At 36.4% G+C, this 121,896-nt stretch overlaps 3 protein-coding genes across 5 annotated transcripts; 1 reads left to right on the forward strand and 2 right to left on the reverse strand.

The window, feature by feature from the left end:
* Nucleotides 1-18,632: 18,632 nt before the first annotated feature.
* On the reverse strand, nucleotides 18,633-19,266 carry RB195_015891 (uncharacterized protein; the record flags this gene model as incomplete). 2 transcript variants are annotated; one of them, XM_064206816.1, is made up of 3 exons in its annotated part: nucleotides 18,633-18,784; nucleotides 18,855-18,955; nucleotides 19,145-19,266. In XM_064206816.1, 3 exons carry the CDS (start codon nucleotides 19,264-19,266, stop codon nucleotides 18,633-18,635), a joined length of 375 nt encoding a protein of 124 aa, XP_064062698.1. The 2 variants fall into 2 exon arrangements, with proteins under 2 accessions (XP_064062698.1, XP_064062697.1); XM_064206817.1 differs by lacking the exon at nucleotides 18,855-18,955 and having other exon boundaries at nucleotides 19,206-19,266.
* Nucleotides 19,267-22,737: 3,471 nt separating this feature from the next.
* Nucleotides 22,738-23,349, reverse strand: RB195_015892 (uncharacterized protein; the record flags this gene model as incomplete). 2 transcript variants are annotated; one of them, XM_064206818.1, is made up of 1 exon in its annotated part: nucleotides 22,738-23,349. In XM_064206818.1, the coding sequence occupies one exon, from the start codon at nucleotides 23,347-23,349 to the stop codon at nucleotides 22,738-22,740; it is 612 nt and encodes a 203-aa protein (XP_064062699.1). The 2 variants fall into 2 exon arrangements, with proteins under 2 accessions (XP_064062699.1, XP_064062700.1); XM_064206819.1 differs by having other exon boundaries at nucleotides 22,738-23,343.
* A 30,051-nt stretch (nucleotides 23,350-53,400) lies between these two features.
* Nucleotides 53,401-113,705, forward strand: RB195_015893 (uncharacterized protein; the record flags this gene model as incomplete). Its single annotated transcript, XM_064206820.1, has 11 exons — nucleotides 53,401-53,474; nucleotides 54,712-54,778; nucleotides 56,535-56,696; nucleotides 57,091-57,196; nucleotides 57,282-57,371; nucleotides 57,955-58,037; nucleotides 107,043-107,168; nucleotides 107,246-107,339; nucleotides 108,059-108,174; nucleotides 109,670-109,822; nucleotides 113,655-113,705. 11 exons carry the CDS (start codon nucleotides 53,401-53,403, stop codon nucleotides 113,703-113,705), a joined length of 1,122 nt encoding a protein of 373 aa, XP_064062701.1.
* Nucleotides 113,706-121,896: the final 8,191 nt, after the last annotated feature.

Here is a 121,896-nt window from a genome sequence, read left to right on the forward strand (position 1 = left end):
TTCTTTTTTCCGTCGTAACAATGTATTTTTTTGCAAACCTCAATAAAAATAGTTTTCTTTTCTTGGCAACAAACTCGTCCAAGTGATCCACTATGTTCCCCGTTGCAGACACACATACACACACATCACATCCGCCTCATTTCATTCGAAATTCATGGGCAGCTGGCTGCATGCTGGCACAGAAATAGATGATATAAAAAGTTCCGCTGTAACATAACGTTATTTCCGGATCAATTTCCGGCAAAAGTGCCATCATCAGAAGCTTTGCTGTTCAGTTTTGAAATCATTTTTGAAATCTTTCCCTTCGGAAAATTAAGTTGAACTCTCATTTTCTTTTTGTAGAATGTATGCACAGAAAACCTGTGTAAGTTTTGCTTGCGTTTTAATGATTTCTTGCCACTTCTTATTTTTTTGAATTGCTATTTTAACGAGATATATTGTAACGACCTTTAGAAATTTTCAGAGTTCTTTTGAGCATTTTTCAATTTGTACTAACAATTTAATAGGATTGTAGCCAACACCAAAGTACCGACAATATTCTCCTGTTTCGTACGCTTCAGCTAATGGCAAAAATATTCTCATTATCATGAGTTTTTGCAACTTTGAGAATGCTTCTTAGGAACACAGAAACATGTAGCAGTTGATTTTTCTTTGTTTTGAGGGCTGAGTACCATGATGATCCGTTCTTTTTCATCATGTATGTGGGTGGGAAAAGAAGAAACATAGAGTAAGATAGGAAAGGGATTTTAGCGGCTTCCAGTAGGATTTTCTCATTCTGTGAGAATAGGATTTGGTTAAGTTACGACGTAAAGCTGTAACACTTATTAAATTCATGCTGTTTCAATGATACTTCATTCTTCTGTGAAAGAAAGAGTGACCAGATAATACCTAGATATTATTACTATTATTATTATTATTATTATTATTATTATTATTATTACTATTATTACTATTATTATTACTACTATTATTATTGCTATACTGAACTCTATGTTTATTCCTCCTTTTCTTTGTCCTGAACGTCCGGCTAAAGGCAGACGGCTTCAGACTTCTGCTGGTGCTTGCTTCGCTTGCCTTCGCTGGTCAATAAAAACTAATATTGGGAGTTTATGTAAATTTTTGCAATATACTTATTCTTTTCCCAGCCAATGCTTTTTTTGCAATCTTTTTACGAAATTTAATTAATTGATGAAAGATTTTACAGTTTTCCCCCTAAATGGGTCATTACTACATTTGGAGAGTATTCAACCTTGATTTTACACCTATGTTTTTACGATACCGGTACCATTTAAAGGGATCACCTCACAAATGTGAGGTGGTACGGATTTCAGGTGGAGTATTCGTATACGGGATAGTAGATTATGGAGAGGAGGGTGATTCCGTCCATTTCTTCCTAATTGCCGTAAAAAAACGGCCGGAAGCTGCAGCGCGTGCACAAGGCTGGCGCGCTCAAATCGAACTCATTGTAGAAAACAGCGCACCGGAACGCTCGAAGCCGTATCTTCCGGGCCGTTTTTTACAGCAGTTAGGAAGAAATGAACGGACCTCTCCATAATCTACGATCCCGTATACGAATACTCCACCTGAAATCCGTTCCACCTCAGATTCGTGGAGTGATGCCTTTAAGAAAATTATTCGAAGTATGTGATTTTCAGTTCTTTTTCACCAACAGTTAGCACAGAGTGATGTTCTAGCATGAAATGAGGTGGACGTTTTCGTCATTTTGATGAAAATAAGGTTCTACGTCAGATCACGTGAACTGTTAGCTACTATTTAAGCAAACATTTGCATGCGTTTTTCAAATTCCTCGGTTGAGAATGTTACCAACCTAATAAGGAAAAAAAGGATTAGTGGACAAATAACTGCGCCAGTGCCAATTTTTGTGCCACGCAGCAAGTCGATGAGTCGATGGGACCCAACTAACCCTGTTTTATGCTGGACCTTTCCTACTCTACTCGCTGGGATTTTCTGGAATCGTTACCTACACCCTCGTTCAGACAAATTGGCACAGGACAGAATACGCACGCTATTGTACAACATAATATTTTGTATGTACTGAGAAATTAATACCTACAAAAAAAAACTATTGGAAAGAAATCCCACGTTCGAGAGAAATGTCCCAAAACGGACCGCTTCGATGATTCGTTCTTCACAAAATTTTTGCTTTTGAGAGGAGGATTTTTGTGAGGAAAATTTTACAAAAATCCACTTATTTGTCAGTTTAATGATCAGTGCTTTAGTAAATTGTCTTTCTCAGAGCTTTAGATTGGAGGGGGTTCAACACTGACTGTTGACTGTTTACAAACGTTAATTAATGAGTTAATCGAGATCAACATATTATTTATTATTTATTGTTTATTATGCTGAGATTTATCAAAAGTCAGACATTCTATCACTCATTTTTTTCTCATGAATTTATTCCTAGGAATACCGGATGCATTGATGAGGATAAGAACGGAGCTAGGATGAAATAAGTTAGCTAGCTGGTTGAACTTATCGTTTCCCCATTAACCTAGATTTTCTTTTCTCTGATATCATTGTTCTCTTGTGCAGCATGGTGTTCTAGTTCCAGAATATTCCAGAATAATTGCTAGTACTACTACTACTAGGTAAGCTACTACTCAGATGTCCTCGATTATAAATAGTAAATAGAAAAACCACAATTAACCAGCAGAGTTTTGCCACGGTATTCGCGGTTACCTATGGATACGGTAAGACACGTGAATTAACATTTTGCACGAAGAATGCTTTATATTTAGTCGCTAACTTCGTTACCGTACCCTGATGGCACTCGAGATGACATTTCGGAAGTAAACGAGTCCTATCAGAAACTGCCCTTTGATTTCTCAGTAGAACTTCAAATATTTAATTAAATTTTCTTTTCTGAACAAATTAATGACGACTAACATAAGTGTAATTAGGTTACTTAAAAAGGTTAGTCGATTTTGTGATTTCCGATGATGTCACTAGTGCTTTTCCGGCAAATATACCGTATTAGTTGGCGTTGCAGGACATTTCAGTTGAATTGGCGCATGGGCTTGGTGTGTAAGTCATTCGATGCATATTTTTAATATTGACAACGCTCTAGCAGTAATCTGCAAAACCGCATCGCTCCGCTTCGCATTGTATTTCACGCAATATTGCACCATAAATCAATTTTTTTGACTGCATAAATATGAGTCACAGAAGAAGTGTAGTTTTAATTAACTCGCAGTTGGCGGAGCTATTTATGCAATAGCGGTAGGTTGTTTAAAGTGCAGTCTATTCGGATTACTCAGAGAATACACTGAAGGGATTTTTTCCTATATTTTACTCCTAACGATTCGTGTACATCTTTATCTGAGGAGGTTAGGTAAGACTGAAGATTGCATCAGATCAGAGCACCTCGCCTGCGATGCCATTTATAGTAGACTCAAAACGATATGAAACGCGCTGGGAGCAACGCGGTAGAGCGTAGCGATTGGAATCGACGCGGGACCATCGCAAGATGCAACGTTGAGCGGTTCCAGCATGCGTCCCTCCTCAATCCTAACCGCTACGCTCCACGGCACCGTTTCGAGCGCAGCCGCTTACGCAACTGCACCGAGCTTCATGTCGTTTTGATCCTACTTTATGTTGAAGAAGCTGGAATGATGCTGAGTTCGTGTATCAGAAAACTTTTGGCTAATAGCTGAAAATTCGATGACACCATTAGGGCGGCACAAGAATGGGAACGAATTTGAAACAAATTTTATGATATTATACCGTGAGAAAGAAATGCTACGTTAGAAAGGTATTGAAAGCATCCCGACTTTCCGTCAGGAATCCATCAATGTACGATAAAAATGAGTGCTTATCTGTTATTGATGACTATATGACGTTTGTAACGCTCTCGGAGCTACGCGATTGTCTCACACTCAGTTCCTTAACACTATCGAGACATCAATATTCAAGGATACTCCGAGGTCTGGGCGGGTGTAGTGTAGCGGTTAGAGGTTCCGCTTACTGCACAATAGATCGGAGGTTCGAATCCGCCCTAATGCTCACCAAGCCTTTCATCCCTCGATAAATTGGTACCAGACTTGTCTGGGAGGATAAAAACACTGACTTGACACATCGGCTAGCCACCGCAAGTCACTGTATAGGCCAGATACACGTTCGTAAACCTCAAACGATTCTGAATTGAAGTGAACGTGGGGGCGCATCCCAAGCGGATTGATTAACGCCACGAACTTTACTTTAACTGCGAGGTCTGTAGATCTCATTCGCTCTGGATGACAACCTAAAAGAATGTGGTGGCTGACCGGCCCCGTTTGTCGGTGCAACTGGTCCGCTTTTTCTTCTGTTTGAGGTTTGGGGTGATATGCTTGAAACAAAAAAGAGTCTTGGCAAGGAGGGAGGGGGAGTTTGATGGGATAAGCATAGCCGCAAAAACCTCAAAACATTCTCAGGGCTTTGATAAAGACGAAGTTATCGAAACGTCAGGTCATAAATAAAGTTACCAAAACTTCGTTGGAAAAACAAGAAAACAAGGATTATTGAACCGTTTTCTGTGCATGCAGCGAACGTTGTGATGGTAAATAACCGATTGGATCCCATTATTTTGATTTTTTTTTCACGAATATTTTGTTCACTGAGTTTACTTTTCGAATCATTTTCCATTCTGGAACATTTCTGGATTAAAATACTTTCCTGTATTCTGAGGACTTCGTTGTAACCATATACATGGTTCCCATATACATAGAAGGAACTAATCTAGCAGTAATCTTATTGATTTGGATTTTGTTGGTGTTTTTTTCTTGAGAACTTGCCGTAACTTCGTTTTAAGATTACTTGGTCCACCTCACCGCTATTTTCTTCACCAACATCTTTAGCGAAAATCTCGATGTTTCTGCTCACTTAGCACGTTTTCCACATCAGTGCAATCCTTTTTTTTCAAGGATAATTATTTGTACTGCTGTCTCCTTTGCCAACATTTTTCGCGGAAACCTCGAAGTTTCTGTGCTTATCTGGTTCTTTTTCCAATTCGGCGCATACCTTCAAGGACAATGGCTTGCAAGCAAATCCATAAACGTGGATATTTCTCTCACCGTTTTTTTTTGCTGGCAATTTCGCACGTGTTGCAAACGAAGAAAATTGAAGAGAAGCAAAAAAAAAGGAGACGTGAGAGGTGAAATGTGAGAGAATCTATTTTAGAATAGTTGTGGATTAGCACTGGATAAGACGTAATCGCTATAGAATATCGGGCAAAACAATGGAGGAGAGGTCAAAGCGGGGGTTTATTTTTATTAACCCTTTTTTTGTGTGTTCACAGAAAGAACATTTCTTCCAGCTTACAGTAAGTAAGGAACTTGTTCAGGAAGAGAATGATAGAGGAACATTAAGAATGAATAAAAATAGGAATGAGAACACTAACACACACAAAAAAAGGTATACGGTAACCCTTTTTTTATGTGTTAGTGTTCTCATTCCTATTTTTATTCATTCTTAATGTTCCTCTATCATTCTCTTCCTGAATAAATTACTTACTGTAAGCTTGAAGAAATGTTTTGTGCTACATACATACATACATACATATGTATCTCATTTTCATCACCCATCCATTACTCTCTCGGATTTTTCGGCCGACTTATGTGCCTCCATTCGAATACAAACGAATACGTGCCTGTGTGAAGAGGGATTTTTTTATAGTCTCCTTTTCTTTTCTCTTTTTTCTTTCCTTTCTACTTTTTTTTGTTTTATGGAGCAATCTTACATATTTGCTATATTCTCGTTACAAAAAACAATTCAAAACTATTCATATCTTGGAATAATGTGTCCCATCATTACAAAAGGACGTGAGAATGTTCCCAGAATTAAATCATTCAACTTTTTTCTCTTCTCCATTTATAATTAGTTTTTTTAAGGATAGTTTTCGCGGAAACTGTTCGACTTTACATGCATGTAGGCTAAGTAACACTTTATTGTTCTCGTTATTCATTAAAGACGCAGAAGTAATATATCCATTGTGTTCTAATCGTTTTTATATTTTTATTTTGTATCACGCCTTTCCGCTTCTGCTGTTCTGAAATGAATTAAAGAGATTAATTAAGAAATGGGGAGTTATGGGAATGTTGATTTCTATGAAAGCAAAAGTCATGAAAAAAATATCTTCGGACTAATTAAAGTTCTATCTTAGCGTTAAGCGGTCCCATGCAGATTTTCCATTGTTTTCAACTTATTTGAGTTGATGATCTTCAGCTTCTAATTAGCACTTACGAAAGTGAAATATTTGAAAAATATTTGATGAATCGTCCTAACTACATAAAGCAAAAGAATTTTGTCAACCATTCTTCCTGAATTTTATTTTTTTCTGAAGTTGTTCCATGTATTATACTGCTAGTGGTGCCTATTCTTTTTCGAGCTAAAGCAACGCCTCTACTTCATACTTCATACTTCATATTTTATACTTCATGCTTCCTCTCTATCTCTGAAAAATAAATCTATTTCATATTTGTTATTTTTATTACGTTACATTATATTATATATTTATTCTATTATTATTTTTATTTTTTTTAAAATAAATTTATGTCATTCTCCGTATGACTCCTCTCGAACTGACCTTGATACGATCTAATAATAGAAAAATTATTTCTTCGTTGTTTGCTGCTTTGCGAATTTCTTGAAATATTTTCCTTCAGTCTAAACGAAGGTGTGGATTAATTTGATAATTTTAACAGATTTTTAAGGCATTTCAAATCTTTTTAATTGGGAAACAGTGACTAAGCTAAAATGGTCCTCCTCATTCTTGTCCTCTCAGAAATTAAGCATGAGGAAATTTTTCGCTAATTCTTTTCCATATTTCCATACTTCCGTGGATATCATAAGTTTTATGTAGCGGTTATGGAGCACTAAAAATTACTCGATAAGGAGCAATTACGAATGAATTCCAGTTGGTTGACAGTGGAAGCGAATTCACCATAAAGTTTCAATTTTTTTCTTTCAATTGTTTTATGGAGCTCGTTCATACTGTACGGTAGAGAAGGTTTTTCTTTGTAAAAATGCAATGGAATGGCTCTCAAAATGCTTATCAAAAAAATTCAGCATCCGAATAATCAAAGCCAATAGTAATCATGGGGACTCTTTGAAGAATAAGTGGATAAAATTTAAAAAAAGCAATAAAAGTGATTAACAAAGACTAATCTCTTGCACTTCTCTTTGATTTTTCTTTGTAAACGTTGAAATGTTCAAAATAACATGATTTTACTCAGATTCATACATCAATGGCGGTGGTTTAATAAAAAAAAAATGGCGGTACGATCTATATAGATGTGAAATTGTTTTTTTTTTTCATGCCCTTTGAGCTCGTTATAACTTTTTAGCATTTAACTATAACTACTTAATTAACGACCTTTTGCACAAGAACCAAATCGATCGATTACTTCAAGCACTGATCATTTTATTCCACTTTTACAACCTAAATAAACTAGCACCGCATGGTTTTGAAGGATGAGCAAAATAAACTTTGAAAATTTCCGGATTTGTAAAAATTTTGAGATGTGACATAAGAAGCTTCATTGACAAGCCTCAGTACACTTAACAATTGGTCCCTCCTAATTAAAGAAGGAATTTGTATTTACACGAATAAGGAGAAAAAATTTGGAATTCCATGATTAAATAGCAGTAATCAGGCACATTATGCACATTGGGAAGGCTGTGTATTCTCGGATTTAATGAGGGATACTGATCAAAGGCCGAGGTAACACTGCTTTAAAATTCTTCTGCTACTGTTTGAAAGCGTACAATTAAATCTAATCAACTCTAAGAAATTTTTAGGAGAAAATGGATTATATAGGTCCTATTGTAATACTATGCTACTGTACTGTATAGTAGGTATTACTGTAACACGAATGCTACTAACATGCTAAAATGTTTTGAACGTTGCAGAATGTGCACAGAATAATAGAATAGAAAGAAAACAGAGAATAAATTTAACGCTTAGCGATTTGCTTGGCATTTTATTCAAAAAGAATTAATTACTTAGCAGAGCTAATCCGGCGAATATAAATGCGAAGTTTTTTGAATTTGTTGAATAGTAGTCGACATTTTATTTTTCGGATAAATACGACTACATAAGTTTGTGATTTTTCAGTGCCCTTTCCCGTAAATTTCGTCATTTTTCGCCAAGTAGTGTGCTTCTTTGTGTTTTACGGATTTAGCGTGTTGGAGAAATATTAAATATTTCTATTTGAAGCTTACATGAAAGTCCTCTGCAGTCCCCCCTACGAATCGTTATAGACTAAGATTGCTTATCCATATCTTATTAAACTATGTATTGCACTTTTCTGGTTAATCGTAGGATTACGGTAGCTACCAACTACTTACTAATGAAAACTTACCTTGAAAACTTGAAAACTCACCTTCATCTATGGTTGCCGTATTATCGATTAGTTCAGTCATTTTTATGACGACTTGAAATCAATGGATTAGACGCTATGCATTTGTTAGTGCGAACGTCAGACCAAACCTGCTGGCACGCTACTTGCCGTAGCCACTTTTTTCATACTGAGATTATTTTTCCTATCATAGTTATATTTTCTACATTATTAGATTATTATATCATTTATTTATCATTTATTATTGTCTATAATTATTGTTTTGGTCAAATTTAGTGCACACCATATAATTCTTCACAGGCACGTACTTTTATAATGGAATTTGACAGACGAGTCAACGAAAAGTGATTCAATTGGATTTATATCGGAGACTAATGAGTAAATTACTAACTTTTTCTCTAATCTCTTTTGTGACTGTGATTTTAACTGAACAATTTTAATATCGTAGTATAGTTCCAAGGAGTCAGGACTTCTAGCCTGTTCGTTAAGCTTGACGATGATGCTTATTCATCTTGTCCATATTTCATTCTTTTCTTCTTCCTTTTCCTTTTCTTCTTTGAGGATTTTCTATTCGAAATTCGATGCGATGTGTGCGGATAGTCGGGGCTAGAGTTGCACTGCATGAGGTCATGGTAGCCACTGGGCTTGCGTTTGGCTTCGATGGTTTACCCCCTGTCGCGCGGGTCACTACTTGTGGGGGGGGGAGCTAAGGCAGTACACATATATACACTTAACATATATATATATATATATATATATATATATATATATATATATATATATATATATATATATATATATATATATATATATATTGTTGCCTAGCCACTCCCCTGTGGCTCCTGTGCACTCTGCTGCATCCAATACACTGTTTGCTCACTCAGTCTTCATCTCACTCTACACATATATACACTTACTGCAATACCAAAGGGGCGGAGCTTAACCAGCCACTCACTACGGGCCCGGCTACAAATCTCCGGATGTATGAACGAAGTCCGGATGCGGGAGCCCTTGTTTAACTCTGCCAGACAGCCTCAGAGACGACGGTTACCTTCTGCTCGTGCCAGTTCATCCTCTTCCCTTTTGGCGTTTGGCGGATGGTATTGCTCGAAAGTGGCGCTGATGTTCGTGATCGATCGCATCCACTCCTCAAGTCCGTTCCAGTTGCCGCTTGCCAGGTGACATGTTGATGGAATGAATTTCGAAACACGGAACGACTCCTTTTATAGAGGCGAAAGTAGACGGAGCGAAAAGCGCGCGAAACAGAGAGAGAGAACGGAGAGATGTGGGACCCTTGTCGCGTCCACGGCACGCTCCTTTTAGATGTTATGAAAAGAGTCGCGTGGAGTCCGCGACAGTTGAGAAGAAACTCCCATGAATGATCGCTAAAACTAGGCGATGCTATTCAGTCAATAGTAGGCTTTTACGTAGAAGCACACGTGGCATTCATGGCATAAAATTAAGAAGTTCTCGGCTCTTTCCTCCTTTCATTAAAAGTGATTGACCCGATGATTGGAATTCAAATCAAATGGACTTAATCACGGACGAAAAACACAACAGCGCAGAGTTTCCTCGAGTTGTTTTTCCGCTCATAATTGAATCACTCGTCAATAAACAAGTGCATCTATTATTTATGAATGTTGTATAGTGGGCTCTACATGTTTACGTGAAAACAGGTTACGCTCTTTATGTATTTTGTAAAAATTTTGCGAGCTTCTTCGAGGACAGTTTAACGAGCAAAAAAATGTTCTCAGGACAGTCTGACAGTACTCTGATGATTTTGATTTTGAAAATTTTTTTTCCTTGCAAAGTCGTTCACGAATGTTTTTATTTACTTGTTTGGGTTTTACCACACCGCTTCTAAGATGTGTCTCAAAATCCGTTCCTGATGAACAAATCCGTTTAAAGCAGTCAAAATCTCTGCAAGAAGAAAAGAGTTCCTGAAGATATAATAACGAACAAGAACAAAGATGTCGCTAATTTTTAATCAACTTTTTCCTTTAAATTTAGAATTTAGTTTTGACAGCGTGTGCGAAAACAAGCGAAGTTTGCCAACCCTCGCTAACTAAACACTTCTACACCTCCGCGATCCTGCCATTTGCATACAATGGGTACATCTACGTAGGATGAAAGGGCGTTCCATTTTATTTTCGTTTGTCTTTTGAAACTTGACAAAACATCTAACCTCCTACTCTCGATTAGAAGCGCATTTAAAACAATTTGGAGCAACACATCGTATGTGACTTCAAGATTTCCATTGTCTCCGAAAATCGACGAAAGTCGCACAGACGAAAGTTTGTAGAAAAGAACGTACATTTTCGGCTGTAGGAGACCTATGAAGAATCTCAGGCAAATATTCCTTCTTTTGCTTCTTGACAACAATTTCAACATCAAACAGTGGTTGCGAACTACATATGTATCACATTCTCAAGTTCAACCGCCTTTTCCTTCTGCAATTCCAACTCTTTAGATCTTTTTTAATTCTTAATTCTTAATCTCTTAGTTATTTAAATTCACCAATACATTTTCATTGAGCTATTCACGTTTTGTTTAATTAGCAAGAATTAGACAACTATGCTGTTATCCTAGAGATTTATGCTTGAAAGTTGCTTCAGCATTAGTGATTTGCCTTTTCTTGCTATTTCTTCTTTTAGAATGCTAAAATATTAGTGCTTGCATCTTTACACAACCTCTTGATTAAAGTGAACCATACCCCGTTTGTGAAACTGCCGGCCTATTGCAGCTGTAGCTTTGATCGCAGTGGGGATCTTTCTGGTCGACGTGAATAAATCCCATTAATATTTGAAGCCTACTTATACTTTGATAACTCTACAGCTCTTAAATAGCCAACTTTCATCAATAATTCTGAGTGGGTTTTAAGTATCAAATTCTCCACGTAGGAATCGTACACGAATCGTACACGAATTTGATCCTTCTTTTCTGTCTTCTCCCTTTTGGAGTCATTAAATTTGTTTTTTATTTGTACCTGGACACATCTTTTTTGGTACGTCATTGAGCGTAATCATACCATATAATAAGGCGTTTAGTCCGTGTGTGTGTGTTTGTCTGTGTGTCACGAAAATACTTGATAATGATGCCAAACTCTGCACCGGTGAGGTGACAAACCATCGTCATGCACCTGATAGGCGAGCACTCTATCTTTTCACTATTGTCAAAAGCTATACATTCATATATTTTGTCCTTGATAAGACAAATTTGCTTCTGTCATATGTTATCGAGGGTAAATAAACTTTTATTTGAATGTATACGTCCATATTTGCAAACTGTCATGCTATATCATAACGGGCTTATTCAGTCACGTGCGTGCGTCTGTGTATGTGTGTGTCTCAGTCAAAAATTTCCAAAAAGAGAGGGAGACGGATACCATGGCGTCGGTTTGGTGCGCTGGAACCTGAACGGTGTAAAACTGGGTGAGACGGGCCGCGTCGAATTCGTGCCCCGGAGCCAGATAGCTGTAAAATGGGGAGGGATGGGTCCCACGGGGTCGGAAAGGTGCGCCGGTGCCAGAAAGCCATAGAGTGGGGAGAGACGGGTTCCACTGCGTCGGATTGGTGCGCGGGGGACCCCAAGGCGGTAGAATGGGTTTCTATGGTCCCTTCACATATCTATTTCCAAGCATGTCTAATGGTGCTGCTAACATTCTTTCTTCAAAAAGAGGAAACACACGTGCGAACTGCTGATCACGTGCGAATAAATACATAATAGACAACAGTATTACGCGATCTGACGTAGAACGTTATTTTTATCACTACGCTATTACGATGTCGCTACTATTATTTCTTATTGATCGGTGAAGGCGAGCGAAAGGAACACCAAAAAAGCCTGACGTCTGGCTTGATCCGGACGTTCAGGCTGGTAAATAAATAAATAAGTAAATAAAAATAGACAATTAAAGGCATCACCCCACGAATCTGAGGTGGTGCAGATTTCAGGTGGGGTATTCGTATACGGGATTAGAGGCTATGGAGAGGGCGGTGATTCCGTCCATTTGTTCCTAATTGCCGTAAAAAATGGCCCGGAAGATGCGGCGCCGCACAAGGCTGGCGCGCTCCAGTCGAACTCCCTGTGGAAAATAGTGCGCCAGTACGCCTGAAGCCTTACTTTCCGGGCCGTTTTTCACGGCAATTAAGAAGAAATGAACGGGATCACCCCTCCCTCCATAGTCTCCCATCCCGTATACGAATACTCCACCTGAAATCTGCACCATCTCAGATTCGTGGGGTGATGCCTTTAAGTTAGTAGGTGAATAAAAAAATAAATTGCAAGTTCCCTTCTGGGAAAGTGTTTTTCCAAACAGACACGATCTTTTCAATTTCAAACTTTGAAGTTTCCTCTTCATTTGTCCAGCTATCGGCAATCTACCATAAATGTTTAAATCTCGCGACCAGGTATCTCCTTGGTAGAGAAAGATCCGAAATTAAATTCGATCTACAAAGTTTTTTTTCGAATCTCTTCCCTCATTTCGCCCAATAATGTAGCAGGGATAGATAGTATGGTTATGAGAACGTGGTTCGCTTGGCATCTCACATTCCCCTCTAGGCGATTCCACATCACATCGACACCATTATATTTGAATATAAATGAACACTAATATTCCTTTGTTAACAGCTAACACTTCGGCGTTATGGCCTCTGTCAGAGCGTGAAAAAAATCAAACCCATCAACGATTTTTTCCTCTCCGCCGCCTTCTTAACCTATCGAAAACACTAAAAAACGATTCGCAGACATAGTTTTAGTAATGGATTAACAACTAATTATTGATTAATTTGTAATTATTTGTTATGAGATTTGTGTTTAGGCTACTTCGCTTTTACATTGTCTGTTACTGCTGTGAGAAAATTCTAGAATCCTTTCCCTTTTCCTCTTACAAATTCCAGAAAAAAAACATTAAAAAAGAGAAAAAGAAAGAAGTCGTGGGTAGATTCGTCGAAACATTTGCTTGGAATGTTTGTTCAGGACAATTTTATCGCATTTGTAAACATATCCATATGGGAACGTTTTTAGGAGAAACGAAAATGTAGAACAGCTGTTAGCGTCATTTGTTGAGTGCATTTCTAAATGTTCAATGAATACTAAAATTTGTTTTTAAAGTTTTTTTTCGATATTGAAAGAATATCTAGTCTAAAAAGGTCTAAAAATAGTCCCAGTCAAAAAATAACCACCGACACAAAATATGTAGATAATAAATGCATATGCAAGGCTAATTTGGTTGGACTTTATTTTAATTTTTCTTTTTTTTTGAATGAATAGGCCTCACTCAGCGTTTATGAGTTTTCACACTTTCCAAGGCAACCTCTTATTTTATTAACATACCCGACCACAATGTGCATACGATTTCAGCCAAAATTTCTTACGCGTTTATCAACACAGCCCAAGTGGATGTTGCACAGTATTCTCCAGATTATTGCCTATGTTCGACTGTCCTTGTATGAACGCTCTGCTCAGCTCGGAGCACACCGTAGAATAAGTAATCAGAACTCCGAAATAGAGGTAGAAGTTACTATTCTATCGTTTGAGTCCGAGATCATAGCTCGTGGAACACTAGAGGCGTTTTGGATCACCGCCAAAAGTCCAAAAATGGACAAGAAGGATGAGTGCATTGCGATCACAAACGAACTAGTCTCATATCAAAATCTGTTCGGGTTTTGACCTATGGGGCGGGCCGTGAGGTCCCTATAAAAAACCTTTGTGGCTCGTTGTTGTGGTACGTGTTGGTGTGTTACGTTACCAAATTTCAGCAAATGAGGTAAGGATTAGTCAATGTTTTGCGTTTGAATGCTTTCCGTAGGGTGATAAGGCGCTTGAGAAAATAAATCACTGAAGGCTTTGATTTTTTTGAGGCGATAACGCCGAAGCTTTAGCTGCTAATAAAAATAAGTACCGATCTTGGCTACAGCTCAAGCAAATCAATAGAAAATCTACGTATTCTGTAAATTGTATTCGATTCTGATAATTGTTGCCACTCAACGAAATCACTTCTATAGTTCGTTTCGACGCTGCGAGTACTCTTTTGCCGCCAACCACGAACTCGCCCAATTCCTGTCGCGCTGTGTGCTCGCGCGCGGCAAACGTGTTCGAGCACGCTGCCTCATCATTTGTCGCGGTGAGCTCCCGTTCCTATTAGTTCGCTCAGCTTTTTCATTTTTATTCTCACAATATCCAGTGAAGAGCCACAAAACAGTGAAATCAGCTATGTCGTTTTGTTTTTATTTCATTTTTCAGTTATACAAGAAATATACGAGTATTTCTACCTTTTTTTTAAACCACTGAAAATGCCTTAGTGGAAAAATTGTTTCTGTTTTCCGATGAGTTAATTCATGCGTTCTAGCTCAAAATAAGTTGATATATTCCTTATAGATGACTCGAGAATATTTGTAAGTAGATGTTTTCCTAGCCTCTAAGCTAAATATTTGAATATGTGCTTATTTTTTTGTTAGAGTCGGATATTTTCTATCAGGTAGAAGTGGAAATTAATTGTTTTTTTTTTGAAATAAGGACTCTATTCAATCGTAATTTAATTCTATGATGAGTTAGTTCACTATTTCCTAGTTCCCACTTCTAAGCTTACCGTTTCCCTTTCACTTCAAAAATTGCAGCGATGTAATAGTCCATTATTTTTCTTTCCAGAATTCACCATCTCAGTGCGTCAGCAATTTTCGCAGCTAGACTGCATGATAATCGATGCTGTTTTTTTTCTATTTTGCCATACAATTAACGTTCCACGAGTTATCTTCCACGAATGTGTGAACGCTTCAGTAAATGCAACGCTATGCGCGCTGCTATTCCCTGCAATCTACGTTAGTAGAATGTCTAATCTGTGGCTAGGACATCCAGTGAAATGGATGAGACCTTGAAGGGATTTTTCCACTTTTTCTTCCATTCTCCACGAAAAAAGCAGGGAAGAGTGAAGCCTAGGTTTTCCAAGAAGAATTTGTGGAGTTCTCTCCGTTGATTTTATGCGGTTGTGAAAAATTGTAGATGGTGGGATATTTTCAAACGGTTGGAATGTCAGAGCTGTAGTCATAATTTAATTTTTTTTATCCAGCGGGTACTAACATCGATATGTTTTTTTTCAACGAGACGACAACTTTAAAGTTTTTCTTGAAATTATTTGAAAAACAGAGTTTCAAATGTTTAAGCGCTTCAAAGGCGTGTTTGACTTCATCTTCGTTCCTTTGCAAAAAAAGGTGAGTTCAACTTTCTCAACGAAAGAACAACACTAAGATTTTTCTTGTTTTCTTAAAAGAGAGTTTCTAATGTTTAACGGTTCAAAGGCGTGTTCGGCTTCACCTTTGTTCCGTTGCAAAAAAAGATGATTTGAACGTGCTATCAATTTTTTAGAAGCTTTTTCCCCGTAAAATGTGAATAATATTTATAATATGCTCATTGAATCTCTATCAATGCGACCTACACACCTTTCGAAGCGACTGAAACTGACTGAAACCTATTTTTACTAAAGATATTCCTTCGACTAGTTTTCTAATTGATTTTTCGTTCAAATAATTGTAAATAATAATAGAATTTTTTGTTTTAGAGAACATAAAGCTCCAAAACAGTCCTAAAAAACCTCAAAAGAATCTTCTAATATTCCCTCCTATTACCTTCTTTTCTTTGATTTTTACACTTTGATATAAATAAGTGTACTTTTAAAAGAATTCGTAGCTGTAATGATGAGATTTTGTGGATGATTAGTCAAGAACGAATTTTGGAGGATAGAAAGAGGAGAAGAAATGCTACAAAACTTTTTCCGTCCCCGTTTTGGCCTGAAGGAAGTGAGAGTATTAGTGAGAACTTTTGAGAAAACTTCACTTCCTCATTTATTTTCTAGTGAGGACAATTTCATTAACTCAGAACTTAATTGAATTCAATTCAATGTGGTTTTTTTAATGTTTAAAAGTTTCTCTAGGTCCCTAAAGTTTTTGAATAATTTATTATATAACAATCTGTCGAAATTTGCTCTTAGATGAAATTCTAATTTGTTTCAGGTGATACAGCTGCCCCATAGTTATTACGTCAATCCATTACCAATCTATTCCTATGCTAGTTTACATAGAATTCTACATACATAACTTCCCGGTCTCAGGAATGTGTTTCCTTTTTCCTTGGCACAAATTGGTTTAAATTCCAAGTTTTCTCCTCAATGACGTGTGCAGATTGCACTTTCATGGATGGTTTTTACGGGGGTTCATATCCTATTTTTAGTTTTCCGGTGTTTTTCATGACGTCAACCACATTGAGTTTTAAACAGAACTATGTGAAACTAACTAAATGAAAGTTTAAGAAAAGAAAAACTATTATTTTGTGAGAAATATGCTATAATATAGATTTTTTTTCCCAAAGTTTGTCATTTTAGTTTCTCCTTACAATTATTTATATATCACAATAAATTTTCAATTTACCTGTATAAAATATGAATCCATGTGAAAAACTGGATTTTGGAAATTCTGGAACTTCTTTAAAAGAGTGCACTAAATAATGTGAGATTTGTTTTCTTCCTTGCACCTTTTTTTTGGTTTCTCGTTCAATTTGGTGGAAAGGAGGGACTGAGAAGAGACCCGTTCTCAAAATTCCAGTGAATTACTTCGGTGAAATGTAATTGGATGGTTTCAGAGGGTTTTTTTTTTCGGGGTCGTCAACTACTTTTTTCCTGTGAGTGTGGAATTCACAGGAATCTGAGTTTCTCGGTGAAACAGTGTCAAAAACCTGTCCGATTGATTGATGAGGACTATTGCTTCTTTTTTTGTTGTTTTTTTTTGTTTTCAATTCAAGTATTTTGCAGTTTAGTGAAAAAAATGAAATTTCGAAGAAAAACTGGAAAGGTACTAAAGGGGTTAAACAACTGACTAGGTCGTCTTTGTACTCCTTACACTGTATGTAGTTTTTTTTTGCTGCATTCCTTGGATAAAAGACATTGTACAGTTATATAAAATAAAAAGTGTGGATGAAAAACCTTATCAAACCTTGAGAAAATAATTTCCATCAATTTCTTCTCCTTGAAATAACTATTTATGTGGTGCCTAGAATATAATCTTGCTTATTTCTTCTATGTTTTCTACGCTAAAAAACCGATAGTTTCCTTTTTATTTTTTTCGTATAAATAATTATCCAATCCATAAAAGTGTGTTCCTTATAATTTTTCAAGTTTTTTTTCTTTAAATTTTGAATAGTAAAAAATGGGAACCCTTTCTTAATCGATATGTACGAATCGATATGGGTATGAGAGAACAAGGTGAAGGATGTTCCTTTTCATTCTGAAGGAACTTCTGAAGAAAAATATCAGCTAAACAGCATATTATATGGTAACAAGGACATGTCTTGTCCTTTCCGGATCATGACATCCATTGCTTTGACCTTTTGAGCACTAGAGTCCTAATTGACCCACGCATGTACACCTATGGGGTAGACGTATTAAAAAATGAGCATTTGAAATCGGCGCACATCATAAATAACCGATCCGCTAAAATTGAACTCGAAAAAACGTCATAAATGTGTCCGAGAAAGAAAAATGAGATGTTACACATTTCTTAAGCAGCAAATTTCTTAAAATAACGCTCTTGATGCCGTAATTTCTCGTTTCTAAGGAGATTAAACAAAAGTACATAGAATAGAGAAGACGACTAGTTCAGGAAAAAATCCAGAAAGGCTTCGTGCTTGGGGATAGGTACGAATGTTGGAAGAAAAAAAACAGTTGACATCTTATTGACTGAAAAATTATTATTTCTCTGGTGCTCGGCTACGTTGGTGGGAAAAAATGTTGAGTTAATTATGTGTGGACTGAAATCTCACGAATGTATAAGAATTAGTTCGGAATTGCGCACAACGTTTTTTTTCCATCCCTCTATTTTCTCCACATTTCTTCGATTTTTCTCTCTCGAGGAGAGGTGGAGAAATTTTGAAATCAACGTCGGCTTTTTTTGGTTTTTGGTGACTGAAACCTAATTTTTCTGGCACTTTCTACAATTTTTAATTCTTCTCAATTTTTCTCATTTTTTTTTACAACAGCAGAGAATAAGTAACGTAAAATTATTACCTTGCTGGGAAAAAACTCGATTGTGTGCGGTGGTGATTTATAAAATTGAAGACAAAATGTGTAGAAATCCTCATTTTGCACTTCACCGCGGATTCGCGATAAACTAAATGTTTTAGTGCTTACGGAGGCGCTTAGCTTCTTCTTCTTTTTCTTCTTCTTCTTTTTATCATTCTCTTGTTCTTGTTCTTTTTCTTTTCCTCCTTCTTCTTTTTCTTTTTCTTCTTCTTCTATTCCTCTCCCTTCTCGTTCTTCTTCTTCTTTTTCTTCTTCTTCTTCTTCTCCTTCTTCTCGTTCTCCTTCTCTTTTTTGTTCTTGTTCTTGTTCTTGTTCTTCTTCTCCTCGTTCTTCTTCTTGTTCTTAGTTTCCTCTCTTCCCTCTTCTTAATTCTCCTCTCTTTTCTATCCCTCTTCTTTCTTTCTCCTCTTCTTCTTTCTCTCTTTCTTTCTTACCTCTAGTTCTTCTAAGAATTGTATAAACAAATTTTTCACACGAAAAATGCATTATTTGCTTGTTCTTTGATTTTTGCTGTTGTTGCTGTTTCCATTTCGTTCTGAATCGAACTCCGTAAAAGAAACACCAAACAATTTTCGGTTGATTAAGTTAGAATTATACCACTTTACATAGAAAAAACGTCATTTAAGTGCTTAATTTTCGTGCAATATATTATATGAAAGGCGAAAAATGAGTGTATAAGAACTATTAATAAGTATTATTTCTGGAATTCGCTTTGGATAATTACATAGGTGGATAGGAAGAGGATAGGAAAAGGTACGCCTCAGCATTGCGCCTCTTCTCTTCACCTTTCTGCTCTTCGTGACCTAACTTCTTCTGTACTTGTCGATATCGTTCACAAAGCTTCATCTAAAGTTTTTTTTAAGTGGAATATTTGTATGTTAAGCATTAATTATTCTCAGTAGTTCAAATGTTCTCTTGTTTTGAAACCTCGGCATATTATGTTTGTTTTCTGATAGTGAAGTGTGTTTGAAGCCGAAATGTCAAGCAAATAAAGGGTCCCATCTAAAAATCTCACAGACACACTATCACAAAACATTATTATTTTCAGTGTTTCGGATTCATTAGTAATTAATATTATTTATTTATTTGTTTATTATCAACTATAATTATTTATTTTGGGTTGTTACCAAACTCAGCTTATCACTATTTTTCGGAAAATTTTAAAAGTAATCATTATAAAATTTGCAAATCAAATATATCGCGGGTATTTTATGTTCGAAGGCACTTATGTATGTTTACCTGAACAGCTGCGACACATTCATAGCTACTTGATTATTTCCTCCATCTGACATATGTTCTGATTGTCCTTTCTTTTGAAGTATTATGGGAGTAATTTTTGTGGAAAATTTAAATTTTTCTCTCTGAATGGGTTTGAAAATTTGAAAATGTTCCGCCGAAAAAATCATCGGATCTGAAATTTTCCTCCAGAAGATCTGTTGGTTTCGAAAATATGAAATAATAAGAATCTTTCTTAACATCCTCAACAGAGGATCAGATCCTTTTCTTTCAGCGATTCATTGCAAAACACTTTTCTCATAATCGAGAACACCATATCAGTTAAGAATTTTGAAAAAAAATTAAAGATTGTTCAAAATTATCCAAAATAAATTGTAATTGAAACTTTTCGAAGAAATTTGTTTGAAATTCTTTAGTTCAATTCTCCTTACTTTTGCAGAGTTTGACATGGGAACGAAAAATATGATGTGATTAATTTATCTGAATATTTATAAGTGGGATCTCATTCGGGTGAAATAATTGTTTATAGTATCTGAAAAAAAATAGGCAAACTTGCCCTGAGAAGCCCCCTTTACCACTTTTATCACCGATCGTTTTTTCTTTGAACATCCAACATTTAAAGGCATCACTCCACGAATCTGAGATGGTACGGATTTCGTGTATGGGATCGTAGATTATGGAGAGAAGGGTGTTTCCATCCATTTCTTCCTAATTGCCGTAAAAAGCGGTCCGGAAGATACGGCTTCGAGCGTCCCGACGCGCTATTTTCTACAACGAGTTCGACGGGAGCGCGCCAGTCTTGTGCACGCGCCGCATCTTCCGGACCGTTTTACGGCAATTAGGAAGAAATGGACGGAATCATCCTCTTCCCCATAATCTACTATGCCGTATAAGAATGCTCCACCTGAAATCCAATTCAGATTCGTGGAGTGATGCCTTTAATTTAATGTAAGAGGTGCACAGAGGCATCTGTTCGACTTTAATTAGATGCTTCTCCTCGTTGACAGGTGTCATTTTCTCCTTTCAAGTCGCAGAGCCGATCTGCAGTAAAATGTTCATAAAATTCTTGCAGAATTAACGAAAGAGAAATGCCTTGTTGTTTAACGAAAGTGTATAAAAAGTAATTATTTTTAAATTTATAAGAAACAAATAAATAAGATTTATAATTTGATTTTAGACAAATTTTAAAAAATAATCCTTATGAAATACCATAGTAATACCACTATTGTTATACTACTACTTGACTGGAATTGATAAGGTTATTTCTCCAATGAAAAGAATTAAGCAACAATTTTTTCACTATTTGTTTTCTTCGAATTCAGTTTCATAACGAGAATTAAGGTTAGAAATTTCAATAATTTATATTTTTCAGTAATACAACAGTTTTTCATGCATAAACATATCTTTTATGTCACTTTTGTGTCAGAAATTAGTAGAGCTGCAGAAATTTTCAAAATTTCTTCGTTTCACGCAGATAAATATGTACAGAACGGAAGAAAGGAGTAATGAAACAAAAAAAAAAGAGAAATATCTCTACAAAAAACTTTCGTTAAGTATTTTTTCCCGCCTTTCCATCCTAATTTTGTTTTCATAGTCTTCGTTTTCATCGTCCATCCGCTTCACTTCCCTCGATTTCCGTTATTCAATCCCCTTTAGTGCTCTCAGATAGCTATTTGTGACTCGTCGTCACCCTCCGTCAGACGTCTCTTGACCATACTAATGATTTTTATGTGATTTTTTATTTCAATTTTGTTTTCTCTTCACACCTCTTTCGTTTTAGTGAATTTTATTGTAAATATTTAACAGCTGCTTGAACTCTAATCTTCTTAGTTTCCTTTCTTCTTTCTTCTTAATTCTCCTCCCTTTTCTATCCCTCTTCTTCCTTTTCTCCTCTTCTTCTTTCTTTCTTCCTTACTTCAAGTTCTTCTAAGATTTGCACAAATAATCCAAATTTTTTTTCCAGTAATCTAATCTCTATTCCAATTTTTCAAAATTTTTCTCCTTGGCTCTTCGTTACTGGTCATATCATTTGCATACACATTCTAATGCTGCACCTAACGAATTTTGTATGAATTTTTTTTTGGGGTGAACTATTGTCATTTATTTGTCCAGATTTCTTTGCCAATTTTTATGGATGAAAAATTGTAAAAAAAGATTTAAATGTGAAATTAAAATTCAAAAATATTTTTTATAAATAAAATAAATAAATAATTTAAAAATAAATACTAAAACTAAGAGTTAAAGTTAATTGAACTAAATAGATACTGAGACTAAGAGACGAAGAGAGAAGAGAATGCTAAGACTAAGAATAAATATAAAATTATTCCTTTTATCTCACGGGATATTCGATCGATTAGTGATCAATATGTGATCTAAAACTCAATATTACCGCTCTCAAAAAATCTTTTGGTGATAATCCTTGGAAACTTTTTAAAATAAGCGTGGAAATTTTCCTAATTGTGCTTTAGTAGACGTATGTACTGACTATACAGTAAGAAGTATTATAGTTAGTATGTAAAAGTACACGACACTGATAAAATATCAAACAAAATACTGTAAATAAGTGGTTCCCACATTTTTTCTTCAAAAGGTTTTCTGCTACGTCGTTGTTCTATTGTAGTTTTTTTTGCCAATATAGAATGATATTATTCTTTTCCGGAGGACCTATTTTTTCCTTGAAATTTGATTCGCGAGACTTTTTTGCTTGTTCTTAAAATGTGCATTAAGTCATGAGATGATCATATTTCTTTGAAAGAGAAGAAAGTTAGCCATTTATTGTTTTTTTCTCACAACGATTCCTATCCCAGTTACCGTACTCCCACCTTCTAAAAAATGTTGGATACACAGAAAAGAAAGAAAACAGGAGACGCATACCTGAGTAGAACAAAGGAAAAAAAGTCAAGTGAACCATCTTCAAGTTTTTATGGGAATTAAAATTTTAGATTTTATAATAACTTTTGACTTTTTTCTATGGCAGTTAATGTTGTAAGCTTGTAATTACGTCGTATGGGACATAAGAATGATTTAGGAAATAACATCAGAATACTTACTTACTTACTTAGATACTTAGATGGCCCGTCTTCACTGGACGTGCGGGCCCCAGCATCTCTTCCACTCGTTTCGTTCCCTCGCCATTGTCATCCAAGATGTTCTCAAGTTTCGTGAGTGACGTTCACGAGGTCCTTGAGCCGTATCCAGCTGAGCTCTCAGCTGGTCCATCTGTGTAGCGAACACATCACCCCATCTCGTTGGCGGTCTCTCTCGGGGGCGTTTTGCGTCCCTTTGGATCCACTCTAGCGTTCTTTTAGTCCATCTATCGTCGATTCTTCTCATGATGTGACCAGCCCATCTATGTTTTGCTTTCGATGCATATTCCGCTGGGTCGCGAAGACGGGACATTCCTCTTAAGTCGGAGCTACGAAGACCGGCAAGGTGTTGTGTGCGCCGGTTAAACTTCAGGAGACATCTCTCAAGGGCTCTGTGGGTAGTAAGTAGCTTCCTAGACGTGGCCACGGTGTCTGCCCACGTCTCCGCTGCGTAACAGAGCGCTGGAAGGACTGTCGAGTCGAACAGATGGGCACGAAGATCATGGTCCGTCAGTTGGTCCGTAGCTTCCCTGGCGGCTGCGAATGCTGCCCACGCTGCTCTCAATCTTCTATTCAGTTCTTTCCTCAAGTCGTTTTCCATGTTCATAGAACATCCGAGGTATACTATGACGGAGTCTCCACGATTTGGAAGCCTTCAAGTTGTACTCCTCCGTCCTCGCAGTGGGCGTTCTTCATGGACTGTGTCTTCTTTCTGTTTATTCGTAGTCCTATTCTCTTCCCTGCTTCGTTCAATTCGTTGAGCATCGTTTCTGCTTCATTGGTACTGCCCGAAAAGAGAACGATGTCGTCCGCGAAACGAAGGTTCGAGAGAAATCTTCCATCAACACGTATGCCCCTTTCCTCCTAGGAAAGTGATTTCATTATCCATTGCAATGCAGCCGTAAACAGCTTTGGCGATATAGTATCGCCTTGTCGTACCCCCTTTCCAATGGGTATGGTGAGAGGGCGGTGGAAAAGCTGTATCCTAGTCGTGCATCGTTCGTAGCAATTGGCTAATGTCCTCACATACGACGCGTCCACACCTTGATCGACCAGCGCTGACAGTATTGCATTCGTTTCTACGCTGTCAAAGGCTTTTCCATAGTCTACGAAGGTTAGAACAAGAGGCAGGCGGTATCCCCGGCAAACCTCTATGACCCTCGACACGGTCTGGATGTGGTCCAAGCAGCTGAACCCCTGGCGGAATCCAGCTTGTTCTTGAGGCTGGACTTCATCCAGCGTCCTAGATATGCACGTGAGGATGATTGGTGAATACTTTGTATAACACGCTCAGCAAGCATATCGGACGGTAGTTCCGAAGGTCCTCTCGGTCACCTTTCTTATGGATAAGAACGGTTCGCGAGGTCTTCCACTGGTCTGGGATCCTTTCTTTCTGAAGGTAGGATGTCATGTGCGCTGCTAAGATTACATGAAGCGGATGGCCACCAGCGCGAAGAAACATCAGAATAAAAAAAGAAAAAAAGGAAAAAGAAAAATTTAAGAAATCAATAAAACATTCCATTTTATTGCATTTTACCCGTTTTATTAGCTATTTTTCATCATTTTTAGCGTTGTTTTATATGGATTTGATCTACGGAATTGTGAATAGGGTCACATTTTGATCTACGATGCGTCTCTCGCACGTTTGTTGTAGTGGTATTGATGCTAATAGATCTTACTGGATATTAATCCTAGCAACTGTGGCCGAGACACTCGTTCTTCATCTTCGCTAGTGCGCTGCCTTCGTCATTCTAGAAGCCGCGCCTATTTAATTGCACCTGTCCTCCCTATTTCACTCATTTTCCTCACCATTTCACTGCGAATTCGCAGAAGGCAATTTAAATTTAGCATTTTCATCTGCTTTGAGGTGTGCAGTAGAGTTTATCTAGAGTTTTCCACTGGACTTGTCATTTTAAGCGCAAAATTCAGGGGAAATTTTTTTAAAATTTTGATGGAATTATTTCTTTTTTATCTGGAATCTTTTCGGAGGCAGGATTTGATCTAATTTAATTTTCTTCTGATGCAATTTTTGCAAATTTCAATTGAATGATTTATTTCTTTATTGTAGGCATTACTATAATCTGCAAGTAAACAAAAATTAACTAACTAAGTTAAAAAGTGACAACAAAAACAAAGAAAAAAAAACAAAAATTGAGTCAAAAATTTGAAAAAAAAATATAAATTTCTTCTCTATTAATATTTCGCATGGGACTCGTGCTGCCACGATATTTCTTTCTCAATATTACCTCAATAATTCAAGTGAGAATCACAGATTAGTGGTGTTAGAAGTGGGACGTTTGTGTATTTTGAGGATTCTTTTTTCTCAAAAATAAACTCATTATTCATTCCAAATTCGCTTATATTCATAGGAAATCACTATATAGTCGAAAAGTGAGGAAAAACAAAAACGAGGGAAATCATTATTTTCGTGTATTTTTCGCTTCAAAAATTTCTTTTCTTCCATTTCAATCTTTCTTTTGCTTCAAAAATCTATCAAATTTCTTTCAGAAAAAAGTCTTTCAAATTTTCACTCATCTTTTTTGTTGATATATTTAGCAGAATATTAAATATTATTTGTTGTTATATACATATTTCTTCACAGCTCCCTGATAACACCGATAAATCCTCTAAATCCAGAAAATGTTTATGGCGTTTATAGATGTTTTATGGCAGTAAAAGAAATTATTGTGGTAAATATTCTATTATAAGCAATTTTTCTTCTCATATGTAATTCTGAGTGGCATATATCCGAGCTATGTACCTTTGGCTACTTCCTGTTGTATTCTCGCTCCTAAAAATATTGATTACGGCCTAGATGAGATCATTTTCCTTTATTTCGCGTAATCTTTCAAATTGCGCCAGTAATTATATAAATTATGTTTGAAATGGGAAAATTTCGAAGAATTGAGGAGTGGCATTTATTATTTTTTTTTCGGTTTGAACATTTCTCTTTTAAATTTCCATTCATCTTTTTTTTTCGTTGATATATTGAGAAGTATATTTTGGGTTATTTGCTAGCACGTATTTCTTCATAAAACCTTGATGACGTCGATAAATCCTCCAGATCCACAAACAATCCTGTATATTTCGAAGATGTGATGTTTTTATGGTTTTTAATTAGTGTTTAGATCTTTCATTCTTCAATATATTTTAGCTTTGAAGGACCTACACATCCTTTAATTCGCGTAATCTTTCAGAAAAAAAATTTTTGGCAATTATGCCGGCTATAATTAAAATTTTTATTTCAATTTTTAAATTTATTATACATATATCTTTTATACGTATGCGATTATGTTTCACATGCAACCATTCATTTATTTTTATTTTATTATTTTTGTTATTTATATTATTATTTTCTGTTTTTATTATTTTTAATATTTATTATTTAATATTTGTATTTATTATTACTTATTTGTTTTTATTTACATTATTTTTTTTAATTGTTTTATTATTATTTTGTTATTTCATTTTTTTCATTTGGGCTGTCCAATAAGTTTCTTTCCACAGTTGCCGTAAACACCTTAATTCACAGTAACCTTAGTCCTAAGCCTGAAAAATCAATACCTTATCAATATTGATAGACAAAGACTATTGGGTGACTCTACTGACTACATTGTTGATTGGAGTGTCTTTGTTGTTTTATGAAAAACTTTTTTTTCAAATATCAGAAAATTAGGAAGGAAAGTTTCGGGGCACCGTAACACTTTAGTATCACGTCAAGCACTAGGGCATGTAGCGCATGTTGATTTCAAAATTTCTGGATTAAAACTCGCGAATCGTTTAATATACATGATAATAACTTAATGATTTAATAATCTAAAACTAATAAGGAAAGAATGACGTGAATTGATGACGAATTATTTGATTTAGTTTTTCTATCGTCAAACTATCCCAGTGGATTTCTACTGGACTCCCAGTCTAATGAGTTGAACAACAAAGACTCGGGTTTCTCATTTTCTTCTAAGGAAACAAGAAATAGGATAGCTGATTGGCAGTATATCTTAAAAAGGCTTTGTTGCAGCTTTTAGCGCTGCAATAATCCAACAGAACTTGCAGAAGCTGTGCTTTTTTTTGTGATTGGAACAGTCCTTTTTCCTTTTTTTTTCTGCAAAAAAATTTATCTCATCCTCTATTTCATCACTCATCAGTATCACTCATTTTATCTCTTCAAATCCTATCTACTTGAGCTAATTTGTCAAAATATTTCAATTGAGAGGCGAAAAAATGGCTTGAGAGAAAAAAGAGAAAAAATGCTGTATGATTCATCTTTAAATAGTAGAATATGTAAACGATTGGTGTCGCTAAGATTTTTTTCCTTCAAATTCCCGAAACTTTCTATGAACCTCAAAATATTTGCAAAATATTATTTAAAATTATTCATTTATTATTAATTATTCATCCATTATTTCATTTATTATTTAAAATTATTCATTTATTTGAAAAAAAATTTAATGGAAGAAAAAAATCCCAATCAAAGCTTTAGTGAAGAAGTTGCCATATACCTCATATTTCTTCTTCTTGAGGAGTTATTTTTGGGAGAAAAAGGATAGATAAATAACCTAAGATCCAGAACAATAAAGTAATAAATTGGATTATTTTATCCATAAGCGGCTTCGGTATTCCTTAGTGGATCTAGGACCTCTCCTTTTCGGTGTCCTTGTTTATGAAAAAAAAGCGTTGAACGAGTTATGTGGTCGATAATTTACAGTTCTCCTTAAAAATTAACGCTGTACACAATGAAAATAATTACATACGTAATTTATTTGTAGACTAGGTGGGTAAATATGAGAATATGTATCTGTTGAGACCTTCCTTGTCAGCGAATTCTATTTTTAGAATAAATCTCTACGTGTTGCCGTCTTTTGCCCTGCTCCCGACCAAGACTAATTCTCGTAACCTACACCTAAAATATGACAGATCCGTATTATTGCCTCAGGCAATACTAGAATACCCCGAGTTTTAGTCGCGCCTAAAAGCACGACGGAATATGATCATAATGCGGAGCGACCAATGGCTTAGAAATAGAAATAGAGCCTCAACAGATCATCGTAAGATCATCAGATCACCGAACATTTATTTTATCGATAAATTCAGAGAAATATGTATATTCTGATTGAGATCAAAGTTCTCTAAGAAAGAAAATTATTTGGAAAGTATTTGCGGAAACCAAATAAAGCAAAAAAGCTGAAATCGTTCGGTCGAAATCGTAATCGTATCGAAACTGAGAAAAAAAAACTAAGAAAAAAAACTCGAAACTAAAGAAACTAAGGAACTCCCTGCTCTTTTTTTCGTTCTTTTTTTTCAAATGATTAGTTCATTATCCAGATTTTATTCTTGTTTACGTTTGTCCTTATTCTACTGTATTTCTCGTACACTTTTAGTCTTTCACAAAGAAAAGAGTTTAGAAGCTCACATCAAAAAGGTGGATCGTTTAGCCTCGGTAGTAGGTTATCGGTGCTCTTTTGGCACGCTTTGAGTTTGAGCCCAGTAAATAAATAAGTAAACAGAAACCAAACAAATGAAAGAGAGAAGAACAAGAGAAAATTTCAAAAAGTATCCCCAATGAGTACAAAAGGAAATATAAATTTTAGTTTCAGAAATGTTAGAAAGAAGTAACAAAATATTCGCCGCTGCTTAAAAAGTTTCTGTATTATTATTTTTTCGACAAAGTAATTGCTAGCCTTATTTGTTTATTTCTGTTTACGAGAAGTCGAGAGGAACCCCTTCTATTTATTTTTCTGTATTTTTCCCTTTCACTCTCTTTTTTCCTCCTTCTCAACTCCTCTTGTCTATGAGCAACGGGTTTTTTTCTCCTGGATAAGTTTTTTTCATGGAATACACCGTCTTCTCTTCATATTCGACCCGTGCATCCACGATGATCATTGAAATCCGCTGTAGCTAATCTTTATTCTTGTTTGAACGATGCGAACGTTGCAAGCAAAATCCGTCCGGAAATCCGTCATTGCAGACTTCTCATTCAGGATCAAAGAGCATTCAGGAAGATTAATACCCGGAAGTTTTAGGGCTGATTTTTCCGCGAGGACAGCTTTAGCTTAGAGATTTCAGAAGCGTAGAGGGTTGATCCGATCCCCCGTTGCTTGCGGTTGCATGATGATCTCTGGAATGTCAGTGTTGACTGCATTTCTGGAGAATATCATAGTTTTATAGTAGCCAGGCGGCTCAAAATAGCCCCAGCCGCCTCATCGCAGCACGTCATTTCCCTCCTCCCTACATGTCTCGAGTATTAATTACCATAGAATTGCATTCGTGAAGATGAGTAGCTTTCCAGAAGTTTCGCCGCGAAAAGTTATTTCTTTCCAGATAGCGCAGAAGTTTTTTTCCCAGATATTTTAAGTCAGCGACGTTTCGGGCACGAAGGAGGAGGTGTGTGTGATATCGTCCAGAAACTCAAAATCCAAGGTGGTGCACACCCTCGATTGTCACCGCCCTGTTGTTTACTCAAACGCTAGCAGGCCGCTTTTAACTGTCAAGACATTTTCGTGGATGCCTGGGTGGACGTGCGTCCCCATCGTTGACGTATTTCGGATGTTCCTCAGTGGAGTTTTCTGCTCCTCTCTGTGTGTGTGTGTGTGTGAATTATTTATAATTATGTTCATGCACATAATTTTAATTTTTCTCTCCATCCGCTCACTTAGAACCTATTTATTGCTCACAGTTCCACTTCGACTCGTATATAATTTTCATTTTCCTCAAATGTGAATTTCTCTAATTCTTTCTCTTTCTCTTTCTCTAATTTTTCTGTCGCTATAGCGGATCGCTTTACCGTTTCGTGCACTTCTTGTGCGTAGAAAAAAGTTGAGGGAGAAATCCGAAGTGCCCCAAGTTTTTGCCGCCGACGCAGTTTCGGCACCGCAAAGGCAGCATTTCGCTTGCCGAATACGTTTTTTTACTCGTCTGACACACATTTCTCTCAAACTCATTCTTGAACCTTTTTCTTTCTGGTTTTCCTCTTTGACTTGTCACTTTTAGTGACATCGCGAATGAGGTTTGAGAGGAAGTCAGAAACATTCCCCCAAAAAAATATCCATTGTTTCGTATTTCTCAGTTAAATACCTACATATAGCGAATTTTAAATAAAGTTTTTAAGACCCTTTTTTTTAAAAAAAAAACTTTCCTTTAAATTTTCTTAAGATTTATTTGAAATTCAAAAAAGAGGAACAGTAGCGAAATCTTCTCTTGTTTCTTTACTTACCCGGAGAGAAATTAAATTAAACTTACCCGAAGAGATAAAAGGAATGAAAAGAAAAAGAAAGGAGAATTTTGAATTTTTTTGAAGTAACCTGAAACAATACCAGGTTTCTTACATTATCTTCATCTGAAAATTGTCCCAATAAGAACGCCGAATTCAAATTACGCGCCATTCTTGCTCCATTAGATTGAGTGTGTTGCAGTGTGTCGAATGAGTAAACACAAAGGAACAAAGCATTGTTATTGAGAATATTATTATCTCGTCCATATGAGGAAAAAAAGCACCAGAAACAATACTCCTTAGCTCATTTTTTGTGAATTATTTATTTATTGTTATTTTTATTATCTTTTTAATTTGAGTTGTTATTTAAAAAAAAATTGAGGAGGATTTTCTGGAGAAAATGGGTGCGAAAATCCTCTCAAGCATTAAAAATAGAGCCAGCAGACTAATATATGACATTTCTTGTATTTTTTTGTGTAACGGATCATAGCATATTTACAGTAGTGGAAAAAATATCGTGTATTTTTGTGACAAAATCTAATTTGGCGTCTCCACAGGGATCTCTTTATTTTTTTCGGACCTTGTTCTTTGAGTTTATTTGTTTATTTATTTATTTATTTATTTATTTATTCAAACTTACGATCTATGGTCAAAGATCGCAAGGGCGTATTTTTTAGTTTCGCCATCTTATCACGGACTTTGTTTTTTTAAAAGATTGTTTTACTATCTTTTATCGTTTTTTTTCTGCTTGAAACCCCTAAAATACAGTAGTCTGCGTCGGCAAGTAACGTGCTCGTGCGCGTGCTACTCTACCCTTCCTACTTTGTCATCTTTCCTAACCGTGATGGAGAGATATGAGAAGTATGAACTAATCATAGTTCATGGTCATATTTTGAGTACTTTACCATATACTCAGCTAGTTGCGTTTGGAATAAAATAATGTAAATTAATGTTACTTTATTATCATTACTACTATTTTTATTATATTATTTTACTATATTTGCTTAATTACCAATGCAAATGTGAATTACTTTCTTGTTCCGCTATGCCGGAAGTGAATTTAACAATTTAAAGGCAGTGTGCCACGAAATAGAGGATTTTGGGGTCACTTCACTTGTAAATAGAGGTGGGAGTGTAGCATAAAAATATGAGTGATTAAGATCAATTTCTCATAGTAATCTAGGTAAAAGAGTGACCTGTGTGATCTCGTCCACCGAACGAGACAACTTACTACGCGATGAAATACGGGCAGTTCTGTGGTCATCTAGCGTTCGTAAATGAACTAATATACATAACTGAAATAAGCAAAAGCAAAAGTTGCCCACAACCGCGCATGCGTTGCATACTGTCTTCGTTCTGTTCTCCCCGTAATAAGTTGCATCGTTGGAGAAACGGGATCACACAGAATTGTCTCACATAAATTTTTTGATTACCGGGGGAATTGAGCAAGATTGTGTCTATCAAACAAATCATCGTAGTAATTTACTCATTTTTTCATATTATTTTTGTTCTTTTCTCCTGCTGAGGAATTTCCTGTGTAAGATTCTTAGAATTGCCATGTAATCCACTAGAAGCAGCGAATTCTTTAGCCTTAAAATTAGACAAAAGTTTAAAAAAAATCACAGTGAATCTATTTTATGATTCCGCAAGGTTTTAACATCAATGGGACCTTAGCGTGTGTGTACTCGTTGTAATAACACCATTGTGTAGGCACGTAGCAAAATACGTATTCATAGAACAGGTTTGTGGACAATGCTACTCTTCAGCTTTGTATGAATCTTAAAAAGTCGTCTACCGACACAAATCCACATTTCTGTTGTTTTGCGCCCAGCATTTCTAGGATACAGTATTTCCTGGATGTGCGTTGATGTGTTGTTGTCTAGAATATTTCAACATTTGTTGTGTTTACTAATTTTTGAAGAAATTCCTCCAATTCACAGTAATTTTTGTTGAAAAAAACGAGTTCTGAGTACTTTTTCTTTAAAAAAACGTAGGATTGTTGGGAAATATCTGTAACTACAATCCTATACGTGATGCGCTGGACGCGGTGTCGCTTATTAAAATTCTTCCCCAGCACATCCATAATTTGTATTCAGAAAGAAACGTGTGTGTGGCTTCTCCATCCTGTCAATTCTTGCACTATTATTTTCCCGAGACTTCTCCTCCTATTCAAAGTTGCTTGATAGCTGCTATCACATTTTTTTTTCCGGAAAAAAAATTTGTTTCCTTTTGATTCTAGTCACTTTCCAGTTATTTTTTTTTCGTAGAAGTTAATTCATTATATATTTTTAAAAACTTGATCCCTAACCTCATACATAGCTGAGTATTTTTTAACATTCTTTCTCAACCTTGGAGAGTCTTTCGAAAAAATTCTTGTAAATAAAAGGAAATGTAAAAAAATGGAAATGTAAATAAAAATTCATGTAACTACATACATACTGTCTTTTCCAACCATTTCCAATATAAATGGATTTTATAATCGATTCTGCCTTGAACATACAGAATTTATTCCGACTTAATTCAGGAACACGCTTGCTGATTTAGTGTTTTCGGGGTGTTGAACTAATATATTTTCCCATTTATGGATTTTTAAGAAATTGTTATGCTTTCTTCACTTCACTAAAATATTCCTGGTCCAAGTTACCGAGCAAATATAAGCGAAACAAAAAACAAATTTTTTAAGGTTCCTAAGCAAATGTATAAAAATATGCAAAATTCGGGACGAAAACCTTAAAAATTTATCAGCTCGTGGAATTGGAGAAGTAGATTCTATCGACTAAAATGCAAATTCATCAAACGAAATTCAAGTTTCTTTTAAACTCGAAATTTTCAATTTTTCTTACAGGAAAATTTGAGATTACATCCAAAACACGCATTCTACTTCATCGTGGACTTTTTTCCTATTTTAGTTGATAACGAATAAATTTTTTCTGATGACCTAAAACTTGAAAATGCTCCTAATGAGTTTCACCTTAAACTGCTCATGCCTAGAACTAGAACTTTCGCAAACTACCTCAGAGAGTTCAATGGGAAATAAATAAGAAAAATTCAGTAAATTGGTGAATTGAAAAAGTATATAAGTTAAATGAATTAAAAATTATGTTAAAAACTGAATTAAACATTGATAGACAAAAGATAATTAGATAATAACATTGATAACATTGATACAACATGAAATGATATGTATGTAGATCTGCTTGAAATTTTTGTTACGTTTTTTTTTTCGCGTACAATTTAGTGATTGCTATCCATTAAGTATAGGTGGAAATCGATTTGCAAACGGTTCCTGTAAGGCTGAAATCAAAGCTGGCTACAAATTTTTCGACTTCTTGGCCCTGAAAAAAAAGGATGCTGGGAAAATCTCAAATTAAATTCAAAAATTTTTAATTAGGTCTAGGATAAAACTTCGTTTCGCTATCATTTCTCCACGAAATTGGGGTGTTACGTAAAAAAATGAAAATTAATGAGACGCTGTAATCGACGCCATTCCACTCTCATCACGGCCCTACGGTGAAAAATGAGTATTTTTAGTGCAAACCAAGGACAAATAACGCAAGCGAAAGAGATTCGGTGGTGGAATCACATTCAAAAGTATTAAATTTAGACAAAATACATTTTTTCGCATACATTCAGTCCTAAAAGAATATATTAAAGTTTTTTTCCAGGCGTTTTGCAAAGATTTTTACGTGTGTGTAGAGATTTTTCCCTCACAAAACAGTTAGTTTTGCTAGTTTTCTCCAGATTTCTTCCCCTTCAATAATATTTTCCGCAATTGTTTGGTGTAGTTTTTGTTTGTTGCTTTTTATTTATTGGTTTATGAGAGATAGTTTTGCTATTTTTATTGTTTCCTATTCAACTCAATGTAAAAAGAATCCGGCCTCCGAGTCGCCTATCAACAGGATCAGCTTGTTTGATTTCAGGGAAAAAAATCACCTTGAAGTTTGCGATACCGCTTGAATCATGGCGCTCACAAACAAATAAAATCTAGCGTCTTATGGAGAGAAAAAAACTTACGCAAAGACTGGTTGTCATCCGTTGTCCGTCAGGAAAATTGTTTTTTTGGTCAGGAATTAAGCACTAGAACTAAACCAGATCATGGGCAACAATGCACTGTATGTCTTTTTTTTTCTCTGCTATTTGCTAACTTATGGATAGAATCCTCCTGGCTGTTTTCTGTGTGTGTGTGGGTGTGTGTGTCCTAAGGTTTAAACTGGATCCTCTATGAGGTGCAGAAGCAATAGAGGCTATGAAGGAGAGGAAAATTGTTCGAAGCGTCCCTGCACCTGGTTTTTATTATCAAACCACATGTTAAAGGATGAATGATAAAGTTTCTGGCGTTGATCAATCCTTCTCGGATTCGCCTACACGTGGACTTTAATTCAGAATCGTTGAAATTACTATTAATAACCACATATTCAGTTATAAAGGATGTTATGTGCTTTTCTATCAGTCCAATAACACCTACTTTAGCAATTTTTTTGAAATTTTAATTATTATCAATCAATATTTTTTATAAACACATACTAGGTTCCGGAGAATATCATGTGCCTTTCTCTCAGTCCAATGGTATCAATTCCGGAATTTTTTTCTGTCATTACAAGGTAAAATCATTTCAAAAACTATTGATTTAACGGAGTCCACAGGGTGTTGAAGGGGATTATCTCTAGGACTATCCTTGAATTATCCCTTGGTGGCGTCGATGGTACGTCACATAACATGTAGCATGGATTTTCTCTTTTCTTTGATCTACGGCATACTTATTACATTATATTTGTCTTATTTTTCTTATTCCATTTTTTCATAGCATTTTAGTGATCTAACTAAGAGTTATGATGAGATCTCTATTGAATATTACACGTTACTTTCTTAAGTTCTTAAGAAGTTCGTCCTTAACTCCTACAAGTTTTTTTTTCAATTTATAAAGTACTTATAGAGGGCAGGTAGTGTGTAGTCGGTTAGAGGCCCGTTATCGCCCTGCGGTCAGTGGTTGGAAACCGCTCTAGTGCCAACCAAGGCTTTCATCTCTCCGGGGTCGATAAATTGGTACCAGATCCATCTGGGAGGATAAAAACCCTGACTTGATCATTGGCTGGCCCACGTAAGTCATTGTATAGGCCTTCCCCCCTCCCCCCCGCGTTCCAAAACCTCAACGATTTCGAATTCCAGTAAAACGCGTTGGAGCATCCCAAGTTGACTGATGCTCCACTGACTTTATCCTTTTTTAAATCCATTTTATTCAAGTTATCCCTCTTGTTTCCGTATGTTTTTGCTACTCATATGACTTTTTTTTGCTATTTATATATATTTATATTTATTTATATCTAGTTATTAAATCCCCATACATAGGCAATTCAGTTTTACTATTTGGGGTACCCATAGGTAATCAATTATTTCACTGGCAACCAAGAAAAACAAATTTACTTACATTCAATTTTATCTTTAGCAAATTATGTAATCTCTGTCGTGATCCAGGACCCTTTGCCATCTTTCTGCTGGAGTATCGATCCTCTGTTCGTAAAATTTCATTTCCTTTAGAGAAAAATATGATTCTAGGTGAGCTCGCACTTCGTCGATATTTTTGAAATATTCACACCTTAGGAAATGCATTATCGATCGGAGTGAACCAGAATCAGATGGTGTTATGTCTGGGGAATACGAGGGATGTGATAAAACCTCCCATTTTGGTTTTCTTATTTTTTTATCACGGTCAATCTTACTGAGTTTGACCTGGCATTACCGTATTGCAATATTACCCCTTTTCTTTTGGCCAGACTTGGTCGTTTTACTAACCATCCCAATTTCTCGAATTTATGTTCGGACTGTTGACCAAATAGCCGGAAGAGAGTTCGCTATTTTCTGACTAATCAGTTTGGGATCAGTTTAAAGGCATCATTCTACGAATCTGAGGTGGTACGGATTTCAGGTGGAGTATTCGTGTACGGTAAAGTAGATTATGGAAAGGGGTGATTCTGTCCATTTCTTCCTAATTGCTGTAAAAAACTTCCCGGAAGATACTGCTTCGTGCGATCCGGTGCGCCATTTTCTGCGACGAGTTCGACTGGAGCGCGCCAGCTTTGTGCACGCACCGCATCTTCCGGGCCGTTTTTTACGGCAATCAGGAAGAAATGGACGGAATCACCCCCCTCTCCATAATCTACTATGCTGTATACGAATACTCCACCTGAAATCCGTACCACCTCAGATTCGTGGGGTGATGCCTTTAAAGCGTCATTATCAAACTCAACAGGACGTCCACTTCGATCCTCATCACACGAGTCAAAATCCAAAATCACCGCTGGAAAATTTTCTAAACCAGTGTTGGCACCTGCAGACTTCCAATACGTCTCCATACACCCCAATTTCCATTGTTGCAACCGTTGTATTAACATCCGATCGAAAATAAAACACCATGCAATAGCGTAAATGTTCTTCGGCCGGTTGATTGTCCACCATTTTACAACGGTGCAATAAAAACGTTTGAATTTAATTGTCAGTTCAAGTAAAGGACACAAGTTGTTGATGTCGCCATATAAAACACATCTTTATGCCTTTACGCTCTGAACAGAACTGAGACTGAAGCAAATATCCCACACTGATAGCAATTGATTACTTACGGATACAAATCAAATCCGCCCAAGTGCAAACGAAGCCTTTCATCTCTCCGGGGTCGATAAATTGGTACCAGACTTGTCTGGGAGGATAAAAGCACTGGATTGACGCATCGGCTGGCGCCCGTAAGTCATTGTATGGCTGTATGCGCGTTCATAAACCTCAAACGAAGTCTGAGTTGGGGTCGAACGCGTAGGCGCATCCTCGTAGAGATTGATCAACGTCCAGCACCTTATCCTTTATACGAATCTGAGGTGGTACGGATTTCAGGTGCAGTATTCGTATACAGGATAGTAGATTATGGAGAGGGGTGTGATTCCGTCCATTTCTTCCTAATTGCCGTAAAAGAAGGCCCGGAAGATGCGGCGCCGCATAAGGCTAGCCCGCTCCAATCGAACTGCTTGTAGAAAATAGTGCGCCGGATCGCTCGAAGCCGTATCTTCCTAATTGCCGTTTTCTACGGCAATTAGGAAGAAATGAAGGGAATCATCCTCCTCCCCATAATCTACGACCCCGTTTACGAATACTCCACCGGAAATCCGTACCATTCCAGATTGGTGGGGTGATGCCTCTAAAGGATAAAGGATAAAGTGCACGGCGTTGATCTATCTTTATGGGGATAGGCCTACGCGTCCGACTTCAATCGAGAATCGTTAGAGATTTATGAACGCCGGCATACAATGATTTGCGGGGGCGACTCGATCTGTTAAGTCATTTTTTTCATCCTCCCAGACAGGTTTGCTGCCAATTTATCGATTCGGAGAGATGTGAGGCCTGGTTGGCTCTGCGACGGTTTCGAACCAACGATCGATCATCTCGCAGCCACACAGTGGAACCTCTTACCGACTGCGCTACACTGGCCCTCATCATAATTATTACAAGTATTATTGGGTAGCGCCTATGAAATAAGCTTAGTTACCGGAATTCCCTTTTACGCCTCATATATTCGCACATTTTTCCCTTAAGTTCTTCCTTTACTTTTATTTCGTTTTCTCTGCATTTTCATCCTTTTCTTTTTGTTTCTTTTTCAGGATGTCTCCTCGCGTTACACTTTTTCTTTAAGAATCTGTTATGGTTGTTTATGTTGGGCACGTTAAATAAATAGATAAGTAAATACGAACGTAGAGGGTAGACTAATATTGGTGAGTTATTGTCATCGCAGATATTGGATGCAATTAAATAATTTCTAAGCCTCATTGGTGTTCATTCCAGTTGTATAGCGATACAATTTCGGTAAACAACAACAAATAGGAGGGTAGGGCGGTGGGGATGGGCGAGCGGGGGTTCCGTTGTTAGGAGAACCAGATCTGTATTATTTGTTTGTGATGAAAAGAATGGTTTGAATGTGTGAAGGAAAAATGCACTGCGTGGATGAGCTGACTTTTAATTGCGGGTCTTAGCGAAGACATGACGGCAGAATGTCAAGTCGGTCGATTAAAATCGCCAGGACAAGAGGAACGTCCAGAAATTTCTCAGGCTAAATGTATGTACAATCTTTGCAGTCTTGTTGACAAAAAACGCTAGTTTTCTTTTTTCTTCTTTTTCGTGTCTGTTTCAATTCTTTTTAAAATGAAAACCTAAAGATTCTAGTTTTAGAATCTTATTTATTGTATTTCACTAAATTATTTTTAGAAGTGGAGTGAATTTTTAATGTGTTTGCTTCTTTTTGTTTTAACGAGTGAAAAGTACTAAAAAAATAATGCTACTTATGCTAAAAGAAATTTCTTTAAAAAATGCTAAAAAATAATCGATTAACGGATGGTAGAGAAATAAATATTGAGTATTAAATGTGGGAAGCAATAAATTTAATAAGTAATCAATATAATATAATAGTAAGTAAACAACATCTTTTTGGTATTTTGCATGCAAAAATAGCAGTAATTGAAAGAATAAGAAAAGTTTAGGGGAGAAAAAAAACATAAATTTGTTAAGGAGTGGATGAAACGTAGAGGATAACTACGTTACTCCCTTCATTTCGTTCCCTACGTTATTTATTGGAAAACATCCACAGTGTGTCATAAAGAAAAACAAAGAGAGACATGAGTTACTGTAATTTTGCTCGAGCTTTTCACAGTAAATTTGATTTCTTTTTTTTGAGACAATTGCGTGTCGTGGGTTGTTAGGTGGTTCTTTCGTTGAGAACACCAAATGAGAAGTGCTTATTTTAGGATTTAATCTTATTTAGCTAGTCATTTATTGTTTTTTCTCCTTATTTATTATTATTTTTTTATTATTTACTCGGATACAAAATATCACCTCATCAATTTTCGGTCTATTTTCTTCGTATAAATTCTCCAATTCCTCTCTTGGCATTAGTTGCGAATTGTAAATGAATTTAGTTTAAAGCTTCCTTCTTTTTAAAAAAATTAAAATCGATCCATTTGATGCCAATAAATAAATATGCCAGTTAATAAACGTGAATGGCTCATAAGGACAACAAGTCCTATATGTAACTAATAAAAAGTTCCCCACATATTTCTTTTTTAATTTAAACTAAACTGGAGTCAGTTCATTTATTTATTAATGCTCTAATAATAGGTGAGTATTGTTATTACTGTTATTATTAAGATTTCACATTATTAGAGGATAAGAGCAGGGCGTTGATCAATCGATATGAGGATCCACCTACGCGTTCGAGTCAAACTCAAAGTTGTTTGAGATTTATGAACACAGCCGCAGCCATGAATGTATACAGCCTTAAAATGACGAGGTAGAGGGGTCGAGCCGATGCGCCAATTCAGTGTTCGTCGTATCCTCACAGACAAGTCTCGTATGTCAAATTATCGAAGCCAAAAGTATGAACGGCTTGGTTGGCACTAGAGCGAAGTCGAACTCGAATCATCTCTGTCATAGTCGAACTACTTACCGATTGCGCATTGTACACCCGCTCACAAGTTCTAACTATTGTAAATTTTTTTCTTCACTAACTTCATTTTTTTCTACCTAGGGTTTGGTGAAAATACTGTATGATACGATCCTAGTTTTCGCTAGCCCACATATCTTCTTCTTTACCATTTTTCTTTCTCTTTCCTTTTCTTTTCCTCTTTTTTCTTCTTCCCAATTTTCCTTTTTGAAATGAATAACCGGATTTTTACAACTTTTCAATGTCGTAAAATCGCGTCCATCACTAAATTCTCGTGTAGGGGTAGAAGTGACGTCTTTTTTCAACGCAATTAACCCCCTATTCATCCACATCTGATGATTTCATTGTTTATTTTTTATTTATTTTTTGATTTATTATTACTAATTTGTTCGGTACAATTATAGTTCTTATGTATTCAAATAAATAATAAAGAATATTTATTAGAATATCGCCTAACAAAACTTCGCACCTCTTTAACTAACCATTTCGATTATTCATTACAAATTTGTCCGTGCTTAATAATTGGATCAGGTGAAGCGTTATAACAATGTTTGGTTTAAGGTTTGCTTAGAAAACTAGACTATACGTTATGTATGACTAATTTTATTCAACATTATGTTTTTATTTTTTGATTTTAACACGAAAAATCGGAACTTCGCTACCCCATTCGTTAAAAGAATCTGAATTCCGTAAAGTATGTTTTTTTCCCTCCTCCCTATTTCGTATTCTTCCTTCAAATCCAACAACGCTTTCCATTTTCTTGTGGTGGTCGAATGTTTGCGGAAAATTCTGGAGCGTCCTGGAAGTAATTTGATTGATTTAAGTGACTGCCGATCACTTGAATCTTCCGCTACGGACCTAATGTACGTAGAGTCGATTTTCTTTGATTTCCTTATTTTAGGATTTATCCAGGAGAAACGAAGGTGTTTTTCTGTAAAAATAACTCACTCTTTCTCCAGATTCTTTTTCTAGTTTTTTTTTTTGCTTCTATACCATTCAAACTACCTTTTTTTTAGGATGTAGTAGAGGTTCTTTCCTAGTTTTCTTTCTTCCATACTATACAAATTAATTTTCAGTTTTTATGTGCTAGGGGGTTGCAAGGGAATTTCGTAACATACAATTGAACAAATGAACAGATGCCTATGAAAAAAAAAACTCCAGCTATTGACTGAAACGAGTTCTCGTTCGGTATGAGTCAGCTACTCTCGTTTCACATTCGCCTCCTGATGTCTGGACAACTTTTTTTTTCAAAAAAAGGCATTACATCAAAGTGATTTGTACGAGAACTCAGCAGCAGCAATAGAGTTGGGGTGTGTCCATCCGTCCGTCCGTGCGTCTGTCTGTCTGTCTGTCTGTCATTTTGCTCATTTCTCAATCGTCTATTGTCATTTGCGCTACTGCATCCTGAAAACAGAGCTATCATCTGCTATTTTCAAGTCTTGTTTGCTGTCATCCTGAACATAAGGGAAATTTTCATGAATTTTTCCAAAATCACCTCTACATCACCTATACGGCTGGACAACTCCTACTTTCCAGAAGTAGCAGTTCTTTCATAACATCGTTTTGGTGAATATTCCTTGGATGGTGATGGTAATCGTCGAATTCTTAGTCATCACAAGTGTTCATTGTGTAATGCATCGCATAGAAGAGAATTGAAGGCATCGCCCCACGAATCTGAGGTGGTACGGATTTCAGGTGGAGTGTTCGTGTACGGGATCGTAGATTATGGAGAGAAGGGTGATCCTGTCCGTTTCTTCCTAATTGCCATAAAAAAACGGCCCGGAAGATACGGTTTCAGGCGTTCTGGCGCACTATTTTCTACAAGGAGTTCGACTGGAGCGCGCCAGCCTTGGTGCACGCGCCGCACCTTCCGAGCCGTTTTTTTCCGGGAATTAGGAAGAAATGAACGGAATCACCCTTCTCTCCATAGTCTCCCATTCCGTATACGAATACTCCACCTGAAATCCGTACCACCTCAGATTCGTGGAGTGATGCCTTTAAAAGTAATTGTTAAGAGTATATTCTTTCTTCTTTCATTATTTCCTATCTTATTTTTTTTATTAGTTTTCGATAATGTACTTGAGGTTCTTTACAGTACTGAATGAAACAAATCAAAGAGTTAACTGCACTAAAAACTTTTCCTTTTAGATCTGAAAAAGCGTGAGATGCAGAGAACTGTCTCATTTTTCCGAATTCATTCTACCGAACCTAGTTTTTTTTTTGACCTAGTAAGGAACATGTGGGAAAATTTAGAGTTCAGAGTGAGGACTACGAGTGCAATTATCGGCTGCTCAACCCTCCTTAATCGTCTTGAAAAATGGAGTGAGAGAGTTCGTTTGTTCCTACGAGACACCTGAAAACGCTTGTTCACGTGCCGCATTCACTAGCGAGCGGTCGGATCGATCAATGTGGTGTACTCACCAGCCTGCTTGAGGAAAACCAATGAATAGCTGGAGAGGAGACCAGAACCCAAGGGAAAGCGTTCTCACGTTTCTCGTAGGAATAAATGCGGTTCCCACGCTGTTTTTTAGGTCAATTAGGGAAAATTAGACGGGCCAATGCTTATACTCGTAATTTACAACCCAAGAATCTACATTCTCCCACAGATTTCCTAACCGCGTCAATTTTGTGATACGCTGCCTTTAAAATTACTTTACGGAACAATGCTACGTTCAATAGAATGTGAATGTAGAATGGTTAATGTACATTTTCTTCGTGTTTGTGGGAAGCGTTGCGTGCCGCGTTCGTATAAATTCGCCTAGAGGATGCATGTTCAATGATCACTGCCATAATACTTCGTGTTACATGGAAGTGACCATAAAATTCGTGTAAACAACAAGATTATAAGAGGATAGAAGAATTTTTTTGGACGTACTGAAATGATGTGGGGAATATTTTTCCCAGCACGTCATTTTCAATTTTTTTCTGTGAGGGGGGAGATGGTTAAAGGGTGTGTGGTGCTTCTATTTCTATGCTTTCCCTTTCTCCTCCTTGCCTTCGCCTGACACTGTCGTTATGGGACCAACTGCTGGAACAAAGTGCTCAATAGTACACTTAGAGCATTTGAAACTTTCCAATTTTTGTACACAAACAAAATTAGTATTTTTTTTGTAATCTGTATATATTATAAGCGATACGGCGATGATGCGGGAAACCGCGTCATGGCGATAATAACAGTTTGCCGATTAAATTAAGTAAGCTAAGGTAAGGTACAAAAAAGTACAGTAACGTATACAGTAATGATCTTATTCTGAATAAAAAATAAAATAAAATAAAATAAAATAAATCTTGATTCGGAGGTGAACTCTCGAGAGTTTCTATCGTCCTAAACTTTTTCCTCAACTTTTTTTCCTTTTCTTTCTCTTTTTCTTTCTTCCTCCTTTTTCCTCTTTCTCCTAAACTTAATTTTGATGTGTAAAAATAGAATAAATTAGGAAATAAGGAATAAACCCCGAAAGTAGGATTTTTGACCTCCCCCTTGATCTGATCTGTATAGAATAGTAGCACAATAAAACTACAGTGATAATATACAGTAATGATCAATCGATGCGATCTTGATTAGCGTGTATAACAACAGCTGATTTCTCAGAACAATTTTCCCTCATAAATTTAACTTTCTTGTGAAAAGAATGAAATAAACTAAAAAAATAAGAAGAGATTATGAAGAGATAGGAGAAATAAAATGAAATGTAAGATTATTTGGCGTCTTCCATGATTTTATCACTATCTTCATCACATATATAAATAAATAAATATACATGTGAACTTAGCCATTAAAACAACAAAATGAGGAAGTTTGGGATTCAGATGCCTCTCGAAGGAGCGATTTTAGAGCGAACATTAAGTTGATTGTTGTGTTGCCGAATTGTGAAGCATCCGGGTGATTCCGGGAAAAAGAAACATCTGATTCGTCAATATGCTCCACTCATTTTCCGCTCATATTAAGCGTTTCTCTTCTGTCTGTGCTTGTAATTCATAATCGTGTACTTGTGTTTCTCGTCTCGAATGAATGAGTCGAGCATCGAACGTTGAGCGAACGAATTGATTGTGTGAGCGTTCTACATATTTCGTGGAATGAGCCCTCTCCAGCAGCACAGCCTGGCTGTCATATCGTTTCGTTTGATTGTATAGCGCCGCCTGTTCTGCCGGATGTTGGCCGATGACTGACTGACTGACTCTGGACGAATCCGTTCATTTAATGTCCTTTTCATATGAACGACTGCCACACAGCTTTTCTTTAAATGTAATGGTACAAAATTTCCTGAATTTCTCTGTTTTCCTTTCTCTCATGCGGTCACTTTTTTCAATTGTTTTTTAAAGTAAAAGTTGACTGTAATTGTTAAGAGAATCTTCAAACAGATCAATACTATTGATTTAACGCCACTCAGAGTCATTTATTCCTTAATTCATGATCCTTTGTTTAGGAAAAAAAACCTCTGAAATTGTTCCACTAAGCGTTAGAGTGCTAGAAAATCACGATCTACGACCAAGATTTGATCCAGTCATGTGACAATCCCATAATTTTTCCTCGCGACTAAGATTCTGGAAGTTTCTACCACTTCCCCGCAGTTCCTGCGTCCGTTTCGTTTCCTGGATTTTTCACCTTTGAATTAAGGAAGTCTGAAGTTGTTCTTTCAAGTGTTATTTACTAGAAAAATCATGATCTATGACCAAGATTTGATCGAGCCGTGTGACAATTACGGAATTTTTCCTCGCGACTAAGATTATGGAAGTTTCTACCACTTCCCAGCAGTTCCTGCGCCCGTTTCGTTTCCTGGATTTCTTATCTTTGATTTTAGGAAAAAAAAGCATCTGAAGTTTTCCTTCCAGGTTTTAATTGCTAGAAAAATCATGATCTATGACCAAGATCGAACCATGTTGCAAATCTGGAATTTTCCCTCGACTAAAATTCTAGAATTTTCTACTGTTCCCTCCAATTCCTGCGTTCAATTTTCTTAATTTTCTCTTTGATTTTCAGTCCTAGATTTAAAAAAAAACTTCGAAGTTTAACTTGTTAGAAAAATTGTGATCTATAACAGGAAGTTATCGTGATGTTGATCGAATCGTGTCACAATCCCCGAAGTTTGCTCCAAGCTAGATTTCCAGAAGTTTCTGTCATTTCCTCCAATTCTCCCTTCTAATTTGGTTTTTTTTTCTTAATTCCTAATTCATTGCTTTAAACATCTGGAAATGGTCTACCGAAGGTCAGTTACTTTTAAAATCATTTTCTGTGATCAAGATTTTTTGGAAAGCGTGTAATAATCGTGGAATTTTTCCTCTCGATTTTTTCCTACAATTCTAGGACTTTCTGCTATTGTCTCTCCAATCTTTCCGTCAAATTTTCTTCGTTACCCATCATAGAAATTTCTCTTCATCAATGGCAGAACGATTCGAATAAAATATAGCCAAATTCTTGTTCAGCGTTCGTTCAGAGAACTGGTTTGAAAGTTGAAATTAATTTGTTTACTACAGATTTACGCAGTTACTTTTTTTAGAGCGGTGATCAATCTCCTAGTTCAGAAAAATACTATATATAGACCTTGTGGGACCCTTTTCAGTATTTTATTAGCTCCCTGTGTTCTTAGATTTTCGTTTATCGTTGCATAGTTGTAGAGAATCGACGTTTATTTCTCGCTAATAGCGCAAGATTTATTTTTTTAAGCAGATATCTTTTCTTGTTGCTGGATTTTCTATTGTTTATTTGTATTCATCCTTGCCTCTTACTCTTGGCATGCCTTTGAGCGTAATAAATAAATAAATAAATAAATAAATAAATATCTGTTTGATTTCAGTGGTATGATCAACACTTAAAGCAAAAGAATAAACTTACAAAAGAAAATTCCTAAAATTGAAAAAGGTATTAAAATGAAAATATTAAATAAATAATATAATAGTAGATATTAGATATTATTATATTAGATATTAAAATAAAATAAGGGTAATAATAACAACAAAAATAATCATTGAAAAGATTTTCTCGATTTTAATTTTAGAATGGGTACATTCAATTGCTTTTTTGTGGAAATTCCAGAAAAAAAAAACAAGTGCACGCACATTTTAGAAATTGTTTACGTGAGGCCACGCCCACGACCACGTGCCTATCTCACGACGCTTCAGCGCCAGTCAATTCCCGGTCCCATAGAATAATCCATACGTTTTCAATAAAAAAAAGGGAGCCGTTACTGGTTTGGAAACATCCGTATACACCACGTTGGATCCGATATTATATTCGTATCCAGCTGCCGTATTCATTCCAGTGATGAATATTTTTGAACAGCGGTTTTTTTCTCGGAAGAAAATTTAGCTTTCAAATCAATCGCTGCTCATTTTCCGGAATTTTCCCTGGATGCAACTAAATGCTAGACTTTTGTGACAATTTTTTTCCGATATTTGCTAGAAATTTATGAGATATTTAGTTTCTATGTGTTTGTGTAACCAGTTTATTTTTAATTTTGATTAATTTTATTAAGATCTTGCGTATTAATTTCTACATTCTTTCCTTCACGGCTTAGATTCTTTTAAATTCTTCTTTTAAATTCTCTCTTAAGTTGCTTTACTTTCTTCTTTTTTTCTCTTTCTTTTTTATGCGTTTATAAAGTTCTTGTAAGAGATATTAGTGTTTGAATTTTCTCTCTTTTGTTCCCTTTTTCTCCTCGTCCTCCTCTTTTTCTTCTTGGATTCCCATAGAATAATCTCAAACTCGATTATAATCACATTTTTAGATTAGAGATAAGAGTCTTCGCTGACGAGTTCTACAGTAATCCGCGGTGAACGCTCGTAGAAATAAAAATCTTTCTTTTAAGTAATGTTTTGAATTGTTTTGGTGGAATAGTTTTGGATATTTTAGTAATATCCGCAAAAGTACATTCTTTTTCTTGCCGTCATTTCTACTTTGTAGAAAATAGAATATTTATTGGTTTGATTCAGGTTTAGTGGATAATGCAATAAAACATAAAACCATACCAGCATTAGGCTCAGGAATCAGGTTAATCATTCGCTCGTTTAGTTATCTCTGGTTTTTTTACATTTATTTATTTATTTATTTATTTATTGAAAACACCTGCAGGTGTGCCATGAAACAAAAAAAAAAACAAAACAAAAAAAAACATTGCGGTTATAGTTGCATAATTGTTGTGGTTCTTAGTCAATTATCAGATGCCTTTTGATGGTTGCTCCAGAAGAAAACAGTCTTAATAATCAGGAATTTTTTCTTCAGGAAATTCTTTGAATTGAAGTTTTTCTTCATGAATTCTTCTGGATCTTCTATAGTTTGTTTGTCGTGGGGCTGATTTCCATGAAATAGCTTTTGTTTCTGGATTCGGGTATTTGTTATGATGAATATGAATAGAATATTCTTCTGAACGGAAAAAATGCCAGCTCCACAATAGAAATCCATGGGTTGTGAGGCTTTTTCGAGAATTTTCCCAAGTCAAACAATCGCAAATGCTGAGTGAGTGAAGAACCTTGGCTCTTTCTCTGGACTGTATTTAGTGAGGATAAACAGGAAAAAAATGTACAGATTTAGGCAACAACAGTAAATTTTTTCTTTAGGAAAAGAAAATCTGAAAGAAAAGAAAACTCGCTGAGAAAAGAACAAAACTCCTAGCTCAATGTGCTATCGCTGTTCATTTGAATTACTATTTTAACACATTGATAAAAGTGCACTTGTGGATTTTTAATTCAAGTTTATTCCTATAAATTTTCAATTTGTCACTCTTCTTTTTAGAATTTCCCGAAAATTTTATTATTTGATCCCTTAAATATTTTCTTTTATGGTTATAAATATTTTTTCGTTTTTAGTTTATGGATTATGAAGTGAAAATAGTTCAGTCTACAGCTTTTCTTCGGAGAACTTTTCGGGAAAACTATCGATTTTCGTAACGTTTCTGGTGGAACCTAACAACAGCGTCGTTGTGCTGGGATTTTTTCCCACAATAATGTTCAGTTCTATGTAATTTCCTCCAGTCACGCCAGTTCTTCAATTATTAGAACGTGTTCACACTCTTCGCGAACAGTTTCTTAGCACGAGTGACCCGCATATGCATTTATGTATTATTGTATACTTAAAACATTATTTAACAACCAGTAATAATTTGACGTTGATAAAATCGATCAATATTAAATCGGTATTTAATAATGCAAAATTTTTATTTATTTATTTATTTATTCATATTCACCAATGGTGCATCAGTAAAGAAAGATAAAAAAAATGGAACACACTCCGTCTGATTCAGAGAATCTTACGGACAAAAAAAATTACAAACCTTACTAAAACCGGAACCAAATTTATTGTAAGAGAAGACCGGCGCCGTCTTTTTTTTGCGGCGGATTACAAGTACGTAAGTAGTTATTGCATACGTAACTGTTTCTAATAAAACATGCATTTAATAATCATATCTAATTCTATTTCTATTTCTATTCTAAAATTTATATTTCTATAATTCTATTTCTATTTGGAAAATTCAATATCTAATTAATTATTTTTTTAAAATCGAATTTTGTTGCTCGAAACGAACAACTTCTCTTTCGTTTTTTTGTAGGATTTTGTTGTCGGGCTTTTCTAGTTTATATTTTTCTTAAAACATAGCTTTGTTAGCACATATTTGACCATCACCATTAATTTTGTTGTTTACATCAGTAATATCAAAAAATCGTCAAGAATTCCTAAGGGTAGGTGAGGTTTGGAGCGATATAAAGCTGGAAATTTCGTTTATTTCAGTTTGGAATTTTTTTAACTACTTTACTAACCACTTTACTACTTTACTTTACTTTTTTACTTCTTTACTACATACTTTTTCCTCAAAAGGTTCGAACATTTCCCTTTTCTCTATTTCCAAACCTATTTCAATTCTATTTTGACTAATCAATCCTGGACAAGCGGCTTTTGGAATTTGTTCAAATGAAATTGTCGTAATCTACAATTTTCCGATGCTTTCCCTGAAAACGTGAAATCCATTCGGTATCGCCGTCGGCTCATCCCTCTTTTTTTCATCGAATTCCACGAATTTTTACATTTTTGCAAAAAATTGCAGCATTTTCCCGTCAACTACGGAGTGCATATGCACTCTTCATTTCACCATCATTGTTTACGCCATTCGGGTGGTGGCTATGATGGGAAGGAACGACTTTTTCCCCATGCATGATCTCTTCAATAAGAATTTCTCATTTATGATGTCTGGTGGTCGCGTTTCCTGTTTGTCGTCGCTATGAACGAGAAATGATGGTGGCATGATGGCAGTCCTAATGGCCTCGGTCGCTTTGTTCCACTGGAATATGCTGGATTCTTCTCTCATATCCATCAGTTTTTTTTTCGCTGCTTAACTGGCTTAAAATGGATCACATGGAAAAATTCCATTTTCTTTAGTGGGCTTTATTTGATTCTTTATTCACGTTTTTATTCAATCTTTAAGGGCTGCACCCATAGAAAATGAGTTTGTTTTATTTTATTTTATTTTTTGTTCGAGTTCTTGTCAGGTTTGGAATGGCTCCCGTCGAAAAACTGCGTTTTCTTTGATTTGCTTTGCTTTATTTTTTTATTCGGTGCTTTATCGACTTTCTTTCCTCTGGATTGATCCTTTGCTGGTGTTTAAACGTCGTTTCGAAATGTAAATATATGCAATATATTCGCTCGCATATTTCTCGCATATTTCCGTGTTCCTTGTAAATTTTTTGTGAGCATCAAGGATAACCTTCGGTACACTAATCCTGAAACTAAAAATTGGTTAAATCCAACAAGAGTCAGAGGAGGAAGAGCAGAAACATATGTTACATATGACGTTCGGATTCTTTGCGACTTCCTTCTGTCCGTCAGAGATTTTCTTTTTATTATTTCTATTATTTTCTACTATTAAATATTTATAATTAATATTTATGTCAGAATATAGTCCTGTTAGTAGGAATTCAATAAGTACTGTAGTGATATTCGCTTTTTCAAATAAGTATCTTCGAAAAAATCGTCGGAAGCCTCCAACATGGGCGAGGTATGGAATGATACCAAAACTTAAAGGCAGCTTATCACGAAATTGACGAATTGTACGGAAATTCCGAACAAGGTTCGGATTGTAGATTACGGGACGAGCGCGGCCTTAATTTCACTTATTTTTCTCTGATCGCCGTAATAAATGGCGTGGAAGACGGAGTTCTTTCCTACGATAGTCAAACCTTTGTGTACGCGCCGCGTCCACATGCGAGCGGTCAAAGATCATGGAGGTTCGCTCAGCAGTCTATTCAAGTAAAACCAGTAAAATCGCTTGCTGATAGAACTGGAACGTGTACCACTTGCCTGTTCTAACGTAACTCGTAGGAAAAAACGCTCTTCCTACGCTTTTTTTTTCTCACTGACAATTACGGAAAGATGATCTTTCCTCTACCGGAGGCACATTGGATTCTGTAATCTACGACCTGAACTTTCCACTTTCTCTGAGGCTTCCGAACCACGTCAATTCCCTGATACGCTGAATTTAAGGATACCGCACAGTGTGTAGATCTCATTAGCGTTGGGTGACGGTCTGTCAGAACGCGGTGGTTCCGCAAACCTCGCTAAGGGCTGAGACTGATCAGTTTGTTTTTTTTTCAGTTTTGAGTTCTTGCGTAGTGTAGTTAGAACGGCATCGACCCTCAGAAAGGAGTGAGAAGGAGTTCGTCGGGAAATCCCTTTCTCAAAAAACCTCGAACCAGGTTCTCAGGGCTTTGATAAAGGCGAGGTTGCGAGGCGAGGTTCGAAATGTCAGCCTATAAATAAAGTTGTGTCAAAATTCCGTTTTCAAAACAAGAGAACATAAATTCAGTACTTTTCTTATTTATACAGCTTTCCCTGTATGTACTGTATGTGCTGTGTATGCATAGCTTCGTGGCATTCCGTACTTTTCCTACTTATACACCTTTCCTCACCTCCACATGTATGGTTCCATGGCCGCGCCTCCAACAAACGCAGCGTCGCGGTCTTCAAAATAAAAAAAGCGTAAAATAAGTGTAATCTCATCATCAGCATCTTATTGAGTATCCTCATTTTAATTTTTCAAAATTTCATTTATTTATATATTATATTATTTTGTACTACATATTATATTTTTTTATTTTTATTCTATTATATTTAACTATTCTATTCTACTATCTAGTATTATTGTTCTTATTATCTTTTCTTTTTTTATTATATATTTTATCTTATTCTTCACACTTTATGTATCATTTACTATGAATTTCGCTTATCATATTATTATTTTATATTAATTGTGTAGATAGAGTGTCTGGGGATAACCAATCCGCTTGGGACCCGCCACCAATTTCACCTCGCTTCAGAATCGTTTGAGGTTTACAAGCCCGTGCTCGGCCAACAAAATGACTTGAGTGGGCTGCCCAATGAGTCAAGTCAGTATTTTTATTTTTATTTTTTCATTTTTATGTATTTTTTCTTTTTTTTACCAGACAAGTCTGGTACCAATTTATCGACCCCGGAGCGATGAAAGGCTTGGTGAGCGCTAGGACGGATTCGAACCTCCGATCAATCGTGCAGGAAGCGAGACCTCTAACGGACTGCGCTACACCCACCCCAATATTTTATATTTATATTATTTTATATTATAATTATTTTATATTTTGTATATTTTAATCTCATCAATTAGAAAAAAGAGGATTTTAGAGGGAAATTCCAAAAAGAACACTCTTTGCTATTCGTGTGTTGCCGTTTCCTGTCTTCCTGCCTTTCGTACCTCTGACCCATACCGTTAAACCTCATGCCTCATCCAATCTCATATTTCTTCTTTATTAAATAATTATTCAATTCTAATTAAATTTTTATAAAAATTCATGTTTATTTAATTTCTTGTCAAATATTTATTTTAAAAAATCTAACGAACAATAATTGAAGATTTTAAATATTATTGAAGTTGATTACTATTAGATTTATACTGGTTTTAAGATCTTCAATTATTGTTCAAGGATGCACGTTGCCATTAAATTCGTTGCAAACAGCTGCAGAAGCGCTTTTAAATGTCTATTTCTAGTGAAAAATGTTATTCCGTTCGATCGTTGGAAAAATCGTTCGTTCTAAGAATAGCGGTTATTAATTAACAGATACATTCACAAGGGATATAATTGAGACGAGCACTTTTTCTAGACTTATGATTACTTCACAGTAATTAAACTTTTTTTTTTGGACGAACTCTTCCTATGTACTCTGTCAAGCGTGGGACGTAATAACCATTGTTCGTGTGTGTGTGTGAAATCCCCTTTCCCTTTCCGGTAGTTATGACTCAGACGTACCGGAGGGAATTTTTCCGTCTATTAAGTTGGAACGAAAGTGATCTACCAATCGATAGGCGGTACTGATGAAGAACTTCTTGGGATCTCCTCGAAACTTCCCATAATTGCTCCGTCAGCTTAATTACTTTTTTTATTTGCTTTTGCACTTTTAATGACCGGAAGTTCTCATTCTCACAAATTCTGGGTGATTCAGACGTTCCTTAACAACTTGAATCGATCCTGTTCTCGTCATTTTCGTCGGGAAAATCCAGCATCCAATGGAACGAGGTTTAAGAGTAAAATACAGTAATTGATATGATTTACAGCATCTAGTTTAATTTGGTTCAAAGTAGGAGTTTGAGCCACGAACCCGGGGCCCGAAATGGATGTCACAAAAATGCAAACCTTCCCAGACTAAAAAATTCTATGAACCTCAAAATTCTATGAACAAAAATTGGCGTTGAATTTGAAGTGACAAAATTTTTGCTTTTTTTTCGAATGAGAGAAAATTTCCCAAATTAGGGGAAGTCGTATAGAAAAAAATGAAACTTCTCTGCATAAAAAATTACCCAACGTGAATCTTCGAATGGATGTTTTTTCTACGGAAATTTCTAAGTGCGTTTTGGGATGGATGGTTTTTATGTAGAAAGGTAATTTTTCCTTAAATAATTTGCTTTCCCTTTTTCCGGAAGAATTCGGAGATTCTTCGCTTTTTCCATTTTTTTCCGCGCATTCTACGCTCATAGTCCTTTTGAAAGTGGACCACAGTGTGGATTCTACATCGTTTATCAATTGTGGAATCTGTAGCCTCCGTAAAAATACTATTGTTGAAGCTTATAATTCTCTATGAGCGTTTTTTTCTAACTTCTCGATTTCTTTCATATCTAATTCTATTTCTATTCTGTTTCTAATTCTTTTTTGAGTGCGAATTTTGATTTCTATGATATCTTTAACTTCTTCTTTTTTTTTCTTCTTCTTAACTCCTTTTTTTGTATAACTTCTTTTCTTTGTTCCTGCCGTCTATCTTGGGAGATTTTAACAGATTGAGTTTTAAGAGAGGGTGATTTTTTTGAAAAAAAGTCAGTACTAATTTTGTTATTTCTTGCACTTTATCAAATTTTGATGAACAATTGTTTACAACGTCTCAGCACTTAAAATAACCTAAAACTTAAAATAACTTAAAATATTAAGATATACTTTTAAAAAAAGTTATCAAATGGAAAAAGAATTCTCGCACCGTATTACGATGTCACCAGCCATTTTTGACTAAAAAAAATTGAGTTGCTCCAGCAAAATTTATGCGAGGATAACTCCCTCCATTGAAAATTAAAGAGACAAATTTATCCGAAGAAAAAGGAAAAAAACACTAAAGAGACAAATTTATCCGAAGAAAAAGGAAAAAACACATAGAAAGGACATAAACCGACGTTTCCACAGGTATTTCAAGTGAGTCCACGTTGCAAAATTTCTCCAATGTGGACATATTTGAAGCACTTAAAGTGAAGTGCTCGTGCTGCCGTTTTTAACTCCCCCTCTTTTTTTCAAAATACGTTTCACTCTATTCTTCTCGATTTGTTTGTTCGATGACGTCGTCGTTTCGTGTTACGTAATGTCGCGCGTAGGACGGTGACGTCCTATGTATGTACGTATGTCCGTACCTCTCGTCTCTATTTACTTATTTCATTTTAGGGCACAATGTTCTAATGAAAATGTCCTAAATATCGACTATGTATTCGATGTTCTCATCATGTTTACTACAATGTTGCCCTCATGGTGGCATACTTTTCGTGCCAATTCTCCGGCCAAACAGGTGTTCGAGTATTTTTTCGATTTTTAGGAAAAATAAATAAAGCGGATTGCTGAAAGCCAATCTTATTTGTATTCATATTTCATGTATTTTTGAATTTTCTCGTTTATTTTGCTATTATTTGAACTTTATTTATGTATTTTTGAATTTTGTTCCTTTTTCTGCTTTTTTGCCAATTCTCGGGCCAAACAAGTGTTCGGCGTTCTTTTCGATTTTTAGAAACCAGGCCACATAACAAATAAACATAAAAATAAATAAATAAATCGATAAGGTGGATTGCTGGAAGTCAGTGTTGTTTGTATGTATTTATGTGAATTTTGTTCCTTTTCTACTTTTCGTGCCAATTCTTTGGCCAAATAGGTGTTCGGGGTTCTTTTCGATTTTTAGAAACCAAACTACATAATAAACAAACGACTAAATAAACAAATAAAAATATAAATAAATAAGTAAATAAAGGGGTTTGCTGGAAGTCAGTGTTGCCCGTATTTATGTGAATCTCAAATTTTTTTTCTATTTGAAAAACAATCTTCTTTGTAGCAGAAAAAAAGTCGCGTCGAAAATGTATGTCATATTGAAAAATGTCACGCTCAAAACGAAAATATAGAAAAATTTCACTTCGAAAATAATGAAATTTTCAGTTCCAGATCTTCCAAGAAAGTGGTTTTATAAGGTGATTGAGAATGAGAGTGCTATATCATTGATTTTGCGCAAAAATATAGGTAAAAAATTATTTTGCTTGATTTGAAAAAAAAATTGCACTATTTCTTAGCATTAGCAATATTTCGAATTTTTCAAAATTTTCTGAACAATTTTCTTTTTTTTTTTGCTGACGAAGCACGTCGATCGAACAATGCTACTTTTATTTTTTGCAACAGAAAACAGAATTAAACAAGAAGATGGCACAAACTAGTACCCTCTATTAGTATCTACAAAAAGAGGTTTATAGAAGACTGCGAGAGAGAAAGAGAGGCAGAGAGAGAAGGAGAAGGAAAGGAAGAAATAAGAGGGAATTAGCTATGACCTCCTAAAAGGCATATCCTCTTATGTCTACAAAAACCGCACGAATTCCTGCAATTTATAATATTTATTTATATTTATATTTATTTACAATTTTTGACGTTCATACATTATACAAGGAAAACATATAAGAAATTATTACTCATATGAGACTTCAGAGCTTGTTTTTTTTTTGTTTTATATAGGAAATGTTGGAAAAATATTGTCATTTCCTATTTTTCAGGCAATATAACGATGATGAATTCGAGAAATACGAACCACGGCCAAAGATTGTCATCGACAAACAAGACGTACGTCATTTACACTAGCAATTAACTCGTCTACGGGCTCATAATTTTGTGAAAATATGTAGTCCCCGACACTAAGTTGGATGAATGAGCGCATAATTTTGCGGAAGGGGTTCTTTTTCTACGCCCTGTTTATCTGGTGTATGCCCTTTATAGCTATAAATAAAGACAACGGAATAAATCATATGGATGTGATTATTTTTGGAGGAGGATAGAACTTTTAAAAGGCAAAATTTTTGAGCACACAGGGAAAATGGCCGATGACGCGAGAAAAAAAATCCTACTGGCTCAGGGATAATATTTGTTTCTCTAATTTTTGATGACATTTCTTTAGTGTTGATAAACAACATGATGCTGTTAGATGGACAACATTATTTTTGCGCTGACGCTTCGTCCTTATCATCCTTCTTAGAAGGCTTAAACTAGCTTGGAAGTGATTAATTATATTCCGAAATGTCAAATATCTAGTTTTGAATTTTATTCTATCTTAGCGAAGCTAAAAATATCTATGACGAAGGATAAACTTATCCTTATTTATTTATTCCTTTTATTTATTTATTTACCATTCATCCATAATTATTTATAGGCGGCGTAAAACATATTGAACCAGGTAGACGCTATGCGTCTTCGTTGAACGCGTGCAGCTGTCTGTCTCCATAGAGCGCGACAAGCTCCTTGCGCCTTTTCTCATCTTGTTTTTACCACAGTTCTTCTTTTCTTTTTTTCTTACAAGTTGAAAATAAAAAAAACTAAAATAACACGATTTAATATAAATATATAATAATACAAAAAAAGTAAAAAATATAAAATAGTTCATGACTGGGATTAAGCTGATCTCCGCAAAGTTCTTCTCTCATAGTTTTTATCGTTTGTTCTGCTGTAAGTGGAGCTTCTCACACTCCGGCTAACTACTCGAAATAAATAAAAATAAATAAATAAAATAAGTAAACAAACCTTGCTCAATAAATGGGAAGAAATTCTTCCCATACAAACTGATATCCTTGACGAGATTGTTTAACATCAGAGGAGACTATGAAGCAACAAAAAAGGAGTTTTCTTGTCACTACTACGAAATATGCTTGTTGTGGATAGTTACAGAAAAAATGGGACAAAAAATAAATATTATTAAAATCTAATATACGCGAACATAGAACTAGGAGCTAGGCAAGAGCAGAGCGCGCCAAAATTAGTGGAATAGGACCTTGCTAGGGTGATGCAACAGTTTTCACAATCAACAGAAAATAATAATACACAAAAAAAGAAAGAAAAGCAGGAAAAGAAAATGAAGAAATGAGGAAATGAGGGAGAACCCGGCAAAACAAGAAAAAAAAGAGGTTCGAGGAGTGTGTCGCGCTCATGTGGAGGAGGGTCGACACACGTTTCCACCGATGGGGGCAACGCATCTGCACGGGACAGCCCGTTCTACGCTGACTGTATTCTGGAGTGAGTCGGTGGATAATTGTTTTAGCGGACCGCATCCACAAATCAATACTACCGTACTACCGTACTTCCCGGAGCCGTATATTTGATTAACAATAAATCAATTCGCTTCACAATTTGTAAAGCAGTAATTTACTTATTATCGATTAGAACGGTATATCCGGAGAGAGCCAGATAGAATGGAAAATTATTTCAAATACAAACTAGCTAACTACAAACACTGGGAAAAAAACACCAGAATGTAATTTACGGGTCCTACGAAGAACGAACACGGGACTTTTTGATCGTACTATTATTCCGCCTGTATGATCCATTTCAGTTCGAACCGACGCGTTCCTATCAATATGAAGGCTACGTGGGAGCTGAATCCGTGAAACCACGGCTGAAAATCGCCGCACAGTACAGTCAACAGAAGAAGACGATCATCCTTAAGGTGATCTCGTTGCACTGTTGTGATCTATTCGCCGATGATGTATCACAGGTTAGTTCCATCCAGGATATCGATCTTTCCCCGTTGCGTTGCTTTTTTTCAGATAACGTTCTATTATTCTATTTTTTCTCAACTTTTTTTTCGCAATTCTACCCATTACTGCCATTTGTAGTCAGGTCAAAATGATCTGTCGCCCGTGCAGTTGTGGCTGTGCTGGAGGCGATGGGTCCCAGTTAGCGTTTTTTTAGAAGTGAAAAGTGCGCGAGATCTGATAAAAATTAGTTTCCCCAAAACTTATAGCTTTTAACATTTAGTTTTTATTTGAACTTCTTCACCTTCTCATTTTTTTTACTTTTCTTTGATTCTGTTTACGTTTCTCGAACATTCTGAACCGCTCCGCTACGTTTTTTTAAAAAGATTTATTCTCAATAACGCTTCGTTACAGGTACGAATTTCTTACGGCTCTAATAGGGCGAAACAGCAGACAGCTGTCGTCAGAGGTGAAGATCCCTCATATAATCAGACATTTTCCTTCACAAATATTGAAAAAGGTAATTTTTAAGCGGATTTTTTTTTGTAATCAAACGTTCCAGAACCATGTGCAGGACAGATGGGATTCATATTAGTTTTGTTCAGACGAATTTAATTCGTCTACTCTCCGATTTCGCATCTATTCAAGAAGCGGGAAGTCTAGAATGAATTTGAGAGCAGAAGGACAGTTAGAAGGTTGGTTTGGTACCTTCCTGTAGATAGATTTTTTATGGACCAACGATGTCTATACAATCGTTCCACCTTAATTTCATGTAAATTAATTTAATTAAATTAATTAATTATAATTTTAATTTCTTGTAAATTTTCCGTTGAAACAATTGAAAATGTGGTGATAGGCGCCAGAAAAAAATCCTTGTGGAATTTATTATGTATAAATTTATTTATTTTATTGTTTTGTTTATTTGTATTATGAAGTTCATCATAGTTATCTTAGAAAATTATTGGTAATGGTATTTTCTTTAGTCAACTTTTTAACAGCCCAGACTTCTTCAACGAAATTACGGTGGTACGGTTGTATCTTACATATTTGTTGGAATATTAATGAATCCTCGGATATTTTTCGTTACGGTCGAATATATCCACAATTTCCCTGTGGATAACTTCGATGGATAGATTTCAAATTTGAAGTTACGTTGTGAAGTTTAAAGGAAAAGGCACATTATGAGCGTCAAACAATAATAATATAGAATTTATGTCAACTGTGGAAAGAAACTGGTAATCGTTTGTTTAATATCCGTATCGGAAATCGACAATTTAGGTGAAAAAATAGGATTGGATAGCCCAACGACATGCACTGTGCCGTTGACGAAGATCAACACCATTAAATCAGAGGTCCCGTTAGTGAGTTTATTTGTCGCTGTGATTTCAGTTACTGTGCGTTTATACTTCTGCGTCTTCCATTTTTTCCCGTTTTATCGGACCTCCATCTTGTTCCATGTTATGAGAACAAGTGCTAATAGTTTTCTTTTTTTTTCCTCACTCACCTCAGTTCACTTCGTTTATGTCGTTCTCATCCTCATTTTATAAGCGTAACGCTTCTAGACGTTGAATCCGTTCCCATTCATTAAATTCTACGTAAAGGTCATTATTGCGTAAAGGTCACTACCACCGTTACTCGTAGTTAGTTTCAATTAGCTACATTTGGGATTTGGAAATTCAAAAAAAAAAGAAAAAGAAAAATTAGAAAAAAAGAGACGAGTACAGTGCTCCCATCGCATGACTCCAACTCATTCGTGTACAACAGACATGATAAAAACAATTTGAATCCACTCTGGAAATTTGAAAAAATTAGATTTCTTCTTTTTTAAACTAAATGGATGGATCTAGTTGATGTGAGGAGAGCTGAGAATGTGGTTTTTTTATTCAGGATAGTTATACTTAGTTACTTTGCTTTTCGTTTTATTTATTTATTTTTCTTCTTTTTTTTCTTTACATATTTTATATTTTAGAGGATTTCTTTCAAGTAATAGTAATAGTAATAGTAATAGTATACTTAGTTTCTTTGCTATTCTTTTTATTTATTCATTTTTCTTCTTCTTTTTCTTTATTTTATATTTTTAGAGGATTTCTTTCAAGTAATCCAAGAATATGTTTCGATATGAGGAGTAATTAGCGAAAATATGGTAAAACATGGAAATAGTACTATCCTTTGAAATTTCCAGGTTGTTTTAAAGATAGCAGGCGAAAAAGTAGAGGATGTTGGAATTTCTCAACGAATAAATAGAATTAGGAATGTAATTCTCGAGCCGAAGCTCGATCACGCTCAATTCCCTCCAATTATTTGGAAAACGCAGAAAATCGCTTCGTGCACCGGACTCCCCTACGAGGCACCTAATGACGTGTCATGTCTGCGAGGGTAGCATACGCACTGCGATTGCCAGCGAACTGGGGAGGCAGTTTCCAACAGCTTAGTGATTATCCGCTCGCGGAGGCGATGAATAAGTTTGCTTCCGTAGGCGCGGCACGTTGTTAGCTGCCTCGTTAGGAGATGCGGTACGACAGGGTTTTTTTTCCCACGCCATTTTCTTAGACTTTTAGGGAATTTGAGTGACGCTCATCCACGTGAGTTACACATTTAGCTCGATCTATTGATGTTGGAGAGATCTCAACAATCCACATTTCGTAGCGTGTTGCCTCTGAACGGTGTCCACAATACGAGTTATGTGATCCGAAGTATAAACGATGAGTCAGCGGCGAGCAACGCGTTTCATTATAATGCAAGCCCATAGCTTGAATTCAAGATTTGCATGCAAATAGTTTTACGCATTGTTTTTTCCCATTCATCAAGAAATATTCTCGTAAAAGCGTAATTCTAGGGAGATGAGTTTCGTGGAAGGATTGAGGAAATAGTAGGAAAAGTATTTTTCCGTAATTTGGGGTCAATTACTGTACTTTTGTTGCTTCTACTCTTTTCTTGTTGTTGGATTTTCTAATGTTTATTTGTATTCATTTCTTGCCTCTTACTCTTGGCACGCCTTTGGGCGTAATAAATAAATAAATAAATAAATTTAAAGAGCGAAACCTAGTCGATGGATTGCTAGTAGTAGTCCATTTTCAGTGTATTTTCACACAAATTTAATCAAATAATTTTAAGAAAGCGATTTAGGAATGTCTTCGTGATTTTTTTTTTCAGAAAAAAAGTAGCCAGAAAAGCAGAAGTTTCATCAGGATTTACTATGAAGAAGAATGAAAAGTGTATTTTAAAATTTTGAAATACCATTGAGGTTACATGTATCCAAAAAAACTTGGAAGTGATATTTTTGGACGAATTCAATTTAATATCGACTCTGCAACTGTTACGAAGATTCCAACCTTTTCTTGTTTAAATTTTTTTAAAATCTTAGTGCAGTTTTTTTTAAAGTCTAGTCGAATTTAATGCGCATTCACGCTCCATTTATCGTTGATGTGGGTTTTCTTTGACTTTGCTAGGTTTGAAGTCGTACTTTTTTACGTTGAGGAGAGACGAAAAAGTTTTTTCTCTGCATCATGAATTCCGTAAAAGTTTTTTATTTTGCAACGTATATTCCTGGAATTATCGTTCTTCCCATTTGCATCATCATTTAGTTGCCGATGAAGAATTATTCCGTTTTTTTCTGCAACAAATTCATTTCTCGTTTTTTTTTTGCGGAAAATTCTACGGCACTGCGCGGCGCGTTGTCCCGAGCTAAAGTATTTACCGTTTTTTTTCCAGCTCTACTTCGAAAACTTCAGTTTTAGCCGCGATAAATCCTCATTTCATGGCACACAGACACCGCAATTTGTGCTTGTTAGCGCGACCGCGACGCTTCTGGTCCATTACACATATATCTACCACTTAAAGGCATCACTCCACGAATCTGAAGTGGTACGGATTTCAGGTGGAGTATTCGTGTACGGGATAGTAGATTATGGGGAGGGAGTGATTCCGTCCATTTCTCCCTAATTGCCGTAAAAAACGGCCTGGAAGATACGGCTTCGGGCGTTCTGGCGCACCATTTTCTACAACGAGTTCGACTGGAGCGCGCCAGCTTCGTGCACGCGTCGCATCTTCCGGGCCGTCTTTTACGGCAATTAGGAAGAAATGGACGGAATCACCCCCCTCTCCATAGTCTCCCATCCCGTATACGAATACTCCACCTGAAATCTGCACCACCTCAGATTCGCGGGGTGATGCCTTTAAGGTTACGGAAGGTTGTACTGTTCAGAAATTGCCACATTAATTAGCTAAATGTCAGATAAAATTTAAAATATTTAAATTAGAGATTAATATTTAGTACTGGGCCCTATTTATCTGGTTTAAAAGGTCAATTAATAATAAAATTAATACGTAAATAATTAAATAAATTAATACGTAATATTTACTCAAATGGGGGTGGTGGTATGTAATGGCGCATTTGGTAGGATATCCGAGTGGGGGCTGTACGGTGCATAGTTCAACACTTCGCCGAGCCAACCAAGCATTCCATCCGTCAGAGGTCCATAAATTGGCGCCAGATTTGTCTAGCAGGATAAAAACACCGAAATGATATATCGGCTTGCCCTTGGAAGCCAACAGGCGTTCAAAAATCTCAACCGATTCTGGATTGGAATCAAACGTATTTCTGTTTTTCAAGCGGATTGGAACCTCAGAGCTTCATAGTTCTATATAACTCAAGGAGCGCCTTTTTTGCGATGCGATAAAAATATTTATGTTAAAATATCATGGCTAGTTTAAAGTACTGGATTGTTCTTAAATCAACTACAAATTTTTAAATTTAATTACAAATCATAAAAGTAAAACCGCAAATATAAAAACATGAATAAAGGATAAAAGGGTAAAAGATAAAATAAATAAATAAAATGAATAAATAAAAGATGGAAGTAAAATAAAAATGGATAAATAAAAGATAAAAGGGATATTGAAAGCATTTTAGCCGTTTTCAGTCTGATTACTACTTGGCCAGGCCTTGTATCGAAGTCCAAAGAAGAGTTTGATCGTTTATTGTGGATTGATGTGGAAGGAGCAACGTTACCCTCACGGTGGAAATCCTCATTAAGTCATGAATCAGGCGAACCCAAAGCAGACGAACTTTCCTTAGCAGAACCAATTTGTAAATAAAGGATAAAGTTTCTAGCCTTAATCAATCCACTTGGGACCTGCGCCCCCACGTTCACTTCAATTCAGAAATCGTTTGAGGTTCACGAACGTGTAGTTATGCCAGCCGATGATCAAGTCAGTGTTTTTATCCTTCCAGACAAGTCTGGCACCAATTTATCGACCCTGCAGGGCTGGGAAAGGCTTGGTGACCGCCAGGGCGGATTCGAACCTCCAATCGCTCGTGCAGGAAGCGGAACCTCTAACCGCTACACCACATCCGCCCAAAAAATGAATACTAAATTAAATATAGATGTAGAAAACAACCCCAAAAATAGTTCTAGAAAACAAAACGTTCAGCATAACCATTTAGGTGCGAAATTGAACTAATTTGTAATGTTTTTTTTTTGTAAAACGATCTTAAAATGATGTTCTTGAACCACTGCGAGGCGAAATGAGGAGCTCAACGAAGATTTCTGGGAAAGGACGCTTTAAGAATTTTGGAAGCAAAGGAATCTTATAATAAAAAGGTGAAGGATGAAATTTGATTTAAAAAAAGCAATAATTTTGTCTTTTGCTATCCATCACATGTCACTTTTTAAACAAATGTTTCTTAGCTACCGTAATCCCCAAAAATGTTCATCTTTCATCTTCATCGTTAGACATACACTGGAGGAAGATTTATTACAGTACGTGTTGCTAAGGCAGTAGCATGCATAATACATGTCATACTGAATTAAATTTAAGTTTATTCGAATTTTCTACTGCGTTTTTTTTTGTTTATTGTTATTTTTAGAGTTATATAATCGTCCAAGGATTTTGTTAAGGGAATAATGGAGCTAATGTTCGTTTGATGAGATCCACATACGTTTTAGAGTGGGTTGTTAATTATTTATTTATGGCGAAAATCTTCCTGTGAGGGATTCTCGTCGTCTCCTTCACTATTTTCTTGAAAAACAAACGTAGACATGGAAAATTCCATGAATCACATAGAATTGCTGCATTTATGGATGCGATGCGAGTTCCCATATAAATATTTTACATTTTGACGTCTCGAACTTTTTTAAACTACGGGAAAAAAAAGCTTTTAAGAAATGTTGCTGGATTCTACGGTAAAAACGTTGTATGCGGTATCGATGTAAGTGCAGCGGAGGTGTGAAGTAACCCTGAAAAACTGTCTCCTCTCGCTTCAGGCGACGCACTTAACTCACTCTTCGAGTCTAACTCCATTATGAGGACGTTTCGATTAATTTTTTTTTCACTTATCTCAGCCTTACGCCTTTTTCTTTTCCGACACATTGTCAGGATGAAGATATATTAGCAATTAAAATGAGGGATTAATGTCAATTTTTGGCTTTTTCTATAGAGTGGAAGGAGAGAGAGAAATTTTCTAAAATTTGTCAAATATTACAGGCCCCTTTTTCTAGGGTACTGTAATGGAATGTTCAACGTGAGTGTTTTTAGAGGTGTTTAGAAGCGTTCGCTAGAGTTTCTTCTATTATTTTTCTTATAGCGGCACATTCTCACATTTCTCTTTTTTATATGAGAATGATTTTTGAATCTGGAAGATCTGACGGATCCTCCACCATGATTTTTTTCAGCCATCAATAATTCTACATTATTTGTGAGCGATTATTGTTGTTCGGTTTAAGCACTAAAGTTAAACTCTGGCTCCAGTCGCCGGAATTTTCATTTCCTTACTTTTTTTGTGTTCTCAAATAGCAAAAATTTGATGCGGTATCCGGATTTTAGAGATTTGACAGGAAATGACGTCACTGCTGAGTGGGCTTGGAGGGGACTGGACTGGATCGAGGGTGTTTTTGACCTCAGAAAGTGGTGTAGGAGCGGTTTTATGGGGAGTATAAGTTAAAGCAGACTGCATTAGCACATCTGAAAACATGTGAATTTTAAAAATAAGATAATAAAATGTAAAAAATAAGCTTTTCATGGACCTACCGTGGTTTAAATCTCTTTGAAATACGGTGCCCAGAAAGAAAATAGCGACGTGTACTGTGGTGAATTTAATTCTAACCTGAATTTATCGTCTAATTCTCTGTAAAGAAAAAATAGGTTAATGGTAGTCATCGAATTACCTCACTGACTCAATACATTCCCCGGAGAATTTCACTGACATTGGGAGGAAATTTATGAGATTTTCTCGTCTCAGAAATTTTGCAGAATTCTCATTAGGAATCGAATGCGGTTAATTCCTACAAAATGTGGCATCGTAGCAGCATCCTGTGATGTTTGTTAATGGATTGTTTTCACCTCGAACAAATGTTTTCAATTTGTGACTAAGCGATTGGTGAAGAATGGGGATTTTTCAACAGGGGTTTATAGTCAAGCGAAACGTATTACCGACGACGTTACCGTAACCGATTGTGTGTTTTGGGTATCGCTGTGATGAAGTAGTTGGTTGTAGTTTTTTCCCCCGCTGAGTGACTATGCGATTCACACAAATCTCTCTTAGCTTTGCTCAGCCAACGAACCTCAATTGCGGTTTCTATTCAGCGAGATTCGCTGAACACGACGACGACGAGGAGGGGGAGGGAGGAAGAGCGCACAGACTTCTCCTCGGCTCTCGTCCGCTCGCTAACGCTAAGCGTTTAGCTTCACCATCCGGTCGGCGGCTTAATTCACCAACGACAATCAACTGACTGACTTCTGCTAACTTCTAACTTCTAACCCTGTCTACGGTCTTCTCACGTCATGTATCTCAGTGTGGATAGTGCGGTAAGTGTTTTGGATGGGGGAAGAGTCGCGTCAGAAGTTACAGAAAAGTTCATCCTATGCAGAATTTCTTCACTGAAATATTAAAAAAAAACAAATTCCGGTTTCTAAGACCTTTTCATAAAACGTCGTTATTCTTTTCCTTTTTTTACGGGAAAAATTCTCCGCATTTCTTATCGTCATTTTACGGTCGATTTAACCTTAGCTCGTTCTTCTTCCAATTGATTAAGCAGCCGCTACCTGCAATTTTTTTTTGTTTGCCTGAAAATCTCAAGAATATCCTATTGCCGATGTACATTTGGATTACAGAGGATTAAGGCACCACCAAAAATAAAATAAAAATCTCAAATGTCACCGGTATTCGGTTGCTTGTTGATCGGTAATTTGTCAGAGATGTCAACGTTGAGTTGGCGGAGTTTGCCGGATTTTTGGCGAAAGCTTATCATCGACGGCGACAACAACGTCAAATGTCGTCTTCTCAGAGATTCCTCAGTGGCGTCTGTCTCCTTTCCAAGGAGTTGACGTTGGGATTTTCATTTGTGAGGATTCCGATAGCAGTGATAGGAAAAAAGTATTTTTTTCAAGGGACAATTTTTTCAGTTTTCTTCAAACTTGGAAATTTTTAGTTCTATACAAATTACATGAATTCAAAAGGCGAGGACAGAAGAAAGAAATTAGAAAATAAAAAAAATTTAAAAGAGACTTAGAAAATTTAGAAATTTCCTAATTCCCTATTTACAACCGTAAACATCCACTCGTTCACTTGATTAGATCACTAGAATAAGTTGGAAACCGTACTGGGATTGCCATTGAAACGAACTAAGCCTTTTTCATATTTTTTTAAAATCACCTTGTAAAAATCCACAAAAATTGACGTGGATATTTCTTTTATTTCTAGAATTAGTTCTACCGCTAATGTCAATGTCTGACCTTGTGCTAACCCCTCCAGGGTAACCTTAAAGGGAGTCAGCCAGGCTCTCCACATTCTCAGCAATATTGTTACCAAGTTACCAAAACCAGAGTAATTCGGCACTCGACATGCTTCCCTGGAGACAGAAATCAGTCTTGAATTTTTTTTCTCTACGAGATGTTGTGATGGTGATTTTGTTGTGGGGAAATTCACGATGGCAACCGAGTCGGGGATTTCTCGATTTTTCTTGCGTCACAGAGTTTCGATTAATTGTTAGCGTTTTAACCACTTTTATGTAGTTCCATACCAATTATCCATGCCCTAAGATAATAATTGTGATCTTTGCTCGGAAAAATAGAAAACTCTTATAATTACAAAGGAAAATATACAAGTGTAAATATTGAGCGTTTTATGAAATGGAATGTGGAATTTTGCGATAGTTTTCGCGTTTCCAGAGAGGGAAATGTCCACGTTTTTCGGTTTATATGCGAAGGTTGGCTAGACACCATATTTCCGTCCTCTACCCGGCAACACGTTAAAATTTCGGAACACCTAACTTCACCGAGTTCCAAGTGGTGTACAGTTTTCTGTTCTTACTGAAAATTTGACTGGCTTATAAGGATTAGTTATACACTAGGGGAAAAAGGAAGGAAAAGGAAGTAGAATAAGTGATGTCAGGGATGTCATCAGGAACGAAGACAATTTTATGCTCGTGGATGTTTTTCAGTTTTGCTGAGTGTATTATTAGTTTCATTAAAAAGTAGGTTCACTTCAACTTTCTTTTTTTCAACGTAGCTGGATGGATAAGAATTAAAAAAAAATAATACGTAAAAAATAATAATAATTGTATAGTAAAAAATAATTTTTACGTTAGTTCACTAATGCTTTTGCAGTCGAAATTAGGGAAAAGCAGGCGCGATTTATAATTTTGAAATTTTTATAAAATGAATTTCCGGTCACGTTTTTATCCAGTAAGATCAACAATTTTATATTCATTTCATTCATTCGGACGTGATCATTCATTGAATTACAGTACGCCAAAACGTTCCTTGCGTACGCTAGTGTTTTTATATCCTTGGCAGAAGAAATCTTATGCTCAAAACGGATCAAAACGTTATGAAAACAAAAACGGATCAAAACGTTATGAAGCTCGGTCACGATTCACGATGGTCCCACCTTGATCCTGCAGCCGCTAGCTTCACCGCAACGCTTAGAGCGCAGCCGCCTACGCAACTGCCACGAGTTTCATATCGTTCTGAACCGACTATACAAGAACTATGGGCGGGTGTAGCGTAGTCGGTAAGGTTCCACTGCGTCTGCACGATCGGACGTTCGAATCCGGTCTAGTCCTGGATTGACACATCGGGTAGGCCCCTTGAAGGCATCATTTAGTAATGTCGTGTGACATAAGCCGTTAATCAATCCGCTTGGGATCCACCGCCACGTTCACCTCAATTCAAAATAGTATGAGGTTTACGAACGTGTAACTAGGCTTTACAGTGACTTAAAAGCATCACCCCACGAATCCGGGGTGGTACGGGTTTCAGGCGGGTAATGCCTATGCGGGATCGCAGATTGTGAGGAAGAGGGTGATTCCGATCATCTCCTCCTGCATCAATGTAAACGGAACACCTCGGAACGCTGTTTCTTACGATGGGTTCTGTTGAAATGCGCAACCCTTGTGCCCCGCCTCCGTCTGCGATTCGTCCTAATGACCACGTATAGACATTACCAACCTGAAACCCGTACCACCTTAGATTTGTGGGGTGATGCTTTTAAATCACTGTAAAGCCTAGTTACACGTTCGTAAACCCCAAACGATTCTGAATTGAGGTGAACGTGGCTGGTGGACCCCAGACGGATTGATTAACGTCAGAAACCTTATCCTTTATCTTTTAATATCGTCCCGATTACATAGCTAGACATCTCGTGTCCCTCGTCTTAAAAAATGACATCAAATGATATCATGGATTACAGTTGTAAGGGAATATTATGATTAAGAGAGATAATCCCAAAATAACAAGATTTAATATCAAGTAGGTTTGAGTTGGCCATGAGTGGATCATGAAACAGCACCTGCTTCTCCGGATAGGCCCAGTGCTCCTATTAGATGGGTTTTGATTGAAATAAATAGTAAATAGTAGTAAAAATAAAATTAGTGAAATAAAAAATAGTAGTAAATATATGAATAATTAAAGGCATCACCCCACGAATCTGAGGCGGTGCAGATATCCATATATTTACTATTATCCCTAGGTCCACTACTTCTTTCCGTCTTACTGGATTTGATAAATTTGATAAACCTGAATTGTTTGAGAAGGGTAAGGAGCTGACTTGATGCATAGGTAACCCCCAATAAGTGATTGCTTTGGCCAAACACGGGTTCGTAAACTCCTAATGATTCTGAATTGATGTCGAGCGCCTATATCACATACCGTCAAACATTTTATCCATTTTTTTAGGATTTAAACAAATATTTTTAGGTAGTGAGCAGCGCCATCGTTTCACTGCACCACTTCTACGGCAATTTGCACATTTTGTTTGATTGGTGTACACGTTTCTATCCTCTGCTCTGCCCGGATCGATCGTAAATCGTCTGCCTTCGGTTGAGCAAAAGATCCGGTCTTTCTTTGTATTGTTCGACCCTAGAGATGAAAATGATGCGAAACGCAAAGGGTACTGTGCAGTGTACTGTACGACAGGTGCTTCGAGTATGTTCTCTGAGATCTTCATAAATTTCTTAGTTTTCATAGCCACCTGAAGGGATTATTTCTGTTATCCTTACATCCAAGGCTGGTGTGGCGCAGTCGATTAGGGGTTCCACTGTCCGCACGATCAATCGAAGGTTCGAATCCGCCCCAGTGTACACCAAGTCTTTCATCCTTCCGGGAGCGATAAATTGGTACCAGACTTGTCTGTGAGGATAAAAACACTGATCTGACACATCGGCTAGTCCCCGCCGTCACTGTTAGTTACAGGCCAGTTACAGCTTCGTAAACGGGCAGTTATAGGCCAGTTACAGGTTCGTAAACCCCAAACGATTCTGATTTGAAGTGACCGTGGTGGCACAGGTCCCAAACGGATTGATTGACGCCAGACACTTTAGGCCTTATCCTTCGTCTTTTATTGATACATTCAAAAAAAGTGAAAGTACGCAATGATGTGGTCTTTCTCCACTACCTATCATCTCTTCGTTTTTTTTTGTGAAAAAGAGAACTGTGCAATTACGTACATTATAAATTTATTATAATTTATGTGAAAGTTGATTTCTGTCTGCATCAAAGGGGATATCATCGTAAACGGTGGAGAAATCAAATTTTTGAGACTGTCTGGAAGAGGTAGCGAAAGCGAACTGCATCATCCTACTAGTTTTTTTTTTGGCTTTTTTGCTCGTGTTCACGATTTCCTGTGTCATCCCTGCCTGCTTCCCTGTGGGCATGTTGTTGTTGATCGTGTATGTATGTCGGAATATTCTCACAGTAGAAATTGTTTCCTCCTCCTAGGCTGCATGACTAATGGAACGCTTCAGCGTCGACTGTTACTGAGTCTAGAAAGGTAAAACAAGGATTTTCTCTGAAGCATCCGTGTTATTTTCATGGATTGAAAATTTTAGGGTTTAACGATAGAAGCGATGCTAATTCCCAGAATTACTTTCTGGAGCGTTTTTGCCAAAAAAATGTTGTTATCTGTGAGGATTTTCCGGCTTTTTCTCTTACAGATGTTTTTGTGAATCAAGAAGAGAGAGTTTCAGGAAAAGTGCCTGAAGGCGATAGCATTAAAAGAAATCCAAAAAAAAATCCAATCCATTGAGAATTTGATGTTCCATGTACCGCATCCAAGCGACCTGTTCCTTTGTGAATTCTCTGATTTTTTTTCCAGAGAAAGTCCAGAAAATTTTTTTTCCTTTGGGGATGGAAATCCTCAGGTTTTTGCTGAGCTAAAGGATTGTTTAGGTGAAAACTTTTCCTTTTTTCAACAAGATGTGAACAATTATCTAAATAGGGCAAAGAGCTTAATGTTCAGCAAAAATGTACCTTTCGACCTTTAAAAAATTGGAGTAATTTTATTATAATTTTGATTTAAATCTAAACTAGATTGAGAAGAAAAAACCGAGTAGAAAAATAATTTAATTCTGTTTAGGCTCAAAATTTTTCTACAATCCGCGTAGAAGCTGATTATTATTTTTATTTAAAAAATAAGAATCATGCATTAATAATTCCAACTAATCATAAAAACATTAGATTCACTATAAAGCAAATGAAAAATACGAGTGAGAATTTTTATGAGGATCAAAAAAAGCTCGGAGGGTACGTAGGCGTACAGCGGTAGCAAAAATTTCCATATTTTATGAGCAATTAATTTTACTTTGCACCCCATCTTCATCTTTAAGGGTGGTATGTGAGGAAGTGTTTGGATTCTGGGAAAAACGTTTTATGATTTCTTGAAATTAATGTCTTTCTAGCAACAATTCCACTAGTTAGCCTCTTTAACCCAACCTAAATCATCCAACCTTTCGCAGTTTTTCCCATGAGGATAAATTTTTCGCTTGCGTGGAGGAAAACAGCAAAACAGCTCGACGAATTGAGCCAATTTCGGCGCGTTATTTCGCTTTGATCATCTGTGGATTGCCTTGAATGCTGCAAAGCTGCGGTTTATAGCTGAAAGGATCGTAGTATACTCCTCTTCTTTTTTATTTCTCTATGAATTTCCATGAATATTTTGTGCAAAACAACAATCAAAATGTCAGCAACTTTTCCCCTTATTTACTTAATCAACAGTTTACTGTTGTTGCCTGGAGCGATTGCCTGAATTCACCCTCGTAGGCAACGTGTCACGAAATTGACGAAGACGGAAATCCTGTTGAAAAACATAGAGTTCGAGGCATAGATTACTAGTATGGGCACAGCGTCACTCAGGTCCCCTTTATCGTTCTGAAAAACGTCGTGGGAACGGCATTTGTCCCTACGAGGCACGTTAGAACGCGTACGTTTTTGCACGCTCTAACGTATCTGGTCTCCTCAGCAGCTTATTCATCGGTTTTACTTGAATAGGGTGGTAAGGAAACCTCTGGTGATTTTTTATCGTTCGCTCGTGAATGCGGAGCGTGCATGGTGCACAAAGTTGTTGTGTTTTCACGTATCTCGTAGGAACAAAAGCACTTCTCACGCCGTTTTCTCACGACGGGGATCATGAGCGATTGAGAAGTGCTACCCACATACTCGTATTTTACACTCCAAACCCTATATTTTCCCATAGAGACCTCAATATTGTCGGTTTACGCTGCCTATAAAATGGCTGAGGCTCTCTTGGCGAATAAAATTATAGACTCAGGGACTATGTTTTATGTCAGCTTCCTCTTGTGGTTTATGAGAAATTTTGCTGGATTTATGAGGAATTTTTATCTAAAAGTGCAGGTTATGTGCTAGGTTGGAGCAATTGGATTTGGAAGCAGCTTTGTTTATTGTCTTCTTAATGAAGTGAGCACAAGAGCTATGAAGTTTTGCCAAGGTTTTCCGTAGTTCTCGTTCTTGTCACCGACAATTTTCCCCTGGACGGAAGTCGCTGGACTTTAATATATACTATACAATATATACTACATATCATATAATTTGCCGGCGAGGGTGTGGCGCAGTCGATTTGAGGTCCGTTGTAGCCACACGGTCGAGGGTTCGAAACTGCTCTTTGGTCTTTCCACTGGTCTTTCCAGCCTGCTTTCGTTCTCAAATTTGTCAGTACCAGGAGATTTCCTTTCAGAGAATCCTGAGCGATTTCTCTTACTAGAAATTGTTTTTTTAAGCTCTGTTTCAGCCACCGAAGAAGAATAGATCATCGGATGGCTCCTGGTTCCTTGTAACTAGTTGTTTCAACAGCTATTCCCTTTGAATTCATCTTCGATATTCCAAAACAATAAGAAGTTAAGGTCATAAAGGTTGTTAAGGTTGTGTCTTATCGAAAAGTTGTCATGTATTAAATACGAAATATTCCATTAATTACCTCTTTTCACCTCTCATCCAGTTTGTTTACGTAGGTCAATTTGGTAAACAAAAATGAATGCGCGAGGGGAAAACAAATACGTAATCATTCCGTCCCATTCTTTAATTCTTAAATCAAAGGCTTCCTTCTAATTGTAATGAGATTGATCGGAGGAGTACCAGGATGAGGAAGAGTTCTGAGGTCACAACTACTTCGCTCCTTTTCACTGTAACAAATTTTCTTGGCTCTTTTTCTTGATTATACCGAGAGGAATATGCATGAGGGATCCGAAGACTCTTGTTTGGTCCCAAGCGCCTCAGAGTTGCCATTGTTTTCCGCCGAAGAACACTTCCTGTTTTCTTCGGCGCTGCTTGACCTGAAGGCGAAAGTTTTTGCGCTGATGTCCTATGTCCTATGTGTCTAGTCGTCGAATGGGGAATAGTGGACGAGAAGACGTCGTCGGGGAGCGGGGGAGGGAGATGTGTGGGGAGTCACCAGCGACGGACATTTATCATTAGCGGCTTCAGTGGATCGAAGCAGGTGCATGTCCGATCTGTGCTCTGTTTTTATTGTTTTTTTTTTTAGCAAAGCACATTAATTTTTTGTAACATTTTTGGTGGTGTAATAGAAGAAAAATAAGGAAAGATTAATCTCGAAAACAAAAAAAAAACTTCACATTCATCTCATGAACTCCAGATGGCGCCCACACAGTAGCGGCGTGCTGCTAACTCGTGCATTATTTTCCCTCTCCTATCTTTTGAATAAATTCAGAGTACTGTACATAGTTGAGGTGTGTTGAGGTGTTTTGATGGTTTCTTCTGTCATTCCCTTCCCTTCTTTCCATTCCTCATTCTCGCCTTCCGCTCTGCTACCTTGTTTCCGAGAGTTTTTCCACATCGTTGCTTTGCCCTAGAGATCCTATTTAATTCTATCTACTAGATTAGATTCTCTAATGGATTCTGGTTAATTTGCCATAGGAGTGACATTCACTCACTCACTCACCCACTCACCAAGAGGAGCCGTATGTACACTACTTTGATTATAGATGGCAGCTGTACATAGCTGTGGAAATTAGCTGAAAAATGCTGGAAAATGTTTTTTTTTCGATAGGACCTTTAAGGTTTGGTGTCGTTGTCGAGCGTTTTTGTGAACTCGGTTTCTTTGATACATTCGATCTTTGAATTGTTGCTGTAAGACTGTTTTTTCTTGTAAATTCTTTCATTTTTCGGTTCCAAATCATAAGAGAATTAATTAGATTAATTAATTTAATTAATTAGAATAAAAATTAGATTGAAAAGGGATTTTAGCGCCTTTTAGAGTTGCTCATTTGTTCATTTCGTTTAGTTTTAGCACTGTGCACAAACTTTATGGGAAACGCAGATATTTTTAAAAGTTATAAGTCTACTCCTTTACTTCCTCTGCTTTTCAGTGAGGCAGAGGGAACGTTTCTGCTGTTATCATTGTTGAATACTTAACGGATAGTCAAAATAAGGAGGAGATTGACTGAGTGCAGGGCTTTGTTAAATAATATTTACCATAAAGTGCTCAACGATATATATTTATGGAATTAAATAGAATTCACTGAATTCAGTTAATTTATTATTTATAATTTTTTTGTTTTTTTTAAGGATTTCAATTAATGATTCTGTGTTGACATGGATTCAATTTACAACCTGTTTTTAAGAAAATAAACTACTACTAAGTTCTAAAGTAACTTAAATATCGGGGAAAGCCTTGAAGTTTTGCTTAAAGTTCTTTCAGTTTTTCTTTTCAGTTTTCAGTTTTAGGTTTTCTCAAAGTTTTGCTTAGTTGCGTTGGTTTTTAAAGGTGCGATCTGGGTTCTTTAGCTATCAACGGTTTAGTGTTCAAGGTTTAAAGTCAAATCTTTCGCGAAAGATCTTCTAGTAGCCTCCAGACCTGAGAATCTCGGCTTATTGTTGAATTTTAAGACGTTCCATAGTTTTTCTAATTGTAAAGGAGTATGAAGAAAATTGTTATGATTCGTCCGAGAACACGATTATCAATAATCAAGTAATAAAATATTTAAGAATGTATGTGTATCAGATTAAGAAGAGCGGAACTTATTAGATATTTGATTTAATTTAATTTGTTCGATTTATTTGAGTGAAATAAAAGAAGTGTTTTAATCTTCTGGGCCGAGAACTATGTACACAGGCAGACCACTTCGGTGGTTGTTGTGCGTTGGCGTCGGCAGTTTCCAGAAGAATTTTCGAGAAAAAAAAGATTATGAAGGAGTGTTGTAGTAATGGGAGTGATAATAAACAAATAGAAGAAAAAATAATTAAATAAAAAATGAATTTCAACAAGTCATTTGAATTTAAAAAAAAGACAAAAAATTAATGTAAGTAAATAATAGCAAAGGTAGAAGTTAAATAACTTTGTAGGGAACTCTCAACCGAAGAGATACAAAATTACAAAAACTATACCTAAACTAAAATAAACTATACTAAAATACGTAATATCTATTTGCTTTCCGACAGTTGTTCTCGTGGAAGAATTTTGTCTCCTTGGAATTTTCTTGGAAATCCTTTCTTGTATATACAGTTTTTGTTGTTTCTAAAATCATTTTAAAGGATAACACTTTCCATTCCTTGATGCTTAATCTCGACTTTACGGTCAAAAATTCAAATTTCAAAAAAATTGAATTAAACCTGATTGATAAATATTAAGATTCCCACTTGTTTTGATGGACGTTCGATTCTTTCAGCGAATAATATAATTCAAGAATTTTTCAAGAATATAACTTGAAAGAAATACTCTGATAGGTGCATCAAAACGACTAAGAATATTTATTTATTTATTTATTGAACACACCTGCAGGTGTGCCATAAAACAAAACACAACAAGATGGAACAGAGCTCACTAGAATTTTGCCTGAATTTTACGCAACAAGGCAATTTTACACAACAAGAATATGCAAAGAGATGATTCTTTTTTTTTAAATGCGAACATTTCCGGATTATTTGGGCACTTGAGTCGGATACTTTCCTCGAAGCTCCTCGAACTTTTTGAGTTATTCGTAGGATCGCATTTAAAACAGCACATGGAAAAAAACTCGTATAATTTTTTCTGAAATGAGTGGAAGTCAGAAGTCACTGTGAAACGAGTAATTTGTCCATTTTCGAGGTTTTTGTACTTTTTTCCCCGGCGGGATTCTGTAGTGCGTTCAAGTAAAACCATGTAGCTCTTTGGTTAGCTTATAGGGTTGAGTGCGTCGAGAGAGGAGGTCCCAGAGGGAAACGCTGCACACATAGCGGCTGTTAGATTGCCTTGTGTACGAAGCTTAACCTTTTGCAAATACTGCTGCAGCAACAGATGAAGCACCAGAAAAGTACTGAGGATTGCAGGAAATGGAGCAGCTTGGAAATTTCCAAGGTTTGAGGACTATGAGGCTTCACCCGGGTTCATGAACATTTTCTCATTTTATCACATTTTTTTCATTTTGATTTACTTCACATGATTGCCCATTCCGATTGTGAATATGTACGTCGCTTGTTTCTGTTACATTTGAATAATGTTTTAATGATGGAATTTAATTTTGATGGTAATTAATAATAGTGAAATAATAAATAATATTTTAATAATTATTAATAATGAAAAACATCATTTAATAATGATGTTCTTCTACTCAACTAACAGCTAGAATTTCGTAGATTGAAGGCTTTTTTTTTTGGAAACGATGTTTTTTTTTGGAAAACTTCTCCCTAAATAGCCCTCGATAACGTAAAACTTCCACTATTTTCAATCCAATCTGATCAAATTCTATTTTCAAAGCATTTCAATGTTTTTCGTAGGATTCTATGCGTTATTTTCTTCTTATTATATACGTATTTTCGTGATGTTTCTAGAAAACTTTTCATCAATCGAATTTCAACGATTATGCGAGTAGAAAAACATTATTTGGACCACAAAATATTGTTAGAAGGCGTCGTTGACGGTGAATGTCCGTGAACAACATTTTTTTGCACTTGAAGAAGCTCTCGTGTCAGCGCTTCCGATTTCGCGATGGACTTCCCTACGCTGTTCCTGGATATCCACACATTTATTTCTATCTTTATCTTAATTTTGCAAAAGTGTTATCTTTTACAAGTTCGGCGAAGGTCCTATTGATTTGTTCGATCCGTAAATGGTGGAATACTGTACGTTACGGGAATTGCACCTATTGCTGCAAATCCCTCGCTTTATACGTATCGGCAATACCCATAAAGGGAGAAATCCATGAGTCTCCTCATCGCTTCCAGTCGCATGCATGGTTGATTTCCTTTAATAGCTTTTCATTTCTATGCTGCACCTTGTTTTTCCACGGTTTGCAGCATTTAACCATTGTTAGTTATGGGAAAAAACAGAAAAACAAGAAAGAAAAAACAAAACGAGCCAGCAAGTGATCGGCGAGTAGAAGTGAAGTGTTTTTGAAGGTATTAGGTTCCACGAGAATATGTTTTCTTAAACAGAAATGATCCTGAAATTTTATCCTCGAGCAAAAATATCGATATCAAGAAAATTATGAAGAAAATTTTTCCCGAGACGGGCAACATATTTATGTCCTTACATTTCGCTTCAGTTCAATTATTACCTGCGTTTAGCTCCAGCTGAACGTATTTTTTCTTCGAAAGAGTACATAGTTGCCTACAACAGGATAGGAGGTATTTTTGAGCAGGAAAACTGAAAGCATTGTTTTTTCCCTGAAAATTTCCTCTACTTGCTCAATCGGCGAGCTCTTGTTATCGCCGGATGCGGTTTCCCACATCTTCGTCGATGCGTGTCGTCCGTGATTAGAGTTCTGACGAATTTTCTCGATTTATAGCTGAAGCCGCCAGAAAATCCATTCATTCCTCACTTTGAGGCTATCCACAGCTTGTGAGACTGTAAGTCTCAGGTGAACTGCGTATCGACACCTACGTATTGGTTGAGTTGAACGTTCTCGGACAAATTGACAATATTTCTATTTATTTTACAATTTTTAAACGATAACTGTAAATCATTTGAAGTATGCCCCATTGGCATCGATCGGTCTTCTGCCAACGTTTAGGCAAATCGTAGATGCCGTTGCTCCAGAACGCAGGGGACTGATCCTTGAAGAACTGCTCGAGTCCCGTTTTGATGTCGTCACGGGTTTGGAAGTCTTGATCTGGTCACCCGAGTGCCTGAGGTCAACAATGTCGCTGTGTTCAGCGTTACGAAACGTGAAACGTTACGGAGCGTTGGAGTTGTTATCAAAGATTCCACACTCCTTCTATGGATTTGATCTTTGGATTAAGTTTTCGCAGTGTGCAAAGAGAACACCCCTTTTTCCAGTATCTACACAACTTCTGCCATATAACTGTACATTTTGCGTGGCTGGCACGTGCCAAGTTCGTATACGGTCGTATACTGTCTGATTTCATTTATTATAAGGGGCCAGGAGGGACAGCAGGGCTGCTATCAGTCTCATATGTCCCGGAATACTATTTTATTTAGTATAAGTAGTATATAAGTAGTATAATATAATATAGTATCTATAGTAGTAGTATATAAGTAGTATAAGCATTTAGTATAAGTTTAGTACAATTTTCAATTTTTCAATTTTTTTCGTTTTTATTTTCACTTTTTTTCCATTTTCAATGTTCAATTTCAAATTTCCATGAAACCCATGTGCTGTGATAAATTATTGCGGTAAATTGTCGATGATGAATCGTTAAAATTAAAAATAAAATAAAATTAGGGTAAATATTCGAGTATGTCGTATTCTCCACGCCGTTTGCCGAAACGTGCCCTTCCCTCCATTCACATTCCACTGCGTCAATGTACAGAAACAGTAGTATCAATTTTTTTCCAAGCATCCGCACTCATTTTCAATCCAAAAGTTTTTTTTAAAGGCATCACCCCACGAGGTGGTACGGATTTTAGGTGGAGTATTCGTATACGGGATCGTAGATCAGTGGAGTACAAAAAATTAATTTTTTTTTAAGGGCTGAACGGTCCTTCATAACCCCCCCTAATTTTGGTGGTTTATTTTTTTTGGGTTTTTTTTTTTAGGGGGGGGGGGGGGGGGGGGGAAGGGTGATTCCGTTCATTTCTTCCTAATTGCCGTAAAAAACGGTTCGGAAGATGCGGCGCGTGCACAAGGCTGGCGCGCTCCAATCGAACTCGTTGTAGAAAGTGGCGCGCCTAAAAGCTCGAAGCCGCATTTTCCGGGCCGTTTTTTTTTACGGCAGTTAGGAAGAAATGGATGGAATCACCCTTCTCTCCATGATCTACGATCCCGTATACGAATACTCCACCGGAAATCCATACCACCCCATTCGTGGGGTGATGCCTTTAAGGCTTATTTTTTTGGAGGATATTTTTTAAAAGATGTATTTCAATACTGACTCTACTACTCTGCTTTTTTCCCAACCACCACCATTTTTTCAAGCAACGCTCTTCCAAGCTGTTTGAAACAGTATCCGATAAACTTTCTTTGGGGTTTTTTTTTCGCTGCTACATTTATGACTTTGAGACTCATTTGTGAGTGATATATGCTTCAAAAGAATACATCTGCAAATTTGCAGATGTATTCTTAGAAATCGCTGTTGTCATTCGCTGTGTTGCACTTTTGTTTCCCTCACATTTGCAAATTTTCATGCATCGATGGTCCGTTACCTTAGATGGACATGTATTCATAAAAAGAACGCATATTTGAGTAAGATTTTATCGGATCTGCTGGGAATCGCGAAGTTTCAAAGGTAACCTGGGTTACCTTTTTGTTCCTCGGCGTGGTTTGAAGCTTTTGAAACTTTTTTTTTTAAAGATTAATGCATTTATTTACATTACAATGATTGATTACAATGCACTAAATCCATTTAAAGGTCTTTTCGTTATCGACAAAACTCGTTGAGAAAAATGTCCACACAACGATAAAACTAATATGGCTTCTGCTTGATTGATTACATTCTTCATAATGGATTGTTCATATTTTATTCAACATTAGCCTCTGATGCATCTATCCTCCTGATTGGGTGATTGATTGAGTATTATACGGTAGCGGTATATTTGCATTTTTGCATGATTACGCTAATTTTTATTGCAAAATAGCAGCAATAACTTGGAATGTTTTTTTCCTGATCTCTCCTGAAGTATTGCCACAGTAATAATTTACATAAATTAATAAAATTTGAATTATAATTTATTAGATGGCAGAAAATGAGACAGAATTGTATTTAGGTGGTGAACATTGCAAATATTACATAAATAGATGCATATTAGTCGGCGCAGGAAAATAGAAATTTCTAGCAAGTGCTCGCGCGAAATAAAATAAAAATAAAATAAATAAATATTATAAAAATAAAATATAAAAAAATTAAAAAAATTAAAAAGTAGAATAAAAAAAACAAATTCCTGAAATATCTCTGAGAATTCTGAATCTCTGGGGAAAAATATGATTTTTTCCGAGTTCAGGAGCTTACGCAGACCCCAAATTCTGATGACTAGCGGTGTATGGTAGCAAAATAATAATATTACTAGTAAAATTAATAGCTTTTATCTTTTGTCATGGTATTTTTTATTCTTTAATCACGTTTTCTTTTCCGAAAGTAAAGTAATAGTAGTAAGAGTAAAATTTGCGCTCTATGGTCGGAAATATGTGTGTTATGGGACCTTTGATCTCCACTGATGCTATAAATTCAACATCAGTGGTTTCAATATACAAGCGCATGAAATTGCACCTATTTAGTATGAATAGATATTTTAACGCCAGGATGCTTATTGCTTATTAACCAACGGTGTCAGTCGGTTCGTCTAATTATCTTTTGATGCTTCTGTCATCATAGCGCACAGCTGGGGGCATTAATTGCTATCTATCGGTTGAGCAAAAATCATTTTGTTGCATTTTTGACGAAGTCACTTGGCCCCAAGGGTCTTAAGGGGTGATTTTATGACTGTAAAATATGCTTGGATGGATTTTTGCAACATAAAAATTCGAATTTTATCCATTATCTTGTAATCTATTGAGGTTAATGATGTGAATTAATATAAAAATTGAATGTAACTAAAGAATAGAGGATAGAGGATAAAGTGTCTGGCGCTAGGCAATCCGCTTGGGATCCACCGCCACGTCCACCTCAATTCAGTTTTAGATTTACGAACCCGTAACTAGCCTGCACAATGACCTATGGGGGCTACCCGATGTGTTAAGTCAATGTTTTTGTCCTCTCAGACAAGTCTGGTAGCAATTTATCGACACCGGAGGGATGAAGGGCTCGGTGAGCACCAGGGCGGATTCGAACCTACGATCGATTGTGCAGCCAGCGGAACCTCTAACCGACTGCGCTACACCCGCCCATCTAGTACACATACATTTTTAGATATTTTATTACTTGAGTATACAAAACAACAATTTTCTTCATACTTCTTTCAATTAGAAAAAACTATGTAATGTCTTAAAGTCCAACGATAATTTCATTGAATTTTCGTTGCGAGAAGAATAAGAAAAACATTAGAAGCCGAATTTTAATAAATAGCAATAATAATAAAAGTAGTAACAATAGAAATAATAATGTTATTATAATTTAATTATTAATAATGGTTTTAATTTGATTTAGGTTAAAACTTTATGAATTAAGCTTCCTATATTTCTACGCTCTTTGGTGAAGCAAAGTTAACCTCAAAATCAGTAGGTTCAGGTGAAAAGTCATTTTTAATAGTTATTTATTCGTATATTACTCCTTTTCGAAATTTATTCTATGAAAATTCGATCTGACATATTCTGAAACTCTGTAATCCACCGCGATTTACCTCTCCAAATCCTAAAGAACAACGAAATTGCGATCTCAATGACGTTCACAAGCGCGTCATCCGATACGGCTCGCGTACTTTTTTCTTCCTTGCGATGCAACACTTCGATGAATAAAAATAGTTGTTTGATGTTTAATGTTTACAGTGCAAAGATGGTGAAACGACGAGGGGAAATAATAGTTGTATTTTTAGAAAAAAAAACGACGACGCTAATGTATTAAACACACACACACATCACTTGACGTCATGGATGTAAAGACGAGACTGTCCGGAAGAGCTTAGACCATTTAACTAAGGGAACGGAGGATAACACCGTTGGCGATCCTAATCCTCATCAGGGAAATGATTGATGATCGTTGATTAGGGCCGGCTTTAAGGATCATTAAGGATCAGAAAACTGTTAGAAATATGTACTTTTTCTCAATTACATGCGTCAGATGGGATCTACTTAAGGGATAACGAAAAGAACTGTCTATATAACAAATACTTCTAGAAGAAATTACAGAAGAAATTTTAGAATTTTAAGAATTAGTTAAATAAAAAGTATAATAATAATATTATTATATAATAATAAATAATTGAATAGGATTAAATTTTAGAAGAAATTATTATAAATTTCAAATTGGGACTCCACACCAGTGAGTCATACGGAGCATCGAGGTCAATCCGACATTTCCTTTGGAACTTATTTTTGGAAAATATTTGTGAGCCTCATTTTTTTGGACAAAATGCGTGAGTCACGATGGTTTATGAAATATTTTGGCCGGAATGGAGTAATATTGTGAGAAAATAATCGAGAATACACAAATATTCCATGCCTGAATCTCACGGATCCAAAACTTTGCAATTTGGCGGATTTTCGCACGTTTGGATTCGCTGTTAGGGAAAAAAAAACTCGCTAAATGGAAGGGACGGAAGGCAATTAACGATTTTATCGCGTCCGCAATTTTCCACGTTTGCAACATTTGGCAACATTCAGGATTTTCCTTTCCCTTTATTTCACTTGTGGATTTACTTTATATGCGGGCCGAAGGACCGTGTTGACTGCTGCCGGATTCCCTCTCGTCCTCTCTCATTAACTCCGTGACATTTGAGATTGACGGACATCTTTCAACGTTTAAATGCTCGGTTAGCAACGGTTTCCACTAGATTTGTCATATCTGGCCATTTTCTTTTTGTCCCATCGATATTGTGGATTTATGGGAATATGACGAGTGTCGCGTGGAAACGGTAAGATGAGCTCCCTTTCTTTTTTTTTCCTAGTCGCATTTTCCCAATCTTGACGGTTAGGAAAAAAATAAATTGAGGGAAAAATTCACCCTCATGAAATGGAATTCTCGCAGAAATTTCCGTAAATTCCGTAATTTCCGTATGGTAACTGTCATTTTCATTCCGCCAGGATGGTAGAATTCTTCGATATTTCTAGGAAGAATTTAATAGAAAGAGATAAATTTAGATAAATAATGATGGTATGAATGTGTACAAATAGTATAGGTAATTTTTATTGACTTCCTCTTTTTTTGTGAGGTCACTTGTGTTGGTCACATGTTCTATGTAGAACGTACTTGGTACGAAAATTTAATGAAGTGGCGTAGAGAGTCTCTGTTTATCTTTTTCCCATAGCGGAGAAGTGACAGGAAAGGCTATTAGATGTCAAATGTTCTCTATCTGCCTGCCCTTCTTCCATTTTAATCGAAATTTGTAGTATTATAAGAAAAATTGTATTTGAACGTACACAGCATTTGTGTTAGCACAACATTCACGGTCTAATTAAACTTTGACTGCTTTCTATTCTTTTTTACATATTTGTTTTTCTATATTTCCATTCATAACTTTGCATTTTATATTTTTTTATTTTTATTCACATAATTTTATTTTTTTCCACATACCATAAGTATTTTTCCGCATAATAGATGACGTTTCGTGCAATTCGATCACCTCCATGTGAATTCCATCCATCCTGAAACCTTCATGTTCATCAAACCTTCATAATTTTGTTTAAAACTGATTATTTTCTGCTAAAATATCTTTGCCAGGTGAGAATAGGCGATATCCTGGAAATCTGACATTCTTCAGAATAGATTTACTGGATGTAGTGTCGATATCTGTGCATTAAGAGAACTACAACCTAAACATGCACTTCCACCATCCTCCAGCTCAAAATTTTAACAAATTAACGACTAAGAGGTGTTTTTTCACGTGCCCACCGCATTTTTATGTGTCCGTACATTTTTTGCACTCGTCAAATGTCCATCAAACATCGTCGAACAATCTCTCGAAAAAAAAGCGAACGAAAAATATTAAATATTTTTCATAATTCCTCTAAAGTATGTATTTTGATGATGATTTATCAAGTAGAAGAACATCATCGGAAATTTTCCCACGCTGCAGAGAAAAAAAAAGAAAAATGTCCATTATGGTCCACGTTAGAAATTGTCGTCAACGTGTTAAAGAACGAAGCCAACATCTCTAAGACGACATCTAACCTACTGTACTATTTCTTTACTTAAAAATATGTAATACTATCAAAATATATGCATATAATATTTAATCATATCATTTTTATTATATTTTTTTCTCTCTATTCATCATTTAAAAATATTTTTCTCATAGCTTTGTTCCCTTCTAGTTTTGTTAGTTGTATTAATTTTTTTTTTAAATTTTAATTTTATCGTTGCCAATCTCTAGATGAACTTAGTTTCTTCAGCAGATTTTTAGACCGGTTAACATATTTTATTCTTGGATATTGATATAGCGCAGGAAAAATGACACTGGACGTTTAGTAGCTTACTTGATACAAATTAATTCATTAAGTGATGTTGATTTAAAGGCATCACTCCACGAATCTGAGGTGGTACGGATTTCCGGTGGAATATTCGTATACGGGATCGTAGATTAAGGAGTGGGAGTGATTCCGTTCATTTCTTCCTAATTCCCGTAAAAAAACAATCCTGAAGATACGTGTTCGAGCGACCCGGCGCGCAATTTTCTACAACGAGTTCGATTGGAGCGCGCCAGCCGTGCGCACACGCCGCATCTTCCGGGCCGTTTTTTACGCCAATTAGGAAGAAATGAACGGAATCACCCCTCCCTCCCCTCCCCCCCTCCCACCAACCATCATAATCTACTATGCCGTATACGAATACTCTACACTGAAATCCGTACCACCTCAGATTCGTGGGGTGATCCGTTTAAAAGATCCTCCTTCAACGTTTGTTAAATTTATCCGAAAAATATTTTTAAAAATTCATTACTAGCATTAACGTCCATCCTTCAACGTTAGCCAAGATTATTTGAAAAATATTTTCAAAAATCCATTATTAGTGTTAACATCACAGTACCGGCCCTAGTTTTAGCAAAAAGAACAAGAGGAAGTGTGCTAAATTGGGTTTTCTTCATTCTACAATGACTACGGTAACGAAGTTATTTAGATCAAAAATCGAGTTCCATAATAAGATTTTCTTTTCTGATTTCAAAGTAATCGAAAAAGTTCAAAATTTCTGCTTTGCTCTTCAAAAACTCTTCTAAAGGCTTTCCTTCTGGTTCACATGTTTTTCTACTGCCATGTCGCATGGCAGCACAATAATGTGATATTCGGCAAAATTTCCGTGTTTTAGAAAAAAAAGAGCCGAAAATCGTAGATCAACTTCAAATGAAAAAGATACTTCCATATTAGGTTGATCTACGAATTTCCCGTATACGCAGAACCTGTTATTCTACGTGGGAAAAATCGTAGATCACTTTATATGAAAAATAGGATCGCCTCGAGTCTTTTGATCTCGTCTTTCGTATCCATCTCTGCAATCCACGACTGAGGACGAGTCGCATGGAGCGAAGAAGAAGAAGAAAAAGCTGCCAGTTTTTTTTTCTTAGTTTTTTTTCCCTCCACAGTGCGTCTCTGAACTCTCGAGGTTGTTTGAGGTCGGGCAATATCTAATTTATTGTCGTTGACGGCTCTCTTTTAAATGTCATAGACAATATTTTAGAGATGCGGTTCCTAGAGCTGATGAAAGAAATTTTTTCTCATTATTTTTCCATTTGTTCATCAATATTATTCTCTAAAGTGAGTAATGTTATCTTTGTTATTGTATTTTTCAAATCTTTTCCATAATCTTCATTTTTTGCTCATTGCTTTTAGGCTAATTTTTATTTTTTTAAACAACATTTTTTCAACATATCGCATTACATCTCACAACGATCCATTAGGTTCTCCAGGAAACTTACTCCCAGATTTCCTTGAAGTTTTAGTTTTTTTTTTACTTAAAAGCCGAGATATTTCAAAATGTAGCCTAAAAAATGGGCCGTTGACACTCATTTATGGGTTGGATCGGGTGGATCGTAAATTTCGTTGTTCGAAATTAATGCGACTGTAAATTTATGGAAACCGTTGACGATCTTGGATAGAAATCTTATGAGATAGCGGAATATTTTGAGATAAAAGAAATCAAGATAATATAATAAAATAGTAACGAAATATGAGGATAAAATAAAATTGATTTAGAAAGGAAAACTTATACCATACATATTTCCATGAGTGAAAAGCATTTACACTTCAACGTGGGACCAATCGTTAAGTCGCACGGTCTCGATAGTGGTTGAAATAAATAATTATAAAACTTAAATAAAATATGTAACCTAAAGAAATAAGTAACGATGGATAGAAAAGTTTGACATTTGAGAGTTCACATAAAAAAAATATTTAAAATGATGGTATAAAAATAATATATAAAATAATATATAAAGTATTTAAATTTACGGTAGGATCTCATTAAGAAATGAGAACTATGTAAGTAACTAAAAAACGCGTAGAAGCAGTAAAGCAAGCAATAAAAGGTAAGAAGTAGTAAAAAGTAAGTAAGAAATAAGTTAAGTTACGCAGTCGCCGACTTATTTTAGAAAAAATATTGATGTTGGTCGGATGTGTGAATATGCGTATGTATGCGCGCTTCCTTTATCCAACATGTCTCGGATTGATGAACGTCGCTCTCCTCACTGATTCTGTGTAGGAAGCAACGAAGCAGCAACGTTGTTTTGAGTTACTGCTGTCTGTCCAAATTGACTTTTCCCGGAGGAAGCATGAGTAAATTTGTTGAGTGTGCGCGTGTGTGTGTGAGGAGGAGGAGGTGTTGAATCACATCACAAAAAACAACACAATGATGCTCGTTCGTCTTTTGCGCTTATTTCGTCTTCTGATGCGCATCACGGTGCTGATATCTGGCATCTGAGCAATCTGCCGAGCGCATCTGCTCTAATGGGACCCAACCCTTTTATTTTGGTGGCGAACTCCTGGATCTCAAACTTTTCTATCCTTATTTTAAGTTTTCTATCTTTCCTGTCGTTATTTCTTTCTTTGGATTTCCATTTTTACTTCTTTCTTAACGTCATCATATCCTATTCTTATATATACTTCATATATTATTATATCCTACATTATATACTTATCTCACCATTACATTATACATATTATATTTATATATTATATTTATTATTTTATTATTTATTTATAATTGATTATATCCTCACCACCATGCTATTCCTGAAAATTTTGAAAAACTGGATTTATTGAAAAATTAATGAATTGGAAACCTTTTAGGGTGGTAGAATAAGCGAAAAGAAGAGATTAAGTAAAAATTTCATATTAACCACTTCATGTATGTACTCCTGGCACACCTTTGAGCGCAATAAATAAATAGATAAATATTAACGGAGATTTTTTTTTATTGATCAGTCACCCTCTTCCGTCATAAATGTTTATGGTTCTGGGCGAAAAATACGGTGATTTGTAATTTTTGCATCCATCCATCGAAAAAATCACAACGTTGACGTGGTGACATTTGCAAATGTGTAGTAATCCTGTAATTTAGGATATGTAATTTATTTTATCAAATTTTTGTTCAAGCCTTTTTCGTCTTCATTTACAGTGAGAATGGATTTTTTTCTAATTTAGTTTTACGATCCCAGGATGTTTCTTAAAAGAAAATATCCGGCATTTTTTCCTGAATAAATCCTCAGTTCATAGCACTACGTAGTTTTGTTCATAAGTGACTCGACTATCACCATTATTAGGCCTTAATTTAAACATAAAAAGAGCACAAAGACAAAATTTGAGGAAATATTTTGAGTACTTTTTCTTTCGTGGAATGTTCTCGGATAGATGGAGCTGATCTTTGACTTTACTTACTTTTTTGACTTTTCCTCGACCTATTACGTCGTACACGTAAACTGGCCACAATCCGTAGTTCCTGCTTCGAAAGTTGTTTCCGTTCACGAGTAATTATATCGGAAATATGCTCCAACGGCAACGTTTTGAACCTTCATCTTAGCGATTTCACGCTTTGTTGGTGAAATCTCTTAGCTGACAAGGAAGTGGTGTTGTTTACTTACTGTTGCTGTTGTTATTTGGTATAGGAGGAGAGTCGATGAATTTCCGTAACGGATCTAACACAACAAATCGGATCTTCCTCTTCACTTCCTTCGTACCGCCCTTTCTTTTTTCTCTTTTTTCATGTCTCTCTTGCTGGGAAGCTACGCTTCACTTGGTCATTGACACCATCTCATCCTCATCCACACATATTTCTTCAGGATGAATGATGAATTCTAGTTAGAATTCGCATAGAAGCACATAGATTATTAGAATATTTTTCGGGGCTCCGCCTCCTTTACTCAGTGCCTCAGTGCTTGTTCAGCATATCCGGGCCGTAGAATTCTATCATCACCTCGGTTCCCCTTTTCTACGTGATCTTGATCGGTTCCGCTGAGGAAGTCCAGATTGAGGCCTAGAGTTTTATTTAAAAGAACTCCAGGTCCCACTTGGAAAATTGCTACGGTAATCGTCACGTGAAGTAAGTTTTGGAGGTGGTTGACACATTTAAGCCCTTTTTTCTCCAACACTTCGGCCTTCTGTGAGGTCTACCCAACAATTCCCCCTTCTGTGAGGTCTACACGCTATCTTAAAGTTTCGGTTTTCGGTCCTATAGTGATTGGAGTGACCTCAGGCTCACCTGATCATTTGTAGGGTACTGTATGTAGGGTAGAGTACTCTTATTGCTGCTGTAGGTAATTCTCTTCTTGCTCTCACAATTTTTTTTTGCAGTATTCATTGTCACTCGCTTCTTGTCCCCATGAAATCACCTCGTTTATTTTGTTTTTTTTCCTTGCTTTTTTGAGGCCAAAAATTGAAGACCGCATACTTCTTACGCACAAATTTTTGCGTAAGAAAACGTATCAAATTCGCCTTAATCTAAATTTTCCGTAATGGCGTCGTTTTACTACGTTGGGCTTGGATCTTTTCTCCTAAAAAAAAGAACCACTCTTCACTTCACTTCACTACCAATTCATTTTTCCCAGATTGACGGTGCACATTATTCTGCCCGGAATTTCGCTGAAAACCTCTTTCGTCCTATCATCAAGCCCTTCAGAAGATCATCCTTCTCGAATAGCTCATCGAACTCCCTTATAAGAGCAGAGCTCTTTTCCAAAAGTGGACATAAATCGTACTTTTTTCCTTCTCGGAAAAAAATGCGATTTATGTCCACTTTTGGAGAAGAGCTCCCGCTCATCCTTGATGAGTACGCTCTTAGACACACACCGTCGTTTCATTCAAGTGCCATCGTCGCTGACGTGCGGGTTTTTTTTTCTTCTCGACGTTAACCAACCATTTCGTTGCTTTGTGTCTTAGCAACCAAATAAGCATATAGAATGAGGTCCTGGAAAGTTTTTCCAGAGGAGAGGAGAGGAACCGCCACTTTCTTATTCAGCATTATTTTATTGTAGTAAGTTGTACTCAAACGAATTTTCTGTTTTTTTTTTGTGTCTCCGTCTTCTGAATGGCAAAATCTACTATCTGTACTTAGGCTTTAAGAGATTTGTCTACAAGTTGTGAAATATTTTTCTTACAACCCTAAAACATTTTAAAATATGAACTTCTGTTATTGGATCGGACTAGGTGGATAAGTGAAAAAAAATTAGGATTTGGCTCGATGTAAGACCGTATGATGAGGGTTTCTAACGAATTGAAACCAAATTTCTATTCAAATAGGGTTCGCGTGCCCTAATTAACATATTGTCCTCGAATATTCCAAAATATCCAGAAATTAGCATCTGATAAGTACTAGAATTTGAAAATTTGGGATAATTGCGACCTCTTGGGAGCTACGATAGTCGATTTTTTTTTGAACTATTCATTCGAGTACTGTAGATCGGTCACAAATGTATATTCTGCAATTTCAGAAGATTTTTTTTTAGAAATAAGTGTTCTGTTGTTGCTTGAAATCTTGACAAACCTTTCACATTGAGGAATTATTTATTCGTTAAAAGGTTCCATGAGAAAAATTATGCGTATATTTTGTTAGATTTTTTTCTGATAGATATATAAGTTTGGTAAATAAATAAGGAGTAAGTAAATATTCCTATAGTAGAAATATTTAGTTTTTTAAATCTATCGTTTGACGTGATTTGTGCAACATTTCATTGAAGGACATAAAATTTGGCTCACAGAAAACCTTTGATACAATTTCCAGAAAATCCGGAAAATCTCCAAGGTGATTGGAGTTGGGCGTTGTTGTATAGAAGATTTTGGCACCTATAACACGATCAAAACAACATGAAGCACGATGAAATTCCGTAAGCGGCTGCGTATGCGGCTGCGGTGCGGTGGAACGTAGTGGTTGGGAACAAGATGGGACTCTCGCTAGCGCCATACCTCGCTGCAGTTCGCGACGGTCCCACCTCGATTCCAACCGCTTCCTCCGCCCCGTGCCGCCTCTTGCTCTTGCGCTTACGCAACTGCACCGTGCTTTATGCCTGTATGACTGTACGTTGTTTGGCGGGATTCAAAAGCACAGCTCTTCACGATATTACCAGAAAAGGTCCCATCTTCGACTATCAGTAAGTATCAGCATGATGATGACTTAGTAATTTCTTGACTTGAGCCGAAATTGTTAAAATTATTGTTTTTAATTGTTTATCATTATATTATTCTATTATTTAATTCAATTTTATTTTATTCCTTCAGACGTTTTGGCGAGTTCGCCTTCCTCGGATCCTTAAAGTGGGGGGAATTCGAAAGTGATTTATTCGATCAAACTCCACTGCAAATCTATATTTCCATTAGTAGCTATGAGATCCAGGGGAAAAAACATGGGATTTTTTGTTGGGTATCTAATTTGAAGTATTTAATCGGATAAATCACTTCCGATTTTATTTTTTCAGGATATAAAGAGGGCGAATTCGCCGAAGCATCAGTCAAAAATAGAAGATTTTTACAACCTGACTTTGACCTGATTATGAAAGCGAAAAGATTTTTGAGAATTTTACAGTTTTAGAAGTTGTCGGTATATGGCTCTCCGGGTTTTCTATGGCAATAATGTCAAGTTCCAGAAGATTCTATTTTTTCGCCACCGTTTTCGAGGACGCGGTTTGCGTGTGGAATTAGATTCCTTGTTTCTTTTTCTGCGTAATGAACGATATATGTATATGGAAAGGACCGACACAGCATAAATCTCTTCAGCTGACGGCTTTGTTCCCGAGTTCCAACATTTATTTTTGTTAGACACGCAGGTGTTTTCCCGTGGAGTTGTCCTTCATCCTTGAATGGCGTCCTGACGGGAGCTGTAGCTCTAATCCAACGTTAATTCGGTCCCCTCCCCCCACCTCCATGTACTTTTTATCATTCAACGACTTTTTTAACTTTTTTTTTTACCTCGGTACCTGTAAATGCGTCTTACGAATAATTGACATATAATGCTCTAATGATAAAAGCTAAAAAATACCGTAGTCATCATTCCGTAGGCGGATGATAGGAAAATGTAAACAGATGCAATACGGTGTCGACACTACTAGTGGGCGGATTGAAAGCAATAACGGCATCTGTCATCCAGTTCCACACTTTTTTCCGCTTAATCTGTCCTGTTCCACCTTTTTTCCACTTAACTAACCTAATTCCTTTAGATGTTAATTGAACCGTGGTTAAAATTGCTATCTCATTTTTTCATTGACTATTTCGCCAACGATTCCCTTCGTGAAAGCCTTCAAATGCTCTCGGGCAGAAGCTGATTGAGCGATTGTTCACTGCTTGCTCGGGGTCGTTTATACAGTAACTGAACGTTCCAGATAGGACGCAATAACTGATTCGGGAACATTTTCCTGGACTTGCTACTTCTAAATAATAACATAAATTTCGTCGAAAGGGAGTGAGTGCGCCTATAGACCACCGTTAGTTACTGCAGTACGGTAAACCTCGTCCACACGAATAATCTGGTCGGTCTCAAAAGTTTTCACAATTCGATCCTACAGTAAGGTTTGAGTCATTCTAACTGTTCCAATAAGAACAATTAATCTTAAAAACATTTTTATTTAATTTCTTGCTTTCTCGATCCACAGCAACAGCTCACACAGAATCCATTCATTTGTAACTGTTCCACACCATCCGATACTTGGGATCTTGAGTGAAATTCTATCTTTGGGGAAAATTATCAAAGATATCAAATAAAACATAGGGATAATATGTATAAATGTAATTGAATACGTATAAATATTATAATATATATTAATAAACATGTAAATAAAGTAAATAGTGATAATAAATGGAAGTAAATAAATAGTGTAAATAAATAAATAGTAATGAATAGTAAATGAATAATAGCAAATAAATAATAAATATGTGTCAATAATGTAATATAAAACATAAGAATACGTTCTGAAAGTTTTGCTGAAAAGTCGTGCATTTTGGCGTCCTTATATTTCTTCCTTCAGTATGATGGTTTACTGTAGAAAACGCCCTGTTTTCTCTCTGTTGATCCTACATTAATTATTGATTGATTTTTTTGGAGCATTACTGTAAGAATTTGGATTAAATTTCAAAAAACCCAGATCTTATCTCTTAGATAGTTCTATATTTACGTTAGTTTCTGTTTACTGTTAAGCTTTAACTGTACTTTTGTTTTCTTCGGGAGAGCAGCAGCCTTTACCTGGGTAGGGATAGTATCTTTCAGCAGCTAACGCTTAAAACATTGGCATTTTCGAGAATTTACTTTAGTTACCTAATGGGCGGACTGTTATCGCCTGAGGCGGTTACTAGGATCTTCGACGGGAGACGTGTTCTCCTGGATTCGCCTCTGTCCAATTTCCTCCATCTACAGTAGAAGCTCGAAAAGAATCCATCTATTCGTTACTGTATCATAACCTGGGAGAGTTACGGTCTCGGGTGAACTGTAACCGTATGGGCACCGAGTGATTCAAGTAAGAAGCTGATGTCGACAATGTCCGTCTGTTCAACGGAACGAAACGAAATGTTGTTACAAAGATTCCTCGCTCCTTCCAGGTAGTTGACCTACTCGGGGTTCAGTTTTGACCGGATCCGGTGCTGGATAACGGGGCCTTTTTGGGTAACTTCCGTCATGTAATTGTGCATAACTGGTACCCGTGTCCAGAGGTGTGTACTCACACCTCTGATGCTATTTATTATAAGCAGGCACACCGCGAGCAGGCAGTCATCAGATTCGTATACGGGGCCCAAATATTTTATTTAATACTTTAAGTAGTTAATTTCAGTATTTCAACAAATTAGTCAATTAATTTTAATAAAACGAGGATGCTGTCATTAGTCGTGGAGTAAAATATCCGACTATTCTTCCTGACGACCTCGCTGAGACCTTGTCCTTCGCTCCACAGATATTCTGGCGCTTTGACGTCTAGAAACTGTAGCATCAAAAATACTTTTTTTTAAAGTGCGAGCACCCATTTGCAAGTCAAGTTTTTTTTTCCTTCGACTTAATATACGTAAATAAGTACTTCTTAGGATACTGTGCATTGTGAATTCATTCGAAAACTCGATTATTCGTTGCCAAAAAAGTGCATTGAAAAGATTCCGGCATGCAGCCGCGCTTAGTTCAGGAATCAGAAATTCTTTTCGATATATATTTTCCAAAGTGAAACCTTTCTCAAAAGTCAAAACTATACACATGAACTCAGTTAAGTTAGTGTTTTTCTGAATCAATAGCTACCCTCATCAAGTGCGATCGAACTCGTACTCGTAATTTTCCAGATTTAATTTGGTTTTCCAAATTCCCCTTTAAAATGAGCAAATCCTTCCGAGGTAGGAGGTGGTGCTTCAGGTTCCCTTCGTAGCTTTGCGTACCCTTTTACACCGTCGTCCTGTTATAAAAATTACATTATGGAAGCAACCATATGAAGTGAAAAATCCCATTCCATGATAGTGTCCCAAAGAAAACATAGTTTTCCTTCGGCAAATCATCTTTTCCGCTAAATTGTTGCATTGAGTTTGCTCTCTATTTTTTTTTAATTGTAAGGATTTATTAAGGTTGTACTGAGTTCAAGTTATATTTCTCCGTTCGCGTACTAGACTGGTTTTGTGAGAAAAAACAAGGATTAGTAGTAGGTTCAGATCCGACTTGGGTTTGTCGTAAAAAGAATTTCTAAAAAAATAAATAAATAAAATTGTATGAAACACAACAATTGCTCCTGCAATGCTGTGGAGAACTACGAGAACTAAATTACGATCCCAACTATGGAGTAGCGTCTATTTTCGACATTAGAGCACATTATTCATCGAAATTGAATCTATTCCGGGTTTGTCATGATGCGCGACGATGGATCGAGGCGAATAACATTACGAAAATGCGGCTTGTCGACATCCGCCCGCTTTTCGTCGCCATCCAACCATATCCAACCGCTGGGCTGTGGATGTAAACATAAACACTAAACAAGCACGAATAAATATGTTATAACGCTCGTCGAGTCGACAAGTGATCCAAGTTGATTAAAAATTCACTAACTGCAAGTGACATGTATGGGTTCGTGTTGGAACCGACACGTAGCGGCGCTGTTCAGCGGCACTAAGGGTCCCATTTTCTCATTTTCTAAGAGTTAACTACTAACCCGCGTTTCTGTGTGTCTCTTTTGAAAAAAATTTAGAAAAAAAAACACTCTTTCTTCTTTAATTTCTAAATAATTATTCTAAATAGTTAATTCTTTCCGAGAGAAACCTCCTAGGTGTTTTTTCCCTCTCTAATCAAAAAGGAAGATAGGTGGCATGTTTTCAGTGATTTTATTCCAATTTTTCAAGAATTCCTAAGGATTCACATACTCTCAGTTATCATTTAATTGGAGCCCTACTTATCTTTCGTTGCTTCAACCGAGAAAAAAAAGAAAAAAATGCGCACTCTTTTCACGACCCTTTTCCGTAAATATATATGCGGTGTGTTTTTCTTACGTTTCCTCCGTAAATTGTCGCTGTTTTTGACGTTTCTTACGCGATTTTCCGTGTCTCCCTGTCATGTTTTCACTGTTAACTCCGCCAATTCTAATTGGATTTTATTCAGCCTGTTTACTTTTTCTCGGCGTGTTTTCGAGACTTGTGGTCCGCTGCTTAAGGACGTTCCAGGAATTTAGTGCGGAAGGACGGGAAAAATGGATATTTTTCAAACCCAATTTACAATAAGCCCATGAAAATAGGATATATGTTTAGTCGTTAATTAAGTGAACTGGGTAATTTTAGGTCAATTTAAAAATAAAATTAAAATAATCAATTAAAATTAATTCAAGACTTGCATCGAACCAATAGATTGCGACATGGATCTTGCCGAATACAAGTGAAATCGAGAACTGATGGTTATTTGCTGAGCAAACAGAAAGGAAGCCGTTATGCCTCCATTTAGTGGTAGTTTAGCGAATATTGGCAGTATTTTCTCTATGATTTCCTATATTTTATGAGTGTTTTGTCCTCCTCATGCGATATTACGGGATCATTTATACCCTGGAAATATTCTGGGAAATGTACGTGGAAGCGGAATATGTGTGGGTCCGGCGAAGACCAATCCTATTTCCACATCCTCGTTTATTTTTTTTAATATAACAGTATTTGGGGCATTCAGAAGTTGCCCATTTGTCCTAGGCCTATGTATCCTCAGTATAATATCTCTTGTTGCTGTATGCGTTGCTGCATTCGAATGAAAAAAGAAAGAGAAAATTCATAGGAAAGAAGGAGTCGGATGAACGCTTATGCTGCGTTGAATTAATGTGAAGTACAGTAATCCAGCTGATCTCATCCTTCGTCGATGTTTTTCTTTTGGATTCGTCACAAGTCACACAAGTCAAAACAGAGAAAATATTTACTCAAAGCACAGAAATATCTGAATATATGTTCGCTAGACAGCTTAAAATTAGCATTTTTATGGCTAACCGCATCACTCTAATCTCGTGACCTTACATCATCACTAGATTCTTAACTAGCCTCCAGGGTCCGAAGGGCATAGACGTCGTACATGGATGTCTTTGCTGTGTCCGAGTAGCATAATTTATTTTATGTATGTCGCCGTCTAAGCACCACCATACGAAAATACGAACATCATTGCGTCAGGCTATGTCAGCGATATCAGAGTAGTCTCGTTAAAAGAATACTATTTTCTAGTCACCGTAATCAATTTTTGTTTTCTAGTTTTGCCAATGTGGTTTTGAACTTCGTTTACGGTCCAATCTTCCGCGAACTCTGTCTTAATTAAAGGCCTGAAGATTCTCGAGGTCCTTTATGCTGTGCATATCCCACCAAACTCTTCTTCTCCCCTTGCCAACCCTCGATATCGTTCGAATTACCTCACTCAAGAACTCCTAAAGGAAAACAAACTGACCCCTCTCACTGACTAGTGGGGTTAGTGTAGCCACCGCGTTTTTACAGCTTGTCACCTAGGGCGAATGAAATCTACGCACTGTCCAGCATCCTTAGCTGCTTACGCCTGGATAACGTTAAGGAACTGCATGTGGAACAATCTTTTATCTCAGAATTTTACGAAAGGCATAAAGTCATTGGTAATCGACAAATACTAATTTTTGTTATTCATGGATGGATTCGTGACGGAGATCCAGAATGCTTCCAATGTCTTCCTAGCAGATATTTCTTTCTCGTGAGCTAATATCGTACACTTTATTTCGAACCCATTTCCATTATGTTTTTCATTCTTGTGGCGTCAAATGGTGTCATCGTGTTTCCATCCCTTTTACCAGTCAATTGCCCTTGGAGATGCCCTACGAAAGCTTAGTCAGCATCATTCCAAGTCTCACCCAGTCTAACCGACTAGTTTCGCCTCGGGTGCACAGTGTGTAGATCTCATTCGCCCAAGGTGACGACCTGTAAGAACTGTGTGGTTCACCTGCCCCGCCAGTCCTTGAGAATGGTCAGTTTGTTTTCTTCTGCAGTTCTTGCGTTGCGTACTTATAGCGATGTCGAGGCTCGAGAACGAGAAAGGAGGAGTTCAGTGGGATACGCACAGCACCAAAGACCTCGAACCATTTCCAGGCCTTTAATAAAGACGAGTTTGTCGAAACGTCAGGACAATAATAAAGTTTTACCTAAACCTCGTTGGCATAACAGGAAAACATAAATACACTTCCTAATGCCGAGGTTTTAAGAAGAGAAGACTTGGAGGTTGGACAGCATAACCAATTATTCAATCCGTTCACGGTTGCTAAGAGTCGTCTATTATTTTGTTTCCAGTGCAATTGCGGCTTTTTAAAAGTTTTCCAGTCCAGTGTCACTGGTTCACCGATAAAACGTAGCAAGTTGCCTTTACGCCCGCTCCGTTTCAATTACTCGTGTAACCAAATTCAGCTGTGTGTTAAATACGTGGATAGGTTTCTGGAATGTAATTATCGTGTTACTAAAAAAAGAAACGTAGATGGAACTTGGGCATTACTTGCATGTTTACTTTTTTGTTTACTTTTTCATGTGTACTAGAACAGAAATCAACATCGTATAGTGGTCAAAATATGATTTTGATAGTTAGTTTTTTTTTTTTAATTGAGGGAGGAACACATTTTTTTCTGCAACAATCGGTCATTAAATGACTCTTCTCCCAAAAGAAGCGAAGAATTTTTGCGGAATGTATCCTCCTGATTCAGAATGTTGTATGAACCAAATTTCAAAATTAAAGTCAAAATTGGAAGGCGATTTCACTTACATTTTTTAAGAAAAATATTTGTATTGCTATCTCATAGATCTTCTCGTATAGGGGAGGTTATTGAAGTCCTATCGATATAATTTTTCTTGAAATTATTATGCCGATTCCAAAAATTCTTACTGGAATCAACAAGCCAGGAGTGGAGCAGTGGATGAAAGGGGTCCCATTGAGTCGAAGCGGTGAGCGACAACATAAGGACTCCGATAATAATTTAATTGAATTTATTAGTCTAACTTTATTTTTGTTGTTTAAATTTTTATGTTATTATGTAGTTTACTTTTTCTGGAATTCACCACTCTTGCCAGCTATGTTTGAATATGAGTTGTGAGGAGATTCCATAGAACTGAGATTGAAATCTACTTTTTTTTCGCCATGTGTTTTACGGGATGAAAAAATTCCGCGCTGTAATTTAAGCGCCTTTCTTCATCCAGCAATTTTCGCTCCGCTACAAACAAGCCGCAAGCTTTCACAAGGAATAATCGCAATTAAAACCGGGGGTCGGAGACTGCGACACACACACACTCATATAGAGCACAGCAAAACGATATCGTGCTTCATTCTTCGCCTTGTTCCGCCTTCTCCTCCTCACGCGACGCCGATATCCAGCAGCTGGAGAAGCGGAAGGCGGGATCGCTTGTGCTTGATTGCTCGAAGCCATTTTCCACGACTCCGGGTCCTCGAGCTGACATTTTTCGGGGTTTTATCAACAAAAAAGGGAGGTCACCAATATGTTCACCAAGGTTTTGATTGAGTTCTTTTTAAAATTAGGAATATCACGGCAGTGAAATCAACAGATTTCTGAAGTATTTAATGCATCTCGTGTTTTTTTTTACTTATCATCGTATTTTTTTATTAACTCTGCCATAATATAATTATATTTGTTCATTGCACTACGTTTTTTTATTCTAGCGATGAAATTTTAAGAATACTGTATAAAATTTTGGGCCAAATTCTAGTGAGCTCTGTTTTTTTTCTTTTTTTTTTCTAAATTAGTGACACATTTGCACGTGTTCTTAAATAAATAAGTAAAAAAATATAAATAAGCAAATAAATAGAAAAATAAAATAAAATGTAATTATCTGGGGTACCAGTTTAGCGTTTGACAGCACATACGTGACCATGATTGTGGCGCTGAACCCAGGCGTGCGTTGGTAGCATTTTATATTCGCTTAATCACTTGTCCTTTTACCGTATTCCGAAAATAGACGTTACTCGTTGGTGTGATACGTGAATGCGTACGTTGGATTCGTCTTGTGATACTCCCTTGAACTCGAGTTGACTGTTGACTTCCACGTCTTCAATGTCTCATTCTGAAAATTTGAAATCTGCTTCCAAGACTGCACGGTTCAAATTATGAGTTTATTGTTTACTGGTACTTACCTCACGAGTTTGAGGTTTTATTTGCACTATTTATTTATTTGTTTATTTTAATTTTCTCGAATCTCGGCAAGATTTTTGGAAGCGGCGACGATGGCGGCGAGGAACAGTGTTAACCTTCGCTTTTACTTCATATATTTTATTGAAAAGGTGGATTTGTTGTTTTTTTTTAATATTTTCATACGCAAACAAGACATACTAGAGAATAAGAGCAAACATAAAAATAAATTTAAAAAATAAACAAACGGAAAAAAAACCTAAATAAAGCGAACAGACCTGATCCTTAATGTTGTTGTCATTTCTAATTTCCAACGGTTTCATTACTGGAAGGAATCCTCGAACACACACCAACATTTACAATGTACATATATTAGTGGTGCTAATAAAATTTCAAACTTTTCACTAGGAAAATTAGGGTGAGGGGGAATTTTTAAGGCTGTTAAGGGTTTTTTCCCTCGTATCCTAACAACTGATTAATTTTCCTTCAGTTTTTTCCATGTGTTCTGTGTCAGTAGCCTTGAACTACAGGTTTAACCGTTAACAATAACCTTTTTTGTCACTATGCCCGATTTTTGGTAGATTTTGGCACAACGGCGATTAAGAGTGATTTTTCGTACGCATATATTTTTTTGCGATTTGAACCGCCATGAAATTGTTAACAGTTTATTTTTTAATTGATCTTATTAGATTATTACTATTTCTTTTTGTAATTATTAATTTATTAATCAATCTTTTTGTTTCCGTTCGCTTTCCCAAAAGTCTGTGAACCAGAAGTACTCGTTCTGCTGCAGTTATCTAGATGGCGAAGCGCTTGCGCGGCCCTTTCTGATCCTGACGCCAATTTTTAATCCTAAAGCACGGAAAAACGAAACTTTAATTAGGAGTAAGGATCTCAGTTAATTCGTGCACGATTTGTACGAGAAAAATTGGATATTAGGTGTTTAGTTACTTTCTCATAGTCGTTCTAAAATTCTTCTGCTAGAACGTGAAATTTTCCTTTTTCGCTACTCGGAGTCATGTGTTGTTGATGTTTTTTTTCGTCTACGGAGAATTTTCTGCAAAATCTCTTGAGCAGAATTTTCTGGAAAATCGCCCTCTTTCCGCCCGCTAGGTCAGGTATAAAGGTTCTATCGGATCCGAACAATCACGGTGTATTAGGCAATAAAGGCAATAAAAACATTCATTAAATAGTGGTGCTATTGTGCATTCGCTAAGTGCTTTCCGCATAAATCTATCCGCCGATGAATGAACGCCTTCCGCCGGTGGCACAAATCCGTCGTTCATCCTTACTTATTGGTTCTGCCCGAAATCAAATTCTATAGGTCTCGACTTGCATAAATATAAGTCGAGACCTTTAATAGTGGTAGTGGCTTCAATCACTAAGAAAATTATTCCTTACAAAATTTACTCTATGAGGAGCACATATAGCACCCAAGGTCACCTTTTTTTTTCCAGAGAATTCCATCCGCTTATATTTGTGAATTCACAGTCAAGTCATCACCAAATTTGTAAAATTCGGAAAATCCGAGAGAAGCGATCTTCCAAATGCCGAAAACATGCCACGAGCAGTCTCTCATCGCACATTTTCGGCTGTTTTATTGCTCGGATGGACTCGGTTTTCATTGAATTTAATCCACATCCGCGTATCGCTTGCGATTCGTTTTTGGTCGTTGGTACTCACGTCGAACTCATGACTTGTCCGGGGGTATGCGTGTGTGTGTGTGTGGGGTGTAGGGTGTAAATCTCATCCGCGAAACATCTGCTCTGATGATTTGCTTGCTTGCTGTGCTATGATTAAATTAGTTTCACTTAAATCGTAGCAGTCCTCGCGCTACGTCCTCGAATTTTGTGCTAGTTGTCCGAGATCAGAGTTTAGAGCTGTGAAAAGCTGCATCGAACTAGACCTAAATCATATTCGCATCTTACTCAACAACCATATTTGTACGTGCATACGTCTCTGCTCGCTGCCTCAACCTATCCGGTCATTTATCGTTTGATTCGCAACTAGAAAATTGAAGTGACATTCAGCTCTCTAGGATTCTAATCCAAAATCCCCACAGATATGTAAAAGGGGGAATTTGAATAAAATAATAATAAAACGACCTGATGATAGTCTTGCATGTTTATTTTATTAATGTTTATGTTTTTTAGTACGTAGTTTTTTTTAGGTTTCAGGTACGTAAGTACATTTTGAGTCTACGAGATGTTCTCGAGCTGTTTATATCGGTAAATGAAAAAAATTCTTCTGCTTAAATTCACAATAGACTGTCCTTTGATACTAACTTATCCTTGGGTTAGAAGAAGGTTTAGAAGAATTTTTAGCTCTAGTTGTTTTTTTTAGTTGGAATAATTAGAGATAATTTGGAATAATTATAATTTTTTCCTTTTTTGTACTCATTGTTTTTTCTATTCGATTCGAATATTCGAAATCCTCAACTTATGTCATCGAAGCGAAGATGTCGAGTTTCTTTTTTTTTCTCGTCTCCATGAACATGTACGGTGATTTTGAGGTCAAAGTTTGAGGTTTGGGAGTATACGTCGAGTATGTATCGTATGAAAAATTCACTTGGAGTATCCGTACGAGTGGCAATGATCTAAAACCTATCACCATTTGTTCAAGATTAAATTTTAAATTTATAGTACTTTCAGTATTTGACTTTGGATCAATTCAGAGCAAAAACAATCAGTTATTTGTTCTCTAATCCACGTGGAAAAATAATTTAAATAAATTGATTCGAAAAGAATGAAACAAATTAATCAAATAAATAACTAAATAAATAAATAAATAAATAGATGATAATTGAATATGTAACTATACCATTTCAACATTTCAGAATGAAAGCAGTAAATTCTATGAGAATAATTATTCCATAATAGTAAAATCAATACACAATATTATTATCCTTATTTATTTATTTATTTATTTATTTATTTATTTACTTATTATTCATTGCTGGATTTCTTACCGTGTTATATGAAATAATCACCATTATCATTCCAGAGAACTTAATTTCGTTCCTATTTCTGATTTTAAACTTTAAAAAAATTAAAGATTTAAATTTTAACCTAGCGACCTTCAATAAAGTAGACTGAAGACTTCAAAAAACTTTGGATTTGGGCAGTCTTCACTTGTCAGTTTCTCACGTTTTTTTTTGTCCTTTAAATGCTGAATGTTGTATAAGGATCCATGCATTCGGCTTTTGCATTAAATTTTACATCAGTTATGAGAAAATTTCGCAAGAATCCATTCAATGGTCAAAGATGGACGTATGTTCCACGCCCATTTTCATTTTCCTCCATTTCCCTTATTTAACGTTCATCAGTCAGTAAATCTCGATTCAGGGTTGCCGACACGTTCCCTTTTCACAAAAAAAAAGAAGCTAATAAAGTAGCATACAGTATACAGGTGGGATCATGCCATGCGGAGAATTTTTTCTTTTCCATCTAATTTTCTAATGGAAGCCTTTCCTCTAATTTCCTCCAAATGTAAAAAAGAAGCTAGAAGAAGCTTATGGCAGCGCTTTCGGAACTCATCCAGGACGACAGCTTTGGGGGCGAGTTTTCACATAAATAAGCTATGAAGGCTCGTACAGGTGTGCTGAGCTGGTAGCAATGGATTTATTCACGAACCTGAACTCAGCGATGATATCGTTTAGGTTCACGGAGCGGCCCCGGTTCATTTTGCGGAAAAAAATTAGTAAATTTACGTTACACCCACATACCACGGTCATATCTCACTTTTTTCTTCTTTGCCATTCACAGTGGCTTCACATGGGACTCCAACTGGCTTTACATGGGACCCCAACTACAGGAGTGGGTACCAGCAAAGGACACTAGTACTATAAGCGTGGCCGCAAATGTGCCGCAACTACAGTAATCCTCATGTATGTACAGGGCTTTTTGAAAGTGAGTCACTTTCAGTTAACGTTCCTGGAACTGCCACAGGTGTGGAGACGGTGAGCGGCGGGGTTTTGAAGTTTCTGAATAGCACAACCTATTCCTGCTCTGGAAAATTATATATTTTACGTTTTTTGGGCAGCACATTTGCGTATGTTTCGCTGTAGGAACCGGCCTCAATACATTACAGTAGTAAGATTACATAACATATTTGCCGTAAGACTAATTACAGTAGGAAAGGGTAGGAAGAATTTTAGAACTAAGAAAGTTAACTGAAAAAACTGAGAAAGTTACTTAACACTTAAAATCCAAGTTTTTCTCGTTCAAATCGTGCACGAGTTAACTGACATCCTTACTCCTAACTAAGGTTTCGCTCTTCCTAGCTTTAGGATTAAAAATTAGCGTTAGGATCGAAAAGGGCCACGCTGTCGCTGTAGGAACCGGCCTCAATTACAGTAGGTTAAGATTACATAACATATCTACAGTAACAGTAATTACAGTAGGAAAGTGTACGATAAGTGCACAATTTCCAACGGTTTTTATTGCATTGTAACGCAACAGTAACATTAATTAATTGAGAACTAAAGTGCAGTACTTTTAGAAATACATAGGCAGCAACGCGGGTCTTTAAGCTCCAATACCGCGCTAAAAATCGTTTCCCCCGGGAATAGTCTGCAAATTGACGTCATTCGACGAACATAGACACTTTCGTCTTCAGAAAATACTAGAATATTCGCTTTGGTGACAGCCGCTAAGGAACACTGTGACGTGCGATTGTTTTCCGGAATTCTATTGCAACATTTGAAAATACATTGGCTCTCATCGCAGTTGCTTCGAATAAATTAGGCAACGCTTCATTCGATTTGATTATTCGAAAATGAATGTTGGAGAGAGTTGTTGTTATCCCATTTCACTTGATTACTACGCATTTGTCTGCTTTTGAGTTGTTGCACAAATTTCTTATGTTATTTGCAATTTTGCTAAGAGAAAAAGTTATTTTGACTTGTAAAAAAAGTAAATAGATAGATGGACTGCTTTACAAAATAAAAATAAAATAAAAAAGTCATAGTCGATTTTACTGGAACAAAATAAGTGGCTGTGTAGGCGTATAAGTAGTGAGAAGTTCGGTAAAAACCATGGTTGGCCTCGGGATGACTTCCTGGTTACAACGGAAAAAGTGCAATCGATGGCACTTATGTTCACCTGTGCGACCGCTTGTGACACTCGACGCATCCGCAGTAATTTTCGTCACCTTGTCCATTTTTTGCCCCTGGGATCTCCATAGGTCCGATCGACTGCGCTTTCCCGCCACTTCGACAGAAAAATACCGATACAAACTTAGGAGGAAAATCCATAGGTAGCTCAAAATTAAAAATATTTTTGAGGACTCCTTCCTTCTTCTTCTTGCCTTCCTCTTGGATAAATGACCTCGTTGTGTACACGTTTTTCAATGATTTCATCCAAATTTAGCAACTCCACCCTCAAAATTGTTTGCGTGCTTGGAATTTTTAGATGTTGCTCAGCTCTGTGTACACGACTTTGTTTTCAGTTTGCATACGGGAAACAGTTTTTTTTTTCTGCTCAGAGTTGCGCGTACGTTTCAAAGTTGACCACTTTGATTGATCTGGACTCTTCTTTTCTTTTTGCTTTCACTGAATACCATTGAGATCATAATTTAAGGTTACGGTGGGGAGCGTTTGTCTCTCAATTAATTTCCGTGCGCGGCGGAGGTGATAATCTGAGGTTACTGTGAGTGGGGTGTTCTCGGAACTTATTCCCACTCGTCTCCGTCTACGAAATAATGCAAAAAACATTTAAAAATTTTAAATTTTTAACGAGGTTTTATTTTTGTTACTCTGTTATTTAATCATCATTATTATTATTAATATTAATAACATTATTATTTTCATTGTTTGATATTATCCTCAGTTCTTTTCCTCATAAATACGAATTTTTGCAGCTATTTTTGCATCAGGTTCTAAATTTTTTCAATGATACATACTTTTATTAAGCAGATATTTTGGTGCTGATGATCGCTGATATAGTTTCTCATTCAAAGGACTACTTGAGCACATCTGATGAGAATAAAAATCCTAAGAGCAATACTTTTTTTTCCAGAAAGTTTTCTTCCTATTCTACAAAGTTGTTTTCGTCTATCAACGATATCCTTGAAATTTTATTTTTTTTGAAATTTTTGTTGTTGACTTCATCTCAAATTTCGAATCTCATGCTTTGCTAGGAAATCGGGCTCCTTTTTTGTATTTTCATTCCATTTTCATCCAATTGTTTCTCTGCTCGTAGCTATATGACTCTTTTTTTCACTTCATTCACTCTATAGTCCATATAGTCCCTAGCTTTTCCTCTGATTCCTTGAGCGTTCTTGTCCTCAATTTCTTACTGTTCTCGGTCATTATGTGCACTCCTTTCATACCGTAATTTACACTTTTTTTCGCACAATCATATTTTACCTAACTTCCCAACCTACCATTCACATAACCATTCGGTTATTTTTCATCTCTATTATTTTCAGAACTACCGCTCTGAAAGCTATAGAGCACTTTTACTTAAGTGCCACTTATTTTTTTTTACGAGCAAATAATTTTCTTTGCCGCTAGCGGACCGCTTTTAATGAGTGGAAGTGATTTAATACAGTTTAAGAATGTGATTGAAAGAGCTATTGTTCATTTACTCAATATTATCCGTAACCCAGAGGTAGTCTGGACTAAATCCACAACTAGTATCTGCGGTTTTTTCGATGCTTTTAAACGCCTTAATGAACTTTTTCTAAAGTTTCTGCACATAAGCGAATCCAATGAAGCAAATTTAATAAAAACGTACTGTGTGAGAATTGTGGAGTAGGTGTAAGGACTGTCCGTTCCTCGTGAGTATAACTAGTAAAATAAAGAAAATACTAATGAAATTTTTAGCTCCTCTAATTCCTACCCCTATAAAATCCCAGACAAATGTTGCAATATTTTTTTTTCAAAACTTTCCCAAGCTTCTCCCGCTCATTCCTCCTTTTTCTCCCTCCCCGGCAAGCATCTTCGTATTCGTGTTCTTTGCGATCTAATTTTCTGAGTGGTTAGTGGCTAAGTGTTCCCGGTACACATAGTTATGCACATATACGAGTACATCGTAGTAAGTTACGTGATATCCTGGGAAGTCACAAATTCCTCCCCTAATCTGCTAGCTAGGATCACTCTTTTGAGTCGTAGATTTTTTTTTGTGAAATAGCTCGTGTAGTTTTTTTTCGGAGAAAAACAATGAAGTAGGGATTTTTCTGTTTTTTTCGCTACTTTCATATCAAAAAGGGGAAAATTATTTGCTAAAACATCATTTTCGGGGAAAAGAATACCAAGAATACAAGATGAATAAGTAATTTCAATTTGTTCATCGAGATCAATACAATCTCGCGAAATATAAGCAACCAGACCGGCTTCTCACCTCGAGTTTCTGGAATCATTGATTTTTCAATTTTTGTTAAAGGTGCGCTTTTGCAGATATAAAACAGAAATTTGAGCAGCTTACAGCAAAATAATTCGTTTCTCCAAAATTTTAATGCTAATAAAAAGGAAACTTAAAATTCACAATTTTAACTCTCACAAAACAAGTTCTGAACTGACTCTTTTGTGATTCTCAGACCACGTGGTCCTGAATTTTCCTCACATGAAAGGAAGCCTAACTCACTAACATGCATTTCACCGCTTCTCTGGAACACTAAATTTCATTTTCTCCTTGGTTTTTAATTTTTTACTTTTGAGATGAAGGATTTTTTCACAACTTATTTGATGCAATGATGGAAATACGAAATGTGAAATTTCCCAGGATTGAAATTGTAGAAAAGCCTTTTCCTAGAAAAAGGAAAATGCTTGTCTAGTCCTCTTTTTGCTCATTTTTCCAGACACTTCCCACGAAAAAACTGTGTATCCTGTTTCTTACGAAAAAAAAATTGCTCTTTTAGGACGACATCACCACAGTCCTACATTCCCAGAGGGTCATGAAAGGTTCATTCCATCCTGTTTTCCATCGGCAGAGGGGTGATTAAGGCAAAATTGTTTCTTTTCACCGCCATATGACTGAACGGGACAAAAACGCGCTTTTTGGATTTTTTCCTAAAGTCGGAAGGACGAGCGAAGTTTGAGAATTGCACTGTTAATTGCAACATAAGCGCCGCGTAATTGTTTTGTTTTTTATTGTTTTTTTTTCTTTATATCTTCGCTTTTTCTATTTCATTTCATATAAACAGCTATTAATAGATGTTACATCAAATTTTCTTTATCTTCTTTTTTAACAGAACTTGGCTCAAATCCATTACGTTGCCTTTCAGTGGGATATTTCTGAGGTTAAATAGCAGGAATATTAGAAATCCAGAATTAAAATAAAATAAAATTTATATTCTTTCTTTCCCTATTCAAATTTATTTTTTTTTGTAACTACGAAATCATCTAAAATACATTTTTCTAGCCAGCTTTTTTTACATTATCGAATGGCTGAAAAATAATTTTTTAATTCCATGATTTTTGCGATTGCGTCTTTGTTTTCGAGGATGTCTCCCCATGTACCGTAGTATACTCATAAATGGGATTAGGAAGAACGTCTCGTAGTGTTTGTAGAAATAACAATGTTATGTTAGCATTATCCGATTAGCTGGCTGACACAACGTCGGATTCATTGTTGTGGGCGTAACATTTCATATTTATTCCTGTTTATTTGGCACAGATAGGTCCCATCGCTACTCAGAAGGAAGTGACAAGAAGAAATGCCTTCCTTTAAGTTTTTTTTTGTGGAACTGGAACCGACGACAAAAGGCCACTGTTGAAATCTCTTCAATAAGTGGGATTATTCCGTATCTGTATCTGTGTGGATGCATTTCTACTCCAAGAGAAAGTTCTTCTCCAATTTTCCGAGCTTTAAATCTACGGTCTCAGTACCGTACCTAAAAATCTTAGGAACCGTCTGTTATTAAATCAAAATAGTGAAGTGAAAATGATGAAAATGAAATGAAAAAAGTGAAAAATAAATGTAAATGATGGTAATTTGTAACTTTCTTGGCCCTGGTCCGTTAATAAAAACAAAGATTTGCCTTTTGAATAATTTAGCCAGTTTATAACCTGAAATTTTTTAGGAAAATAATGAATCGTGAGAAACAATAGGACAGTATTTTTCTGTTGTCTTACCTTCTTCTATGTCTTCAGCAGTAGTTTCAGCTCTCTTGCCGCCCTTTTCCCATCCTAGGAATTGAGCAAAATTCCTCCACCTTTACAGTTTGAAATGCAATTTATGATCCTAGAAATTCTCTTAGAAAAGACGCTGATCCACGGCTTTGCTCATACTTCTCGGTTTCTTCTTGCCCAATTGTTTTTCTCGGACTTTTCTTAGCAGCTAGATCATTTATATAGTTACTACTTCTCTTTCCTCAAGCAAGGCAGCGATTGCCGTGACCAGAAAAATGGAGTTTCCTTGAATTCCATGAATCCACATTATTTATTGGATTTTAAATGACACCTTTATCCTGAGAGTCCGCACTTTTTCATTGTCGTCGAATTTTTGAGATTCTCCCACGTACGCAGCTGAAAAGAAGAACTATAGTCGTCTTAATTTCACTATTCATTTTCTTTAGTTGCATTTATATCGACGATAAATTTATAGTATTTATATTTCAGGCCGGCCTTTCCCCATCAATGCATCGAGTGTCGAACGGTAGCGTCGCGTCGGGCGACAGTCGACGAAATAGTATGGTCGATGCGTGTGGACGATTTTGCAGTCAACCTACGAATGGAGCGCCAGAGGTTCGTTGCGGAAATTGTCGATTTTTTTCCCTAAAACAGGTTCAATTTTCATAGTAAATTTTCTTTTAAAATTACAGCTATTAATCGCATTATGTTACGACACCGATCATGGATGTCTAACAGTTGGCATTGAACGGGGATCATCGCTTGGCGAGAAATGCAGACCTCCTGGTGAGTTCGTGTATTGGTTACGGTTCCCTGGGGGCATTAAGGTCGATTGAGAACTTTGACGAAATTCCCTCGGGAAAGTGTTGCTATTGGAGAGCTTTGAATTAATATATTCGAGATCTTTGTATGACTCCGGTTATTTATTTGTTTATTTATTTACTTAATGGATCTTTTAGAGACCAACTAAGACAAATATGAACATAAAGTTAAGAATCAAAATAAAATAAAATGAAATAATAGAAAAATTAGTATTATAGCATTGTATTATTTATAGTATTGTATTAGTATTATGTTTTTCTAAAATATAATATGAATAAAATATAAGATTAATATAAAAATACAAATTACTCAAATTCACCATTCATTTCCCTAAGTTCGATCTATATTAACTGTCTTTTTATGGTAGATTTAAAATTAGAATTCATCAATAAATTACAAATATGTCGATACAATCAAAATACGATACGATCAAAACAAGCTGTATGTAGGGGATGCAGGAGTGAAAAAACTTCACAAAAAAAATAAAACCTAGCAAAAAGCAATGAAACACCACTGGAACGACTGAAGCGCACCGAAAACGAAATTTTTAGTTTTAGTTTTTGGTAAGCAGAACAAATTTGTTGATATCCTACAGAAATGTGGAATAATTTTTGATTCAGTTTTTTTTTATTTTTAAGAATTAATTCCTATTTGATCCTATCGTTACAAATCAATACTTTCAGATACATTTATCAAGATTGTGGCTTTGGGCGAATTTGGTAACGAGCTATGGCGTCAGAAAACTGAACTCGTAAAAGGAACCTCCGAACCACAGTACGATCACACGGCCAGTATTCAGGTGAGAATATTAAGTCGACAATCATACTGTAATGAGTATATTAGGTCTACAGCTTAAATATATGATATATGGTTCGTATAGGGTTTTTAAAACTTAATTTTATAATTTTTTTTGGCATATGAGTAAGATACCCAGATAAGCAATTGGGAGATTATATGAAGTGGTACTTATGTTTACCCGAATGACTGCTATGCGAGTATGACAGTGCGAAGATCAAGGCCAGGGCGTGTTGAAGCGACGAAGAGCCTCAGTTCATATGGAATTCCAGCGGTGCTCAGGGCAAGAGTAGTACGTCATAGTAACAGCTACGGTAGATTACGGTAGAACGATAACTGGGGAATTTTGCGGTGAAACATAGTCGAATCCATAGAGGTTACAGTATTCGTGCTCTGTTTACTCATACAATGCCCTGATTGTATCCTTTTAGAAAGTTCTAATTTGTTCCAAACACTCCAGAAAATGTAAAGCGTTGCCGTAATTCATCTACGAATTTTTTTTTAATATCCCGAGAGAAAAATGTCATAAATGTTTCTGTTCTCCGAAAGAAGAAGTACTTTTGAGGGACATATCCGTGATGGAACGGGATGAAAGGGACCTTGTGGGAAGGTTTTTAAGACGGACTCATTTTCTGCGCCGCACTTTTTTGAGCTAATAGGCCAACCATCGAAAAGCTCATCTCGTCCGACATGCTTTTCCCATTTCACGTTAATGTTTTTTCATTCAGTTCCTATTTGAAGATGACATCCATCCTTTCCATGTGAATGTTCTAAAATTGGGTGACTCTGGGGGTTCGGTTCCCCTCCCTTTCTCCAACTCAACTCATGATTTTCCGAGGACTGAACTTGTTTTGGGAAAAATGGCCTATGGATAGTGTAGCGTGCGAGATAAGTATCATTAGTAGTAAGTAACAAATAAATTAATATTAGGTATGTCAGTAAGTATTTATTTCAAAGGTATTCAGTACATCAAGTTAAGTGACAAATATGTCTCTCTTTGGTTGTACTCTTTTAAAAAAATTCATTTTGACGAAATTAATGTAAAAAAATTGTCGAAAACACTGAGAAATTAACTCAGCTCTATATTTTTGAGTGTACAAATTATCATAAACTGCCTCTTTTACTTATCCACTACACATATAGTTTGCCAGGAAATGTAAGGAATTGAGTTATTGGTCACCTTAACGTTCCGGAAAGGCTTGTAATTTTTAAACGATCGATTTGTTAAATCCCAAACCGAAAAGAAACATTAAATGTTGCGTTGTGTTTTTTTTTCTTTTAATTTCTAATTCACTTTTACCAATTTATTTCAATTGATTACATTTTTTACCTGAGTATTTTTTGATTGTCATAGAAAAGTAGGGATAAAATGGGAAAGAGTTTCCAAGATAAGATTTTTCAGTTCGTCTTGTTCTGAGTTTTTTCCATCTTTTTTTTTTCGATAAAATGTATGGTTTGACGAAAAAGTCGCAACCAACCCCGAAAATGTTTATTTCTAGTTGCATCGTCCAGATCTTGACGTATGCACTTTACGGATCGAAGTATGGAGTTCAGTGGGTGTGCTAAGGCGTCGACAATTACTCGGTTGGCTTGCATTGGGTCTGAATTCCAGCTCACCTGATGCGCAAGAGCATTGGGAGCAGATGATACAAGTTAGTCGTTTACTCCATAGTTCAAAGGTTCTCGTGTTTTTTTTTGAAATCTCGACATTCTTGTGTTTATGTTTTTCTAATAGTGTTCCTACAGGATTTTTTTTAGATGGGACGTTTATTCGCCTGACATTTCGGCCTTTTCGCCGTTTCTAGAGGCCTAAATAGAGGTTGACTAGAACAATCTCTAGTTTAGTCCTTCACGTGCCACACTAGTCTGGGTCAATATTTCGATAATCATTCAAGGTAGTGGAAACGCCATACACATTGAAACTAGCATTACGTAGTGATCCACCGGATGTGCACCCGCTGGTAGGATGCACTTGTCACTACTCAGTGTACTAGTGATTGAGCACTGCTGTGGACCACCAGCTACGATATAGATGATTTGATCTACACAAGCAATATCAGGCAGTCATAGGTCATAAAACGGTGCAATCAGCAAAAACTCATTCGTTATAAACGAGCATTCATTCCTATTATTCATTGAAGGATTTCTTTCAAGAATCCAAAACATCTCCATTATCTCCCTTCCCCGATATTTCTACTTCGTGGGCAAGTGTAACCCATATCACATCATAGTCGTTTTCGTTGTGGGCCTCATGTCTTTGCCTACCTAGTGGTGTTATCAAACTTCTATGCCACTCCCTGCCATATGTTCACTGGTCTTCATTCTAAGATTCCTAACTGTTTCCCCAATGTGAGTTCTATTGCATAACAAGCTCACTCAATCTCACATATCGCCCCCACCTGTGTGCTGTCGCCTGTTTTTTCCTAGGCAGAAATGACGCATCTTTCACAGATGGACCATATATCGTACAATCTGTACATTCCTAAAAGGCTGACTTTTGACTTCTGACGCATTGGGGGTATTCGAGAGGACAATGTCATCTTTTAATTGTGCATGACCAATGCTGCGTTGAACAGCGGCGCTGACACTGTCAGAAATAAAGAGAAGACAAGAGGAAAATTGTTTTAGCGTGGAACATAGCTATTTATAGTGCAGTTCTTATGTAATGCGGACGTTCTGTATTTCTATCAGCACATACAATTTTTAAAGTTATTCTCCGTAATTCAAGCCGTTCTTGGTAGCAATGTATGTTGATATTATGATGCAACAGTTACTGAATTATCTGGAACACATTATTGGTGTACACGACAGCACAGGTTCTTCAACAGTGCTGATGCTAATCGTTGGCCCACTGCTAGCCTTCTCGATTGTGCGAAATAATTTGCACGTCATTTGAAAATGCTGCAATTCAGGCATTTCTTGATAAGAATGATTATAGGAACTCTTGATTATGAGTTCTTGCCACTTGCTCCTCTCTGTGATCTGTAACTGATATTGTGCCTGATATTGTGTGTGCGGACTAAATTATCTATATCGTCGCTGGTGATCCACACACTGAAATACTCATTCGCTGGTACACTGAGCGGTGACAAGTGTGTGCTGTAAGCTGCCGCACATCTGCTGGAACATTATGTAGGACTAATTTCAAAGTGTATGGCTTCTGTTTTCACCACTTTGAACGATTACTGAAATATTCACCCAAGGTAGTGTGGCACTTGACCCAATAAACGTAGAATTATTCCAAGGAAGCTCTGTTTAGTCCTCTAAAGGGAGGCGAAAAGGTCGAAACGTCGAGCAAAAAATGGTTCCTTCTGAAACCTCGTGAGCACATCACTAGAAAACACTTCCTCCATAGTTTGTGGATATTTTTTTCAAATTTAAGCCGATGCTTTCATTCAAATGAAAGCGTCGACTTGAATTTGAAAAAATTCCATAAGGCTTAATTAAAATTCCAGTAAGAAATTTTGATTATTCTATGGACATGGAGGAGTCATGGTAATAGAAAAAAGAACTTGTTATGTGCTGTTGTTGTTGAAGAAATGATGTTAGAGGAAACATTTTACGATAACAACCAAAAAAATACAGCGAAACTGCTCGGTGGTAGTTATTCAGTAGATATCACCATGTTCTCGTTATGCATTCATCGTAGTTGACGTGAAAAAAACAAATTGGTGCAACTCTGCACCGAAACGGCAGTTGTGCAGATATTATGTGGAATTCTGCACTGGTCTGGTTGCTCAGAAGTCTTACAGTACAGTTTTCTTAACATTTGAAGTGACATTCTGTAGTAATACACTACTTTAATCTTTTTCGGTTTTTTTTTTGGATTTCAACACTGTTTCTCACCGTTCAATCCCGCACATAACATGAAAAACAATTTCTCATCCCATGTAGTGATCGAAAATAAGTATTTCGCTTCTTGTTCATTGTACACTACCAGAAACACTAGTTTTTTTTTCCACAATTCCAATAAATAAAAGTAGAGAAAGGGAAAAAACGTTGCGGTGAGATGAGTAGTTTAAGCGTCTCCCATGGCGTGTAATCGAGAATTGTTTGCGTGATAATGTTGTGTAATGTGTTTGTTTGTTTGTTTGTTCTTGTGCCTATTCCCTTTCATTAACAGTTCATCTACAGTGTCCATCTCTTCATCTTTGCACCAGAAATTTCCTGCTGTTCTGCACTGATTAATTATTTTCCAAAAACCGATTACCTTTTTCTAATAAGTACACAGCCAGCTTTTTTACATTATCGAATGGCTGAAAAATAATTTTTTAATTCCATGGTTTTTGCGATTGCGTCTTTGTTTTCAATGATGTCTCCCCATGGTAAGAGATCTTATCGACTCTAGAGAAAAAAATCCATGTAAACCAACGACAATTCTGTGTTTTTTTTCGGTCTATTTTTTTTTTTGTTTTTTGTCTCTAAGTATTTGTACTTCACATAGTCCACTTCCTTTTAGGGTCAGAGAGCTGAAATTGGATAGCCGGGATTTTCGTTTGTAAGGAACACGATATTTACATTTTTTCCTCTTTTTTGACGGTGCTAAAAGGGAAAGATTTTATTGCTATGCGGTCTAAACAGATAATGTTTTTCTTTATGCACAAGTTTCGTCAATTTGTGCGAGATATTTACAAAAATTCTCTAAACTTCAGTTTTCTGGATCAAATCTAGCGAAACCTGGGGGTCCTGGGACGTAGAGAAGTGTAGAAAAGGCAGTTATAGATCTTATCAAATACTTCGTTGACGAAACTGCGGTCCAGTCAGAAGAAGAGGAAATCGAAGTTATATTTTGACATCACCACTCAATATTCCTTGCCTTACTAGTGGATCTCTACAGACTTAAATCTTAAATTAAAGTCCTTTAAATTGTTGTTTTCTGGACAAACGCTTTTTTTTGCTGTGTTAAGTTTCCCTTGCTTGTAGTTGGTATTGCTCTGGTTCACACTTCCAGCAGTGATTATAGCTTTACCCAGCTTATTCCTTGTTTCACAACCAATTCGTTGAATCCTTCTTTGTTCGGATTTCCCGATTATACGATCTGCTTCTGTTAAGAAAAATTTCATTTTGAGAGGGGTTGAATTGCAATTCTCCTTCTAAAAGTATTCGCGATCCAGTGAAATTCGACTTCTTTCATAAAGAAATCGTTTACATTGGAACGGAAGCAGATCGTGTACTCGGGAAATCCGTAAAAGGAATTATCCAATGACTTAGCTGAGAAACAAACAGAAAAATAGGTAAATCTATAATCAGTGGTGGAAGTGTAACACTAGGTTACGTTTGATTTTTGTTTTTGGTTCATGCACGAAAGCAAACATACAAAAAACGAAAAGAAAACAAACACTAGCCAAACATTAGTCTTATACTTCTAAGATGTCTCCAACCTCTTCAGAAAACAGAAAGATTCCAAAAGAAAAGAAATATTCCAGAAGAACAAAAAAAACAGTTCCAGACAGAAATATTCCAGAAGAAAATCCAATTGTTTAGGGAGCGGGTATTACAGTCTCGAAATGGCATCCTGTTCATCCACCTGAATGAATCCAGCACACTCGTCTGATCCGATTAACCTATGTTCACCTTCTTTCGCATTCCATCAAGAAAAAAAATTGCATGTGTGTGCCTATCTATGTAGATACACAGTGAGCTTAACTCGGATTTACTTCGTTGAATTTCGTCCACGTCCAAATTTCATTATTTCGATAAAACTTAACTTATAAGGACCTCGATATCGCTGTTAACAACTTTCCATTTGTATTTTCGGAGTTGTAACCCAATACTTCACGATTTTTTTCGTTGGAATATACAATTGTGAGTACGTAGTTCCCGTTGCTTAATTAGTTTCAATGAATTCTGGGATTATGGCTTCGCAAGCCGGATTTGCTTTTGTTTTTTACTACTGCTTCGGCATATAAGTTTGTGTGCTTGTTGATTGATTTTTCTAGATCTAAGAGTATACTGTGAGTATTTTTTTGCTTCTTCTTGCACCACTAATCGTGTGAATTATTGCCTGTAAATACGAAAATAAAATTTTTTGAAAGAAAATGGAAGTTTTCGGGTTTCGTTTTGTGGAAGAATCGCTTTGAAACACAAAAAATAGGATAAACAACATACGAGTAATTTGTATGCGTTGCATAACGCAACCATTTTCAAGCTGCTTCGTTCCTTTCTAGATCGAAAGTCGAGAAACAACGTTCGAAGTAAGTTGGTTGGAGAGTGTGATGTACAATTTTATTCCGTATGCGGCCATATCAATGCCAATCCTTACATTTCTCAGTGAATCCAACATGAGAATGGTTCCATGATCCGTACTCCCTACGTTATCGTACCCCGGATCCGCTCCGAAGAGGCAGGCACCGGTGGGAAGGATCTGCCTGGATCCGGAGAGGATCCCGCTGAGGATGAGAGGAGCGGAGATGCTTCCCTGATCCCGTACCTCAACACCAGTGGTATTATGTAGTAGAAGGGTAACATGCATGTGGTTTATCCTCACAACACCAATGCACGGGAACAATACATATACACGACATAACAGATAGATTATGGTTTTGATTAGGCCATGTCTAGATGGTTACGCTATAAGTGGTTCTCGGCTTCAGGTGATAAGTGGTGTGCGGCTCGAAGCCTGTGGCAGCCAGCCGTGGGATTGCGGTTATGAATGGTAAACGCTGGAATACGACGGTATAAAACGCACCGGACACACCAACGCAAAAGGAAGAGAAGAAACTGGACCCCGAGTGCTCGAAACCAGCCCTTATGTACTGCGGGTGGCTGGAATAGTTACCGTAATAGTTTTCCATTGGCAAAGTTGTCCGCGCGCAGCTTGAGAAAGTGGTTCCGGCCGTGAGAGAGTCGTGTCAGGCACGACATACGTCATCCTATGGTCGCGAACATTTGATGGGACACACCATAGTGTAGCAATTTATGTAGGAATTTTACTAAAAATTTAGCATAATTGGTAACATTTTCTTATGATACGAAAGTGTTTGGTTGGCACGAGTGCGGTTCTGAACCAACGATCTGTCGTGCAGTCACAGCAAAACCTTCTGCTGACTGCGCTACTCCTTCTAAACTCGATGAGTTGGTGGCAGACTCGACTAGGAAGGAATAAACACTAACTTGGCACATCAGCTCGCCCCCGCATGTCATCGTAATGCTGCACGCGCGTTCGTAAACCCGGTTCTGAATTCGAGTCGAAGACGGCTCTCTACAAGCACTTTCACTACAGCGTACCAACAGCTCTAGAATATAAGTGAACTCAAACAAATTGACATCACTTTCTGTGATTTGTAACTGTGTTGGAGTTACAGTACTTTTCCCCAGTATGTGGGAATGTAACGTCATACAAAGAGAAGATCTTACATAGTTACAGACTCTTAGAGATATATTACAGATATTTTTCAGTATACTATAACTACTATTGTGATGTATTAGTTATTATCATTATTATATCCCCTATTATTATATTACTTATTATTATGCGCATATTATATGTATATATATTACATTATTATATTGCTCATTATTATAATATAATGCCTGAGCGCTTGAGTGTGTTCGATATAAAAGTGGCGGCAGCAATCAGACTAGTATATACCGCTCTTATGATAAGTTTCATAAACATTTTTAGATTTTATTGCTACTTTTAATTGTTTCTTCCGTCTTCTTGAAAGACATTTTTCCCCTCTAAGAAAATCTATTATCTCTAATGAGTTGATGCCAAGCAATGTCCATTATCAAAGGCGACAAAAGTCGCGTAATTGCCGCGCGACTGTAGAATGAGCGTAAAAATGCGCTTATTCGTCACACGGTTAGTTTCCGCTATATATTTTCATAACGAGTTGCTTGAAAACGAAATATCGCTGTAAAATATGTTGTCTTTTGATAAAGCACTAGCAGAACAAAAAAAAATTAATCAAAATCGTAGTTTAATTGATTTTCTTGGGCTGTAGCCAAGATTGGTATTGATCTTCCTTTATTAAGCTAGCATTTCGGCTATATCACCTTCATCAGAGGAAAACCAAAGCCATCAGTGATTTATCCTCTCAAGCGCCTCATCATCCTACAGAAAGCATTCAAACGATAGGTAAACTAAAACAGCAACACATCAGCTAGTACTAACCTCATTTACCAGATCTGGTTACGCAACAGACCAACACGTACCACAACTATGAGTCACAAGGGTTTTTATAGGGACTTCACGGCCCGCCCCGTAGACCAAACCCGCATAGGTCTTGATATGGGGATAGTTCGTTTGTGATCGCAATCCACTCATTCTTCCTGTTTATTTTTGGACTTTTCGCGGTAATCCAAAATGCTCTGCATGCTGTGATCTAAGACCCGTAGGATAGTATACTAACTTCTACCTCTACTTCGGAGTTTGGATGAGATGTTCTAAGGTGTGCTCCGAGTGGAGTTGAGAATTTAGATTGCGCGAATCCATCTAAATGCTCCTTGACCCTAAAACACAGTGGATGTCCCGTTTCTTCTATATAATCGTCACCGCACAACCTGCACGTGATACTATACACCACTCCTGATACCATGCAATCACCCTCTTTGCCATAAGGGCAAACCACGCAGCTCGGAGTTGTGCAGAGTCGATCATACGCACGATTACGTGCCAGTTGACCTTTGAGGTTCACTGGAGGTATTTCCACAACCCTCACGTCATTCTCTAGACCCACTTTTTGTTAGCAGCTCCGTACCGATCTGCTCATACCATCAGATATGTAAGGTAGACAAAACGGGATCTTTTCTGGGCCGTCCACTACGTTGGATATTTGAGAGAGATGTCGCGCTTGTCGGGTAGTTGTTTATTTCTTTATTCACAGACACCAAAAAAGCGCCAAAAGAAGAAAAGTACCATCAATATGAAGCAAAATTACCTTGGCCTGGTGGAAAGAGCGGACTGACAGCAATTTATGGTGGATAATCAGGTCGTTCTTCTCCTGCAGTAGTTGCAAAGGTCCTCATGCGATATCCATCCCCTCAGCAGTGCTATCTTATACCATATCTTTCGGCTATATATTTAGATGAAGCACCAGGCATCTGCCACGCGACCAAAATGGACGAAAATAAATGGAATGGGTGAAAAAAAGTAAATGGGTGTTCTAGGAAAGATCCTCTTGAATGTGCAGGAGTCGTTGGTCGTTAGAAGCACGCGAGGCGAATTATTAGACGTCGAATATGTACGTCGATAGATGCAAACTCTTAATGATCCTGTTGTCCTCGGTCCCTGGTCGGTTCAATACCGCATTTTAATCGTTCCTCTACTTGTTTTTCCTGAATTCGCATTGTTAAAGGAGTGTTTCAGGAATTTACATTGGGTAGGTTCTACCAAGAAGCGAAAAAGTGGAATGGTCACTTGAACTCATTTTCTTTTTTTTTTAACTTTTTGAAAAATATTCATTTCATTTTTAAACTAAAGTCATTTCTAGTCGTTTCAATGAATTTCATTCATTCAACGTTGTCGTTCACGAAATTATTGAAATATTTTGGTTTTTTGTGTTTTTTGTTTTATTTCCTCTTGGCAACAAAATATTCATTTCTTTATTTATCTTTCTACTTCTCATCTCTATTATTTATTATTATTTATCTTTATTTTTATTTTATCTCTTTTTAATATTTCCTTCTTTTTTCCTTCTTAATTAATTAATTTATTCTTCCTTTCTTTTTTCTTATTAACTAGTTCTTCTTAGTTGTTTATTCTATTTATTTCAAAATTTCGAGACGCACATATTCTCATTGGTGGGAAAAGATGGAAAAAGCCTTCTTGATAGAAAAAACCAAACAATCCGTCAACATCTATGAATGTATGTATGGCCACATTGATGTGATTTAATAGGTGGATAGGCAATCCCCCCATCACATCTGGTTCCGTTCCGATACCTCCGATGTTCTGATTTTCTGGACGCTCTTCCTTTTTTTACTGATGGGAGTTGATTAATGTCATTTTTCAAGGAAGTAAACAAGTGGATATTTATTTACGTGCAGTATTCATTACAGCTGTGTATCCATGCACAACAATTACGATGCAAAATAATATTAAGAGATTGGCAGCGTTCTTCATTCTTTTTTCTCTTATACATTTATTATTTTCTCTTTTTCTTTTCCTTCTTGCTGTTCTCCTCCTTTTTCTGATATTCTCTTGTTATGGGGATGTGAGCAAGGTAGTCAACATTGCTCTGTGACTCATTGAAATGAGTTACATTAATTTTGATAATAAATTAATGAATTAATTTTCAGAGTAATTAATTAATTCTACCTAAAGTCTTATTAGTATGATCTATCGATTCATTCATTTCAAACAGATAATATTTTCATTGTAACATTTCAAATAATATTAATAAATAAATAATTATAATGAAGAAGTAATCTCATCACTACTTTTGTAGCAAAGATACTAAACTGGTACCAGGATTTCTGCAAACTGTTGGATCACATAAATGTCCTGCGCAAAAATAAGTTCTAGTTATACTTTGGCAGTTACTTTTTGGATTCCATAGGGTAATCCTAAAATATTTTCCACATAAAATTGTCAGCACGTTGATGACACGTGTGATTTCTAGCAGAGAGATGCTGGTGGCGGGGAATTTTCCTCATTGTTCCAAATAGGTGGTCAATTCCATACGTAGTAAAAAATACTTCGTATTATAATGGTAAATAATAAAAAAATTACCGACCGCAGTTTCTTTGTTTCTCGCCTTATTAGAATTGATAGTCAAAATCGACGAAGCTGAATTTGAACATTCTCAGCATCGTTATGAATAAAAGATATGATAAATGTGTATGTAACATGAAAATAATAAAATAAAATAAAAAAATCAATAAAAATAATAATCCCTAATAAATTTTAATATATAATAAGATAGGATCCATAAAGGTTTGGAAATAGTCGTTTTAAATAGTTTTGGTTAAAGTCGAGAGCTAAAAATCTGCTGGCGAATTCAATGAAAGCATTGTTTTATTCAATGAAAACGCAATTGGAGGAACTTTTTGAGCTTAACAGAACGACAACTGAAATAGCCATCATCCGATGAAATCTGGACACTTCAAAATTTGAATATTAGTTAAATCCAGGTATTTCGTTATCTTATCTCCTCATATTACGTTAAAAACTCTATAGAAATTAGAAAAATCGAATAGGAATCGCATCCAGAGTCTGAAAAATTTACATATTCGTTACAGTTGAGTTACGTTAGCTGCGTATATCCAGAAAATTTCTTTTTGCATCAATGATTTGTCAGCATAATTTAGGCTGTGATCCCCCTACGCGAGCACCCGAAAAAATCCTGTAATGTCTCTGGTTAAGGTTTCGAAATCCTGTAACTCCTGGTATAAACATTATTTGTTTCGTTGTTTTTTTTTCAGTGTTTTGTTTATTTCGTCTATAAACCATTTCAAATCCACTCGTATAATTTCATTTCGTTTATAAACTATATTGAGCCACGTGTATATTTGACTAGAGAACAAAAGAACAAAAAAAAAGAAGCGTAAAGGACAAGAATAGAGTTATGCGCTGCACTTACTTTTAGCAGGAAAAAAAGAAAAAATATCCTGATCACTTGATTTTGTCCTTAAGGACAAACAACCCTCTCTGACCTTTTATCTTTAAAAATATTCCCTGTGGTGACTAAGACGGAAGAAAGGCAAGCTTTGGAAGTGAAATGGGTACGTTACTGGGATTTATTTCGGGAAGAAATTTTTCGAAAAAAAAACGCTGTGTAGATCCAAAAGAAGCCAAAAACTAGGAGGATTTAACCTTTGAGAACCGCTTCGAAATCAATTTTGTGATTGGAAATATAGCCTTCAAGATAGTTGCGTTGAGAACAAAGGCCAACGATGAAAAAAACCCCGAAATTCCTAGAATTTCCGGCACGACCGAGGTTTATTTCTTGAAAAAAAGTAATTTTTATATCGAATAGATCCTTTCGATGAACTTTACGCGTCGAAATTCCGCTAAAATCTTTTGCAATTCGAATTTTTTATTCGATTTGCGCCGAGCCTCCGAAAGGGGGGCAGCGTTAGCTGCTGGTGCCCTTTCGGTGATCTCTTCATATTATTCCCCTTTACTTAGCAGTATTTACTAAATTTAGTATATTTTTGCCTAGTACTTACTTTGTAGTATTTTCTAATACTATATCGATTATTTTTAATACGTATTTATTACATTTTTTGTTGTATCATATATTTATTTTTCGTATTTATTATATTTAAATATTTACTTGCTCAACACTTATAAACAAAAAAACATCCCTTTAAATTGACTAGCTTATTCATTTAAAAAAATAGCTTAAAATGCAGCACGCGTAGTGCTTTGGGCTTAGCAGTGCTACATACATATATCTGTACGGGACCGATTGCTACTACTACAAACTAATTTGCTACGTATTAAGTACAACAAATTCGCGTAATTAATGGTCATATTCATTCGAACAGCCAAATATGGAAGCGTTTTTTCTTCTGTCTCTTTTCTTAATTCTTCCAGCACAAAAAAAATCTTCTCATCGGGTGGTTTGCAGAAAAAGAAAATCTTCTCATCAGGTGGTTTATGAGCTCCCCTCTCAATGCTGAACATAGGCCTACTCTTATATTCATACATCTACACATACGCATTTATCTTATAGGCGAATATTTATCGCCAACAACCACGGAAGTATAAATATGTGGATGTGTTGTGCGATCGAAACTCCACCGCGGCTTGCGCATACATATGAAAATCCTCCAGAGAACGAAAGAATCCGGTTCCGATGCTAACTTGTTGATTTCTAATCCCCTAACGCCAATATTGCGTAATAACTCGCCCACATAAGTCTTCCTTAGGCCTCAAAACTGCCAAAAAAAATAATAACGGCTCTTTTGCTTAGAAGTTTGACTTCAAACTTTTCCTCAATTTCATCATCGCTGAAGTAGTAAACTGATCCATAATGTGTTTATGTTGGTGGTTCGCATCCATAAATCAATTTTCTTTTTTCTTTCATAGTTTAATTTTCTTCTTTGCTCTTTTCTCTTAGTTTAATGTTCTTCTTTGCTTTCCATGCGGAAGTATTTTCCATCAACTTTAAAATATCATTAGATCCTGGGTTTCCTTACGGAAAGAGCACCACTGTAGCTGTATATACTGTTTTTAACTTTATCCTGTTTTTAAATTGAAAAGCTAAGAACCCTGTGATTTGTGAATTACGGAAGATTTTTCGTATGCTTCGAATACTGAAATACTGACGCAAATCTGCACTTTTATATTATATTATATATCTCCAGTATTTTATTTTATATTGCTTTATTATACTATTTTTTCGTAATTTTATTGCATTATTTTAACTATTCTTTTATTTACATAATTAATAATTACACCGTGATGTCATTTTATTTTATTTTACCTTTAATTTCTGTGTTATACTGCATATATTTTAATTTACATTTATATATCTCTTCGTTATCGTTGTCTTTATATTATTTCAACGGTACTTGTTCAATTTCTTGCCTTTTTGAAATTTTTATAGTATTAATTCTGTCTCATATTTTGGAGTTTTTTTCCACCAGAAATCATTTCACCGTAAACTTAATACGAATAAATAATGATGTTTACAAAATACAGAAATGTTTTTTTTTCTTCCGAAAAACGACTGCTATTCTTGCTAAACAACTGCTATTCTTTCACCTCCCTCTAATTTAGATCCCTTCATGGATTTCTGTCCTTCTTTCACTCACTTGAACCAATCAATCTGCG

The sequence above is a fragment of the Necator americanus genome, chromosome V, assembly GCF_031761385.1.
Source record: "Necator americanus strain Aroian chromosome V, whole genome shotgun sequence".
Classification (NCBI taxonomy): domain Eukaryota; kingdom Metazoa; phylum Nematoda; class Chromadorea; order Rhabditida; family Ancylostomatidae; genus Necator; species Necator americanus.